General features: G+C 41.3%; 3 protein-coding genes across 7 annotated transcripts; 1 reads left to right on the top strand and 2 right to left on the bottom strand.

The window, feature by feature from the left end:
* The first annotated feature begins 430 nt into the window (after positions 1-430).
* On the top strand, positions 431-6,948 carry LOC140340595 (zinc finger protein 574-like). Of its 2 annotated transcripts, none has more exons than XM_072425902.1 (2): positions 431-546; positions 4,115-6,948. In XM_072425902.1, the coding sequence occupies exon 2, from the start codon at positions 4,133-4,135 to the stop codon at positions 6,884-6,886; it is 2,754 nt and encodes a 917-aa protein (XP_072282003.1). In that variant the 5' UTR covers positions 431-546; positions 4,115-4,132; the 3' UTR covers positions 6,887-6,948. The 2 variants fall into 2 exon arrangements, with proteins under 2 accessions (XP_072282003.1, XP_072282004.1); XM_072425903.1 differs by lacking the exon at positions 431-546 and adding an exon at positions 621-2,608.
* Positions 6,949-16,303: 9,355 nt separating this feature from the next.
* On the bottom strand, positions 16,304-35,427 carry GSK3A (glycogen synthase kinase 3 alpha). 2 transcript variants are annotated; one of them, XM_072427289.1, is made up of 12 exons: positions 35,195-35,427; positions 27,568-27,755; positions 27,375-27,458; positions 26,957-27,067; positions 26,741-26,871; positions 26,112-26,218; positions 25,911-26,008; positions 25,364-25,459; positions 24,677-24,863; positions 24,018-24,086; positions 22,644-22,699; positions 21,326-21,502 (listed from the first exon to the last, which is right to left on the bottom strand). In XM_072427289.1, exons 1-11 carry the CDS (start codon positions 35,319-35,321, stop codon positions 22,659-22,661), a joined length of 1,239 nt encoding a protein of 412 aa, XP_072283390.1. In that variant the 5' UTR covers positions 35,322-35,427; the 3' UTR covers positions 21,326-21,502; positions 22,644-22,658. The 2 variants fall into 2 exon arrangements, with proteins under 2 accessions (XP_072283391.1, XP_072283390.1); XM_072427290.1 differs by lacking the exon at positions 22,644-22,699 and having other exon boundaries at positions 16,304-21,502; positions 35,195-35,415.
* An 18,253-nt stretch (positions 35,428-53,680) lies between these two features.
* Positions 53,681-143,843, bottom strand: ERF (ETS2 repressor factor). Of its 3 annotated transcripts, XM_072425448.1 has the most exons (5): positions 143,800-143,843; positions 119,737-119,793; positions 62,370-62,604; positions 59,139-59,254; positions 53,681-58,567 (listed from the first exon to the last, which is right to left on the bottom strand). In XM_072425448.1, the coding sequence occupies exons 2-5, from the start codon at positions 119,783-119,785 to the stop codon at positions 57,417-57,419; spliced, it is 1,551 nt and encodes a 516-aa protein (XP_072281549.1). In that variant the 5' UTR covers positions 119,786-119,793; positions 143,800-143,843; the 3' UTR covers positions 53,681-57,416. The 3 variants fall into 3 exon arrangements, with proteins under 3 accessions (XP_072281549.1, XP_072281551.1, XP_072281552.1); XM_072425450.1 differs by lacking the exons at positions 119,737-119,793; positions 143,800-143,843 and adding an exon at positions 106,393-106,538; XM_072425451.1 differs by lacking the exons at positions 119,737-119,793; positions 143,800-143,843 and adding an exon at positions 67,630-68,317.
* Between the last annotated feature and the right edge of the window lie 336 nt (positions 143,844-144,179).

Here is a 144,179-nt window from a genome sequence, read left to right as displayed (position 1 = left end):
ATTGGTTCGACATGAAAAAAAATTATCTGAATGCGTAGTTCTCTATAGTTCCCTAATGTGAAGTTAAACGTAGGCATATTGGCCAATCACAACATGTGGCGCCACTGGTATGGCCACCATGACAGTTGTTAGGTCACCCTCCATTATATGGGGTTAGAATTCCAAAATATAACACAAAATAAAACTTAAGTTTGAAAAAACATCTTTATTTCAGAATTGTAATTTTTCCATTTTTTTGACGTATTAAAAATAAATAAAAAAATGAATTCACAGCTTCTTCTGACTGGACCATAAGCCCCGCCCCCCGAGGCTTCCCCTGACTTTGCTTTGATAGGTCACATGACCTGCCCAGCAGTCCAGCAGGAAGCGTCAGTCAAGGGCGTATCGCTATTGGCCAGCTTTATTCTCGCTGACGTCTCTGTCACGTGATAGCGTCCTATTCCCGGGGCGCAGTGATTGGCCGGCGCATGATAGCCAGTCAGGAGATAGGATGTTGATGGGTGAGTGCGGCTGAGGAGGAGGCGGAGGGCTGCTCAGTGAGTGCCGGTGAGTGGGCGGGGACTGGCGGGCCATGTGTACGGGGTAATAGTGGGGTATTCATAACGGAGGGTTGGTATAGGTGGTGTGTGGCCATGGTCAGGCTGTGACAATGTGAATGGCTGCCCATAGACACGTAGGGCACTCTTAGGGGATTCTTTGGCCTAATGCTCAGGGTCAGCTTCTCCAGCCTCTGTGGTTGCCATGGCTGCATGTTGGGTAAGTGCAGCTTTAACTTACCAGCTGCCTGTGCTGACTTGCCTTGAAGGGTGGACGTTCCAGGGCTGCCATTGCCTTTCATTAGCTGCTAGGTCTCTTTCATTTCATTGAGTTAGGGTGGAGACTGGGGGTATCGGGGAGCTGGAAGCCATTTAGTCCCTCGAGAAGCCGCCAGGTGTCAGTAACCGCTGGAAAAGAAGAGCCTTCATCTTTGAGTCACTCCGTCCTCAGATCCGCCATCCCCAGGGGAAGCTTCACTTGCTTGGGTTCCATGCTGCACTCTCTGGTTCTGTCTGTGGGACCGGACCTCCGTACAGAGCTGGGATCAGATTTGAGGACTCTCTGGGACTGATCAGACTTATCCTTCCCCCTTTGCAGGTTTTTTTATCTTCCCTTAAAGTGGAACTTTCATCAAATAATCACTTTACTGGTGAAAAGCCTTGGATCCATCCACTAACCGAGCCTTAGCTTCCCTCATCTTTTTATAGCTGGAGTCTTCTTTCTGGGTTCTGCAATCCAATCTTGTGCTGTGCATGCAAAAGATTAAAACAATTTCCTCAAAAAAAAAAAAAAATGTCCAGTGCTCAACCCAGAATTTTTTTTTAAGCCTGGTGGGAAGAAGCTGTAGGCATGTGGCAGCCCCTGTATTGTGACCCAACTCTTCAGTAACCACCCAAAAACAGCTGCGTAATTACTGAAAACTGTCAGGTGGTGCGCCCAGCTAAAAGGGGCTGGGGAGAACACTGATGTCTATCTTACTTCGCATGCACAGGAGCAGCAGCCCACAGCTTCCTGGGATATGTGATGGAAGTATACCAAGAAGCTGCAGGTTTACCCTTCCGGCTTTACCGCTGCATCAGTAAAGACAGAAGGGGAGACCTCCCCAAATATTTTTTTTATATAATGTTAAAAATTTGATGATAGGTCCACTTAAACTCAAAATTTTTACTTTACGTAAAAAGGTAGACAGGAGCCCTTTGTTTAATGGAAGAAACCAGCTCATCTCACTGCGCATGTGTAATCTTTTACCCCAGCTACATCACCCGATCTCTGGCCGAAGACGGATACTGAGACGACGCGGGACCCAAACAAAGCAACATATGGTTTACTACTCTCCATAAACTATAAATTTCACTGAGACAGAGTAGATGCCACTCCGTTCTCCCTACAGTAAGCCAACCTTCCCCTCTGGATTTTTACCTATGTGATCTAAGGGCAGAAAGTGGTTCAAAGGCCTCTGTGAAGATGGACAATGCAAAAAGGGTTTATATGGAGACTTCTGATTGCATTGGGCTCTCATGGGAGGGAGGGTTATAGTAGGTCAGGAGATACAGAAAGAATATGTACTTATCCTGTAAAGAGTTCTAGTGTTCATCCCAGGCATTTTTTTAGCTGGGTGTGAAGAAGCTGTAGGTGGGTGGCAGCCCCTGTATTGTGACCCAGCTCTTCAGTACCCACCCAGAAAAAAACAGGTGGTTACTGAAAAGTGCCGGTTGGAGTGCCCAGCTAGAAGGGGCTGGGGAGAACACTGAGTTCTGGCAGTATAGGTACTATGGTGTGGTGCGATGGTTCTGGCAGTGCAGGTACCATGGTGCGGTGGGTCTGGTAGTGTAGATACCATAGTAGTGTCAGTGCTCATATGGCTCTCCCTATAGCACTTCCTCTGACCAACCCTTTAGCCCCCACCTAGTGTAAGATGATCACAGGATAATCTTCCCTCTACATCACATGACACACAGCTGGTCCAGGTACACTTCTTGCACTGTTGTAGGTCATCTGCTGATCGGGTCTCAGAGTCTCGGGTCTCCCAATGGTCATATGCAGCCTTCATGCCAGAGTCTGGGTGTAAGGGGTGAGTACAGATCGGTGTGTACAGTAACAATATGTGGAGACATTCATTTGCACCATCTGCTTCTTTATAGTGAAAATAACAATTAAAAACACAGTAATATAGATGCATTGTTGCTGATTCCCAGAGATGGTATTCAATAGACCGTGGTTACATGAAGCCTGGTTATACATAAATCAGCACTGGGCTCCATATTATGGCGGATTCTTAATACTAATTGCTTTTAAGTCACACAAGAAGTGGTGTTTGATGTCCCACTTGATTTAGAGTCATGCATGCACACACGTATTCTGGCATGGATGATTTGTATGATTAGCAGAAGTCCCTAGTGACGCTTGTATCTTGCTGCGATATGGCATTGGGTTACCAAACATACCATTTGTGCATTGTTAGAAGTGGTCCACAAAGCTCTAATGCTTTTACTGCAGCAATACATTTCCTCATGTTGATGTTGCAAGTGTCACAAACAATCATTTAATGTGTTTGGATTCCCTAAGTTCAAATGTGAGATGTTACAAAACATTTTATTAGTTACAATATGTTCTTCTCTAAAATGTGTACCCAGCTTGTAGTTTGAAGCATTTTGCTGTGTTACAGTATCTTTGTTTCAGTGGAAGAAGGTTGTTGGGGATTTGTTTCGAGATTCATATCGGCAATTCAGCAGATTGTCAGAGATGATAAACGGAAGACTCCGTTGGACAGGGTCCATAATGCAGTTGGTGCATTTGCATTTGAGTTAATGTCCAGGAGCTGCTGCAAATGTTTCCAATGAAATCTCTGGATGGTGACGGTTTTCTTCACATGGCTCAGATATGCCTCAAGCTTTAGAAATTCAGTGCCAACGAATCCTTTCTTAAGTATGGGTGAATCGTGGAGGCAGTTATTGCTGGCAAACCCGTTGCATGGCTATTATGGTGTTGCATTGTTTTAATGATTTGAATCTTTAGCTTGGAGCAAATAGGCAGATCTAATGGGGAAGGGTAGTCTTAGATACCTTATCCTAATACATGTTCTAATATAAAGATTTAAAGTGTTGACGCTTTAGAATAAACCGGACAGCCAACTTACTTTTACTCAGAATAAGAAATCCACAATAGCCTCCATGTTTCTTTGGAAATTTAAAGCACAATTCTATGAAATAAATCTCAAGTTTACATTATTGGGAAATGATGATATTATGGTTTCATGTGGACTGTTTAGCAGGAGGGGTAACAATCCATATCTGTTTCTTGGTGTTATCCAAAGACTTGTTTGTGATATAAAGATGCTGAACCATTTGTAGTCCAATTATTGTATTGCTTATTTAAATATGAGGCTTAGTGTACAAAGTATATTGAAACTGATTCAAAACAGACATTCCGCAAATGAGTGCTAAAATTATAAATTCTGGGAGTATTAAAGATTAGTAAACTTACTGCATGCAGACAAAGCATAGGTTCACTTTACAATACTTTGGGACGACATTATTAACTAGTTTATTGATCGTACCTTTTTCTTTTTTTTTTACAGATTTTCTTCTAATCAGCCATGGCTGAGGGCGTCCAGGCACCAGTTGTATTCCAACACCAATACATGTGCTCAGAGTGTGGTCTTCTCTTCAATACATTGGAAGATGTCTTGGTTCACCAACAAAACCATGTCGGTGGAAGTGTGCAAGCAGCAGTTTCCCAGGATGTCTCCCTTGAGTTGGGAGAACTGCAGGGTTTGGTCCAGGAAAGTCAGTACCAATGTTTAGAGTGTGGACAAGTTCTTTTGTCACCAGATGAGCTTCTACATCACCAAGAGTTGCACATGCGGGAATTTCCACAGACTTCCTCTTCCTCATCGTTAGAAAATAGCCAAATCCACTACCAGTGCTCTGAATGTAAAGAACTTTTTACCTCCCCTGAACTTTGGCTTGCACACCGCCAAAAGCATGAAAAAACAGAGCAGCCAACTCAACAAAGTGTTGTGTTGCAAACCGGAACAGGAATCCAGGCCTTGCTTAGCCTACAGAATGTTCTCATGGATGAGAGGACTTTAAATGGATGGGGTGTAGAAGTTCCAGCGGTAGTTGCAGCCACAGAGAATGCAGCACAACCTGCACCACAAACAGACCGAACATCAGTAACTGAAAGCTTACCTATGAAGAGAGAAGTGGTACAAGTCTCAGAGATGCACCCATATGAATGCTCTGAGTGCCTTCAACTATTTTATACCCCTGAGGAGTTTCTTGATCATCAGGGTAGACACTTTATGGAGTCAGAGAAGGAAAGCTCGACTTCCCCCTTGTACAGTAGCTCAGAAAATGCTACACCCTCGCCCAGTATTATTGAAAAATTAAGAAAAGACTGGATGATGGATGAAAATGAAGAAACAACTGGAGAAAGCATAGGGTTAGTACAACGTGTTTACCGCTGCCAAGAGTGCAAAAAAGAATTCATTACAGCAAAGTACCTTCGGAAACATCGCAAGGAACACCACAGCATGGAGTTTCCATGTCCTGACTGCGACCGTTTCTTTACCTCTGCCAACCGTTTGCAGTCCCATCGCCGGGTGCATGTTGAAGGAAACTTGCAGTGCCCAAATTGCTACAGAGTGTTCAAGAAGGAAAGTTCTTTGGAGCAACATATGAGAATACACCGAGGGGAGGCTCTCTATCTTTGTGTGGACTGTGGTTTAGGCTTTGGTACAGAGATTACTTTGATTTTGCACCGGAAAAGCCATACTGCAGACCCTCTGCATCGCTGCCACTGCGGAAAAACGTTCAGTAATATGACTAAGTTTTTGTATCACCGAAGGACACATTCTGGCAAAAGCGGTGTGCCCACCCCAAAGCAGGACAAACCCCCCGTAATACAAGAGAACCCTCCACTTCCTTCCAATATTCCCCCCAGTTTAGCTGCAGTGCCTTTCACAAGTTTGACTGCTACAAAGTTTCTGCCTCAGCAAACCACTCTAAACAATGTGACACAAAATGCACAGTCCCAGGAAAATGGGTTCAACTTGCACATTTCCACAACTGAGCCAAAGAATGGCTCAGAAACTCGGCCTGAAAACTTCAAATGCACTCATTGCAGCAAAGACTACCCAACCCACCTAAAAATGGTTCAGCACAAGCAGATGGTGCACGCCATGGAAAGAAAGCACAAATGCAGCGTATGTAGCAAATACTTCAAGAAGCAGGTGCACTTGCGAAACCACATGCGCACGCACACAGGTGAGCGTCCTTTCCAGTGTACAGATTGTGGCAAGACATTTGGCTCCCTGGCCAATCTAATACGGCATCACCTTGTACACACAGGAGAACGGCCTTACAAATGTGACCTGTGTGCACGTTCATTCACCCAGAGCTCTAATCTGCAACAACATCGTACTCTGCACACTGGCTCCAATCCATTCCCTTGTAAGATCTGTGGACTAGAGTTCAACAGGGCTTCCAAACTTGCATTGCACCAGATCAGACACACGGGCATCCTTCCTTACAAATGCCCTGACTGCGGCAAAACATTCTTACGCAAGAAACTATTGCAGCTGCACCAGCTTGAGCATCAAGGAAAAGCTGTGATCTACTGCAAAGATTGTGCCGTTGTTTTTCCCGAAGAATCGAAACTGGACGAACACACTTGCAGTAGCAAAAAATCATGTCAGTATAAATGTCCCACATGTGGCAAAAAACTGAACTCCAATTCCAGTTTGAATCTCCATCTCTTACTCCATACAGGTCAGCGACCTTTTAAGTGTCACGTCTGTGGCAAATGTTTCACCAGCCAAAGAGGAGTTACGCGACACCAGCAGTGGCATTCCGGAGTCCGACCGCATAAGTGCAGCGTTTGTGGAAAGGCCTTTGTCGCATCTTTCAGTTTGCAGTTACACCAGCGTGTTCACACTGGAGAACGTCCGTTTCCATGTCTGGACTGTGGTAAGAACTTCCGACAAGCCGCCCACTTACGGGAACATAGACGCTTGCATACAGGGGAAAGACCCTTTCGCTGTGAGGATTGCGGAAAGACCTTTGTCCAGTCACTTCACCTTGCAGAACATAAACACGTCCACAGCAATGACAGGCCTCACCCCTGTCCTGATTGCAACAAAAGCTTCAAAACCCTTTCCAATTTAAGAAGCCACCGCAAAATACACCAAAACCTGACGGCTCAGCCACAACAGACAATTATGTGCACCGAACTGGGTGAACCCATAGCCATAATTGAGAGCGTAGAACCGCTGCCACTGGCTGAGACTATTGAGATTTACCAGGCGGCACTGGAAGGAAATTTGCAGGTGGAGAATGTGACTTTATAGGGATACTCACTGTTCATACTGTAAATAGTTTATTAGAACTATAAATGGCTTATATTTATAAACATCTGGCATTCCTTTTTATTCACAAACAAAGCAGGGTAACGGTCTGTGGGAACCACAACAAACCTATAAGTGTAACTACAGATAAGAATAACATAGCTATGTGAAAGTAAACCTTTGTTTTTAACGGCTTTATTTAAAACTCAAGAAGAAAGCCTAAAGATTTGCATATAGATAGTCCTTGGGTAGGATTACTTTTATTTTGTGCCTTGGTGATGGGTGTCATCACAACAGGAAGTCTGCAGAACATGTCTTGTGTTATTGATATAAGCTGCATTTGCTTATCGTTTAAGAATGTTACGTCTTCAACTATTGGGTTAATGCTTTGATTTCAGAGCTCTTCCCTGACCTAGAACAGATGTAGAATTCTGACCTGTTTATGTTTAGAAAGTTTGGTCTAGGTCAAGGGCTCTAAAGTTTTGAAGCTGGTGTGGTCAAGTAACAGCACCATAAGGTTTAAGTGGCATGCTGCAACATTAAAAATGCCAAATACGAGGTTGCTTTTCACTTCCAATCTGATAAAATAATTGGAGCTGAAGGTAAATCTGCTACTGGCAGATTGTAACAAAACAATTATTGGGTTTTGATGTGTTGGTTTAATATTGAGTGCAGTTACACAAGTGTGTATGTGCAGAAACGATTGCTTAAATCCATTTTATTGCGAATACTTTCTGTCTGAAAAAGATGATGGAAAGGGCAGAATATTATACTTGCAGTGTAATCTTACAATTTACCGATTAGCTTGGTTGGTCCATTATGAAATGAGCAGTGGTTCTGCTCATGTGTACCATGTGGACAGCTAAATACATCTCCCTGAGTAGTTTTCTAACAATTCTATACCAGGCTTGTTCATTTTTTGATCCAGGTGCCAGATTGCTTATCTTCCAAAGTCTGGGGGTCAAACCATTTGTTTTAAAATGCATCATTTTATACAGTTCTGTATATATCCCACCCCCTCTGACATATTCACAGCAAGAGCATGCACATAAATAAACAGTATCTTCTAATTCTTTAACCATCTCAATTACAATATGAAAGTGCAGAATCATCTCACAATGGACTCATTGCTATGCACTGAAAATATGCATGCCTCCAGTTTGACACTTCATGCTGTTTGTCCTTGACAAAACTAAGACCTTTCTGAAACATGAGTGGCTTAGCAGCCTATAGGTAAGCGCCCTAACAGCCACCCCTTTCTAGGTGAAAGCAGATAAAGGCATCACCTAATAGAGCAATTCTGCAAAAAGTTCCCCTGTCATGAAATAGATATGGGGGCTGCCAATGCTAGTGTCCCAATCATGATAGATGCCAAGCTATGACTTCATTATTGCCACCCATGCAATCCAAGTTGTGATATGGAGTAACCATAGAATCTGATACTTTAATCTTTATAATTTCAATGGCTATACTATAAGAGACATTTCTATAGCAATGCACCACTAGACTTTACCACCACTTGACTTTAAGTGAACCAACTGCTTGCTGAATATGATGGCCACAGTATTGTCATGGTTGGGAAGAATCAACATATACAGTTTGTGGTGGTTTTTAAATACATAGCGGTCCTTCACGTGAACTAGAAAGGCAATTCTATTGCATTTGGGCCTGAACAAGCGATAGGTTGCTTCAGCAGTGTACAGTGCAAAACCTGCAACGTATGCTACTGGATTGGTTCACATCCCATGGGGGTCTCTCCGAGCAAATTCACCTTTCCTAAAGAGAACTAGACTAATATTTAAATAGTGATATAGCTGCCTATATACCGCAGCTGGTATGCAGAGGTCTCCATTTTCCTAACATACACTGTTGCCAAAAACATGTGGACCCCTCACCATCTCTCCTATAAAAGTATGAAATTATTGGCATTGATATAAAATAGGCCTCCCTCTTCTTTGTGTCTTTCACAGCCATTCATAAAATTTTGGAGTGAGTTTGTAGGAATCTGTTTCTATTCAGCCAAAAGAACGTTTATAAAGGTTGATACTAATGTTGGACAAGAGGACCTGGCTCAGAATTGTTTTTCAGAATAATCCCAAAGGTGTTTAGTAAGGTTGAGGCCAAGGTTCTGTAAACATCCCCGGTATTCTTCCACAATAAACTGGTCAAACCATGTCTTTATGGAGCTGGTTTGTACAGGTGGGCACAAATATGCTAGAACAAAGATAGTCCTCCCAAAGTGTCCCTGCAAAGTTCCTTAGAGTACTAATGCAATAACGGCACCCTTCTAATAATTTAGAGGGGTTTTCTAATACTAATGACCACGTTGGCCACATATACTTGCGTCGGGCTGTACATGTTGTCTAAAATTAAAATACAGTTGACGTTTATGCACTTTTGTGGTGGCTGCAAGTATCTGTTTCAGTTGTAAATGAGTTTCTGGGCTGAGCCCTATTTCTGACATTGAGGTATTTGAGATTCATGGATGGGACTAAAGCTAAAGGGCAGTACATGTCAGATGATTCTCGACAATGTCTGAGGTGTCATTCATGGACCTGTGCTGGCGGATCCATGAACGACGGAAGACGCAACGCAAAGGAAGTAAAGGAGAGAGAACACAGTAGGGTGCTGTTCGCTCATTCTTTCCACTCCCCTCCCCGTAGAATAGAACGGCTCGGTACATACATCGCTTGCTCATTCATCTTTCAGCAATTTGTAGCTGGAAACGATTGTGAAAGATTGTTTCCAACTACACTAGCCTTAGTGCAGCCTGATTTGAAGATTGACAGAGGTGCAGTTACTTTATTTGTATGGATTGGATTCACTATAATAATCGCACCTTTAGTAGGGAAGTTTATTGAGCCATGGTCTACACAAAGGACCTTCTGGGAATAAAATGTAATTGCTTTTAGCAACCATTGGGCTTGATTTAGTAAAGCTCTCCAAGACTGGAGAAGATAGGCTGCCATGGGATAACCTGGGTGATCCAGCAAACCTCAATGCAGTGCAAGCTGAAAACATTTGCCATTTAAATTTGAATAGCAAATGATTTTTAAGAAATCCAATATAGGTTTACTGGATCACCCAGGTTCTCCCCTGCTAGTCTGTGTTCTCCAGTCGTGTAGGGTTTTAATAAATCAGGCCCAATGTGTTTCCATGACCCTTCCTTGCCATGATTATCCTCTGCCTTGTAAATAAGATATGTAGCCCACATTCAGTTTCATGAGCATTTTTGTATATTGTAGCCCCCGAGGCTGTAAATGAGTTGAATGACCTTTTACCTTCTTCCTCATTTCCCATCACTTCAGGTTGTTCACTCTTTTCTTGGTGATGTTATTTTTACTTGTTTACCTGGAAAGTCAATTACAAGAAAGAGTAATTATTGCTTTTGACCTTTTCTATTGTTATCAAGGGAGACACCTGCTTTCTGCCGCCTTACAATGTAAATTCCAGCTCATGTTTTCAAACACTGCAGAAGTGCTAAAACTATCAGCTTGCAGTTTGTTTTGGGCACTGCAAGCAATCAGTCTTATTAAGTGTGAGACCACCAAGTCCACCACCCCTTCACCCAACTGGATCCTTCAGGATTGTCCCAGGATAGAGCCATGCAATAAAATATTTAGTTGTACTGAGCAGCATGCATGACCCCATTCCCACCACACACATCATGGGTGATCCAGCAAACCTGGAATGGATCTAAGCCAGGATGGAAAACATTTGCCAAACAGCAAATGATTTTATGAAATCTATTCTAGATTTGCTTGGAGAGCTTTAATAAATCAGACTTAATGTCATTATCATTGCCTGATGTCACACTGAGCACATGGGGGTGTAACTAACAAGTGCCATAGACCGGTGAGTCATCCCTAAGTGTTTTGTCCTAAAGTGACATTAGATGTCTTTTAATTCAGCTAAAGGGACAACATGGAATATATAACATTTATGAAAGATGTTGCTTTATTAATATTCTTTCTGTGAGAGGTTATATAGTCCTGGGCAGTGATAATGTTACACTGTGCAACCTGGAGCATTCATTACGCAGCATATCAAGATGAATAAAGGCCAGGCTATTCAAACCTAATAATAATCTAATAGTTTTATAATCTTATAAATATACTATATTTATTGGTGCATGCAATGTCAGGAGGGTTGTTGCAGGCAACAGTTGAATATTGGCATTGAGTTAAGGTAATGCTATGGGTACTGTGGAAGCAACAGACCATCTGCATAAATATCCCTCCAATTGGATTTCAGAGGTTTTATTAGGTCGATGAAACGGCTCTTTTTTATTCTTTACATTGGTTACAGTCAAGGCTCACTGTTCTTATTTAACTAGTCAGTCAGGGATAGAGGTTTAAATATTAAAGATCAAGGCTGGTGAATGTATTGTAAAGGTCAGACCAGCGCTGGAGAAAACCTAATCACAGAAAAATGACGTCCCGGAGTTATACTTTATAGAAGGATTTGTGAAAAGATTCCAAATTGATAAGGTGAAGAGGACTAATAAGCAAACATAACCTTGTCATGTATAATTGCATCAAGTCACACAAAGCACTTAGCATTCACAAAGCAGCAAGGGTTTCTTTTAAAGTGGACCTCAGCCAAAATAAAAACAAAAAGTGAAAGTAGAGATAATTGATAAGAGACATACAAAGTCTCATTTGCCGAAAAAGCTCTGGTGGCTTATTCTTTAATACTGCATAGCATTTATTGCAGATATCACACAATGGGCCTGATTTATTCAATGGGCCTCATTTATTAGCTCTCCAAGGCTGGAGAGGATACACTTTCATCAGTGAAGCTGAGTGATTCAGCAAACCTGGAATGGATCTGGTCTAGGACTGAAAGATTTGCTAACAAATAGAAAATTACTTTTAGCAAATCCATTCCAGGTTTACTGGATCCCCCTGCTTCACTGAGTAAAGTGTATCTTCTCCAGCCTTGGAGAGCTTTAATGAATGGGGCTCAATTAGTCCAGTTGAATTTTAAAACATGTCAAGGGGTCTATTTATAAAGTTGTGATTATATTACTTTTCTTTCTGCTGATCACTACTTTTAGCTTGCTCTATTGATAAAAAAAAAAAAGTGATCATTGCTTAAACCCACATACTTTATTTGCCATCAGTGGAGTTTTTTTGTATAAATGTGCTACATGGGGGAAAGGGGGTGTTCTGAAAAGACTTTGCATTTAGATAGTTCTCTTTAATTAAATAGGGAATGTTGGTGGGTGGTGAGCATCTGCCATAACCTGAGATATGTATAGTATATTAGTTGATTATGTCATACAGTTACCTGGCTGCAGGTGACCTGCTATGGCCCAGGAAGCTGCCACTTTCATGGCTTCAGTCAAAGGACTGCCACGGATGGTGTACATCCTGCACAGGAAATCTCACTTATAAAGCAGAGCTCTACACTGATTAACACATGCACCATGTAATGCAGGGATTAAACAAAGTTCTACCAAGAGCCTGGACTTCAAGTCAAGAGACTCTCTTTTTTTTAATGAGCGCTACCTCTTGGTGACTTTTTGTAGGCTGGCCTAATGCTAAAATGACTCTAAAATTCCACTTTACAAATGCCAGGTCATTATTGTAGAAAGGAGTAGGTGATGGGAAGTCTTTCTTTCTGCAACAATCTTACCTGCCTGATCACTCCAGGTTCCTGGCCACAAAGCTGAGTTGTGCAGCATTAGCTTTGGCAATTCCTTGTGTGTGCCAATTGAATCAATGCTTACACACCAGTGCTGGAGTTACATCATCCCTGATAGGCCAATCAAGATGGACAAAGATGGTCTCTGAGGAAGATGGCAGTGCCATGCGATGAAATGCAAATATAGAGTGGTGCAAGAATATTTCCGCTTTAATGTGTGAATGACATTGTATTTGCGTCAGCAAAAATTCAAATCAGCATGTTCTTGTTCCAACACAAATTTTCACAGGCATGTGAGAATTTGCTGTTTTGTATTGGGAGGGGCATAAACCACTGATTCACAGAATAAGTCTGCTAATCTGACATTGCACATTGATTGCTGTTTTGTTTCCTTTTGATAAAAAAAAAAGTTGTAGAGCCAGCAATGGCGCTTTGGATTAAAACTGCATTGTGTAATGAGATGGTCTTGTAGAAACACGCTAATGACTTTCTAAATAGAAGGTTTTCAAGGTCACAGAGTATAAACTCTCAGCAATTAATGAACTGGATCAGCAGCATTGGTTTGTACCTGGCAGCAGACCAGCACCGGCTCATTTAATGGCATGCATGGGACCGAAACACAGAACCTTGGCACGCATGGCAGAATCAAAGCATGAATAATTTCAAAATGTACCTGTGGACTATGCAAAACAAATTTGCTGTTTTGGGGCCTGGCGTCATTTCAAAAGCAGCAAATTAGATAAAGGGGAAGATTTATAAAACTTGGCCTGACCCAGAAACCTCCTGCAGGGTGGATTCACAGCCAAGTATTTTGCAGGTCCTTAAGGTGAATCAATGTTTAGAGTTCAGAGTGGTGAGCATCAGCCAAACTTGCTGTAGGTAAAGGCACAGATTGCAAGAGGGTTGCATGTACACATTAGCTAATGTAGGGACTGTTATTTTTATAATTTTTTTAACCCAACCCCAAATTGAAACATAGTGAATTATATTAGCAGTCATTAACAGGTGAATACAAACCATGCAGAGTAGCATTGGGTAGACAGAATAGAAAAATGCTTGCACACTACACTACATTATTACAGATTCAGCTGCTGGGAGGGTCAATAATTGTGATCATGTTACACTGAAAGTGGAAATAATAGATACCATAGGAGGGTGTCAGAAATACCACAAACTGGTTATCAGAAACAAAGGCACAAGAGGTGCAGTACAAGCTACACAATGGGATTTTTTTTTTTTTTTTAATTTCTAAAGTTTTGGCTATTAGGAGCCCAAAGCTTTTCAAGTAATTTGGGGGTCACTTACACAAAAAAGTTGCTGTACAAAACATTTTTAGCCCATACAAATACACCACAATGCAAATATACAAAAGCTGCAAAGTACCTGTCATACGGCGCATCAAAATACTTTGATGTGACCATTGTGGCCCCAGTAGTAGATTTCTACTGTTTTTGCTGATAACTACAATTTGAGGAGAGTCTCCTCCATGTTCTGGTATAATTTGCTTGAACTACACCAAGTAACAGGTTTCCTTGACAGCAGGCTCTTACCTTTCCCCCACTTCTGCTAAAGCCAAAGTACAGGTTTGCTTTAAAGTTTATTATGTCTGAGCACCAGTCAAGGGGAAACATTGTAAGAAGCATGAAAACACAAATGTATCTCTGCATTACCAAAACAGGTGCATTGGTATGAATGAAATTTCTTCAGGGAATTAGCCAAAGCTAATCATAGAAGGGCACATCCTATGTTCATGGTAACCAGCATTCCCCTCCATCACCCAAACTACTTTGATGACAGCACGCAGATCTAAACCTTCCCAAGTCTCTTATTTGCATTCCATCGCAGGGTGTCATCTTCCTTCCTGAGACAATCTTCAGCCATCGTGACTGACCATGCCAGGATGATGTAACGCATTACATTCCTACACATGCAAGGAGTGCCGGGATTGCAGCCCTGGCAACCTAAGCAAATGAAGCGCAGCTCAGCTTTGTTGCCAGGAATCTGAATCAGGCAGGTAAGATGCATTATTGCCAAAAAGACATCTGTACCTTTCTGCAAGAATGGCCGGCCTGATCAATAGACCTGCTGCTGGTTGCACAAATCAGGTCCATTAAGCAAAATCTTTTGCAGTTTACTAAATAAAAAGGACTCTCTAAGGTAAAAATAAGGGCAGCTACCATTTACCTATCCCATGCTCTGAAAAAACATTTACAACTAGGGCTCCTTGAGCTTTGACCAATAGATCTCCTCCCCCCTGCATGGTTCTGGGTTAAATGCCAGTAAGGGACACCAGGGATTTTATTTAGCCCAACACTAAAAATGAATTTTTCCATCTGACCCTTAATGAATTAATGTTATCGAGGTTGCCCAATACCCAAGATTTATTTCAAGAGTTCCTCTGGGGTTAAGAAGGTTGACATGTTGCGCTAGAGCAATCTTACGTTCATGTATTGCCTCAGCAACTCACTAATTAATGTAAGAAAGTATGGTGTTATTCCTTTAAAGTCAACAAAAACGTCAATGGTAGTAACATCCACAGGAAATCCAAGAAACCAATTTAACCCTCCACACTTGTCAGAACCCAGTGCCATTGGGACACTTATAATCACATGCCATCATGGATATGTATTCACCAGTATCTTAAACCAATAGTTTATGGATACCTTGTTAGATATCCATCCCAATACCATAGATCATGTTTCTTGACCATTCAGGAACCCTTGAAAGAACTTTCAGCTCTTAAGGAACCCCTTCTATATTTACTATATCCACTAGTCACAGTATATTAGTGTAGTGGTCAATGGGAAGAATGGCTTTTACATTGCTGGCTAGTGGGAAGAATGTATCCTTTATATGTGCCAAAAAAGATCATTGGTGTCACTTCAACTAAGAGGTACACATTGCTCAAAGAACCCTTAGCAACCTCTGAAGGAACTCTGCAGAATTTTCAATTACTGCCTATAGCAGTCATTCTCAACCAACCACCTGAGAGCTTTCCAAAGGATGAAACCAGTTTGGTGAGAATTTGTGCTGATCAGCCAAAATAGAATTTGCTAGGTGGATAGTGATGTCAGAATGCTGATTGTGAGATAGGTCTTCTCATACTAAAGCTGCGTACACACGTCAGATTTTTATCGCCCGATAATCGGCATCGGCCGAAAATCTGGCGTGTGTACAGTCGGTGTCGTCCAAACGACCGTCCTGGCGGATCCACGGACGATGAACGACGACCGATCCTAATGAAAGGGAAGGGGGAGAGCACGCAGCAGGGTGCCGCTCCATCGCTCTCCCCCTCCCCTCTCCATAGAGCAGAACAGTGCTGTATGTACAGCACCGTTCATGCATCGTGCAGTCCTTGTGTAGTCCACCATGATCGTGAAAGATCCTTTCCAACGACAAAAATTGCACGTGTGTACGCAGCTTAAATGTTTTTAGTGGGGTTGAGGTCAGGTTGTTCCAGTTCCTCATCTGGTCTTTATGGAGTTTACAGAAGGTCAGTCCTACTGAAATACAGAATGACCTTCAGCAAACTTGCTACAATGTTGACACACACAATTCTCTAATATGACTGTATGCTGTAGCATTAACATTCTCTGAGCACCTCAACTCAGAATTTAAAGGGTCACCTACTTAATCACCATCCATCAGTCTCCCTGACCAATCAGGGCTTCGGTTTCGTTTGGAGAATATCCAAGTCCATACCACCAAGCATGCAGAACAAACCATGCCACACACTAAATAAAGAAACCACAAAATAAGAACTGAAACATCTTCATGCCAATAATTTATTGAAGATTGCTGTACACTTCCAGAAGCCACAGCAGCCCACAAAGAACGAGAGGCCGGGGCTTCTACCAAACGATAATCTGGCTCTTTTTGCTTCTACAACAATACAGTATTCACGTCTCAATTCTAAAACAGGAATAAAAGGGAAGGGGGAAAAAAAATAAATGGTTAAGAGGGGGGGAGGTGGGAGATCAGAAGGGTAAAAATCGAATTCGACTCAACGTTTTCATTAAGAAAAATAAAACAAAATGAACATATTTACAAAAAATCAATAGCTACATATTCTCAGATACAAGAATTTGTAGTATGAGGAAAATATATATATTTACAAAAAAGCAGGGAAACTATTCCAAATTTGACCCACAAAAATAATCTAGATTTAAAAAGAAATGGGGATCTGGTGGCAGGTAAAGTATTTTTGCTGTCAGGACAAGCAGATAAGCCGAGAGAAAAGAGATCTGTATTATCCAGTTTAATAGGCTGCAGGTTGCTGATAAAATGCTTTAAAAGTGGAAATGTTAAATGCTGGGCTTTTTAAAGGCTATCGATAGGTTTTCTCCAACCTAAGGCAGATGTATTTTGTTTCCAATCATGTTTTTATGTCTTCACAGAAGTCATCTGAGATTGACTGATGGGCACCTAAGCACTGGGTCAGAAAACAGTCCAAACAGAACTAGTTTTAAGAGACAGCTTAGCCAAGAAGCAAGACAAGCCTGCATGCAAGTGGAGAAAGTCTACAATGTACCTGTGAGGTGCCATTATATGAAGCAGCACAGGCTAAAAGCATCAGACACCACTGAATGAAATCAGTTCAAAACAGTGATCAGTTTAGTCTAACAAAGTTGGTTCCACTATGAATGCAACAAAAAAAAAAAAAAATCCCTTATGTGAACAGTGTACAGATCAGGACAGCTAGGCTATGAGGCTTATATAGTACAGCAGGGCAAAGGCCAACGAATCCCAGCAAGCAGTCATAGGTCTTATAATCCCGTAAATGATAAACTAGAATACAAAATGGTGGCCAAAGTAGTGTGTTCGACCCAGAATTTTTTTTTTTTTTTTTTTAAGCTGGGAGGGAAGAAATTGTAAGTGGGAAGCAGCCCCTGTATTGTGACCGCCGAAAAATACAGATGGTTACTAAAAAGTGCTGGGTGGTGTGCCCAGCTAAAATGGTCTGGGGAGAAGACTGCAGAGAGCACTACTAAGGAGCCTGTGTCAGACCTGAAGAATGGCAAGCTCACTATTCAGAAATATAAAACCCAAATACACCGTGTGAAAGCAGTTTATGGAGTTAGTGACAGAATAGAGACAGTGTCATAACAAAAAGTTTGGAAAAGATCACCCCCATTATCATTTACCTAGTGCAGTGTTGGAGAATAGGAGAAAGGTTGACAAGGAAAGCAAAAGCAGCTTTCACTCATGCAGACCGCATCTTGGAAGTATACCTCATGGTGTGTGCTGGTGTTTAAATTTGAACTACTCCCTGGTATAAATTATAGTCCAGAATCAGGAACAGTGTTCTCAGCCTCTTTTAGCTGGCTGCACCATCTGGCACTTTTCAGTACTCACCTGGCTGTTTTTTGGTGGTTACTGAAAAATTGTATTGCAATACAGGGGCCACCACCCGCCTACAGCTTCTTCCCCATGGCCATGGACCAAAGACTCCTTCATTTAGGAAAGCATCATGGTCTGTGGTGTCCAATGTCAAGCAGACACCCTTTACTAATTCTGTAAATTGTAATTGTACAGAGTGACCAGAAACTCCTAAAGCTAGATGAAATAAGCTATGGGCGGATGTCAAAAAGAGGCCAGGGCAACATGACAAGTCTTGTTCCCAGCTGTTGCCTTAGGAATCCAGCAACTTTAACTCTTTATACAGCCCCACTTTGTTCCAACTTTCCAATGACACCCACTTAGTATGTCCTAATTTTCCCCTTGTCCTAGTATTATGCACCAACAGTCCCGTGCCCCTGTATTGTGACTCAACTTGCTGGGTCACAAGTGCCAGGTAGTGCACCTGGCTGAAAGAACACTGAAGTGGAAAATTTTTGATAATGAAGCACCAACATGAAAATATACTGCTTTGACACAACCATATTCAGAGGCCCTGCACATACCCCAGCCTACAGTTTTCTGGATGTCTACCTACAAACAACCTAAGTCTCCAACAATTTTCCCCATGAGTATTAGGACAAATTGCAAGACTTCAGATCTTAGGACCTTACACAAAGGGCTTCAGTTCTATCCAAATTTAAAGTAACTTAAAACATTAAAACCCCTCCAATTTTTTTATAATAACTTTACTCCTATGTAAAATAATTAAACTCTCCATACCATAAACCAAACATTAGGTTTAAAATTTTTTCCAATCTAATGTAGGTATCTGGTTATGGGTGCTTTCTCCTTTTATCATAAGGCAGGGGTATGGATTCTGAAAGTTGAGACACATTAATAACATTTGCACCAAGGAGCCATTAAACCAAAACTGAGGACATATGCAGACTGCTATCGATGACTTCTAAAAATCCTACTTGCCTGGCTACAAGAATGAGGTTTCCTTACACTGACCCGTGATGCAGAGCAGAAGATTCACCCAATTTATAGTATTGAAGCCAAATACCTTGCATGGCAATGGCATCCTACATACTTCTCCCAGTACAGGTTTACTTTACAAATATATTATTGACTAAGTCAGCCAATCTTGAACAAGTGGCTTTCTCGATGCTGAAAGTACAAACTCTGCACTGTAAAGGCAAATGCAGATTTTAGCCTTACCCCCACTGCCTGAATTCAAAAACAACTGAGAGTGATGGACCGATTGAGCTACAAACGGAAAGCAAATGAATTAATTTTGAAAGCCTTCCTTGTAGCCATGTGACTCCATCTTGGAGTTTTGCCCACTCTGGGAAATGTAAAAGGGACTATTAATTCCTCTCTTCAAACAGCAAGATATAATCGCCTTTCCCTCACTTTGCTCAACTGCTTTGAGCCAAGCAAATACAGGAAAATCTGAGGCACGGGTGAGCATGCAACACTCCGCGTCTCTCATGTGACACTGGTGGTGCCTCATGATTGGCTTGGTGATGTCACATGAGGGGAAAAAGCCCATTGCACCATGTCAGCTCAGGGCAGAACCTATTCCTTAAAAAGAGGAATGAAAGGTGAGTATATGCTCCTAAAAAAGTAACTATCAGGGGAAAAAGTAACTTCCATCACCAACATATTTTTGCGTTTTTTTTTTTTTAGGTGCACAGAGTTATTGATTGGGTGAGTAAAGCAGCTAAAAGTGAAGAAAAAAAAAAATATCCAGCAATGGCAGATCTGATACGTCTGCTGAATGGGTTCCATTTCACCTTCTAGGTCTTTCCTAAGGGCTCAATTACATAGACCAGGCTCAGTAAATAAGCATGTGTTCACATTTTTATGATCTGCATCACAATTAATGCAATTAGGTCAGTGGTAAAGGTAACTGCGCTATTTCCGGATTAGCACAGAAGTGTATGGGGGTCCATCAATGTTTTCACTAGATTTGTCATGTGACTTATCTTGAGGAAATGATCAATAGATCTTTATGACGTGTCAGTGACCACAGATTCAAAGATCACTTTGCATGGGGACCAGTAGAAAATCAACTTGTTAAAAATTCACTAAGGGATGATGCCCAAGTTTTGCACCTAATTGAACCTTTCACCTAGCAGTCTTAATGGTGAAACTACTTTTTCCTCTTGATTGGCAGCTGTTCCAGACAGTAGGAGCAGGCAGTCACATAGCAAAAAACAATGTCACAGTGGACTGCAAATATGTCAAAACAACAAAAAAAAAAAAAAAGAAAAAAGGGGGAGAGTACCTTTTCCAAACTTTTGTACATAGATTTAAAGCAGTGTTTGCACTTACCATACAGGCTCAATAAAACAGCTACCAGAATATACATAAAAACTTTACACAGTTGTGATCACAAGGCCACACTGCATGTAAAAACGACAGCACACAATGTTAAGACAACCAAACTATAATATGCTGAAAGCACAATGGGCAAATTTGGGGCTTACAATAAAGGTTTGAGAGAACTGTCATAACAATCTGTGCTGTTCTATATGGTCTTCATTTGCTGTAGAACAAATGGAAGTAACTTGCCATGGGGGAACACTGCCCAAAGCCATACTTTCCTCAGACTTTCATAATTGAGATTCATTAGCTCTGAAGACCTAAGCAGTAGTAATCACATTTTCCTGAACTGCACAGGGTACACAAAAGGAAGAAACATATTGGTTGTTCTTCTAACTGATACATATATGCAGGAGAACCAGGGTCCTGGGAAAGAGGATTAAAACCGTATAATAAAAAAAACCTGTTGAGGAACAGACACCAACGGAAACCCAGAACAGTTGGCACAGGAGAAGCTGCTTTAGCATGGGGTGCTAAATAACATTCTAGCGCAAATCATCCTTCGTACCACGTGCTCCGCTTAGCCTACACAGACACTAAAAAAAAGGAGCCAGATTCTGTATTTGCAATGTCTGGCAGCTTGTGAAGGACCTTCAGACAGCCTCTGGAACATAGTGTGATGCCTACAGCTCTACATTTGAGAAGCACTGTTTATATTAACCAGGAGGGGGGCAGGGGAAACAGTGTTATAACATACACCAAGGGACAAAGGGAGCATTGTAAAAAAAAAAAAAAAAAAAAAAAAAAAAAAATTTAAGCTTTGTTCCTTTGCCCACTTCAAAACAACTACTTAACACTTGACAACATGATCAAAGTTTGCCAGGAGTAACCACATGACAAGCCAAAGGATTGACATTCGCAAGACGCCCAAAAGATCCCGTTTGAAGGTTTCCAAAGCAGCGCTTTACAGCTTTTCAGGCATCGGGCTTCTGTGCAGTTAAAAAGGGACCCCTGACTTCCGAATGATTATCTGGGCGGGGCATTGAAACCTAAAAGTAGATGATCAAACCATGGCCGATCATCAAAAAGTCAGTGATGAGCTGAAGACAAAGATAAACCAGGACATCCTCATAATGCCAGATGCCTCTTGCACATGAGTAGTGTCAAGTGTCAGCTGGGAAGAGGGAGTGAAAAGAGCGCTGATGAAACAGGGTGAAGGTGGTGGAAGAGTTCTCCTCAAACTGTTCAGCTCTGCTACGTCACTGGTTTTAAGTCTGTCTGATCCAGGTCTTGCCTCGCCTATTAAAAGAAAAGGAAAAATAACCGTTGAGCACAGGAGTATGAAAAGCTGACCATTCTTCTGCAAAAACTGAAACTTCTGGTAGTGTTCCTCCTCCACGCATACTGGCTTAACTCTATGACAGTTAGCAAATAGGAAGCTTAAGGAGGGAGCAGACTCAGCATTTAAAATACTAGAACTGTCCAAGTTATGTAGGACACTGGTTGCCAACCTTTTGGTTGCCACTAAATTTACAACTCTGGACTACACATGTGCGGGGAGCAGTATGTCACTCAAAGGGGAAGAAACTCCCCCAGAGCGAAGTCATTATACCAGAACCCGGCAAAAGTGGGTGGGTTGTGTCTCCAAGAACCATACGGGGGACATGGTCTATGGCTTTGGCCGGTGCTCCCCCCAGCGGGACTTTTTCCTCAGGGAAGTCCACAAGTCCACAGGGGGTGCACCAGCCAGAACCATCAAAATTTTCCTGGCGGACCACCTGTTGGCGACCGCTCCTCTAGAAGACAAATGTGGGATTCAGGGAGTTTAAAAGCGACATGTGACTATGCAAAAAACTTCTACACTGTACTGCCGTAGTTCAGGTTAAGTACCATTGTGCAAAATAAAGTACAATATCCCTTTATTTAGGTCTCTTTAGGAAGGCTGCATGTGCAGAAATACCCTTGATTTACAAAAAAAAGTGCTCTGTAGTGCAACAGCAGAGAACTCGGGAACAACTAACACCACTCTCTGAGATTTTATTGCAATAGAGGTAAAGTCATCTGATCAGACAAGTTCGAAGCAGACTAGATTTTTGTCAAGATTCATGAGTAGTTACGGTGCATGCAGCAATTTTAAATGGCTAGACTATGGAGAAATATGAATTTATTGCAGAGAAGTTCAGCATATGTTTTTAAACTATTAGTTTAAACAAACAATGTGTACTTTAAAACTTTACTTTCTTACCGCCTGCTTCCCGTCTACCTAACCTTTGGATTTCTCTCCTTTGGTCCATAAATCAAAACCCAATTGAAGAGCTTTCCAGATTTAGTGAACTTTCTAACTGCACAATAAGTAACTTTGTAATACATAGTTTGTCATTTAGGAGCTCTGTCCCAGCCCTTTTGCATCATTACAGCAAAGTCCATGAAATCAGATTACCTGAGTTGATCCTGGCTATGAAACGGCTGCCTTCTGTACATGCGTCGGATCCCTCCCTGTTGACAGATCATACCGCAATTAGTTTACACATACAATGTACTAGGTTCGTTATAAAGCAGATGCCTTCCCATGAAGCCATTTCACATCAATAATAAAATCTTACATGCAAAAAGTCCAGTGATAAATTATAATTTTTATTCAAGACTGAAGAGGAACTACTGGCAAGGCAGGTACCTTGTAAAGCAGCTGTCAATGTGGAAACTGCATGCTAGCAGTTAACTGAGATTTAAAGCTCATGAGAAAAAAAAAAAAAAAAAAAAAAAAGAGTTAATGATAAATGCACTTGTCCTTCACATTCTTCTGCTGGTCTAACCTACCCTACAGAGAGACAAACTTGCCTTGATCCAATTGCAGCAGTTTTGAGGTTTTAACATATAGCAGTGCAAGTATTCCCTGACCTGCCTACACAAACAAATTCCATAAACCTCTATGAGACACCAATGCAAAGGACAATTGAAACGAGGCAAGTATAATTCTATGCCGGGTGGATTAGATTAGTGGTCAATAGGTGTGCTGTGCATCTATAAAACTTACTGATCAAAAAAAATATTTCTGCTTTACTCTGTAATATGCGTGTGGTAAGGTATGCAACTTATCAGTCTGCATATTGGACAATCCAAATTGGTGCATGGTACACCAAACCCCCAAACTGCCCCTTCAGATTGTCACAGTTACCTTTTTAAACACTTTCTTCCCATTTGATAAAGAAAAAAACAGAAAAGAATCATTCTTTGACCACTTTTCGGAACTCTCACAGCTAAGGTATGTATCTACATACTAGCAAAGACACAAGGGTGGCTGAATCTGCACAAAGTCTTCTCTGTGACTGTGCAGTGTGTCTCGTGTCTGCCATGTCATTTTTAGACAGGGCAGTTAAATAAAGCACGATGGTTAAGTCACCTTTACCACTAAATACAAGCTAAGGCATGAGAGGAGGATTTAAAGATGGAAATCCGATAGTTGTACTTTAGATCAGTGAAGGGTACCATTTTCAAGTCAAGCTTTTACCAAAACTGGAAAACCCTGGCAATTTCTCAGAACAGATATTTGTCTTGAGCCCATCTGGTGTGACCAACAGTTTAAACTGATTTAGCGCATGGTTTTTATTAACTAACTTGTACTACTTTGTAAAACTAAGCCCCCAACCCACACAGTTCAGCATTTTCAGAATAAATGGCTGATGCTGAAGTGGATGCATTTACTAATTGGACTCTACAGTTGGGGGAAATATTGAACATGTCAAACACTTTCTTTTTCTAAACATTTTTGCAAAAACTTTCAACCAATCTGTTTCAACCACATAGAGGCACTTACCGTGATGTAACTGTGACTGTGCATGAGGGGGTATGAGGATGGAGTTCAGTGAGGGCTGAATTGAGAGCTCTGCAAATTAAAAGAAAACAGTGACTGTTTTTAACTATCCCTACACCTACGTTATGATATCAAAATTAAGTTGACCCTTTTAGTGGATGAAGGTTGGCTAGAGCAAGTCTCCTTTTATTGTTGGCAAGGCGTGAATCATGGGAAGCACTAGACCTCACTCATTTTTCCTTGTGCAGTGACAGCTCATTATTAGTTTGACAGACCACCGGGGCTCTCCTCAGACTGAAGAGTTATCCACCCATCTTCACTACTCTTGCATGCTGCTATAAGAACCTTTTAGTATTGGCCCAGCATATATTAATGAACTCCAAACCTTGCCACTCACTGCCTACATTTGTGACCCTGAATGGCAGAGAAAGATGCACTACTTCTTGTAAAGCATAGCACTCTTCAGTCATAATTTCTTGTTCAATATTTAGTCAAGAAATATCATAGAACAATCCCCCTTTCCAAAGATATTTTAGAAAGCATCTACGCTAACCAGCACAATGCACCAACATACTGTTGGTGGAATGAACTGAGTAAGATTATAAAGCATGAAAATCTTGAGCTGAAACCCAGGATATTATTTATCATTTGTCAATTCTTACCTACAGAACTGAAATTGAATATGGGAGGCAATTCCCTGCCACTGGGAAGGCGTGTGCTGGGGTCACGAAGCTCATCAAAGAAGGAGTGTGCACAGGCCTGTAGTGGGGAAAGGCGGGTGTCTGGGGTGTACTCCAAAAGCCTGCTGCACAACGTGATGGCTTCAGGAGAGGTACGAGGTTTAAAGACCTACATGAGGGGGGGGGTGGAAAAAAAAAATAAAGTTTTAAATGCATGAATAAACCAAACACTTTTCTCAACAAGAAAGCATTGAGCTATTGTAATGTTCACATGAACAAATTTGATTACTTGCTTGGTATAGTTTATTACCGTAAGCAGAAGTGAAAGTAAGCTTCTAAATGCGTATACATTTACTTTCCAGAAGGCACTGGCTGAGCAAACACAGCCTGCTATTGCATTAGAATCTCATAAAAGAAGGCTATTGATGTTTATTATGCAACACAGAACAACTCTTCCCTAAAATATTTGATAAACCAGGATAAAAATCTAGACAATAGGACATCAGTCCCATGTCTAGGCAGAAGACAGTATGTGGATTTTCCTTCCCCCACCATCACTAGGTTCACAAACTCTGTACTTTTTTTTATCACAGGTCTATGCAAGGTTGGCTTCTATTATGCACCTAATAAAAAACCTTAACTTTGCAAAATCAGAATAGAGTAACTTACCTTTGTCCAAGGATGTGCTTTTATTTGGGGGAATTTGAATTCTGTGTAATTTGGATTCATTTCTCTGATTTGTTCCCTTGTGGGAGTTCCTAAAACCTAGCATGAAAAAAAAAATGAAATCTTTAAACCTCATTCATATAGGCTAAGTTAGCATTGAAGCAGAATTACACTGTGCAGATATCGGTGGTTAAATGACACAAACACAACCTCTGCAAGCAGAAACATCCCAAGACCATTTTTATCAAAATCACACTTTCAACACTTTTCGGCAGATATATCTATATGAACCAATATGGGCACTTAAAGTGATAACCACTGCAAAGCTCCCAACAGCTCACAACCTCTCAGATCTATTTGTCTTAATCACACACCTTTCCACCTCCACTGAGGCATCTAATATAGATACCAGAAATAAAACCTTTGCCATGACTGCGTAAGCCAAGGAAAAAATGACCAGGCTGTACACATTTGTGTGGAGGGTTCCTCAGGCAGGAAGGACCTACAGGGTAAGCTCAGAGCATACTTTGGGTAGAATAGTGTAACTTACCTTTATGATCTCCACCAACTGGTCCACACCGCTGTCTCCAGGGAAAATGGGCTGACCCAAAAGCAGCTCTGCCAGTACACAACCTGCTGACCATATGTCTGAAAGGAAAAGAGATAAATGTTACGATATACAAAAATCAGAAGATGGGGGAAAAAAAAAATGGGTAATACTTCCTGAATGACTCCTAAAGCAAAAACATACCAATATTTGCAGTGTAGTCCGTGGCTCCAAATATAAGTTCTGGTGCTCTATAGTAGCGGGAGCAGATATAGGACACATTTGGCTCCCCTCTCACCAACTGTTTTGCACTGCAAGTGGGAAAACACATTTCTAAATTTTACCATATTTAAACACAAACCACCACCATGTAGTATATGAAATTGTGTAAACAGAAAACTTGATGTTTAAGGGATCTGTGACCACTCCAGCAAACCCCTTTCTTACTGTCAACCAGTACTTAAAACAGGCAGTTGAGATAATCATCTTAATAACAAATGCAAAAATTGACTAAGCATATGGCTGTTTTGTAGCATATTCTATGGATCCAGCAGCAATGTCAGCAAAAACAATATAGCTGAATAAATAACTGAACTGCTATGCAGATACAAACAAATCTCATGCCTTTCAGCACCATTAGGGGTCAAGTCACACAGCAGAACTTTTACAGATACCAATGCAACTCAATGGATGGAGCGACTGGGATCCACTGTGCATGTTTTTTTTTTGTGCTTTGGAACAGTTTAATCAAAAAGTGTTTTTAAAGTTTGTCCACAAGCATCATGTCAATCCTTACCAGAGAGAGGTAGCTAAGGGCCAGTACACCTGCTTACCTGCCAAAGTCACAGAGTTTCAGCACTGCTGTATCCGGATCAACCAGTAAGTTCTGTGGTTTGATATCTCTATGGCAGACACCTTGAGAGTGGATATAGGCCAGACTACGAAATAGTTGGTACATGTACACCTGCAGGGGGGCAATACCATAAAAATACAATCATCTTCTAAAGCACTACAAACATCGCCAAACCTCCTATTGTAGTCTAGCTTACCTTCACATATATGGACGGCAGCGTGGATTTGGCCTTTGCAAAGTGCCGAGCAACACGATAGACTGTTTCTGGGACGAAGTCTAGGACCAAGTTTAGATAAACTTCATCCTTCTAAAGTAGAGAAACACAAATCCTAAATTATTTCTATTTCAGAAACAAGTTTACTGAATAAAAACAGCCTATGAATAGGTAACCTATAGCAACCATCTAAGATTGGTAAACCAAAATCTGAACAGTGTTTACGGGTTACGGTAATCTAAGCATTAAGGTTCCCAAGCAAGACTGGACAGAGGATGACAAGATGGAAAAGATTTCAAATACTATATAAAAAAAAAAAAAAAAAAAAAACAGAAAGCATTTTAGAACTAGCAAAGTACAAGCATAGAGAGGAATTATGGTGGGTGGAGGCCTGCCTGACCTTCTCTCCGCTGGAGTAGAAGAAATATCTCAGCCGCACAATGTTACAGTGATCCAATCTACGCATGATCTGCAGTTCACGATTCTGTACAAAGGAGAAAAAAAAAAAAAAAAAAGTCAAAGAAAACCAAAAATTCAGATAAATCTCGTCTTAGAGAAGTTTTTAAACGCACAAATGAGAGCTTGGTTCCTACCTTAAACCTCTTGTCTTGCAGAACTTTCTTAATCGCCACCATCTCTCCACAATCCACAAGTCTTGCTTGATAAACCACGCCAAATGAACCATTGCCAATGACTTTGATGTCTGTATATGATACTTCCTGTGGGCGGTCTGGTCCCTGACCTGGAGTAGCCACCACTGTGGTTACTTTGCCATTGTCTCCTGTGAAGAGAAAGAAATTATATCAGAATCCAAATTCATTCAAGACCTTTGATGTAAAAAGTCCATAGACTTGCACAAGACACCCTAGTCTGATATAAAAGATATATGCAACAAGACAATTTATGGGGGGGGGGGGGGGGAATTTATTATACAATATTGAAAGCTTTATTAGTTCTAAAAAAAAAAAAAAAAAAATCACAAGACTTCCCAATTTGTCACCGGTAGCCTTTGAAATAGAACTAAACTCAATTGAGATGGCCAAAGATAGTCTTTGGGAAGTAAAGAGGGAATAGGAAAGTGCCCTGTGATAAAACGGGAATAGGTGCAGGTTTAGTTTCACTTTTTGCAGGTAGGCGCTTGAATTCAGCCCTCCTGATGCAATACACCTAATGGTGGCTTTTCTAACTAAAGGTTTTGTCTTTATCTCACTGCCTTTTAAGAGAAGGTAAATAAGAGGCTGCAGATGTATAGTTGATAGAATCAAAGCTTTGATGTTTTTCAGTGCAATACACTAAGAAAAAAAAAAAACTTAAAGGTTGTGTATAATTGTATCCAAACCTAAACAAAAATATCACATTTTACCAGCCCTTAGGTGTGGTAGCTGCATTTTTCTGCTTGTTTTCCCTGCCCCCCCCCTTTTTACTTGGTGAGCCTGTAACACCTTTCCTGCCCTAGGGTGAAATAGCTTGCTCAACTGTACTGTATCTACAGAAGAGAAGCTTTGTCATCTTTTATAGAAAGCATTAGGATTACAGAACACCCTAAAGAAGTATCTTAACTAATATGTCATAGAACCCCAGTTCCTCCAGGTTGCTTGGGGATCCTTGAACAATCCAATGACCACCTATCATCTTAACAGCTAAAAAAATCCTCCATGTCAATCTGTAAGGGTGCCCTTCTTACTGAGCCATGTATGGTGAGCTGTGAATATAGTAATTATAGAAGGGGTCCCCCGAAGACAAGTTATTTTAAGTAGATTGCTGGGGTTAACACTACATAGAAAAGTGCTAAAATCCATCCTGTCCTGCTCAATATGTGTTTTACATGGTTTGCTTCCAATGTACCAGCAATAGTAAATCCAACAGCAAAATAAAGCCCACAAAGGCATTTACCAACTAGTGAAAAAAAACAGGGAGAAGAATGTATTCCTATTTAAATTGTTTTGGTTGAGAATTAAAAAAAAAAAAAAAAAAAAAAAAAAAAAAAATGAAAACCTGCTAGGAGAATCATTTAGAGAACAAAGACAAGTTGTAAAAAAGGAAACTAAAAGCAGCCACAAGGTGGTAGAATGTGAAATATATCCATATGCTTTGAAGCAGTAGGTGGAAGAAGGTTGGTAAGGTTTAGCTGCGGAACCCATACAAATAAACCCAGCAGGCAAAAAAAAAAAGCCAGCAAACGAATATATAAAACAGCTGCTAAAACTAGAAAGCAGCATCACATGGACATGGTCTTCAATATATTGAAGACAACTTCACAAATATCTACATGGATTAAATCGGAACTAAAATTCTACTTTTGAGAATAGACATAATTGCAGAAAATGACAGGTGATGTCCCATCTGCAGTTGTTCCTGCTACCTAACTCATCATATTGTGGAACAGTCAAGAAAAAGCTATGCCCAGCAATCCCAACACACCCCACACGTCGGGAAAGTCATTCCTGCTGGCCAATCAAGACGGCCAATTCAGGAAGGAAGATGGCGGTGCAAAGAATGGAAAGGTGAGTATTGTGTGTTTAGTTCCACTTAAAGGCAGCAAGCAGAACCTAAGTTTCACTTCTATAAAAACTTGATCAGGCTAGGTATTATTGTAGAAAGGGGACACAAGATTTCCCTTCCCAACATTCCCTCCTGCCTGCCTGATCACTCAGAGGTACTGTCAAAAAAGTTACAGCCAGCAATACCTGCTCTGGTAGCTTCTTTATTATTCCCTCCTACCTGCCCCATACCAACCAGCAATAACGTTTACTGGAAACAATCTTTTGTGGTCATTTCAGTGGCAGTAAAACCAACAGATGCTGTACAGTGTTCTGCCACATGGAGAGAGCGAGTGAGGCATTTTTATGAGTTCATTAGTGGTCTGGAAGATCCGATCACCAAAAATAAACATTTAGGAACACCGGTATGGATGCTACATTTTTGTCATCATTTGTTCTATGTATTGCTACGAGTTGTCTACTTCTAGTAACAGCTGCACCTCCTTGTACAGGTAACAGAACAGAAGTGAAGACCACCCTTCCACATAATCACAGAAACAAAAAAAAGACTCCAAAGTTACTCCAACCTACCCACACCAAAACAATCTGGCAAAGGAAAAACTTTTCAGCACATAGGTTTCCTGAGATTTGTTGAACCCTGCAGACAAACATTGCACAATCACATCATCCTGGCTGTACAACATGCAAAAACAATGAAGGATAACCACAGGAACTATTTGATGGAGATGTTTTGTAGAAACCAGTTTTGCTTTTTTTTTTTTTTTTTTTTTTATTAAATCTGCCCACCTACTCGTCAATACAACTTCAAACAAAAGCTTTATTACTACACAACATTTGAATGGCATTACACCATTATGGAGTTTTACAGTTATACTTTCCAGTGAACAGGCAAGATAATTACAGAGTTACACAACAAACTAGCTCACAGGAGATTACTAAAGACTAAAATTAGATAGCAGTGATTCCTAATACACGCCCAGAGAATACAACTATTTCCTGGAGGGTCATTATTGGAGCATTTCCCATCACCATCATCATAAGTGTGGTTATACCAGAAATCGGCAGCGGCATCCTTCTAAAATACCAAAAAGTGCAAAGCAATGCTATATCAGGGGTTATAAGGGCACCTAAATAAATGATGGCAGTGGAAATCTTTTGCAGTCACATACGATCACTTTAGGACAGGCATGTCCAAAGTCCGCCCTGGTGTTCAGATTTCCCACCATCCCGCAGACTCAGACATCCCAGGGAATCCCTCCAATTCCAAGAACGTGTTCTGGACGGAGCCTGCACCGACACCTATCTCCATGCACAGGAAATCGCTCGTCACCCTGGTGGGCGTGTTGTGCGGGACCCGTGCAGACCATGCCGACACCCTGGTTAGTGGTCGGCCCCCACACATTTTTATCTCACCAAATCTGGCCCTCTTTGCAAAATGTTTAGACACCCCTGCTTTAGGGTCTCAACTTCAGGTAGAGCCATCTAAGTTTGATATCTGTTCTTTGCATTGGTAGAAACTTCATGGCCAAAGCCGAAACTCTGGTCACGTGACCAGGCACCAAACTGTAGAATTTTTTTTTTTTTTTTTATACTAAAGTCACCATGATCATTCTTTAGCACTCCTCACATTAGCCAGATTGGCCTATTATCCAAAGTTCTACTTGTACAAATGCTTGATCAGGCAGCTCATTGCAGAAACGGACAAGTGATGTTCCCCCTGCAATGTGTCTGACCTGCCCAATTGCTCTGGGTTTCTGGCGATAAAGCTGATGCTTGCGTGTACCTGGGATTAATAAACTCCTGTGTGACTGAACATAGCTTATGCTCTCCTGGCACAGCCAATTACTATGGCCAAAGATATTCTCTGGAACGCAAATAAGCGAGTCACAAGTCTTTAAAAGATAGCCAATCATAAGGTTGCTGCTTGATATCTTCATGGGCCAATTACATATCCAATTGAGTGTTCAATCCAGAAATTTTTGGGAAGAAGCTATAGGCGGGTGGCAGCCCCTGAATTGTAATCCAACTCCTTAGTAAACAGACGGGTGGTTACAGAAAATTGCCGGGTGGTGCGCCCAGCTAAGAGGGTCTGGGGAGAACACTAATTCAACAGAACAACAAACAATATGGTTGGTGCCAATAACGTATTTACAAGTATGCCAGAAAGCAACTATTCCAATATCAAAGCCACCAAAGCTAGAGCCATAGTATGTTGTAAATAGTTACAAGGATTGTGATGAATGGAAGTATCATTTTTTTGATAATAAGCTGAACCTTTACAGAACACTTCAATGATTAGAAAGACCCCAAAACAGTAAAGTGTTGTCATATTGCTGAACACAACTTCATGATGTAGCCATCCAATAAATCATATTCAGGCCATTAAACCTTAAATCTGCAATAATCCCAAATATTGTCTGCAGGAAACGGTAGATTACGATGCTTTATGATTGGGCTTGTGTAGTTTATGGAGGATTTTGGGCTTCATTAGGCCAGGGTGACACTAGAAATGCATGCTGTAATTTGCATTGCATAGCAATTGTTGCCATTATAAACAATGCACAAAGAAAGGCTTCCTGTGAAGGTTTGGTAACTCTCCCATTATCAGTGCTGCTATACTGGTGGGAAATGGTCACCAAAAAAATCTTCAGAATCCGACACCTATGTAGTACAATGGTTCCTGCAATAAAGTAAGCACTTCAAATGAAACGGGCCTACCCCTTATTAGTAACCCCTCCCCCACAGGCAAAATTGCTAAAGGGAAAGAACACTCAAAATTGAGCTAAATGTCTCCTCAGACCCCGGACCTTTAGGAACACCTACAACACTCTGGATTTTTTCCATCTTGAGATTCTTGGGATCGCCAGGAGACTGCATGAAGGCAATTTGATGTCACTGGTTCCAAGGGGTTATGTGGAAGCAGCTAAAGTCGGGGGGTATAACTTGATGACTTTCCAATCTGCTCCTAGCTCCACTGACCTACTAATGACTTCCTCACTCATAACCTCAACAAACGCACGGCTCTAAGACTTTTCTAGAGTTGCCCCGACTCTCTGGAATGGTTTTCCTCATCCTATTCGGCTCGCTCCTACTTTCTGCTCATTTAAAAGAGCCCTAAAACCGAACGCTTAATTTAAACCTCACCTACCCTTCTGTCTCCTAAAATCCTCACTACTTCCCCACCATTCCATATACCCCCCTCCTATTGTGAGCCCATCTTCATGGATTGTAAGCTCCTCTCTTCCTGTGTCACTGTACAGCACTGCCCAATATGTTGGCACTATAATAATCCTGTTTAATAACTTCTTAGTAATATTGCTGAGCAGGCACAGGATCATAAATTATGTCAATGTTAGTGAAAGTTCGCCTTTAGGTGCCAAATTCAGGGATTACCAGAACCCCCCCCCCCCATGTCACATAATCATGTGTTTGCTATAGGGCCGTCCATAACCCGGGTTTTAGCAGATTTGCAGCATTTTATCCCCAAACATCTAGTGCTTTTCTCAACACAGCAGGTAACCATATTTGTACTGTAGTGTATTGCCAAGGTGCACAGGGGTATTAAAATACATCACAGGCAATTGTGTGTTACTGCACATTTTACTAAAATTTCTTAACCATCTTCAGAAATTTGGTAGAGCAGACCCATCACCATCATGTACAGTCAGATCAGCACCAATTTTGTACATTGTGGGGGAAGACATCACACGATCCTGCACAGTACGAGATCAGAAGACATCAGGAAGAACCCAAATACTGCGGCATTAATGGAACAGCTAAGGAATGGTGAGAAGAGAAGCCGGGACAGTGCGGGACTTCAGTTTGAGGATGGGTCAGCACACAGAATATCTTATTGCAACACGATATGGATCGGCCCTGAGAACTGTGCATACGGCACTATAGAACACAATACTGCAGAGGGTACAGAAACCATGTGCGGAGACCTTAAAAAAATGTTTCTCTGGGTTCATATATCGGGAAGAAAGTCTCCTTCTGTCACTGGGACACCAATACATAAAACAGAGGCTCTTGTTAGCAGACAGAAAGCAACCATTTATTACAAATTAAGGGTAATATTACTCTTATAGATATAAATAGAACCCCCCACACACCCTCCCAAACTACAGAATGTTGGCTGGGTACCCCCAGTGTTCTCCCCAGCCCCTTTTAGCTGGGTGCACCACCCGGCACTTTTCAGTAACCGACCGGCTGTTTTGGGTGGTCACTGAAGAGTTGGGTCACAATACACGGGCTGCCACCCACCAACAATTCCTTCCTACGCAGCTTTAAAAAATCCCTGGGTTCAACACTGGGTACCCCCTTTCCAGTGGATTTCCCCCTCCAGGTCCACATAAAACCCCCCAGCTGTAGTGACATTTCTTGGGGACCAATTCCCAGCTACATCTCCCCCAAGGATAACCGCCCTAGTTCCAGCTACTTTCCCCAAAATACCCCCGTTGGCAATGTTTCCAGGAAATACCCTTCCAGCTCACAGATTTTCCTCCCGGATAAATCTCCAGCTCTAGCAAGGCTCCCCGAGATAAACCCTTGTTCTTTCTACTTTCCCAAGGATAAAATCTCCTGGCTCGGGCAACATTTCCCCAGCTATGTTTTAGGGGTAAACCCCCAAGAGCCAGCTACCCCCCCCCCCCCCCCAAGAATAAAAATCCTTAGTTCTCCCCACTCTGGCAAGGTTTCCCAGGGATAAATCCCCAGCTCCTGCAAAGACTCCCTGAGTGTAAATACCCCTCCCCCCCCCCCCACAAGAATAAAATACTCCCAGCTCTGGCAACATTATATGGAAATAGCCTTCCAGCCTTGGCAATGTTTCCTGGGGATTAATCCCCAGCTCCTGTGACTTTTCCTCCCAGATAAACTACAAAGTTCCTAAAATGTTCCCCAAGGATAAATCCCCAGTTCCAGCTACTTCGCCCCTAAGATAAAATCCCCCCAGCTCCTGTGATAATTCCCCAATGTTTCCCGGGGATAAACCCTCAAACTACTTTCCCGCAGGATAAAAAAAAAAAAAAAAAAAATCACAGCTCTGCTTTTTGCAAAACAAAAATCCCAGTTCCAGCAAGATTTCCTGGGGCTAAATCCCCAGCAAGGCTTCCCGGTGATATTTGCCAGCTGTGGTGACGATTCTAAAGGAAGGAGCCCCCAGTTCCGGCTACATTCCTCCCACAAATATAAAATACCCCCAACTTTGGTGACACCTTACCAGAGACGTACCCCCAACAAGGTTTTCTGTGGATAAACCCCTGACTCCAGTGATATTTCACTTTGGGATAAATCCCAGTTCTGGGGGTAATTACCCTGCTCTGGTAATGCTTCCCTGGGGTTATCCTCCCAGCTTCTCTCTTTAAATCCCCAGTTCCGGGTAATGCCAGCGATTAATCCCCAACTCTAATCCCCCCCCCCCTCGGTCTGGTAATACCCCACTTCCAGCAATATTCCCCGCAAGGATAAACCCCCAGCTCCCGGGGATAAATCCTCTTCCAGGTAGAGAGAAGCGGGGCCATTCCTGGACACCGAACCTTACAAGTCCTCTAAGCCTGGAGAACATTTACATAATGAAGGGCATTCTTCCAGGGCCATTACCCCGGCACTGGGTTATTTACCATAACGTTCGATATTGTACAAATAATAAGGTCGACCCCCCCTCCCCGACGCCATATTGGCACAGCCGACCCCCCCCTCCCCCCAAGCAGGTACTCACTGCCCAGCTTGATGGCGCTGAAACCGGAGGCGACTCCTCCCGCTGCGCCCCCGACGGGGACCTTAGCGGCTCCACCTTGGGCAGGGTCACCGAAGGCCTCGGGCCGAGCCCGGTTGGCGGCGCTCATATTGAGGAGCGAAGAGAGCCGACGCTGAATGGTGCCGCCACACACACACACTCCCGGGCCGCGCAGCTTCCTGGGAACCCGAGTCCTCTCCCCCGCTTCTCCAATCAGCGCCCGCCGCACTCCTGACTACAACAACCAGCTGACCTAGCGACGCATAAAGGAAGCGAGAAGCCACTCAAGCGCGGAGGATTGTGGGCGGTCGGATGCGCGAACTACAAGAGAGGTGTCGCAAAAACTACATCTCCCAAAGTTCCCTGGGGCAAAGAAGGCGGTGGAGCGTATTGGGAAACAGATAGCGCCATCTGCTGTCTGTCCGGAGCGCCGCTACAGCAGACAGTAAAAAAAGAATTTCCCCCCCATCCAATGTCACAGGAGGGGGAGCAACAAATATATATATATATATAGTAAAAAAACAAAACAAACAAAAAAAAAAAACAGGATTTATATAGTGCCTGCATACGCTAATAGCTGTACATGTTAATAGCTGTTAATGTGCTGTACATTAAATAGGGGTAGCAAATTAGTAAATGATAGACAGTGACAAAGGAGGAGGAATGGCCCCAAGGAGCTTACAATCTAGGATTCTAAATCATAATATACAAGAGAAAAAATAAGACTAAATATTATAAATCCGGCACAAGACAAAATTGACGATTCACCTTATACCCAATTCACATCTGTTTTTTTTTGTTTTTTTTTTTTTTTTAATATTAAAAAAATACACTGATGCCCAGTTCACATTCATGCAGCTGTGGGGTCAGGCATTTCTTTTTTTTGACTGCCCCGCATTATCAAAAAAACAGGCAGAATTTCTCCCAGGATGGTTCAGACCATATTTTTCTGAAGTGAACCTTTATGCCCGCCATGACATTTCTGAAACAGCTTGGGAAGAGGAGGCAGGACTCCAGCTGAACATTTATCATCTGTTTGGGCATTTGTCTTCACTAGGACAGGTAGGAAACAATATACCATGGAAGAATAACGCCCAATAGATTTTAGGGCGGATGGCTACACAAGTACTAAAAGAGTTATATAGTTAGGTTGAAAAAACAAAACAAAAAACAAAGACATAATTCCATCAAGTTCAACCACTAGGGAAATAAATATCCCAGACAAAAATGCTATAGACAGTTTATCCAGAGGAAGGCAAAAGAAAACCCTTATAAACCCTGGTTCAATTTATTCCAACAGGGAGAAAAATTATTTCCTGATCCCGTGAGGCAATTGGATGTTCTCTGGATCAACAGTTGTAGGAAAGACCCCAGAGCCCTAAAGCCTATCACTAGACGACAATCATTGCCCATTGACCGGTTAACCTCCCAAAGAGGTTTTACCAGGTCCAGTGTCCTTGTCTGTCCCCAGCACCACTTTTGGAAGTCAAGCCTGGTGGATCCAACACTACAGCTGACTGTCGCCTCTTCCAATCTCTGCTTCAGGAACCCACCACAGGACAACAAAAACAGGTGTCTGTATAAGTAAAGCAGAGATGTGAAGAACGCTTGAAAAAACTCTAATAATGATAGAAGACTAGGGCCACTCGTGTGCCATAGTTTAAAATTGGGATTTGGGGCTTTTAGAACAGTTTTTCACCCCTACTAATCAGCTGGTGAGTCCAGATTTAACCAGAACCCATCTCAGCCTTATACTTCAAGAACATGGAAGCCACCATAACCAACCTCCAAATCTGAAGGTCCTAGGTGCTTGGTCATTTTCAAGACAATCCACCACCCCAATGCTGACCCACAACTTCCCCTACTACTTGCCAAAGGTAGGTACCATTGCCTATTACTGCTGGGAATAGGAAGAATGAACCTTCTATGATTCAGCCTATGACCAAATTTTGATGAGATGACAAGCAGGTGACAACCAGAACATTGGGCAAGGATTGGACATGGCAGAGGATGGCATCAACATGGTGATAAGGAAACCTATAACTTAACATGAATGGGCAAAGTACCCTTTTACATTTCCAGCTTTTTTTTTTTTTATTAGCGTAGAGAAGGGACTTCATACATAACAGCAGACATTTCCAGTCACCAACAACACAACCAGTACATTTTCCACACGCATGTATCTGCAATGTGGTTGTGCAAGAGACTCAACAGGCCCGAGGATGTGGTGCACCACACATGGCTAAACAATTAGATCTTCAAGGTGCTCAGTATGGGTTTTCCGACCAGATGTCACCAACTTCACGCAAACACCTTCCTATCTTAATTTCCTCTGCAACTTCCTTTTATTGTGATATAATCAAGTTGGTATTTACATCAAAGAGTAGTGCTTCTCACATCATTTCCACTTCGAACAAACATAATAAATTTCAAAATATAAAGAAAATAATATAAATCTCCTCCTGTATCACTGTCTGTATTAGTCTGTCATTTGCAACCCATATATATAGTACAGCGCTGAGTAATATGTTGGCGCTATATAAATCCTGTTTAATAATAATATAAATCAGTGACCCATCATATCTGAAGCATTGAATTCATGTGTGATTGATGAACCACTACTTAATATTGCATGTAGCCTCTTATAGCGGTTATTTCTTCCACTTGTATAGCTAGAAATTGTATCAGCTTGTGGAAAGTGGAATCCAGCCTCCCATTTAGTTGTACCGGCTCCTCTTCTGTACCGATTTCCTTACTCAGATTTCATTGCACAGTTAGCTTGTTCAATGTGCATCAGAAGCTGCAACAAATCTGGCAGAGCCCACATGTCCGGGATGTTTGACATTTAAAGGACGTTTTGTACAAAACCCTGCCAGCCTCTCCCACCAGTCATGAATTGCATAGAGAACCTAAAAATGTATGCAATTGCAAGGAGAAAGTTTCGTTCAAACTTCTTTGGCATGCTGATGAGGGGGTTATGATATAATTTGTGGTTCAGGCAACAATAAACTGATAGGCTTTACACCTTTACTTTATTTTTTCCTAGTGCATGAAAGCACATTTGTGACACTAAAATCCAAATTAACTATAAACAGTGCAAAAGTAGTAAATGAAGCACAAAAAATAAACATGGTGCTCCACATGGTCTGCTTCCTAAAGGGACACACGTCAGATGATCCTCGCCTGATAATCGCCTCAATGCCAATATTCGATGAGAATCTGGCGTGTACACCGTTCGTCGATCAGGGATCTGTCCTGGCAGATCCACCACTGACACAATTGTAATGGTAGTGCAAGGAAGAGTGCAGCGGGGTGCCGCTGCTTCCCCCCCCATAGAGTAGAAAGGCATTATATGTACAGCACTCGTTCAAGCATCGTTCAGACTTTTGTTTTAATATACAACTATTGAGTGTGTGTACCCAGCCTTAGTCCTCTTTACCCGACGCTCATAGCAAAACTGACTACAATACTATGTAGGACCAACCTGAGCGGCTCTTCTTTGTAACTGAAAAGGGCTCTCCCAAAGAGACCCCCTGACTTTTGGAAAGCTCTCCCATCGCTGACTTTCAAACTCTGAAGGACAAGAACCTTAGGCTGGGTACACACGTGCAATATTTGTCGTCGGAAAGGATCTTTCACAATCCTTTCCAATGACAAAAGACTGAATGCATTAATGAGCGCTGTACATACAGCAGCATTCTGATCTATGGAGAGGGGAGAATGATGGACATGCCCCCCACTGCACTCTCTCCCCTTTCGCTTTCATTACAATCGTCCATCGATACGCCAGATTATGGGGCGAACGGTTGTTAGTCGTTCGTTTCCAACGTTAATTATTGCACGTGTGTACACAGCTTTAGCAGAGACTGATTGTGGATTTGGTATTTACTAAAACCAGAACTTCTCATTGTTCTCCTAATCCATTACCCCCTGGGCGTTACACTGATGTCTAGATTTCTGTACCAAAAGCGGTACACTGTTTTTCATGAATTTTTTTTTTTTTTTTTTTAAATCAGCTTAAACAAGAATACATAAATAAATGAAAAATACTGAAAATGCGATAATTCGGTATACTGTATAGTAATATATCTTTCTAAAACACCTGCCTAGTGTCCAACGTCACATACCTGTAGACAAAACCACATAAATATATTTTGTATTGGATTGGATACAGGACTTTGTATTGAATCCAATACAAAATATTAGATTTTCCCGCTACGACCCCCATCGACGGGCGCACGCACAAACATCACCAGGAATCGCGTGGGACGCGTACGCAACCGCCGGGTATTCTAATTCTTTCCAAACTTCTGTACTTCCATGCAAAAAGTGTTACATTTTTTGCATGGAAATTTATTTTAGATTGTAGGCTATAATTCACCGAATTACCGCATAACTCACCGAAATATGTCCAAAATTTTATAAATTTAATAACATTTTTTATAAAACAAAAAAAAACTTTAAAAAAAATAGTGTATAATGTAATGTAACTGTAAAGTGAAACCCCGGTGATAGTCACTGCACTCGGCGGATGAAGAAAGAAGACAGAAGACATGTCCGGAGGAGCTGCGGGGAGAAGGCGAGTAATTTTTTTTAATGATCGACGCTGGACAGAACGGATGATCGCAGCGGGGACCAGGTAAGTGATGGGATTTAAATAGTGAGAAAAGTTCGGGTTTATCGATTTTTGCAAAATCGATAAACCCGAACCAAGGTCGGGTTTACCGGTCGGGTGGTTAAATCTCAACAGAGTTCCTAAATCTCAGATTAATCAATGGCCTCAGTGATAGGATTCCCCCAGTACACTTTATATCACAAAACCTTAACTTCTTCCTTCCAATATCTATAATCCTGTCTTCAGTTGTCACCCAGCCACCAATGCCAAGATATTCTGATCCCCTTGTCTGGAGAGCAATCATGACGGTTTAGGCTACAGCAACAGAGGGAAAATTTCAGCAGCTCATTCTTCTAGAAAATGCTAGAAATGGCTACATACAGACGTGCAATAATGGTCGTTGGAAATGAACGATTGACGACCGATCATCTTCAACATCTTGCCGAAGATGCCGGCGAACGAGGAAAGTCGCTGGAAACGAACAACAGTCCTGGCAGATCTAATTGGGCCACGACTATTTGCAATCTATTGTGTGTACGGTCGTTCAGTGATCGTGGATGGTTCTGCAGTACACGACTTCCTGCATCGTTCAAATGATCGTATCTAGTGTGTGTACATTATTGATGGATTATATTTGGACAATCGTATTATTACAGCATGTATAGAATTGTGCACTATACAATTGTTCAAAATATCGTCACAATTGTTGATCGGTCATCAATCGTTCATTATTGCACGTGTGTACGTAGCCTAAGCACTAACGATAAGCAATGGCTCCTCATGGGGTAAACTACACAAGTAGCACCAATGCCCCACTAATACCTACAGCACTGTAGTCAGGCATGATTAATCAGCGCTAAGGCCATGTACACACATGCAATAATTGTCAATAGAAAATGAACAATTATTGACCGATCAACGATTATTTTGAATATAATCCACCAATAATTTACGCACACACTAGATACGATTGTTTGAACGATGCAGGAAGTGACATGTACAGGACAAAGGGTATCACAGAACAATCCACGATCACTGAACAACCGCACACACAATAGATAGCGAATGATCGTTGCCCAATCAGATCCACTGGGACGGTCTGCCGTTTCTAGCAACAATCCTCATCCATCCGCATTGTTGCTCACTTTTTTGTTAACGATTATCGGACGGTCAATTAGTCGTTCGTTTACAACAATTATTGCACGTGTGTACGTGGCCTAAGGCTCGGTACACACGCTCAATAATTGTCATTGGAAAGGATCTTTCACTGCACGATGCATGAACGAGTGCTGTACATACAGGACCATTCTGCTCTATGGAGAGGGGAAGAACGACAGAGCGGCACCCCGCTGCGTTCTCCCCTTGATCATTCCTGGTTCATCGTCTGTTGATCCATCAGATTACTGGAGAAGAATCATCTGACATGTATGCGTAGCTTTAATGTATCCACGCAGCCTACATATTATGCACTGAACAGAAGTCAGATTTCTGTCCCTGGAAATGATCTTTAGTAATTCTTTTGGAAGCCAACGAGCACTGTACACACTGCGCCGTTCTATGGAAAAGGGATGGGTTAGGTAGCACAAACATCACCCTCTCCGCCATTAGAAAGTACAGTAGCTGTTCCTGCTCATCAATTCGCTAGAGAGAACTGATGAATGCCATGGAGAAACTGCTGCACACATGCTTGAATGTTTTCCTAGGGCAACCATGACCGCTCTTCTCAGGCGACAACCATCTGGTGTGTGTACGTAGCGTAGGAAATCCTAGTTCTATTTGTGTAGCTGGGGATTTTATTAGAATGTCACACAATTGTTCAATTCCTCCTGCACGTAAATTGCTTCAATGTATGCAGTAAACTTCTCACAGTGTTCAGTAGAAGCTGCAAAAGTCAGATTGATCCCGGCTCATTCCCTGAGGAAGATATCTCGCATCATCTATAGCCCTTTGCGGAGCTGTAACTAAACAGACAAATTTATCAAACACTACTCATCCCTTAAGCCAAAAATCCCTGAGTGGGTTTACGTTATCATCTAACCACCAACTATATCAGTCTAACGCACACAGAGACATTTAACATTTGTTTGCATTAACTCAGATTTGCCAAAAGGTGGAGCTTCAACCCCATTATTTAAATAGGCTTTGCCAGACAAAACAGGGACTTGTTCTGATATTCAAGCCACAAAAAGGAAAAAGTTTTTTTTCAGTTTTAGTAATACAAGTAAAAAACAAAAGCAATGCACAGGACAAAAAATGTTTAATTATATATGTGCACCTGCGGGTGTTACAGCTCCAATTAGATCCATCCTGTGAAAGATCAGTGTTGGAATATCATCTGAAACAAGGGATTTGCCTTCTTTTACCGACACAGGAAATTCAGGAATGCGCCAATGTCACATCTTACTTCACATCGTCAAATTTCCATCTTCTGAAGAGTTCTCCATATCCCAAAATTTAATATAAAGGGCAAAAGTTTTACAAAAGCAAAACAACCAAATCATGGCAAAGTTCTTATCTAAAACACCAAGTACCAAACTTTTTACCAAAGCGTATGAGATGGGAACGGCGCCACGGTTTGGTTCCGATGGGAACGGCGCCACGGTTTGGTTCCGATGGGAACGGCGCCACGGTTTGGTTTTTTTACAAGCATTATGGGGTACAAAGCTGCAGGGGCAATGTATTGATGTGGGGGTTGGTTAGTGTTCATAGTGAGCAGGAGGGAGCAGGTATTACCCATATCTATAAGTGTTGGATGAAGCAGAATCCAATCAAAGAAAGATACAACCTACCTGCTATTGGATGATATTTTGCTGTGTTCTAACTTTAGAGTTCCCAAGAATACCAATTTGGCTGCTCCAGAAATAATGTAATTCTAAGGCTGTGTATACATGTAAGATTTTTGTAGTTGGAAACGATCGTTCACAATCCTTTGCAACGACAAAAGACTGAAAGATGAAATAACTAAATCTGAATTCTGTATATACAGCACCATTCTGCTCTATGGGGAGGAGGGGGGGGGACAAGCAGCACGCCGCTGTGCTCTCTCCACTTCCACTTGCATTACGATCGTTCGTGGATTCACCAGGACGGATCAATGAAGAACGTCGGATGAGTGCTGCACACACGTCAGATTCTAGTACAATATCAGCCCTCACAGATAATCAGATCATCTGACGCGTATGTAGCCCAATACTTAATCAAACGACCTGCTATTCTCCAATCAGAGCTTTTTATCCTCCATCGAGCAGGCAAAACATTAATGGGCTTTGTTGGTTATACAGCATGGGCTGAAGTCTATGAATTTGTGTAGCGTAGCATAGAAGGATTGGTAGCAATATTAGGAACCCTTAAATTTTTTGTCTATGGTCAGGAGTTATGGACAATGCTACTCCCTATACCTATATATAGAGAACGCCAGGTTATAGAACTCTACGAGTTTAGGATTCTATAATAGGGCAAGTGTTTTCCACTGGGCACAAGACATCCAGCAGAACCATACAAAGCATGGGACACAGAGCCCTTACCGTGCACCCTTAAAAAGAGCCCCACTACTGGCCAAACATGGCAGCCATTGCAGAATTCACTTGTAACCCAAATACAGGAGGTAAAGGTTTGGCATACATTAAAAACAGTTTTTTTTGTAGGATATAAATAAAAATAAGGGAACCCACTCTTCTACTCCAACTCTGCAAAGTGTGGCCCCTAAGTGATTGGCTCGTGGTTATGATTGTTGGCTTCATTAGCCAACTACAAGATGTAGTTGGGGGATTACGGAGGGGACAGGCCAACCTTTGACAATGTAAGTGTCCGCGTTGCTGCCCAGGATTTGCTGGCCCAATTTACAGCCCTGGCATAAGTACGATGCAGTGGATTTAGAATTGGGTTTCTCACAGGTCGATTTTGCTTCCCGACAGATGCTGGTTATAACAAGCTTCCTAAGTGACGGCAAGAGACTGAGTCACTGGTGTGATTACCGCAGCTACAAGGAAAACTCACAAAGAAAAACAGCTCGGAGGAAAGATAAAATAGTGCCCAGCCTTCGTCAATAGAAACCAGCCAATCAATGTCCACTAGGACAGAGCAATCACTTTCATTTCAGGTCAAGGGACCCAACAGTAAATACAGCAGCAGATTATATATAGCAGAATTCTCCTCAGACTTTTTTTTAAGCTGGGTGGAAAGAAATCGTAGGCAGGTGAACGGAAAGGTGGTTACTGAAAGTGCCGGGTGTTACGCCCAGCTGAAGGGGGCTGGGAAGAACACTATATAAGCCATCAACCTATGTTAACCAATCATTACCTATATTCTGCCAGAAACAATTTTACCCATGACCAGATATACCCAAATTTGACCTGGAACTATTCCCTGTGCTTCAGCTGGAGAGCAAGTGGGCAACGCAGTAAATGAAACCATAAAATGGTAAGAATTATGCTGACAAGTGGAGAAGGCAGAAGGACAAAAGGATTTACCTTTTTCTTTTTTTAGTTGGATGAGAAGAAGCTGTAGGTGGGTGGCAGCCCCTGTATGGTAACCCAAATCTTCAGTAACCCCCCCCCCCCCAAAAAGGCAGGGTATTGCACCCTGAATATGAACTCACTGCTATGCTGCTGCTTTTTCAGCCCTTTAAATCCCAAGAAACCCTTAAAATAATTTTCAGGTTTTCTGCAACCATACCTACTAAAATTTAAAGGGTGCCAAAATGGGACAGTGGATGCGGTTGATGGGGCGTGGCATTGCAGGGTGTGGTTGAAGCATGGTAGATATCATTGAGTAAAGCAGAAACAGCCCATTCAGGGTACTATAATAACACAGAATAGACTAAATATACAACCATTGCATCTTTAGGGGTAAACCATCAGATTTGTTCTATTTGTGGTTCTAATATAATAAATTGGACCAACAAGGGCGATCTAATAATCAATCTAACTATATTAGCCAACAAAATTCTTTTTTGGAATGGGATCCTAAAGAAAATGCCACTAAAGCGGACTAATATTTTATTTTTTTTAAGCTGGGTGGGAAGACATTGTATTATATTATGACTAAACTCATCAGCACCCACCCAAAAATAGCCGGGTGGTTACTAAAACATGCCGATTTGGTGCACCCAGATAAAAAGAGCTGGGGTTTAAAACACTTTATTTTAAACACATCCGAAAAAGAACATTACACCAAATCCCCTTATTCACACCAACCTAAAGTAGATAATTTTGTACCATAATGCACTCTCAGGTAAAATTCCATTTTTTTTTTGTCTTTTTTAACAAGGAAAGAAAAACATCATTGGGTCCCCCTGATAATAAAACCAGACCCTTCAATGGGCTGAGGAACTTCCTGTATAGGAAATGGTGCAGCAACCCTTCATTCCCCTCTACTACCCATGAAAGATTCTCTGGAATCTAGTTTATCCAAAACAAAAGGGGGCAAAAAGTATGCAACCCCCTCCCTTTTGGAGCAACCAGACCCAACTGCCCCAAACAGTGGCAATGACCATCCTTAGGCAAGAGGCCCTCTTTCTAACATGGCCAGGGTTGTGGGGGTCTACAGGTGTGAGGCTTACTTGGAATCTGAAAGCCCCCTAATGGAAAATGGCCCAACCACTGTCCAATCCACGCCAAAAAAAAAAAAAAAAAAAAAGGAATGCAACTGGTCTTTATTTGCCAAAAGGAGCAACCACTTTACACCTGTAAACATTTTTTTTTTTATTTTTGGCTGAACATTCCCCCATTAAATCCTGAAATAAACCCCAAATATTAAATTTAATTTATGAATGGAATATATAAGGTGTATTTTCCTATAACACCATATTACCAACTTTTATTGTTAAAATTAAAAAGAACTTAACATACAAATTCACACAAATCATTTTAAACCCCAACGCATAAATTATTATTCCCTCCAATCTATTTTATATAAAAAGGTGAAAACAAACAAAAGGATTAGCGCCGCCATATTGCTACACCCAATGCTACACGTGCCAGTGTACTCCCGGAAGTTAGCAGCCGCCATCTTACTACACCCAGAGTGTCAAGAACAGGTAGGTCGCTCAGGTAACACTAATAAAAGAGCGGTCGGGCAGAGACATACACGACCGCTATACCGAGTTGAGAAAGTGGCGCAGAAATTACACTTACGGTGCTGCCGCTTCCCTCGATATCTCTGCTGCTTATACATGGTTACTGCTCCCCTTCCGGGAGCACTAGGCAGGGTTTTTTATAGGGCAACATAACTACAAATCCCGAAAGCCTCCATGTTTGAGAGGTTGCGTTGCGTGAATTGTGCGCGATGGCGTCACGTAATGTACTTGTTACTAGGCGTAAATTGATTTCTAATTCAGTGTCTTCGCTACAGGGGCCATTTTGTTGAAGACTTTTTTTGTTAAATGCTAATAAACTTGTATGAGATGAATATAGTTGCTGCTAATACTGACTTCTGCTTGTAAAATGCTAATGACTTGGCTGTAATACTGGTTTTGTATTTATTGAGTCTTAGGGTGAGCAGGTATTTTGCATTTTTATTTTACAGGTATCTTTCAGGCAAAATATTAGCTAGAACTGTGCAAAGCCTTCTTTTTTCAGGCTTTTTTTTAAGCTTTATCGTTTCAGGCTATCTTACAATCCCAAATCCTATTGTTGCTGATACTCTGGTGTACTGGGAACCCCCTCCTGTCTGAGGTCACCTGATTCCTGAACACACCCACTATTGCCTTTTATGGCAAATTAGATTACTTATCATAAAAATATCATGATAGCAATATCATCATAGCACTCCACATTCTGCTTTTCTTAGGTTTGTTCATCAATCAGGACGACATTTTTATGGTGAAACCTGCAGATTCACACCTATTCAGGGAATAACCAACCAATACATTCCATTTTTCTATTGATAATTGAATGGTGTAAGAAGTCCCAAAACACTGGACACACATGTACGATATTTCTGTCCTTGTGATCACTTTTTTTTCAAATTGAGAACACCACTGGGTTTGTTTGATCGTTTGTATACACGTCATGCCTTTCCGATATATTAACACGTCTGATCAATCCATAGCTAATGAGAAACCCGAAAGTCAGTCACTTCAGATTAAACGGCTTCTTGTTTCTCTCCAGATTCATTTTAGATGCGAACATTCATCACCTAGGAAGTGAAAATTTGTGTGCAAGGCCTAACCCCCTCTTCATGTTGTTCTCAATGGCCGGCGAGCTGATCTTTCATTGGCGACCAAAACATTTCCTTATAGTGGAACCCCAGCCGGGCTTAAGATCATTAGGTGTCTGCGCACTTTATCTGGATGAGATCGGAGTGTGGTGAATGTTACAAATTCATTCTAATGTCACCGAACCAAGAATGTAATGGGGGGATGGGGGATCTAGATGAGGTCGTTTTAAAAATGGTAGGGAGTTTGGGAATAAAAAGTCATATTTTTGTCTTTGCAGAGTAAGGGAAGCCCTGCAAGATGGCGTACAAGCTGGTATTGCTGCTCTGTTTCATCAGGTGACTACATGGTGAATTATTATTATTAATAATAAACAGGATTTATATAGCGCTAACCTATTACGCAGCGCTGTACATTAAATAGGGATGAGGTTTAAAATCATGCAGGTGTCATACAGCTGGGGGGTCATTGACGGAGGAGGGTCATGGTGTCATCGCAGATCATATGTCAGGCAATTTATTTGCAGCAACTTTCTTGTTTTTTTGTCAAAAGCTAATGGACCATTTATCTCTGCATTGCTGTAATGGTTACATTACCCCCAACAATGCAAAACACATGTGCAGCCACATTGCAGTGTCATAGTAGACTTGCAATGCATAAGGGAAAAAAAGGGCCATTTTTTTGGCATGTTAGTGTGTCAGCATCCCATTTATTTTTAATGCGCTGCCTTAAAGCAGAATAAAACCTTCCAAATTAAAAAATGTACCCAGGCAAGTTTTTTTTTGCAGAAGGGACAGGAAATGGTCCCTTCTGCAATAAAATTAAAAAACAAATTACCTGGTCACTTTTTTTTAATACACTCACTTGTCCTTTTTTAATACACTCAATTTAGTATTTCAAAAAGAAGCTTACAAACAGGCAGGTAAGTATTTTTTATTGCAAATGGGGCAGAAGGAATGGACGTCTGTCTCTTCTGCAATACAAATCCAGCTTGTTCTTATTTTATAGGTGGAACGTTAGTTAAATAATATTAAACAGGTTTTATATAGTGCCAACATATTACGCAGCGCTGTACATTAAATAGGGGCTGATAATTTCAGACAGATACAGACAGTGACACAGGAGGAGAGGACCCTGCCCCAAAAAGCTTACAATCTAGGATTCTAAATCATAATATACACAAAGAGAAATAAACTGTAGGCCTAAATAAGATTATATATATATAGGAGTTCCACTTTAATGAGCACACATTAACATAACAGGTGATAGCGCAGTGCATAACACATCATAGGGTGCCAAGCTGGCTCTGGGTGACTGAATTTGAGCAGTGAAAGGATCTCCAGAAATAATTGCTCTTCATTAATTTCTATGCCATAGCTAGAGGTTGATTAGTAGCAGAGCACCCCAAAGCAATGTTGCCTTGGTTTCACATTTAGCACCAATAATTCCCCAGTGAGTGTTGCAATATATCACTATCTGCATACCAATTGCCTGCATTATCAATTTGTAGCAGTGATACAAATTGCCACAGCCTAACATGAAACTAAATATATATCAGCATGCACTGCCAAGAAGCAGCTTCTAGAATGCAATTTTAACATTCCCCAAAAAGATTCTTTTTTGTAGTTTGCTGATTTAGCCAGTGTAAAAACATCACAATTTTTATTTAGAAGGCTGTTTAGCCAGTTTACAAAATTATAAGACAACTAAGATTGCAATACTTTCCTCCAATCTAAAGAAGTCACTAGCAGTACTTCTTTTTTGCCACAAGATGTCCTCAGTGTTCTGTATACAATGATTTCCCTGGAAAACTGAGAAGCTGGTTTGACTATAAGGAGCAGAGAGAGTGGTGCAATAGGGGCATCAGCACCATACCCTTCATTTACAGGGTATAAAACGTTTTTTTTTGGTGGGGTGTATTCAGAGTGCTTTAGTTTATTCCAGTTGACGTTTGATTTTTATACTTTACTTTTATATTTAGGTGACATAGGGCTCAGAGGGAGGAACCATAAAGCCCAGCATGGCACGCGTTTAATGGCATATCCAGAACTGACGCATAGCACGGACACCCAGAGGTCAGGAAGAGAGTGAAGATTTCTGTTAACACGTGCAGCAAAGGTAATGTTCCTCTTCTGCTTTTTCAGGCTGCTCCCAGTTTAGTTTTTTTTTTTTACTTTTACTGCCATAATCTATCTATGATTTTGTTTTACCTGGCAAGAGATTTGCATGACTCTCCATCCATTTCTGTTTTATACACCTATCACTGCTGCAGGTAATTAACATGTACCAGTCTTGTCCTTCTCCCCAGCCCTTGATTGGACAGTGAATGAGAAGGTGAATGATGAGCACATGCTGCAGTATGAGGACTGTACAGGTTCTATAAGAAGCTGATACAAAGTCACATCAAGATACTTCCACTCCTTGCAGTTTGAGTATACATATAATACAATATGACGAATACAGAGTGGCCAGATATCTTGCTTGGGGCACCAAACGTAATTTGTTGACACTTAAATTTGCATGACAGCATTCCTTATTTCAGCCCATTTTATTATTATAAAACAGGATTTATATAGCGCCAACATATTACGCAGCACTGTACAATAAATAGAGGTTGCAAATGACAGATACAGACAGTAAAACAGGAGCAGGAGAGGACCCTGCTTCAAAGAGCTTAACATTTTTGTCCCACTTTAGGCAGCTCCAACAGACTTGTGTGAATCAGGTTCACATAGGCCGGCATGGCGCTGCTGCACTTTTCTTTCTGTTGTGATAGTAGTACAGTGTCCCCTGGGGCCCCAGAAAAAGCAGCTCATGCTGTAATAGTTGCATAAGCCAATGTCTCCTGTGTCAAGCAGTCGTGGGAATTGCGGCAGGTCTGCAGGGAGAGTGCTGTGGGAGGTCGGCATGGATCAGAACCGTAGACAGAATACAGTTCTTGGGACTTGGATAGGTCAGGAATCTTTCCTAAGGACAACCACTGTTATAATTACTATTAAACAGTATTTATATAGCGGCAACATAATATGCAGCGCTTCACTGTTTTTATATATAATAAGTGAGCTGTACTTGGGTGACTCAAATCCAGACAGGTTCAGTCAATCAGATCAAATTAACATGCACTGTGCAAAGACTCTGCAAGCTGCAGATGGACTACAAGTCCCAACATTCCACCACTGTGCCTGGAGCCCAGGAACTGAAAGCGGACTTATTACATATTTATTATCATTACCGATCATCAAAATGAGATTTATAAATCTTTTTTAATGTTTTTTTTTTTCAGTTTGGACCCCTCGGGTCAGCATAACTGATACCAATGATCTGTAAGGGTTGCATTATTCACAATGGCCAACAATGTAAAAGGAATTCTTCCCACTGACCACTACAGCTATACTGTGAGCTGTGGATATAGTAATTATAGGAAGGGTTCCTTGAGATCTGAAAGGTATTTCAGGGTTACCCCATGTTAAAAAGGTTAGGAAAGCCTGATCTAGAAAAAGAGTAACCCCAGCTATACATGGGCCATTTTCATGATCCATCAGGACATCCATTTCCTATGGAAATGTCCATAATCAACAATCATCTTTGTTTCTGAATTTGATCAACCCAGAGTGATCAATACTGAGTGTAAAATGAAGAACCTCAATCAGTCCAGTCAGAAAGTTTCCATGAACGGTACAACTGTCCAACAGGATAAACCCGCTCTGTTATTTTCTGTTAGATAGAATTGTAGAACAGTTGCACGTTCCTTTATTATCTTATCTTCTTTAATTGAGGGATCTTCTCTTTATTGGTCAAAATCGCAGAGCTACACCAGCAAATCTCAGCTTCCCCTGCATTTTTTAGGCCCATGCAGACATACGTCATCCCGTCTCGAGATGGGCGACTACAAAGGGTAACAAACCATGAGTTACTTTGATGATCAATGGAACTCTTCTGACCTGAGGTTCTTTTGATTCGACAGTTGATGATAGAGATTGATAGATTATAAGATTTGATTTAGAACATGAAGGTTTTGACAACATACCATCTGACTTTAAGCTGCTGAGCATTCTTATCCAAATTCCCAGTGTCTCTTGATAGACCTAATGATGGGATCATTTTCATCCTACACTTACCCTACAACTGGGGACTTCCTCAACCCTAGTGATCTCATAAGTGTACCCAATTTTTTAATAGTATCGAGACATTTCTGCAGTCCATATCGCTATTACCCCTGAGGAAGCCTGTTTAGGCGATATGTGTCGGGCACTACTAAGACAACTGCAATCATACTCTGGATATTCCTTTATTATACTAAGTACGCTCAAATTATCTAAATGATACAGGAACAAGATCCGTATAGTGCCAAAAAAACTGACTGTATTTTGCACTATTGATACTGTTGTTATTCATATACGTGTGCTTTAAGTATATTTCATTTATATGACAAAAAGCTCTCCATTTTCTTGATTGATAGATAGAAGCATGTACTTTAGATTTTTTTAATACATTGTGGTATGCCAAATATATATTTCCAGGAATGCCAGTATATTCATGTTCACGGGGTAAGGGATGATTTTAGGGATTATTATGCTTGAGCAACTCCATGATATCAGAACATATAGTGTGGTGGCCAGTAGAAAGAATGCCTCTTACATTGCTGGCCAATGAGAAGAATGTCACCCTACAAATAGCCAAAAAGATCATTGGTGTCAGTGTTTTCAAGGGTGCTAATTACCCAAGGTACCCATAGCAACTTCTGAAGGAACCCTGATCGAGAAACGCTGAGTTAGCCCTTACACTTCCTGGTATACCTTGTGCTTTCCGCTGACATCACAGCTGATAAATGCCCTTTCACCTTCTTAAATAAATTCCATGGATCAGCATTTTGACCTTTATAGTCAACTTCCTTTTATAAAAATGAAAATTGAGATTTTATACACCCATTTAATTCAGGAAGTGATACATCCACTTTTAGAATTTGAGAAGTGCTGGTTTTGCAATTTACCACATTGTGTTATAAAATATATATATATATATATATATATATATATATATATATATATATATATATATATATATATAGCGCCTGTCCAACGTGCATATGTGCATACAATTTACGCAAGACGATTTGCCTTTTAATTTAGGGGAATTTGTAGATATAATTACCAGAAAGTAAATGGAACAGGGACACAAAGAAGAGCGCTTCCCTTGGGGAAACATGGCTGGTGGGAATGTAGGAAATTTTAGAACCAAAGTTTTAATATACTACTCCGTTAGGGGGTAAATCCATGTCATTGGGACTAGTGACTGCAGGGACCAAATTGAAAGCTGAATTTTTCCCATGGAGCTGCAGGTAGGTCAGTAGGCCCTAAGTGGCCCATACATAATCAAAGTAAAACTAGTCCATGTAGCCACCACTGTCCCACTAAACTTTTGTGTGCTTCATTTTGGGAACAGTCCCTCCAAGTAGAACCAAGCCCTTCTTTTGTCCTCAGTTAACCCTATTTTTGTGTGGTCTATAGATCTCTTTAAAAAAAAAAAAAAAATAGACCACCGACACTGGAGCTGAAAGTAAGGAGAATCCAAAGTGTTGGGTTTTCGGGTAACAGAAATGTGGTTTGTGTGTTCTCTCATTGCAGTGCTCTATGGGGTCCTCACACAGACTTGGAACACTGGAAAAGAGAGGGGAGTGTGACCAGCACTTCTAAGGTAAGACCATGAATATGGAAATTGTTAGAACAACTGTTACTTCTATGAATTCCTGATTTTACCATGCTTGCAGTGTTTTACTGAATACAATAAGCAGATCACCAACTATTTTAACTGCAGTTGTTCTGTGCACTTGTTTCTGCTATAATGAATCATTAAAATATTAGATGTGAGAATATTTATAGCTATACATAGCTTGGTCCCACCGTTCCCCTAAATTCCTTATGGCTCAACAGATGTTTGAAATACTGAAGGACCAATAGGAATCTAGGTAATTGGTTACAATCCAGATTTATATAACTTAACTTTCAGAATCTAATGATAGTTTTGATATGCATTACACTTAAGGTTAGCACTCTGGCTTTTGCAGCACTGGGTCGCAGGTTTGAATCTCGGCTCAGGACAATTATCTGCTTGCAAGATCTCCCCGTGTTTGCATAGGTTTCCTCCGGGTACTCCAGGCTTCCTCCCACATTTCAAAAAACATGCAGTTGGGTTGATTGGCTTCCCTAAATTGACTTTAGACTGTATTAATGACAAGACTATGGTAGGGAAATTAGATTGTGAGCCCCTTTTAGGGACAGCTAGTGACATGGACTTTGTACAGTGCTGCGTAATATGTCAGCGCTATATAAATACTGGATGTTAATGATACTTGCTCAGTGTAAAATGTGTACAAGTTTAATTTTAATTATTCTCTGCCTTGCCTATGTAGGTCAACACATGTCATAGCCCAAACTTTTTCTAGCACAAAATCCCATCTCCTCTGTTCACCATTATTGCAGAAAATACCTGATATGGAGGAGCATGTGACCAAATGACAGTGCCAGGGCAAACACCAATCATAGCCCACGTGATTTTTCCTGAACAGAATGGAATAGGAGCAAAAGAAAAGTTGTTTATGTCAAATATCACATATGCAATATCACATTTTTTATTGCAATGTACGTAACCATTTCCAAACTTTTCTGCAAATGATCACTCAAACAAAACCAAAAACAAATTTAACTTCAACTTTTTTTTTATTGTTTTAAGATATACATTCTTAAATGTGAACAGACTTTTGCTAAATATATTTACAATCTGTGTGTATACAGGGGAACCATTTTTTATTTCATTTTTAATATACATACTGAGGTTAAACCCGACTATTCCACCCATCCCAGAGCAAGACTACCCACCTGCCCTTGTGCCCACCCAGGTTGCTGGTTTGTTACAAGGCGTCTCTCCTTTACTGCCAAAAAACAACCCTGCGAGCTTCCCAAACTTTCGGCTGGCAGAGTGAAGGGTACAATCTGCAAAAATTCGGGCTTGAGGAATGGACCAAAACCTGAGGATTAGTGGAGCTGGTGTAGGATGCACTTGGCAGGAAAAGAGTTAATCAAGGCTTATTAATGAAACAAACTGAAATGTAAATGCTTGAGATTTAACAAAAAAAATATTTGGAATGTGTTCTATTTTCCCCATTTGTTTCTTTTTTTTTTTTTAATTTTAGTTTTAACCCCTTTAATCACAAGCAAATGGGGTAGATAAGTACTTGCAATGAAGGGAAATATACTGTAAAGAATGATATATATAAATATATATATATCTTTATTGGAGGAAGACATTACTTGTTTTTTTGATAAATTCAGTCATGTGCATGGGTGTTGAGCTGTCTGAGATAGACGCCTGTTGGATACATCAGACTTTGAGGGCAGCCATACCATAAATTGCCAATGCCACACAAACTTGCCTGGGCCAGCGTGGGCCCATACAACCAAATGTAAACTCCAGCTGTTGGATGTGTACTCCAGGACAGCAACCCCCATTGCTAAAAGCATATTTTACTGCACTGCTGCAGCAGCCATCAGCTATCTTGGTAGCATTTTCATTGGACAAAAAAGAATATTATTTGTAATAAGGGCAATATCCAAAGAAACTAGTTAGATCTCCCTGGTTTTTTTTTGTTTTTCTAACAACCCACAAAAAACAGCTAGCTCCTCAATTGGTTTACACAGATTTACCTGCCCACTTTTTACATTAGGCCAAAAATTTTAAAAGCCTGTAAAACAAGTATTAAAAATATAAAACTGAGCCAATGAGCAGCAGCAAATAGGACATTGGTTAACCCGTTTACTGCCAGGAGCTTCACAACATCCTCACACCCGGTCATCATCTTGAACATCAAACAAAAGCCATTTGGGGGTGGAGAAGCCACATGCAACTCACGGATTTAGGTGAAGCTAGGGACCTCGCTTTAGTGGTGTCATTTCTTGAAGAAGAAAAGTTGGCCTTCTACACGAAATGGCTAATGTTAATTTCTCCAAAAAATCAACTTCCGTTTGTACCACAGGGTTTCCTTTTTTTGGGGAGGGGGAAAATAAAAAAGGTGTTTCAACTACTGCATAGGGCTGTCGTTTGGGGCAAACGTGTATTTAAGACTTATTAGTGATGCAGCCTATAGGATTATATCGATAAGGCACATTTGTGTAGGTCTGATTGTAATTTCAAGGCGTACAAACACTACAGAGGTTAGTTCACACCTCTGTGTAAAGAAAAATAATAAACCTGCAGTCTCCTGTGAAGAAAAGAGGGTGACAGTGACAAAAGAATGAAGTGGCAGCAATATACAAGTGGGGCTTGGCAGAAGGAACAAGGTGAGGGGATAGGTTAAAACTTTGCAGCGGTCCCAATAAAATCCATAAAAGCCGTTGAAAAGACCTGTATATTTTAATGCATATACACTTTTTATTTCTTTTAAAAGAGGCAGTATATAAAAACCACCAAATCATTTCTTTCAATAATCAGATTTAGAAAAAAAAAATTAAATCAGGACAGATCACCAGGTTTCAGCTTAGCAGAGAAGGATAGCAAGTATAAAAATTTATACAATTTTAGGGGAAAAAAAAGGAATTTTTTTAATTGTATTTTTTTTTGTTTTTTTTTTTAAGTTGTTCTACAAGCCCCCAGGACTGATAAGGCAGCATATAAGTTAATAGATGTGATTACCTATCACAGTGGGGAAGGGAACTGCAGGGCATAACAGAAAAGTTTTTGGTGAAATTTAAAGGACTCGGTCAAAAGTTCATTTCTGGTAGATGTTGGTGTGTGGGCAGTCAAGCACCAGCTTCCTATATACTTTTTGGGGACTGAACTGCTAAAAATCAATGTCATAGCTCTATTCATCCATTCTCTATATATATTAAATCTGTGTTGCTGTACCCCTATTAAGAATGTTGTAGATCATACAATGTTAACTAACAAATCTTAAGCATGCTGGATGCAACAACAACAGTAGCGTTGGTGACACCATGCCATCATTTTTTATTCACGAGGATGCATTGATTCTGAGCTGGACAGATCTTTTAAGAATCCGTGATCAGGCAGGTATTGTAGAAAGAGACAGGCAATGTCCCTTCTGCAATAATCCCTCTTCCCAGCCTGACCGCCCTGGGTTTCTAGCAAAAAAGCTAAGCCATACATGTGCAGCATCAGCTTTTGTTACCATGATACGCAGCAATCCTGGCTTCCTCTGCATGTGCCGGGAGTGAATGAACTCCCATGTGCCTGCGCAGGAATTACAACATCCCAGTTTGGCCAAATAAGATGGCCAAGATCGCAGGGAGGAAGAGAAAAAGGAAGATGATGCAAGGAAAAAAGGGGCACAGGTACGTAATGCAGAAACAATACAATGCCAATACAATGTACCTCTGCACAAACAATACAATGCCACATCCTTATGTGACCCATTTGGGAAGCTTAACTGCCCTTTCCATTCTGGGCATAACCATTGTTGTTACCGGACCCCCTCTTTAAAACCCACTGTGACCTGAGTTTATCACCAACTCCTTATGGGTTCACCAAAGGAAGCAGAGACAAGCAAAGAATGTAAGGGCAAATGTCCCCAAAAGAAATGAAATTATAACGAATGATCTCTTACCATTCTTAAATTTGGCTAAAGGTTCCCTTATAATGTTAACAATTAGGAGACTGCGCCAAGAGGTGCTTCGTGCTGCAACATGAGGTTGATTAAGGCTGGAAAAGTAGAGCCAGGATCTTCAGCAGGGAGACCTCATCTCCCGTCCCCAAAAAGACACAAGACGATAAGACCCAACTCACCGGCATCTACTCATTGGTATTGGATGAACTGACCCTTTAACATTTCTGATGAAACAGTGGTAATGTTGGGTGGCATGAATGCCCAGGGTGAAATTAGGGGGTGTTGCTCCCCAAAAAACCTGAGAAAGCACCAGTCTTAAGCTGGCAAGGGCAGGACCTGGGCAATAAAAGGTGGTTATGGCTAGACGGTAATGTTTACTTTGGACTGTCACTTGTCATGAAATGGAGAGGAAAAGAAAAATTGGATAGGCTTAACATTTTGGTGTCCCGACTCCATGCCATGCAGAGGGAAAGCACTATTTACATATGTACGAAAGGGGAGGAAGGTTAAAAGTGGACACCTAAGATGTTGTGAAATCATTTAAAGCAATTTTTCTCCTGTTAAAAATAAAAGCTTTTCTACAGCAATTCCGGTAATTGGTATGTATCCATCTTTTTTCAATAAATCTCCCTTCCCCGTTAAAACAAATAAAAAATAAAATATGGGATTACAAAATAAAAAGGTCCTTGTTTTCAGGGAACCTAAGGACTTGTTTTGGATCGAGGGAATAAAATTTGCTGGAAAGCAACTCCACCAAAGGGAGTTGATCTTTACAAATAGACTAGGCTATGTTTGGTGGGCCCAGTTAAGTCCTCCATTAGGAATCCCTGCTTTCTAGAGAGAGTTCCTCTGTGGCTCTTTGAAGGTCAGTGCTCACCCTTCTGCAGGGAGGGCCACCAGGCTGTGGGGGCAGTTTCAGCTCCTCCTGGTTACTTCTGACCTTTTTGTCGGATTCCTCAGCGCCTCCCTCAGCCTCTAGGCGTTGATCCTCACTCCAGCGGCGCTTGAAACGCAACTTAAGCGGGATGCAGCGGCCACTTTCATCCCCTGGGCTTGCCATTTCTTCCTCCCGGCCAGGTAAAACAGGAGCAGGGGGTTTCTGCTCTGGCACTGTGGGGGCTTTGAAGACTTCCTCGTCATCTTCCTCCTCCTCGCTGATATCTGTCACTTCCACCATGAGATCTTCCTCATCCTCTTCGGCATCAGAGATGGGTTCTACCTTAATCTGTGGGACCACTGAAGAGGAGGAAGAGGTAGAGGAACCAGGTTCAAGAGGTCGATCCCGCTGTTTCCTGCCCAGTGGAGGAGGCTGGAGTTTGAATTTGAAAGGAGGTTCTTCAGGAGGCAGATGTAGGGGTTTTTCAGGGCGCTGTGGTTGAGGCACCACAATGCTTGGATAGTGCAGGAATGCCCGTGGGCTGAGGTGGTAGTTGTACACGCTCTGCGTGTGTGCTTGAAGGTAGCGCTTCATGTCTTCTGGGTTGAATGAAAAATGACTACCACCTGGGTACATGGGGCTTAAGGTAGGTGATGGGGTGTAGTTCATATGAGTGGGAGTCATGGGTAAGGCAGGTGAGAGCTGTGGCGGCAGGAGGCCAGAAGGAGCAGCCATAGGTGATACCGGGAATGGGCTAAGAGGTTCTGGCACCCGTGGGCGAGGATAGACCCTAAATATGCCATCGTGGGGAAGTCGAGGGAGTGGCGGACCTCTAAATGCTGGGATGTCAGGCCCAGGGCCTCGGCGGTGCTGCTCCTCACTCAGGCTCTCTTCCACTTCAGAGTTAGCTGACGTGCCATCACTGCAGTCACTGACTGATCCACGTGCCAGCCGTCTTGCCACAGAAGAAAAGAGGGTGGGAGAACGTAGCTCCTCGTTTGGAGACAAAACATCTGATGGGGTGCAGGGTGGAAAGCGGAAGTGGGTGCCTCCTGAGGGTACGGGTGGTGCACTCTGGGGTACTGGCCCTCCTGAAAAAAAAAGGGGGGGGGGGGGATTTAATTAATAAGGAAAAACAACTCACCAGTGATAACCACTAGCAAGTGAAGAAAGTTACAAAATGTCCTTTTTGTCCTAAAATGTTATGTTTAAATACTGGCCCTACCCTCTCAACCAGCAATATAGTGCCCAGAAATATGCCACCTACAGCTTCCATGCTGCAGGGAAGAACCCTAGCTATGTGTAAAAGCAGAGGGCTTTCTGCAGAGGACCCCACATACTCACTGCCAGGTCAAACATGGGCATTTTGGACCCCTGCAGATAAGCCACTTCCACACCAAAAACAGGGAACCTTTCTGCATGTTGGCAGGGGACAATTTTTTCTACTGGCTACTTTTGTTTAGAAAAACAAAGTATAAAAATATGCAAGGCTTTCTTAAGCAGCATGAATTTAGACCGTTTAAAAGTTTATTTGTACTTCACATAAATATTTCTTGAGACCCAAGACATATCCCTGTAATTCTAACGTTTGTAAACCCAGCTTGGTCTACCACCCCAAAATCGTACTAAAGAGGCGTTTTTGCATCTTTAAAGGGCACTTACCTGCCATGCCCATATCTATGAAAGGGTAGTTGACCAACACCAGCTTGTTGAAGTTAAACTTGTAGGTAAATCGTTTGCCTTTGGTTTTGTGAAGTATCCTTTTGTTGTAATAATACCTAAAGTAAAGAAAAAAAATATACCTTAGAAAATTCTTTGTATCAGATATCCCTACTTTGTATCTTTCTGTAAAAACATTTTCTGATGGGGTAATAAAAGGTAAAAAAAATTTTAATATGATCCTTTTGTTTTGCAGAGGGTTACCACCCTACCCAGTGGCAAATTTGTAATTTTTACCTGTTGAATGCTTATATCATTTACATCACCCCCACCTCATTCTCCAACAACAATATGCAAACATTTCCAACGCCTAAACATTTACAATAGAGCAAAACTGGAAACTAAAGAACTGTCTTTAAAGCTTATATTTCTCAAACAAAAGGGGCTGGGGTTTTTATTTTAAAGTGTACCTGTCCTCTATTTAGAATCTACTTTTTTCCTAAGGCTAGGGCTTGGGCCTACATGGCAAACAGAATATCAGTCTGGGCACGGGAAAGGCTTTTCTATCCAAGGGAAGTTTCTGGTGCCTTCTTTTAGCAAGTACTTTTAGGTTCCGATACAAAGCATGGAGGGGAGGTTCTTTTACCAAAACTTATGAGGGAAAACGGCCTTTAACTATTGCAGAACCCCAAGTCCCTGCTGGCCCCCAGTGATTCCATGTTTGTAGCATCGCAACAGCTGAAGGTTACACCTTGCCTAACTCATACTAAGAATTTCCAGGTGCTTGGAGGAAAGAAAAAAATAAAAACACAGGAAAGCATTAATAACAGTTGTAGAACCATCCGTTGAGTTTGCCTTTCTGGGGAATAACTGCCAGTATAATTTCCAGTTACTGGAAGAAAAATAAAAACTTCTCTTGCTTATGTTTCCAGCCCTGTTATCTTTCATGGGTATATTTTGTTGGCTGTAACCCAGTAATTACCCCCTTTTGCTAAACAACTTGTCTTTTCCAAACACCCAGGTGTACTGGAGACACGAGGACCTTGTAATTAGACAGCGGGCTCTTGCCTCCCCCTGCTCCTCCCACCACAGGTATGAGAAGTAAATATAGAGACGCAGAACTTGTGTCCTGTGGCCCTGTAACCCCTTGTACTCCTGAAATATAACACATGCTGGTCTTTACAGGAAACTTGGCAGGGCTGTTGTGCTGATTCTCAGGATTTTTTTTTTTAGTGGCTTACTAGGAACAAGTGAAGGCAGAACTCCTGATCCACATGGCTGTTTAAGGTCGGTAACTCGGAGGGTGTTGAACCCAAAGGATCAGCACAAAGGGACATTTTGCTACAGGAAATCAGAATTTGTGGATTTTAATACCCACATTGGTTTCTTGAGAACCTACCTGAGCTCCTGCACCTACAAAACACAACTGTGCATTTGGTGGATACCTATAAGTCTGCTTTTGCTTCCTTAGTAAGGGGGAGGATGTGAAAAGGTTGGCCTTTACCTATATCAGATATTTTTATTAAGTTTATAGATGAGCTTTCAAAAGCAAGACAAAGCAGATTAAACAGACCCAACATTCTGAGGAAATAAGAAATAAGGAAAGTAGAGGAAAAGCGCTCTGTTCACTATAGGAAGTTAGGAGATGTTTGGATTCCAACTGTTCATTTTATACTTTTTGAAAAATGTGAAACTATTGCTAAAGTCTACAGGATGTATTTATTTCTTGCTCATATCCATTTCAGTTTTACTTGACCCCATCGTTGTAGGTAGTTTCTTTAAATGTGAAACTTCAGGGTAAAGGGATAATATTGTGTGATGCCTCCTTGTTAAGAGAAAATGTCCTCTAAATTCCTGTTTCCCTTGTGCAAAACAGCATTCGGAACATCTCATTCCATCTAACTGGAGTCATTCTCCATATGAGCTAACGTAATAACAAGCCTCAATAGCCCCAGAGCAGGCCAATGTGTCATGGGAGCATAGGATAAGTTATGCCACCTCATCTTAAAGCAATCTAGGCAGTATAAAAAAAAAAAAATTACCTTTAGGGGATATTTTCTTTTATGGTGCAGATACTATGCACAGCAGGAGTACTTTCTTCCCTCCCTTTAGTGACTACTCATCATTGAAGAACAAACAACAACAGCCTTGTGTGCCCTGACCAGTAGCAACCTTCTCCACACCATAAGATCTGGGGTCACCGAATCGAATTACGAGTATCTTTGTCTAAATTCAGGACTTGGGGAGGACTTTGTTTCTTATTATTCCCCAGCTATTCGATTGATTCCTCTAGATAATAGCGTAGAATACTTCTAAGGCTACATACACACATCAGAATATCTTGTCTAATAATCTCCTCAGATCTCTACAGTACAGTACACTGTGTGTACATCACTCGTCGTTTGTGGATCCGTCCTAGAAGATTCGCGAACAATCCTAATGAAAGTGAAGGGGAGAGCGTGCAGCGGGGTGCCGTTCTGCCGCTCGCTCCATAGAGCAGAACAGCGTTATATGTACAGCACTCGTTCAGCCTTTTGTCGTCAGAAGAATCGTGAAAGATCCTTTTTCAACAACAGTTATTGGGTGTGTGTACCCAGCCTTAGGCTCATTTCTGGTGTAATCTGGATTATATACTTAATTTTCATTCAACTATTACACATATATATTTTTTTATAATTATGTTTGTGTCCTAGCAATCTGAAGGTTTGTTGTGGTTTGTTAGGATTTGAAAAAGAACTGGGGGGGTCACTGCCCTAGGGGACACTTTGAACAAATACTTGGAGGGGGAAAACAGGAAGATCTACTCAGAGCAATGTCCTGGTGGTCAGATTATATATATATATTTTTTCAAGAGGTTGCTAGGGGTTCCTTGAGCAATGTGCAATTTTTGGCTTTCAGATCACTTTAATGGACACAAATGATTTTTATGGCCATCTCCTAGATTGTAGGGGCAGGGTCCTCCCCTCCTGTGTCACTGTCTGTATCTGCCTGTCATTTGCGACCCCTATTTTATGTACAGCACTGCGTAATATGTTGGCGCTATATGAATCCGGTTTTTTAATAATAATATTAATATCTGTATGGGTGACATTCTTCCTATTGGCCACCAATGTACTGCGAGTTGTGGCTATAGAAATAATAGCAGGAGTTCCCTAAGACCTGAACGTTATTTCAAGGGTCTCTCTCCCCCCCAAATGTTTAAAAAGTGTAGCAAGGCTTATCTACCATCCTCACCTGAGTGCCCTGCTCAACTTGTCATAATTCATCTGTGGCTTGCACTTCCGTACACCCCACAGTCGCGCCACTTCGTCGGGGTCCTTAATGACGAACTCCCCATAATCTCCTTGCCAGGCAATGACATCGTGATATTCTTCCTTTCTCAGCAGCTCCAGAATAAAATGCCAGAGCTGGATCTGTCTGGACCCCGGGCTGGATTCTGGCTTATAAGCCCAGTCAGGAAAGGCAAACCCTGCAAATAAAAGAAAAAAAATTAAAAGGATAAGTTTTACATCGAAACATTATTTGGTTTAGCAAAAAACAATCTGTCAGTGCTGGACTTTTGCAGTTTTACACAGATTTATTGAAATTTTATTTAGACCAGACACACACTTAAAAGTCCAACCATACGTGACATTTCATTATAGATAACTGCCAGTAGGTTGAACAATACATAGGCTTCTTGTACATTTTTGGGATTCCAGCAGAACGATTTTCCAGCCAGAGCTTGGAATCTGCCCCTCTGCTCTGGATAGAACAAAGCCAAGCATGGCAATTATACCACAGCCACCGAGGACACCTATATTTTGCAACTGCCCACAATTCTGTAGAGCTCAAGTAATTACAGCAAGAAAAGACAAACTTTGAGGAGGGAGTAGATCCAACTCTAGAACATTTAATGGAATAGGAAATATCTGCTTCCATTTATACCAGCCTCAAAATAGCTGGCCTTACTATAATCAGAGATCTGAATTGTCCTATTTTGGCCTCCTTTTTTCGCTCTCTTCTTTCCCTGCGACTGTCATTTTTAGGCCTGGTGTGTGGATTTATATAAATAAATGCACTATTTATAACTGAACTCCGGCAATGTGACTTGTTAACCGTTTTCCTAGCCTAAGTGTCTAATTCTGATCAGCACTTCATGTAACCCTGCCAGTAAAACTTCACCACATTTTTCTTTACTACAGTTAGGCGCTAGAAGTTAGTCGCCACCCTGCCCCAGCCTGTGATTGGACAGTGAAGGGGCAGAACCCCTCGCTTACCGCCTAAAATCATGTTCAGAATGGGGAAAAAAAACATATACAGTAATATACTAGCCCTATATACAAATACATGTAACGATTCTTAAACGCTTAGCCCCTTTAGGACAGGAAACAAGGGCAGTTGTCCATTAGCAACAAAAAACATTTTCTTTTGAGTTGTAGCGGGAAAAAAGGGGGCCAGGCCAGAGACCTGTCTAGCAAAGTTATTGTCAACACAACAGGAAGAAAAAACAAATCCTACCAATGGAGCCCAGGTAGCACCAAAACCTTGAAAGAGTCATACCCCCCGCCCCCTTCTATTCAAAGCATTAAAGAAAATTGAATGTGCTTTAATTGTTGCCAGGAATTCAGCTTTAATTACCAAAGTGTTTCCAATGCTCTAATTATTTTAATTGTCCAGCTATTAAATAATCTAGTGTAGCCATTCCCAACCAGGGTTTCTCCAGTGGTTATGGGATCCTTGCGCTTTGGCCTATTGACCCCCGATTTGATGGCGCCGGCATAGTTCTGGGTTTGGTGCCATTTGGCAATACCAGTGGGGTGACACCAGTGATCTTTCCAGCTGTCTGGAAGGATGGCATTTTGACTAACATTGTAAAAGAACATTCTTTTGTGATCGCCATCATAACGGCGGCATTGTTCTCACTAACCCTCAAGGATTTCATTTTATTAGGGAATCCCCCAGACGGAAAATCATTTTAAAGGGTTCCTTTGGGGTAAAACAGTTGAGAAAGGCTGCTTTAGCAGACTCGCTCGGCCCGGACATTCTGAGGGGTCACAACAGCCAGACCAATATCCTCATTTCATCCATATGTGTATGATTGAAGTGCCATTTTTTTTCTTTTTAAGGTTTTGTGAGGATTGCTTTGGGTTATGTGGCCAGTTTAGACACAAACAGCACTTAGTGGCATTTATATCCAAAGGCTTTTTTTCCTGTGAACTGCTGACTGGGTGGCGGAGAATAAAGCCAGGATTTCCCGTACAGGACGGGTCTCGGCCTGTCTTGTTGCCATGTGAAGTTACTTGAAACATGCGAGACTGTGCGGTGTGGAGCAGACTGCCAGCCTACAGCTTCGCTCCATCCTAAACACACACTAAATAGCTCCCAACTGAGGTCACATCATCCCACACAAAGGCCCTTTTCTTATAAGGGCAGGGAAAGCAGCCGTCTACGGCGCATTCCTTCCAGGAGTACAGAATTAAGAGAGGAGGAGGGTGAGGGGCAGCCTGTCCCGTCCACTCCTCCCGCAGGAGACAGACAGCATCCTTCCAGGCACGTCCCTTCTTTACCGCTGGTACCAGCCGCAACATACACACAGGCCCGAGTCAGGGAGCACCGCATGGGGTCTGGGCCAACAATGCAAACGTGCCAATTTATCTCACCAATATATGATTGGAGGTTCAACAGGCATTGTCTGCTATCATGTTGTAGCACTTGTATATTTATCACTTGTATATGTAGCACTTGTATAGGCTATGTACACACATCAGATAATTCCCATCCGATATGGGCCCTGTTCCGAAGACTGTCCTGGTGAATCCATGGATGACAAACGATCTTGATGAACTATCCTTTCCAACGACAATTATTGCACATGTACCCAACATTACATCAAGTGCCACTGCTTATTTCTTATGATCACAAAAAACTGTAACAGCAGTGCACTTTAAGCCTAGGTTCCACCTGGATGAATGTCACGTGCATTAGTAAATTGCGCCTGAATTCTAAATGGCACCCCAAAGCAGCACCAAGGCAAGGCGACAACACTTGTGCACTGTAATGGACAACAATGCAAGGTAACAAATTCTGCATTGTGTGAAAATAATTGATAGCAAACTGGAATGGTGCGTTGCAAACCTATTTGTTTTCAATAGGCTACCTGGCATGTGAAAAACGTGCATTGATTGAACACACCACAAAAAGGAAAATGTTAACCTGGCCATATGGCCAATGCCGCATCAAATCGCAAGATCACCTAACTCTGCCCAACCCCAAAGTTTCAGTGGATACTGAAAGTTCACTAAAGAACAAAAATTACTTCTTTTTCATCACCCTTTCTCTGTCTCAAGTTGGTATTTGCATAAATAGTGATTTAGGTATCAAGTGCTCCATGAAATAACTGAAGCCATGTAAATACGTTGCAGACTTCCTGTATTTATATCCTATAGCCGGTTTGCATACCACAATTATAGGCGTAGCTACAGTTTGAGAAAATGTCTAAACAGTTCTGTAGTAAATATAATATGCAAATAAGTCAGGCCTTGTTTGTTTGTCCGATAACACCGCATGGCACTGAAATTCGGGCGCTGCAATAGCCATGACACTGATAATTCAAACAAACTTTAGATTACACTTGTCCATTGCAAGGCTGAAGCAAAATGATGGACGCCCTGCATTAACTACCCATAATGTACCCAACAATTCTGCACCCCAGTTTTGGCTTTCGACAGTCGCAGATGTCTCTTAGCTTCCCTCTGGAAACCGAAGTCATAGATTATTACATAGTTTAAACCCCAACTTTTTATAATTTTTATTTAGTGCATAATCGGAGAAGTGATAAGTGAAGAAGATTCTGAAAAGCTTCCTTGTCCCCTTCAGCCCTCATATCTGGCACAAACACTGATCAAAGGACACAGAGCAGAAGTTGCACACAAGTTTGTACAAGTATTTAAAGGATAATGAAGTTCCTCAGAGAGGCAGCCGTCTCCAATCCCTCATCCTTCCTGTTCTCTGGTTTACTAGGTGAGATGGATCCATTGACCCACAGGAAGACGGTACAGAAATAAAAAGCGAAAAAAAAGCCACACAAGCCATCGCTTAGCAAAAAAAGGTTGGAGGAAAATAAACAAAATCCTTCCCGACTCCACAGCTTGGCCCTCCTTACTCTGCAATGTAGATCGATAATTATTCATGCACGTCTGCTGACCAACTTCTAAAGCAGAATAAACCCTCTTCTACGAGACAAGTACTCTTGTTGGAAAGTAACGCGGTTAGATTATTATTAATTTTTTGAAACAGTATTTACATAGAATCAACATATTAAGCAGCGTTGTACATTAAATAGGGGTTGCAAATGACAGACAGTGACACGTGAGGAGAGGACCCTGCGCCGAATAGCTTACAATCTAGGAGGTGGGGAAGCAGCATACAGTTGGAGGGGAGATATGGATTGGTGGAAGTAGAGAGGTTTTAGGAGACAGAAAAAGACAGGTAGGGGGGTTTGAAAAATTGGTTTTAAGGGTCCTTTTAAAGGAGCAAGCTAAATGGGACGGGGAACACCATTCCAGAGAGTCAAGGCAGCTCTAGAAGTCAGGCAGCTCTAGAAGTCTTGGAGCCCTGCGTGTGAGGAGGTTAGGAGTGAGGAAGAGCGGCTAGGGGATTTTTTTCTATCAGGTCAGAAAGGTAAGTGGGACAAGAACTGTGGAGGGATTTGAAGGCAAAGCACAAAAGTTTGGATTTAAATCTAAGGTGACGTGGAAGCCAATGAAGAGAACTACAATAAGAGACAGAATAAGAGAAGGATAAATGGTTAAGTTCTGTAATTCTATCCTGTGTAAGTGCAAAGTCAGCCTCGTCAGATAAAAAGGGCCCAAACGAGGCAGTGATGGAGCACGGCATCATCTATATGTTGCGAGTAGATTGGTAGAAAGTCAAATGGTCCTCTACACCTAGAAATTCCAGATATGCTTCTACAAAATAAACAGGCCAGCAGGAGATGTTCATAGAATGCAATGATTGCAAATTGAACAGATTCAGATAAACAATTACCTATAAAATAGCCTACGATGAACGACCTGTTAAAATACCTTTTTATAAAGTTACAAAATTCTTTTTAGTTTCCTGGCTGCAGAATTATATGGGTTATATGTAACTCAGCAGTTCCATTGGTGCAGACATGGATAGCTCTGGGGTGCTATTACACAAGCATGAAGTTTTAATCCCGTGGCGGGTCTTCTGTACTAAATATGACAATGGACATTTATCCATCCCTTTGATGTGTACAAGTTTCCACAGAGAGAAGTGAATTTGTGCAGGTCTGCACAAGTTTTGGAGCTTCACTTTGTAACTTTAACTTATACATCTATGTTCTCCTGTTAGCATAAAGAACCCATAAACTGATAAAGACAAACTGGAGAGATACATTTTAGAAACAAATACTGAAATCTAAAACGCCTTGATCACACCATGTGCTGACACCACATTCAGATATAAAACTTTTTCCAGTTAACTTTACCCATTCAAGTGACGATTTCTCTTGACAACACAGCAGGGCTTTCTTATGCACAGATCACGTGCACACAGTCACACAACATGGCACGAGGTGCGCACCGACACTCAATGCACAAAGAGCCCTTTTCTTCTCACTAATAATTCCTGCGGACGACGTCTGCTCGCAGTTCAGCTGATGCTGCACAAAAGGGAGCACTTAGCCCATTACCATTTTTTTTTTACTAGGAGCTACGTGTAATAAACTTTTTTTTTTTTATTTTACAAACGAGGGGGAGAAAATCACACAAACAGCAGAAGGAGATGAAGTGGAAAATAACATATGTGGCCGGAAATTCGAAGTCCACTTGGCCGAGCTCAGACAAGAGGAACCATGGTCCAGGACCATGCCGAGTAAACATTAACTGAACCCTTCGATGCTCCTTTTGTGTAGATGAAAACAGGAAACGAAAATCTGCAGAATCAGCTCAAAACTTCATCATCTGGGCATAAAACTGAGGTGATGGGACACGATTATCTGAATAATTTACATAGGTACAAGGATCATCAACCAGGCTTCATGACTCAGCTTAGGAGATTAATGGAAAGAAGTGGTATATTAAAGGGTCCAAATCAAAGCAACCTGTGTTTTAGTTGGAAGGAGGCACTTCAAATCCCTCACTGACTTTTTACATCCCTTGGGCCAGAAACATAGCAAACAGGAGATAAGTTTGACATTTTACTAAACTTTTTCGACTTTAACTTTTTGAAGCTGCTTTCTATCCATCCATATCAATAGAGGGACCCAATAAGCTATAAATATGGTTGCTCTTGCCCAACCCTTTCCAGGTGCCCTAATGCACAAGTTTCTCTGCAGTCAAGTTTTCTGGCTACTTCTACTAGCTGCGGCCATTATGTGGGGCCTCACCTTTGATGTATGATGCAGATGGAACCAATTGTCCTTAGTGGACAGCCTGAATTGGAGAGGATTAACCAAATCCATGCTGATGACCAAAAGGGGCAGATAAGGGCATGAGCTTGCAGGACTATAAGAACAGCAGCAAGAGGGGCTGCATATGCATCTATTAGGTAAATCCAAACCTTAAACAGATTATGTTTAGATTACTAAAGCATATTTCTGTGTCTATGGGTTTACTGGTGCCTGCGCAATGCATACACGATGGCCACAAAAACAGAAACTGTCTGAACAATAGGTGAGAGATTTTGGTGGTTAGGTTTGGACCTTCTTTATGACTTCCTGTTGGAGTTGTATCCAAGAAGGAAATTTGCAAAGTAGACTTGACCCACACAAACTCATTATTGATACAGCAAGTGTACAAGGAGCCTCCTAGCAAGACAACCGGTTGTAAAACAGATATGTGGGTGGATTATTTATTATTACAAAGTATGTAGAAAAAGGTAAAGTGCAGCTAAAGAGACTCCTTAGGGGTGCAAATCAAAGGACACCTACATAGAGAACATAACACTGGCATCTTGGAGAGATAAAGAAAGCTAGCCAGCAAATAAAACCTGTCTGTCCATCCCAAACAAATGCCGTTTTTTTTTTTGTGGACTGACCCTTTAAATGAAGACGCTTTTCCTGTGCTCGAAGCTTTACAAACACGCAGCTCTAGAAATAGACCACTAATGCACATGAGTCAATCACTTCACATGGAGGAGTAGGGAAGTGACTAATCCGCTAAATACAAATCACACATACATTTATTAAAGGTGGGATAATATATAGCGAGGGGACTGACGTCACGGCAGTTTCAGGAGCGAGTTAACGGAGCCATGTGACAACTGCTGTTGCTACCGATGAAATCTCGTCAGCTGGCTGTTAGGTGAAATCCTTGTTTTCTTTTATCGGAATATTTAGCAACGCTAGAAAGATTTTTAAAAATTACATAGTAAAAAATTAGGCTTTGCCAATTCCAAAACTCTAGGTATCTTATGTCCATCTTCAAAAATGTAAAGGACTGATCAAGATTAAGCATGGAGATTAGAAAGTCAGAGTAAATAAAAAACTTGTCAGGTTTGGAGTAAACTCGTCAAATATTTGTAGAGGGTCTAGAAATGGGAGCCTTTACATTGATACTTTAAGGCAGTGTTTCTTAACCAGGGTTCCTCCAGAGGTTTTGAAGGGTTTCTTGAGCAAAGACAAGTCTTTATGGGTGAGATTCTTCCCAATATCCAGCAATGTAAGAGAGATTCTTTCCACTGACCACCCTGCTAATACAATGTGATATGGTAGTGATAACTATAGGAGGGGTTCTCTGAAAAACTGAGTTACTTTAGGGGTTCCAAGGTTTAGAAAAACATTGCTTTAAGATATGGCCGAGCAATGTGACTTTCATGTGATGATACTGATGCTTTAGCAAGATACTGTTTAGGGATCCAATACTGGTAGCTCAGCGAGAGCCCTGTGCATAGATTTTTAGCCGGGTGCACCTCCTGGCACTTTTTAGTAATCACCTGGCTGTTTTTGGGTGGTTACCAAAGAGTTGAGTCACAATACAGGGGCTGCTACCCGTCTACAATTTCTTCTCAACAAAAAAAATTTCTGGGTTGAACACTTGCGCTTCTTGTCCCAGTGGACAAACAGCAATATAGAAGCTGCTGAAAATTGCATTATGGAGATTTTGGTACTCTAAACTGCACTGGACTCTTGTTATTGACAGCTAAATGGGGTGCAAAACTAGGGGAAATATAAAAGTAGGTAGGTCACCTTTAAGTGACCTTGTTGTTTTGCTTTGCAGGGACACAGCACGGGTTCTCTGGGCAATTTTCACAAGATCTCGATCAGTAATGTCAATAGCTCTTTGAAAACTGAAGAAAATTAGCCCCTTAAGATCTCCTAAATATTCATCTACTACTACTAATACACATCTACTGGAAAAGGCTGTCTTTGTCATAATAATTATGTAGGAATTGTGATATCAATCAGAAATAATTCACAAATATGTCACGCTCCAGTGATGATAGGTTTCCAACTGACAGCTGACACACTACGAAAAGATTTACAAGACCCCTAGTACAAATACTCATATACTGGGGGTCTAAATGTTTTCCACCCTAGTACTGGGGGGTCTAAACGTTTCCCACCCTAATCACCCACTTGTACCACAAGTCTTAGCTATAATCAAAGTTTTTGTAAAAAGAAGAGTCTGGCCTGCATAGTAAGAAAAAATAATTTCAAACCTGCAATGGTGATAGCAATTAAAAATGAGCTGAATTTTCTCCAAGAATGGCTAAATATGGGGGCTTGGACACCGAATCACTACCTGCATTCGTTGAAATGTACGTTCAGTTCGGAAGTGTTTGGTAAAATGTACAACTCCCAAGAGAGATCACAGAGCAGTGATCACCCCGGCCCCTACTGGCTGGGTGCACCACCCAGCACTTTTTTTGGTAACCACCCAGCTGTTTTTAGATGGTTACTGAAAACTTAAGATGACAATATAGGGGAGGCCAACTGGCCTACAGATTGTTCACACCCAGCATTAAAACAAATTCAGGGGAGAATACTGCAGAGGGATGGACCCATCTTTGTTTAGCTATCATGCAATGTCTGCATCCATTTCTTGCACAGAAAACATGGCTCGGAGAACCGACTAAGGAAAGGATTTCTCCTATATGCAGCAGACTAGTGAAATCATCTCAGCCTAGGCAATGTCATTGGACTGGAGCTCAAGGATGACTTTCTAATAAAAAAAAAAAGCAGATTATTTTTAAATGATACCATTGGTTGTGGCTGGCAAGGAATCTATGTACGCACCTATTTCCATGTAAATTTTTATTTCCAACTGGAATGCCTTTTAAATCTACATATGGAAAGGAAAATAAAACACTCCTATGACCTGTGTGTTTCCAACTCCGTTTGCATGTCTTCTATCAGGAGCCACAGGGTATATTCATAACATGCCCAGACAGGACGGGGCTATTGTTACTCGGAGTAGGTTAAGTCTGAAAATAAAGACAGCATGTCTGAAAACAAGTGCCGAGAATGACTTTGCGAGGCGAGAATCCTTTCTCGTTGAGCGCTGACCTCTACAACGTCCTGCTTATGTGTGCGGTGACTATTAAAATTAATTTTTCCACAGGATACTCTACAATCCCCCAAATCTATAACTTCCAGCATCTCCCGCGGCTTCCAGTGACGCTTCCTATCTGTAAATACTATAGAGGGGGAGGTGGAGTGCTCTTGTGGTTCTGCCATTTCCCCAAACCCCAAACAAATCAGGAGGCATCAATAATTTAACGTCCCTGTAATGGACGCCAGGGAGCAAGACGGCAGAGGAGCCAAGGACGTAGGGAAAGGCATTAAGAGAGGGTGAGGTCATTCACTGGCAAGGGGATGGGGGGGTAGGAGAAAGATATGTCTGTCACACCTCGGATTATAAAGATCCAAAAAGCTTCTGTGCACAAAAGCCACGCCAGCATCATACTAACAATATAGATTTTTTTTTTAAAATGTAAAATAATGGCCTGAAATTTAGATATTTGGGGCAGAGTCCTCTCCTCCTCTTGTCTGTCCGTCATTTGCAATCCCTAATGTACAGCACGGTGGAATATGTTGGCGCTATATAAATCCTGTTTATTATTAATAAAACTGCCATCATGCTCTTCCAATACAGAAGGCCGTCACTGGTATGCACCCAGATGGTAATCAAAGGGCAGAACTTGATGGTCAACCTGTCAATCCCACCAAAATCCCTACCCCTCAGTGCTAATCACATCGGTTTGTTGAGGAATAACTGTTTTCATTGCCAGGATCAACCTTTCGTTTTTACACAAAGAGCTAGAAAAACCTAAAAGGCAAAATCAACATGGTCACTAAAAGTCAATTCTAGAACTGAAGGACACCTAAGTCCAATTTATAAGTGGAGGACGGTAATTACACAGGACTAGGAAGCTCAGACTTCTGCACCATAACTCCAGTTATGCCGACGGAGTCTTGGCATCAGCCAGTAGTTTTTAGGCCATGGCTGCAGGCATATGGCACCGACGGTAACCTCGAGGCCTAGTGGCTCGGTCCACCGCCCCAACGTGGAGACTGAACACGCCTGCTGCCTCCAGCAACTAAAGGGTCTTAAAAAATAAATGTAAATGGAAGGCGGCAGCCATCAGAACAGGGAGGAAAGAGAAACGAGTGTCGGTCTCCAAGCAACGGGAAATACAGAGAAAGAGAGTGAAAGCCAAGCTAAAAATAAACTACTTCAAGAATAAGAAGCTGCAAAATACACCCAGATCTATAACTGCACCAAATAATATACGGAACACAGACCCACACATTAACCATTCATAGCCATGAAACAGAAGAGGATAGCCTCTACCCGGCTAAGACAACACACGGGACGGGATGGTGCGAGGCCCAAATCAGCTGGTTACATGATCTTCAAAAAAAAAAAAAAAAATCACACCTGCAATTTGGTCACTATAAACAAGAAAGACCCGAATAAAAACAAAGTCTTCTATCCACATCAAGGTCTCTTCTGAAACGGGGCACCCTGCACACTGACGGCACCTGTTGCACCAAAATGGAGGGGGAAAAACACTGTGCCCATCATAGCCAGCAAAGGATGGTGAATTTACAACTGATTCAGTTCCAAAAAAGAGCGTAGGAACAAAGTTAAGAGCCTGTTTTGCAGTCCTTCAAACTTATAAAACAAAAAAGTTTTGTTTTCAATTTAAATATGTGAAACAGCTTTGCTATAGTGTAATGGCACCCATGCACAGTGGACACCCAACGACAACTACATTCTACTGTTGACGTGTGTAATGTCAAAACACTGTTGGCGATCATTGGCCACAGGATTCTGCCAAGAATTCAAAAATAAAAATCGTTCTTTGTTGCCATTGTGAATTGTTCACATATGATGAACCTGATGATATTGAATGAATAAAAATCCCCAAATGCAGTGTCCTTCCTAGCCCCATTTAGCCGGGCGGACAACCCAGCACTATTCAGTAACCACCTGGCTGTTTTTGAGTGGTTACTGATAAGTTAGGTCACAACACAGGGGCTGCAACCCTAAAAATTCCTCCAACCTGGCTTAAAAAAAATTCCGGATTGAACACTGAAGTGCACACCCAGGTTTACACAGATGAAATGAGAACCAAAGCTGCCACTCTTTGCATGATTTATTTGATCGTGATGTGCCATAGACAAATGCAGTGTTCTCCCCAGCTCCTTTTCAATTTCTTTATTAATTTTAAACATATTTGAACAAACAAAACAAAATGCTTCATATCATACTAAGACCTATTAATCTACATCCAACCAATAATACAATACAATATCTTAACTTCTTCTATTATATCCTTCTATCCCAACCCACTTAGCCCCTCAAATTCTATTATTTCTTTTCTCCCCAGCTCCTTTTAACTGGGCGCACCACCCAGCACATTTCAGTAACCACCGGTGATGAAAAAAGTTAACCAAAAGGATCAAGTAGTGTCCTCAGGACTACCAACATCATTCGGAATTTCTGGCAGAAGCAACAAATAATTTTCTGTACGTGGAACATACAATAAAAAAAAAAATAAAATAAAAAAAAAAAAAGAGAAAAGGAACATAGAAAACTAGTATTTAAGATATACACTGCCTATGTCTATTTTTCCAACCATAAATAATGGTCAACAATACTGGTAATTTACAAATGGTGCCATAGATAGCAAAGGATAGAAAGCAAAGTGGCAAAGGATCTGTCTCCAGTCAGCTGCTGCATTCATTTCTCAGGGCAGATGAGAAAATAAAAGATATGTGTATTGGTTTAATTTGTAGACACCTTAGACTACAAGTCCCATATAGTTAACTTGCAAGCTCTGCTGGCTGCGGGACATGCTGATACTGTAATTCTTCAGCAAATAGATGCCAGCATGGTTGCCCATACCTGCCAGGCGCCACAGACAAAAACGCCCTCACTCTGTGGCAAAAGCACAGACGGCACCCTGTTGCATTCAGTTCTTCCACACACACATGAAAGCGTACAGTCTGTTCTGTGACCAAGCTTCCATTTTGCAATGCGTTCAACAGGGTCCCCCTTTTTACATCGTTCTCCGGCAGTAACACAGCCCAGCCTGTGTGCCTAGAAGGGTTAAGCCGCCGGCCGCTCTCTCGCTCGGTTGGCTCCCTGCCCGGGTGAAAACTCTCTTAGTGTGTGACCTTTTCATCTCTTTCCTCTTTAGGTTTCCTGTACGCGCTGGGCAGGACAGGTGCCAAGACCCCAATTACGCCTCCGACTGCAGGACCTTATCCCCGACTGCCCTGTTTGCCAAAGTTCTGCTCCAGACAGAACCCGCCTCCTGCGCCATCCATTTCCCCCTTGGTAGCCAGAATAGATAGAAAGTTTTAAGACTGAAAAACAAAAAAATGTCCTATGCTTTTTATCCCGAAAAAAACAAACAAAAAAATTGCTGCGTACACAAAAAAGACTTGAAAATAGACAATAACATTAAAGGATTTGTTCTTACACTGAGAGATTCAAAAAAGAATCTGATTGTTGAGCAACAAAGGTTTTTTTAATTCCATGAAGATTAAAAGTTTTCCAACTTCAAAGACATTGTTCCTAAATTGTCACCCAAAACCATCACAAGCGATTGTTTCGGGTGCAGTAATTGCAGGTGTATACTTCCCATAGGGCCTTGTACGACTACCAGACAGATCACTAATCCACTCAAATCAGTATTTTCACCAGAATTTTTTTTTTAAAGCTGGGTAGGAAAAAGCTGTTGGCTTGTGGCAGCCATACTATTGTGACCCGATGATTCAGTAACCACTAAAAACAGATGGGTGGTTACTGAAAAGTGCCGGGTGGTACGCCCGGCTGAAAGGACCTGGGGAGAACACTGCAAATGGTTGAATCCAAAGTAAATTTAACCATCTATCATTATTTTGGTTTTTAATTGGACCAGAACAGAACAGATGCTTCAGAAAAAATCATAAGTATACAAGTGCAGTGTTCTCCCCAGCCCCGTTTAGCTGGGGCTACATTTCAGTAACCACCTGGCTGTTTTTGGGTGATTACGGAAGAGTTGGGTCACAACACAGCCACCCGCCTACAATTTCTTCCCACCCAGCTTAAAAAAATATCTGTTGAACACTGAAGTTGCATTGTGTGTCCTACAAACACAAAGCATAAAAAACTTCAATATATAATATGTAATTATATCATGTACAATACAAGCAACTTTAAACTCAATTCTTGAAAAATAGCTCAAATTCTTCTTACCTTACACCTCATAGTACATTATTTTCTTCAGAACTACCAGGAAGAATCTCCAGAGATCAATATTGTCTTAGATGGCTTTTTTTAGTGAAATCCCTTAAGGTTGGTTTACTGTTAGCATGAAAACTACACACACTCCCTATTTATCGCTTTGTCTGAAATAACCGTACTGGTCCTCAGCACTCCATGAAAATATCTAAAACTGAAATTTTATCAGAATTTGTACTTAAACTTTTTAATGAAATGGTTACAACTTTTGTGATATTATTCATCATGGCTGGGACCTCCAATGGGAAACAATCACTTTACTTCCTGACCTCGTCAAAACAATGTGACCTGGACAGGGAGTAAAAGAAAATCTCCATGATAAAGCCACGAACAAAAAGAAAAAAAAAAAAGTTATCCAAAACTAAAAAGAAAAAAAATTAAACAAAATCTAAAGGTGATGATTTTTAAGGAAAGTGTAGTGTTATTTGCGACTACAAGTTACCATAATAGCTGTTTATCTGAAGAGTGAGACTCATGGCACGGCTAGTCTTTGGAGACCTGGAGTGAGATTTGGTGATACCACTACATTGCTGCTCATTGTTTTCCTTGCTGGAGGCTCAAACATGAGGAAGCAAAGCCCTGCCATGATGGCCGCCTCCACCCCAAGTGCAGGACAAGGCATTGTAAGTCAGTACTAGAAACATTTCAGCTGCCAGGACACCACTGGCAATACTGGTGACTTGTTCTTTGCCATCTGCTTTTCCCTGGCACAGTTTCAGAAATAAATTCATCTAAGAAATGCTAAAAGCTTCACCTCCGGCTATGTCTATAAGCTGCAGGCATGCAAACTTTACATATTCCTTATACTAATCTATTTCCAACGCAGTTTAGGGTAAAGTTCTAACTGTTGACAGAAGTTAAAAGTTAATTGTGTGTTCTGTTTAGTTTGCTAGAACCCACATGCGTATTACCATTGATTTTTGAAAAATAAAATTCTTAGATTGTCCTCCTTTGAAACAAACTGGGATTTGTAGTTGCAGAACAGCTGGAGAGCCAAAGATTGCGGACGCAGATCAACACTCATTTATTGTTCAGGTGCCCACACTATCCCAACCCAGTAAAACTTGGCTGCAACGAGCACGTGAGCCCAGATGGAGTGAGAGAGCAGCACACAGGGGAACGAGGAGGTGGATGGGGGAGAGGAGGGTGACCGGCATACAATGGAGCCATTGATAGGAGGCCTGGCTCAGACCACTCTAGTATGGCACTTAACCCCTGGGCTGCAGCTGCCATGCCAGCACTGTAATCTTTCACCCCAGAGTTATGCTCACACCTGGGACTATCATGCATCAATAGCCAGCCAACTCGCTGCAATTAAAATTCTTATGCTAGCATTCACGGGTGATTATAAGATGCCACTGGCAACTTATAAACAAAATTGTTCTGTAATCTTTTGATTGAGTGATTAAAAAAATGCTCACACACACACACTTGTCCCGCACAATCAATTTGGAACCCGTTTATTTTGTTGCGATAATGCCTCTGTTCCCGAAAGGCATGGTAGTAAACGTTAGGCCCAATCGTGCAATGCAATTCTGAACAGTACCCCAACTCACGTGTTTCAGTGCATCACTATACAAAAACAACACCCACACTTTGTGTGATTTGGAGCAATAGGAAACCAATTCAAACGGACGAACTCCCCTAAAGCAATGGATATTAGGCAAAAACAGGTCCGAACGTTTGCATCGATTCATGCGAATGATAAAAACATTAGAAAGCTTCAACAGGTCACCCACGGCACAACACTGAAAAAAAGAGTATAAAACAAAAAAGTGCAAAGACATCAAACAAAAACCAAACGACGCAATTACATGAACAATATTATCCTTAACTTTGGTTCTTTCCTAAACCAATGTGTTGCTCATGGAAACACCGATTTTGAATGGTATCCAAAGACAGATGATTAAAAACATTCAGTGTGCATCCAAAAAAACAAATACAAAAAAAAAAAAAAAAAAACTAAAGGAACAAAAGCAGCTTAAGAATGCTTGACTACACTTGAGGTGAACACAATTCAAACAAAAACCAAAAAAAAAAAAAAGCTGATAGAGATGAGTAGAATGGCTGGTGGTTCCTAAACATCCAAAGCGCTCCAAAGTTTTACACTTACCTCTGTTTCTTCAGTTGTATGGTTGTGGTCCCGGCACATTTCCACTTTCTGCATTCCGTTCAAAGTTGGCCGGTTGTCGGAGAAACCTCCATAGATACCTATGGAACGGACAACTAATGGAACCATCCCAACTGCAGAGAGGTGCACACAAGGTGGCAACGTGCTGGGACCCATTACATTTTTTGAGAACGGGTAATTTGAGGAAGCGGAGAACCTCCTAAGATATACCTCCTAAATATTTTACAGTCGTGTGTTCATTATGAAACAGTACATTTACACAAATTTAGAGATGACACTAAAACAAGAAAATGGCCAAGAGAGCAAGAGGGGCTGTCATTTCAAAACCTAGGCAGGAGGAATGTTACTCATTTTTGGCCAGCAGATGTGTGAGAAGTATGGCACTCCATGTGGGGGTGGATGCCCCATCTGGCAAAGATTGGGTTAAGTACACGGGTGGGCCACGTGTTTCTTATCTGCCATGCCTATGTGTGGCAGGCGTCCAGAAGTGAGCCCCCACATCTCCTGGTGAATCACTGCACTCCATAGCTCTCGCTCCCCCCCACCATCCTAAACAGCCCTCCCTCCCCCTTAAGTCTGACTCAGGCACACAGGCCTTGCTGTTCTTCCTAATTAAAGGGGAAAGTTACCAGTGTCTGACATCACAGTCTGAATGTATCCTAAGATCCGACTTCAATGGGGCTCTGTGTAAAAGACTTAGCTGCAGAACAGCACCCACGAGCGAGGGGTGGGCACCCGACTACACAATGAGCTAATTACTAACTTTGCAGAAATGGAAAAGAGAAGGGGGGAGGAATGGGGAGGGGGGCACATTGCCCAGACTGACCACACCTAACACCCTTCTCTGGGGCACAGAGGATTAAACAGAATAACTAGCAATTGTAATGACGCTGTTGGCAGTGCCAGGATGCCCGCGGGGATGCACCGTGCACTCAACCGCTGAAAGCCACTGCCAAGAATCACATGAGCCCTGGCACAAACAAAAGATAAAAGTCCAGACACACACTTCGCACTTCAAGTAAACAAGCCAATCTAAAGTAGCATGGAACTGGGAGTACATCTTATATAGCTACTACTCTTCCCACACAGATTTAACCCTACAGAAAGCATTAGAACGACTTGATTTTAAATACAAGGTTTATTATTGGGCACCAGCTTATGTAAAAGACTTTATGCAACTAAAAAGAGTGCAAAAATAGGAGGCATGGGGGATTTCCAATGTAAGGAGCGGTAGAACTGAATATGTTGACTTTAACTGAGCCAAAAAAAAAAAAAACTTTTTTTACTTGGAAAGTAAGGAGGTTTGGCTTCACGATTGGCTTCTTTACAGTAAGTACTGTGAAAATGTGCAACAGTCCTCCACAGGAGCTGGTTTTTAGCCAAGTGTTCTCCCCAGTTCCTTTTAGTTGGGCGCACGGACCGGCACTTTTTCAGTAACCTCCCAGCTGCTTTTTGGGTGGTTACTGAAGGAGTTGGGTAACATTACAGAGGCTGTCACCCACCTAGCCTAAAAAATGCCTGGGTTGAACATTTTAGCTCAACATATTTCTACATTTTCCAACTAAATCAGGCTCTTAAAAGTAGAAGCAAAGCTCCACTGGGTGTCACGCAGACAGAAAGGGGCAGGTGTCCCATAAGTATTCTTACCTGCCTGCTCGCCACCCATCTGTTGAAATTCACCGATGTGCGCATGCCAAATACCCGACAATCCCGGCTCATCTTGCAGGTTCCAGGACTGCATGAACCCCTCCACCTGTGCGGGAGTTACATTATCCCAGCACGTCCAATCAAGATAGCTAAAGATTGTAATGTAGAAGAGAAGGGAGAAGATGGTAGTGCCCGGGACAGAATGGGTACAGGCGAGTATAGCGGTGTTTAGTTCTGTTTTTATAAGTAATATCGGTGGACAGGGAATCATGAAGACAATTTAGCAACCAAAGCCAAATACCATCACTTCGGATAACAATAAAATGTTTACAGCAGATCAGTTGCCATAGACAGGCTCACTTTATTCAAGAAACCATCTTGTGGAAATCAGGTAAAGCCATTGGTAATTTTACCATGTAAGCCTGAATCTGGCTGTTGATCTGGTGCAACGTAGACCCACTATGTCTTCATAAGCAGCACTATCTACATCTAAAGCCATTTCAGTTCCCAATCCATCAATAACACAGCCTTCATGGGTTTGAAGTTCAAGGTTTCCTAGAATCTAGTGACGTCACCGGGCCCAAGTAAACAGACAGCGATCTCACAAATAAAAGGTTAGGACTTCCAAATGGCTGACTGCATTCTGTAAATAACAGGAACTCTTCTCTGTGAAAACAGTGGCAAGTGTTATCTCACGGGAGATGGCCGCACGTTAGGCCTAGTGGGCTGCTGAAGCTTGTACTGACAGACAATGGTTAATGTGACAGTGAACAGTGCAATTAAAATAAATGCACATGACAGGTGAATGGCATACAGAAAGTAAACAGGTGACGTCAATGGATTTCAAGTCTAATGATCTGGTGACAAGGTCCTTTTTACATTGTGCTGTTGACCCGTCCCATCCAAAGCTCAGATTATGATGCTTCCAAGGGAAACCTGTAACCTTTTACTAGTTCCCAGGCTGCTATGCTTTGAGTAACCAATCTTCAGCATGCAGCCACTTCAGTCAGAACTGATTTGGAATCTAGGACTCAAAAGTACTACAGTCAATCAACAGAAGATCAGCGATTGTACCCCTCTTTATAGATCGTACCCTATGCTTAAGCTATATCAACAGCACATGAACCCTTAACTTAAAGTGAAAAAAATTTATATACGTACCCAAGAGCAAAGAAAAAAATCCAGCACTAGATGAGGATAAGTGACCGACTTTCCTTTTCTTCATGTAACGGCATGATTGTTTGCTTATTGAGCAACATCACATAGAAGTCACAAGGGTCCTCAGTCCCGTGTAAGGTCCAATGCTTATGTGAATGTTTGCATATTTTAAGTTTTCAGATAGGTTAAGAGACCCCCACAGCACTCATTCTCATAGATGCCAACATATATGCTCCGTATTTTCCCCAGAATTCTTTCTAAGGCTTGGTGGAAGGAACTGTAGGTGAGAGGCAGCCGTTGTATTGTGACCCAACTTTCTAGTAAACACACTGGGTGGTGCACCCAGCTAAAACAGGTTGGGGAGAAGACTGCATGCTACATGTTCTGGGGCTGGATTGTGCAAGTTTCTTCCACAGATAAGCCCACCGTGAGCAATACATTCTTTGCTTTTGCTCTCTCCTTCGGTTTCTGTCCTCTGCCCAGCCACTAAGTACTGAGGTTAGTCTTAGGCTACGTACGCATGTGCAATATTTGTTGTCGGAAAGGATCTTTCACGATCCTTGCCAACAACAAACGTCTGCACGATGCATGGACGAGCTCTGTACATACAGCACCGTTCTGCTTTATGGAGAAGGGGGAACGACGGGGTGGCACTCTGCTGTGCTCTCGCCCCCTTCACTTGCACTACGATCGTTCATGGATCCGCCAGGACAGTCGCTCGGACGACGAGCACTGTAGACACACAAAATTCTCATCGGATATCAGCCCTGAGACGATTATCGGGCGAGAACCATCAGATGTGTGTATGTAAGCCTTAGTCTAGAATTGGTTGTCAACAATAGGGGTTTGTCTATTCCAGACACAAAAAGGTGATGTTCCTCCTGATGAAGCATAAAGTGTGAAACGCGTCGTGTAACACATGGGTTTTAGGAAAAATATATAGACAGCTTCTGACTATTACCATGTCAAGGCCTTGTGCACAAAAAGTTCCAAGCTATCAGGAAATATCATGGCAGACAGCAATCATTCTTCTTTACTTGAATGCAGCACAGAATGAGAAGATTTATATTCCCACCACTGGAAGCAAAAACATACAAGACATTTGACTGTATATAGGCTGTAGACCTCACATCAAAACTAAATTGGAATTTCTCTTGCTCATAAGAGTTTCATATCAGCTGTTTTGTGGACAAGAAGAACAAATTAATCAACACTTTTGTGCCACAAAGACACGTAAATCGATTGGTTACAGTGCTACTAGTTTTTAAACATCTTTATTAGACTCTTATGAAAAAACAAAGCCATAGCAAACCCAAGCCGGACCAGAAAAACCCCCTTCATACCGAAAACATTTGCAATATTGCGGCCAATAAACAGCTTTGATTAACACAGCAAAAGCGCAGCATCGGGAGGAGCAGATATTGGCTTTCCGCTTGTCAAGGTCGTTCCAAAGACCCAAAAAAAGGAGCACAAATGCATCCTCCGGAGAAATGCAGACATACGCTAACCACACTGCGCCACTGATACCTGGCACTGCCCTACAGTCACCCACCACAAGGGCAGGGGGATAGAGTTACAAATCAATAGCCAGCGTCTATCTGGAGAGAGAGAGAGGGAAAAAAAGCTAAACCAAATGATGAAAGTGCTATGACCTCACCAATATAACTAACAAGGTCAAGGTGATGGGGGAAGGAGGGGGTCGATTGTGACAAAAAAGGCGAAAGATGTGCAACCGTTATACCGTCCTTAAAGGAAACCTGTACTGCTATAACCACATGGTCCTGCTGTCCTAAACAACTGCAGATGTCTAGCTATTATTGCGATCAAATGGCTTTATTATACTCAAAAATACTTTTTCCTGTTAGGCTTCCCTATAACAAATGGCCAATTAGGATATTTCTGTCCCACAAAAAGATGCTGCTCACTTGCAATCATTTTGCAGCCACTTGCTCCAATATCAGCATTCTTACAACCATTTCCATATCTACAGTCATATCAATTCAATGTCTAGCTATTGTTGATTTAGACTAGCTTTTCTCAACCTTTTTACCCCTAAGAAACCCTTAAAAAAAGCATTCCCTGCTAAAACCAGTTTAATAGGGGTAAGTGGGGGGGGAGTGGAATGACTGCCTAACCGAGCAGGGGTGGCTAGGATATCACATTTATAGACAACTGAAAACACCATTAGTCATTGGATATAATTTATTAAAGCTCTCCAAGGTTGGAGTGAATACACTTTCATCAGTGAAGTGGGTGATCCAGCAAACCTGGAATGGATCTGGTACAGGATTCAAAACATTTGCTAGCAAATTATCTTGAAGAAATCTATTCCAGGTTTGCTGGATCTCCCAGATTTACTGATAAAAGTGTATCCTCTCTGGTCTTGGAGAGTAAAAAAAAAAAAAAAAATCTGGCCCATTATCTGACTAAAGGTGCGTACACACTTCCAATTTTTATCGTTCCAATCGAACGACGAACGATCGATTGGGCAAAAAATCGTTCGTAAAAAAGTAACCAACAACGCCGACGAACGAGGAAAGTCGCTGGAAACGAACGACCGGACCGACGGATCGGATTGGACGACGATCGTTGAACATCGTTCGTGAGTACGGTCGTTCGTTGATCGTCCATGGTCAGAGCATGCGTAATGAACGAACGTCCGTTCACTTTCCTGTCGTGCACATAGTTCCTCTATCGCTCAAACGATCGTATCTATTGTGTGTACAATATCTACGAACGATCGTGTCGTTAACTCTATGTGCAGGATCGGTGCTATACGATCGTTCGTATATATCGTGCATGAACGTTCGTCGTTCGTTTTCCAACGATAATAATTGGAAGTGTGTACGTAGCTTAAGTGTGTTGACACCAGGACTATGCGGGCATCATCAAATGGGGAGTCATTTAACCACAGTTGAGGACCCCCCATTGATAAAGGCTGATTGAGTCTGTGCCTGCATAACATATCAGTCACCTATAATAATATAAAGGGCTGCATGAGTGACAATAGAAGAGCACAGTTGGAAATTGGGGGAATCACCATCACCCCATAACAGGAGGTAAAGGAAAACAGACATTAATTACCAAGTAATCCTTAAAAAAAAAAAAAAAGCTGATTTCAAAAGACTGAAAACAACTTTTGAACGTATTGCACATCATGGTAAATACTAGAGGAGATTTTAGCGGATAGGTTTAAATCTGATGTAATATGCAAACTGTAACATACAAAAAAAAATATATATATATAATCAAGGAACACACTTTAAAATTGAAATGAAATCAAAGACTAAAAAAAGCTGTCAAGGGTGTGGAACAACAACCCAAAATGTTCTACCAGGCGAAACCAAGTGCCCAGTCTTTTCTTCTTTCCAGTCTGGAAAGTTTGGGCTGCATTTCAAAAGCGTCTGTTAGTTAAGTTTTCCAAGACTTTCAGCCTCTCGTTGGAGAGTTATGGGAACCCGCTAACATTTCCCCCAACACCACACTACCAACTCCTGGAGTTACTGCCGTACCAGCTTATATCCAGCAACAGGAGGTGATAAAGGACAAAAAGGAAGAAATACTGTATACATATATATATATATTTTTAGTTTAAAGAGCCAACCAACTAAAAAACACAATATGGTGTAGAGTTGACATGGGAGCGGTGAACTAACACTCATTTTCATTGTAGCTGGAAGTAAGAGCAATGAGGGCAACATCAACTAAAACCCCAAAACTCATTTTTCAAAGTACCCCTCCAATGGCAAAAAAAGTATATATTTTGGCTACAGCTGACCAAGAGATGCACAAAAATAAGTGCGTCTCTTTTGCAGAACTTCTATTACATCCAGTGGCATTGTCATTTGTTTTTTTCCAGAAGCTGTGGTTTATGTCTCCAAAAAAACTTTCTATTAGATTTGCACTAGTTTTATGTCATAAAAATAAATGACTATATTGGTTTCTATAAATAAGTGGGTAGTAGTCATCGACTACAACAGTGACATATTCCTAAAAAGTTTTGCTATGGAAACTCAAAACTCAGGCCACCAATGATAAACCACTGATGAGATGAGTGTTTGACCGGACAGCAGGTAGCCACCCCGTTTTAAATTTGGAACAACCTTCCCCAGGCTACCATAACTCCACATGGACTGGCAGACTCATCTTAAAATCTTCACGCTGCATCAATCTCAGCAACATTTTCGTCTGTCTCTACATTTCAGTCTGGAATGGGATAAAGAAAAGAGGGGGCCAGAAAAGAACACAAACGATCACCACTCATGTCTGGAGGGGGAGAAGGATGTGAGCTGGATGGAGGCTGAATTTGGCACACTGAGCCCTTTCAAAAAATATGGGTCACTTTTTCCCTTTCTCTCTAACAAAGCCCTTTTGGAGTTTGATAAGAACCATATACTCCGCTGATTACTCACCAGCGTGCATATAAACAGATCCCGAAAGCTTGTACTCAGTTGAACCGCAGCATTAAACTTTTACAATGAGCACACTGACAAGTTGGAACGGGCAAGTTCATGTAAAGCTGTATGTCAGAGATCATCACAAATATCTGATCCCATATCATGGTTTTCAGAAAAGTCTTTTTTTTTTTTTTTATAACCATGTTTTTACTAATTACCCTGCAGAGCCTGGGATAACACGCTACTCTGCGATTTAACCTCTTATTAGCAAACACGTCACATCAAGATCATCATTAAGAAGTAATAAAACCCATCAGCAGTATGGGAAAATCCAAAAATCAATCACTAATATATCATGGTAATATAATTCTAAAAATGTTTTACTTTTTTAAAAATTAAAATAATCATTGATATTTCTACCTTGTTCAGGCACTTATGGCAAGACAAAACTCTCCCAATTGTGTCTGGGCCAGTATGGTAGGTTGACCCAGAGACTACCATGAGCCATGGGGATACTCATTGCATGGGCATAACCCACCATCACAAAGCCAGTCCACAGCAATAGGACCACAAGAAAAAAGGACTTAAAGAATAAAGAAAGGAAGAAAGAAAGAAAAAAAAAACATGGCTGTTGATATTCCATGATACTGAAGGCTTTGGCAAATTAAATACCACTCAGATATCACCCTTGTTGATCATATAGATCAGTGTTTCTTGACCTTCTGAACATAGGGAAGCCTTGAAATTACTTTCAGGTCTTGGAAAAGCCCTATTATAATAATATTATTATATAATATTATATAATCAACAGATCACATTATATTACTGTGGTGGTCAGTGGGAAGAAGTCACCCTTACAGATAGCCAAAAAGATCATTGGGGTCCCATAAACTGACCTGAGAAGCACACAATGCTCAAGGAACTTCTAGCAACTATTGAAGGAACCCTAGCTGACAAACAGTGATGTAGGTCAAGGTAAATGAATTTCACCCAACCAAAGGATGGGGCAACATGCAGTGTTCTCACCAACCCCTTTAACAGGGCACAACCACCCAGCACTTTTCAGTACCCACCCGGCTGTTTTTGGGTGGTTACTGAAGAGTTGGGTCACAATACTGGGGCTGCCACCCGCCTACAATTTGTTTCCACCCAGCTTAAAAAAGTTCTGGGTTAAGCACTGCTCTATCCACCTTATCTGTCATTCCTGAAATTATAGCCTTAATGCCTTCAAAATGTATTTGTCCACAATGATTTTCCAACTTGTTCCAATATTGAACTTCCTGAAATAAGTTCTGGCTCCTCAGTGGCTCCCTTGGTTAGAACAATTAAGAGACGTGAAATATTGTGTACTACAAGTCCATATAGATCCTCATTTATCCTTGTTGTGCGGTAATAAAAATAGTTTGCCACTCAAGTAGCTTAACATTACATAACATGTCCAGTTGAATGAATCTTCCCTATCACCAGTTATGACTTGTCCTACATATTTTCCTCACATGACCCAAGAACGAGGCAGCGGTCTACAAAGGTGAGACAACCCAATCAGCACTTTTACCTGAATGGTATTTAGCGGAAAGCATGTGACCGATGCTTCCACATTACTTGCAGTTTCTGCAGGACAGGGGTGTTTTAGATCTTCCTTTTGATAAGGTGAAGACTGTTTTAACAGTGAACATTTTTTCCTGAGGGTATCTGTCTACTTTAAACAGATGTCAACCACCTGCACGCAAGCAGACACCAACTTCAGCTACAGCAATCCTCAAAACAAAAGGGTGCAAGATAGGGGATGGGAAAGGAGACAAATCTAACACAACCCGGAACTATTAAAACATCATAACTCTACATTTGGAACTAAAGTGACACAGGCCAATGTCACTTGGTAGCTGAGTGCACCACCCTACACTTTTCAGTAACCACACGGCTGTTTTCGGGTGGTTAGTGAAGAGTTGGGTAACAATACAGGGGTCACCACCCGCCTAAAATTTCCCATCCAGCTTAAAAAAAAAATTTTTGCTTGAGCATTGGCCCTCATTTAAAACAAAGAGGTCCATTTCATCAGGTAAACTTTCCAGCATGTTTGATATTGTTGTGAGTGATTGAAAGGTTAAAGTGGACCTCCAGCCTTCCGGAAAGCCTTGAACAGTTGTACTGGTTGCTCTCCTGGAATTATTTGCTTACTCTGATTTTATTGCACACTGTCAGCTTCTCACAATATGAAATAAATGTTGCAGCAAGTCAGATAGAGGCTGCTTCATTACATAGCTGGGGGGGCGTCCAGCCTAACTGTTCCTATCCTACCTCTTTCATTGGGCTTCAGTCCTTACAATTATAAATGGCTTGAGTCATATGTGGGCATTACCACAACTTAAAATAAGCATTACTAATGAGTACAGGTATAAAAAAAACAAAACAGTTGCACTCAACAAATATTTTTTAAATAACATCCTCAATCATCTGAAAATGAAAAAAGGTCAGGCAAAAGTTATGCAAGCAGTGCTCACTGTGCCATAAGCGGTCAATAAATCGCACAAAACTAGTGTATGAACATCTCCCATAAGTAAAATGGAGTCCAGGACAAGCGACAGGTGCACTTTAAAGAAAACAGACAAAAGAAAAACACACGCCGGTGTAATTTAAACTCTACAACTTCTCTTTCTCATTACAGACCCCAAACAAATAAACCTTTGTTGAGGACCACGTCACCTTAAAACCACTCACCCTTACCCCTACCCCCTTTCCTGGCCGGGTGCCCCAAAACCCACCCAAGGGTGTGACAATCCTTAAACAAAGCTAGGCTTGTCATCTCTAGTTGGGTTTTAGGAGGTAGGAGCTGGCTGCCTTAAGCTCCTGTGTGGGTGTAATACCTGCAAATGGGATTTTAACTCTTTCCCCAACAGCAAATTCATGCATGGCAACACAGGGGTTAGTCGCGGGCGGCAAGCTTTAGAGAGAACTGCTGTCAACAGCCCGAAATCCCAGCAGTACATCTATTTCAGGCAGGGATTCCCAGAAGATACTTGTTTGTAGTCTTGGGGGAAAACCCAAAACGCGGAAAGTGCACAGGCTTGTTGGCGCTCGGTTGGCATCGGATTAAGATGGGTTAAAGAGAGTAGGCCAATCGTGGCATGCACAACCTGATCAAGAACGGTTTAAGACACATGTAAACATAGCTTAACCCGAGTGGGTAGAAATATGAGGCATTTAGGGAGCAGCACAGCATGTGCCAGCAGGCTGGGGATGACGACGAAGGAGGGTTGCGGGCAAAGTGCCTGACTGTGGGATAGGGAAAAAAAAAAAGCAGCACCCAAACAGAATGAATGTATAGATGCCACAAAACAAAATTCTTCTGCAACTAAAAAAAGAATCTGGGTGTCACCAACTAAAATGTTTTCTCTAAATCTGAGTGTGCAGATTATTAATATAATTCAGCAATAAAAATTTGAGAGAAGGGGTTTTAAAAACAGATTCTGAGGTCAACCTAAAACTAAACAGAATTCACTGCAACTTTATATCCAACTATGAATTGGTTTTGATGTGTTAGGAGAAAAGTAATCTTTGTTTTCAATTAGATGAATGTGCTTTACCTTTCAATTTTGGTCAAATTCTTCCCTTTGGTGGAAACCGTAGCCAGGAAGTTTTTGGACAAAAAAAAATTAGTGCACCAGCGGCTAGAGCACAGTAGACTTGTCTCTTTTCCCACCCCCCTAACACAGTGGCCCCCAACCCCTGGGCCCTAGACCAGTACCGGTCCGTGGCTGGTGGGTTAGGGGCTGCGGGTGACGGGAGGCGGAGGTGCCGGCGGCCCTCCTTGCACAGGAGCTGCTGGGAGTGGCGGAGTGGTGTATGTGGGGCTTGCACCTCTCTGCCGTTCCCTGGCGGCTCTGCCGCTTGACAGCACGCCAGCTTTCTTACGCTGCGCTTCTATTCCAAGGTGGTGTGCTGGCAGGATGCGGAGCTGCTGGGGGTGGCAGAGTGATGCAGGCTGTACATGTACTTGGCCATGACAAAATTATGTGCTGTGTTTCCAGGCCCTGCTGTTGGAAAGGTTGGGTACCACTGCCCTAACACAACCCTGGCATATTAAACCATATCAAAACTCTACATTGAGAGCTTAAGTGACACAAGCCAATGAAAGAATGCCTCTAACTTAATGTTCACATCAATTTAACCCCTTTGCTAGCTACAGACTTACAGCTGTCTGTATATATTGAAATGGCCCTGCGTGTCCTCCCCAGTGCCTTTTAGCTGGGTGCACCACCCAGCACTTTTCAGCAACTACCCGGCTGTTTTTTGGGTGGTTACTAAACAGTAAAGTTTAATATACCCCTAACAAACTCTCTGGCTGTGTGTAGTAGGTGCTAATCAATCCCTAAACGATCACAACAAAAACTACACTATGGTAATGAACACCATTCACACTGGAAAGTTGCTGTGTCATTTGCACCAAATATCCCCCCGACTACATGGGCATTGCAGCACACCCAACGTAACCTACTAACACGTATTGCTAAAAATCTGCCTGCAATGTCCTCTTTTAAAATCAGTTTTGGTTCATTTGCAGCCTGTTCAGTACGATGTGCAAGAATGCAACAGGTGTGAACCCAGCCTGAGTTCATGTGATTTCTAACAGCTTAGAAGCACCTGGTATTTGTTTACATTAGAAGGCTGACAGGCTGCCAAGACTCTGCACTACATAGAGAATAAAGGTGAAAGGAGCTGCAATTTCAGAGCCTACCAAGAAAAAAAAAACACATTTTATTTTTACTTGCAAGGTTGTCACACATTGCAGCTGGAAGACACAAAATCCAACCACTTTACTGGTTATTATGGCAAAATCTAAATATTCTGTACATAAATAGATTAAACTGGTTTTACGGTATTAAGAAGCAGGAACCAAATTTTTGTGACTTTCTGAGGTAGTAGAGGGTGCAAAATCAAATGTAAAGAAAAAACAAACACATAAATTAATAAACACACATACACTAAGGGCCCATGTACACCTGACTGCAGATGTGCAATTGTGTTAATGCATGTGCAATGCATGTGTGTTCTTGTGTTGCCATGCATTCTAAATAACAACCCAATGTGGAACTAAAGCCTAATTTTAAAAAATGCCCAATCAGGCATGTGATGTCCCTGCAATAATGTTTCTTACCTGCCCGTTTGCTCTGGGTTTCTGGTAAAGCTAAGCTGCGCATGGCAATCCTGGCTTTCCTTGCGTATGCCAAGGATGAACAAACACCATCCGAGCACAGCCAATCAAGCTGCCCGAAGATCGTCTCCCGGAAGAAAAGGAAAATTATGACTTTGTGATGAAACATGGATAGGCAAGTTGGGCAGCTTTGGTTCTGCTTTAAGGCAAAGCAGCTTAAAGCAAATGTGTTACAGCATGCATAGTTATCCCCCCTCCTATTGCATGCTGCTTCCCCACCTCTTAGATTGTAAGCTCTTCGGGGCAGGGTCCTCTCTTCCTCCTGTGTCACTTTCTGCGTCTGTCATTTGCAACCCCTATTTAATGTACAGCGCTGCAAAATAGGTTGGGGCTATATAAATACTGTATAATAATAATAGCATTACATTACCGTGCATTGTGCCATGATCTGTTTGGAAAAGGGGGTGGAGGGAATAGTGCAGGTCCAATTTTGGCCAGGCAATGCAATGACAGTCCATTCATCCTGAAAGGGATATTCTAACAACGCACGGCTAGAGGCACTTGGGGAATGGGCTCATGGCGAAAATGGTTTTAACCAAACTACCACGCCTGATCAATTTTCGATTATCTACCCAATCAGAAATATTGCAGTGTATGGCTAGCTTAAGCAGTTTGCGATTCCAAACATTACTAAAGCCAGACTGGCTGCACAAAACCCAGGCAAGTAATGATTATCAAATCCAGAGCCCCATCTCAAATCATGGGTGCTGTTCATGACCCATCACAAAGCAAAGCCGCCCATTTGTTCCATGCTGGGAGGGCGTAAAAGGAACCAAAGATGCTAACAGCAGGAGACGACATAAACAAGAAAACAACTTGTCAATGTAATTAGGCTTCCAGTAAAGGGTCACTCCCCCACCAAGATGAAAAGACTTTGTTATTAGGACTTTTACACCATTGTGTCTGGGATGATAGGTTAAATCCCTGCAGGAGGGCCGCCGGAGCTGAGCATTTCTGGGGGTGCAATTTGTTATCTTCTAATAAAGCTCAGATCTTCCTTATTAAAATGAGGACCTGTTTTATCTCACTTCACTTACCTGAAACAAAAACTTGTTCTGCTTCTTGTGGAAACTGATCATTACAGGCAGCACGGTGGCTCAGAGGTTAGCACTCTGATCTTTGCAGAGCTACGTCCCAGGTTCATGTCTCGACACTTGTGGTTCTCACCACGTTTGCATGGGTTTTCTCCGGGTACTCCGGTTTCCTCCCACATTCCAAAACATTAAGTTAAGTTAAATTGGCTTCCCTCAAAATTGACTTCAGACTGTGTTAATGACATATGACTATGGTAGGACATTAGATTGTGAGCCCTTATAAAGACAGTTAGTGACATGGCAATGGACCTTGTGCAGTTTTGCGTAAAATGTTGGTGCTATATAAATACTGTGTAATATTATTATTAATAATAAACACCATCATACATCTTCATTATTGAGAACCCCAGGGATAAAACTTTAGGAGGTGCCATTGCCTAATAGCTTTCCTGCCACCCACTTACAAATTGTTGTACAGCAAGGATCAAGAATTTAAAATGTTCCATGAAGCTTTTGACTACTCCATGAGTGCCCATTCCCTAGAATAGAAAGCCCTCTCCTTTCCCTTAAGAGCACATAAACACTATCTTTGCTGGCCCAGCTCCTCCACACCTCCCCTCAACTATCTTTTATGTACATGGAGCAACAGGGAACACAGTAGTTTCACCTAAGTGAAAGTGAAATCCAAGCCAATATCACAACCTTGTGCCAGACCAATTTACCAAAATTCTTCTGTACGATTCTATGTGCATTTATCATATTTAAGGCATGCCCTTTACCCTGGTATCCCTATCTGATTGGCTTGAGAATGCTGCTCGGTGCCAGTGTCTTGGATCCGCGTAGAGGCAAGTTTATCAGTTTGATATTTCTTTTATTACCGTCTGGCAACAGTCTAGGGGTGGGAAGGAAACTTGGAATGTATTCAGGATTTTGGTACATTTTGGTGTGTACTCCATAAAAAAAAAAAAAAAAACCTGCGATAACAAATGGAATTATGACTCAAGTGACTGCAGGACAATTGGTGCATTCCATTATAATACCTTTTTAAACCAAGCAAGTATATTATAACAGTGCAAAGTGCATTTGGTTGGTACAAACCTTAGCCACCCCCTGTCAGCCAATCAAATGTCAGGTTATTGTAATTAAATTAGTGAAAAGGTAGACTCTGACTAGATCTTGTGGTTACTGCTCCATTATACAAGCCCATAAACGCATAAACCAGAGCTCTCTAGAAATTTACACAGCGGCTAATGTCACCCACACCCAGCACTGTGATTTCAGTGTTGGTGACAACAGATATGGAGTGCAGCACTGGGACCTAGTAAGTCTTATCACATCAGCTGGCAGAAGAAATAAAATTATGACTCATGTTATAAAAAAAATAAATAAAGCTGAGAAAACTCCAGTGACCGCATTCCGGTAGCATACAGTACACGGCAATTGGGCCATTTCAGACCAGGCCATTCTAACCTTTTAAAACTAGTTGGTGTTCTCCCCAGCCCCTTTTAGCTGGGCACACCACCCAGCACTTTCCAGTGACCACCCGGCCGATTTTGGGTGGTTAATAAAGAGTTGGGTCACAATACGGCTTAAAAAAAAAATTTGTTTGAATATTATGAACTAGCGTCAGCCTAGAAAAACTGCCACAAAAAAAAGGTGAAAGGCCTAGAATGGAAAACCACAGCAGTTGCTGATAACCCCGCAACCGGGGTTCCTTCAGAGGGTTACCAAATGTTCCTTGAACAGATAGCCAAAATGATCATTGGTGTGTAATAAACTGACCTGGGAAGTGAATATTTTAAAGTTGCTGAGGGAGGGCCTAAAAATAATAAACCATTCTTTGAATTTGTCTCACTTCAAAGAAATTCGTTGATGTCCCCCCAAAAATTCCAAAGCCACCATTGCTCATTGTACTGCAAACAAAAGGTTGGAAACACATACAATACAAACACCCAACACAATCCACCCATAATTAGGGAGAAGGTAAAAACAATCCTAAATGTTAAAATGCTGCACAAACCACTTGCCCACCGCTATCAAACAAAACATAAAGAGACAAATTCCCAGCCTCGAGGTGCCCTTGTGCTAATCCTCGAAACAAACCATATGCCAGCGTGCAATGTTACAGTATAGAGTACCTAGAAGCTCAGCTGCTCCTTATGGTAGCAATGTACTATAATAAGTTCTAATCCAGATCAGGCTAAATTTACCCACACACGTGCATATCCTGTCTGCCAGTCATCTAAGAATGGAGGGCAGAAGGGTGGGAAGTGTTATGTCCAAGTCTAGACCGCCGGCCAATGCTGGGAATTACACTCTCACGTGTGATGGAAATGGGTGGCTTCGAAAATACTAGTTGTTTGGCTGTCCTGCTGCTATTCTGACTTTTTTGGTTTATGGATTATCACTGTATTATTATTATTATTATACAGTACTTATATAGCGCCAACATATTACACAGCGCTGTACAAAGTCCATAGTCATGTCACTAGCTGTCCCTCAAAAGAGCTCACAATCTAATGACCCTACCATAGTCATGTCATTAATACATTCAAAGTTTAATTTTTGGGACAAGCAAATTAACCTCACTGCATGTGGGAGGAAACTGGAGTACCCCAAGGAAACTCACACAAACACAGGGAGAACCTGCAAACTCCATGTAGATAGTGTCCTAGCTGAGGTTCGAACCTGGGCCACTGTGCTGCCCATTATCTGGCAAATGCTGGGGGTGGTAAAGAAACCAATTTTTGCAAAGTTGCTCCAGGATCAATTTATTAAATAGGATTTATATAGCACCAACAAATTACGCAGCACTGTACATTAAATAGGGATAACCATAAAAGTACTGAATCTTCCATATCAGCAATGGGCATTTTTTTTATACGAGAGGGTCAACAATGACCCATTCCTATACCTGGGCATGACCAGGTGCATTGAGCAGAAACTCAAGTCGATACTTCAGATTCCTCAAATGCAATTTGCTGCCTGCACAGGAAGAACATATGTGGAAGGAAACATGAAGTGCTCTCCAGCTATGACTAGCAGGAGACAACACACACGCAGTTTGCAGTATTTTACTTTAAATGGACAGGGAGGGCATGCTGTCATAATTCACCGCGTCAGACTGCATTAGAGGCTCCAAGGGCTACATCAATTAATTGATTTACAAAGATGAAAAAGCTTTGGGTATGTACATACTCAATACCAACATTCTTTTGTTTGTTTTTTAAAGAGTTTCAGAAAAAAAAAAATGTGGTAGAGATTGGCTTCTGCTATAAAGCCTCTCTGCACACCTAACATGATGATCGGCTTGGTGTAACAGGTGCTAATACAGCGCTATCCCCCCCGAGACCAAGCATATCATTAGAGCCAAAAGCATCTCTCTTGCTACAGTTGTGTTTGCACACTTAGACCCGGTGTGTATTTATGTCAACACGTGTACAGCTGCACAACACACACGTGTGCTGACCTTTCGGCTGGATGTTCAGACCTGCGGCACCTGGGTCCAAACTCCAAATTTTATCTTGTAGTCTTAATGCTTGGCCAACTCCTCCCACACAGAGAGGGAAAAAAAGAATGGTCCGAAAACGCAAGGCTACTTTAGACCATAAGAGTCGGGTTTTTTGTTTAAAAGAGAAACTGGGATTAGATATGGTAAAGCAGAGATGGACTGAAGAAGAAGAATGGGGATGTAGGCAAGGAAGCAGCTTTGACTCCCCCACCATTCATTCAACTGACATTAGGAACAGAAGAGGCCTCCCCATTTGCATTGTCTATACTGATATAGTCCCATAAGACACCAAATCCCCACAAATCCGTCCTCTCTGAAGTGACAAGAAGGTATAAAGCTTTAGCCAACTACACTTATTCTCCGGATTACTAAGGAAGGTCATAGCTAGACCTCCTTAACATCCATAGTGCCCTAGGCTTCTGGCCACAGTTGCCTTGAGGATGATCTGATGTTAAGTAAGGAGGGACGGACCAAGTTTAGTTCCAAAATTGCTTTGTTTGCAAAAACTCTATTTTTGTTTTGTATGAAATGAGAAGGCTTTAAACCTTTGTCACGTGCCATCTAGGCCTCCACAAGGGAGAGACACCAAGACCAAACATGAGGGAAGATCAAAACTTCTGATTTGTCACCAGAAGGAAGCAAGGAAGTTTTCCCATGGCTACTTAAATTAGATAATTATATCTTGTTTCTTTAGCTGAATGGGCACAAATACACAGGAACACAATGCAAAATCTTTTGGAAAGCCTCCCAAGAACAACAGAGACAGTTCTAGCCGCAAGGACGATTAAACCTCATATTAATTCCAATTGTTTTGTTATAGCTTGTCCAACAAGATCTTGGTCTGCAAACATTTGAGAGCAGCAACCATATAAATCAAAAGATTATTACAAATCATCTTTATAAAATAATACAAGGTACAGGGCACATTTTGGACAACTGAAACATTTTTATGACTTATGATGAAGAGGGGTCTCCGGACCATGATGCAGACCTAGGCTGTATACACACGTTAGACTTTTGTGAAAGATCCTTTCCAACGACAAAAGACTGAATGATGCATGAATAAACGCTGTTCTGCTCTATGGAGAGGGGAGAATGAGCAAGCAGCACGCCACTGCTCTCCCCACTTGAATTATGATTGTACCTGGACAGATCCATGTTGTATGAACATATCTTATTCTTGTCCAATTCTAGCCCTGAAGTGATAATCGGATGAGAATCATCTGATGCGTGTATGTAGCCGTACAGTAAATGTGGCAGTGGATAAAAGATCACTCACCAAGCTATACCAATCTATCTGCCACTAAGCTTACTAGTAGAAATTGGTGTAAAAAAAGGTCAAGGACTGCTCGAAAATAGTAGTTCTACTTTAGCAAAGTTTGCACCAGAGTGGCCAGCTGCTCCCTTACCAGTAAAATTAGCCAACACAAATTTAGCATGCGTTTAAGTATGCATCATTGTTGCCTGCAACTCCTACGTTCACTTCATTAGATCTGAGAAAACAGTACTATTTACTCACTTTGCCTTATGTGCCTCTGAAAGCTTTGACAGCACTGTTCCGAAAGCGTTGTTCCCCAGGATAGACAAATCTCGCTCATCTTGTTCTGTGCCGACATCAGCACGTGGAACTTTAGGCGTACCGTTCAGCCGATATCAACTGGCCCGTGGTACTCGGTTAATTGGCGGTGGATGTAAAAAACTAAAGCTTCCTATGGCCCTGGGATTTTTTTGCAAAGACCCATTTGAGAAATTCAGGCATTTAATACACATTTTCATAATATTTAGGTACCTCTAGCTATTATGTGGACAGTGTAACGACCACATGACATAGCATCATTAATGACTGATGTGGATAAATAAATGTGGATACTTCCACATGGATGACTTGAATTCAGATGAAGTCTTTTCACAAAGTCCTCAATGCGATCACCGTTCAGGGACTCTGCCCTAGCAAATACCCACTGCTATGCAAGCCAAAAGTGGGCAAGGAGTTAACCAGCCTAGACATGCATATATAACTCCACCAAACACAGACAGGCCTGTTATATTCCATGTAGGGCTAAGGACACTTCAGTCCTGCTGTCTGAATTTGATTTAATTACCATTGTATAAATAGGATTTCATCAGTCCTAATTAGCTGCATGTTCTACAGGGCAACACGAGAATTTCATCTCCAAATGCGGAACAGCAAAGACCGAGATGACACTGCGCCATCAATTTACACATTTCTCTAGGAACTGTGTATTTTTGGTTGTGGCATTATACAGGAATTAGGGAAAGGATCAAGCACAGAGTCAAGCTGAAACACTGCAAAGGCTCGCTCCACAAAGACCGTTTCAGTTCTTAGCAGACCATCGCCAAAATATCGACCTCTTAATGGTGACATTTTGGCTTCTTACAGGCCAGCAGGAAGAGCCTAATAAATCTGAGCTGTGCTTTTGTCCGCAGTTACCCCCTACCTTACTTAGTACAAATGAAACTCTTGAAAAAGTATTTTTATGATGTAGAGATATAAATAGACAGGATCTACGCAAACTTGAAGTGTAGCTTTATCGGTTTACAAATAAAAGTTGCAGACTATGCTGGATCTTGCGGCTTCACACTAATTGGAAAGCTACAAGTTTAGCTGTCCTCATGAGTACACAAAAAAAAAAAAAAAATATGTGCCAAAAGACAAAGTTATAACAAACACAGCCACCTCGCCAATGACAAGCTAGCGCAGTGCACAGCATCCTTCTTTCCTAAACCGGTTCCAAGGCTCGTCGCTCCCACACAGGACCACCCCCTCCACATCACAGCCTGAGCTGTGGAGGCATACAACACCGATCCCACGCCGCTCTCCTCCACACGAGCGTGACTGCTATAGGATGCCTTGTCACACACTCCAAAGCAATCCTACAAGTGTCACCTGGACACACTTAACCCGTGGATCATCCAAAAACTTCACAAAGGGAACCTCTATGGTTCTACCCACAAAGCACCAAGGAACACACCGTACAGGGGGCTTGGATAAGGAATGACAGCTTTGAGGGCTACGCATTGATGATCAATAAAAAAAGCTTCAGATATTGATCACAATTGATATGAACACCCGATGAGGAAAGAGAACACGTGCAGAAAAAAAAAGTGCACACGCTGGAAAGTGATCAACAAAAGATATAAAAGGTGTAAAACTACCAGGTTCTAGAGGACAGAATTTTCATTAAAGGGGCAAATTTGATGGATCAATTTGTTATTTTGTGCATTGTTTTAGGTTTCCATGTATTAAGTGTTATTAATGGTGCCATTAACACAGACTTAAGGCTACGTATACACATCAGACGATTCTCGTCCAAATATCGATTCAGGGCTCGTATTGGGCGAGAATCTAACGTGTGTATAGTGCTCAACTGACGTCATTCATGGATCCATCCTGGCAGATCCATGAACGACTGCAATACAAGTGAAGGATAGAGAGTGCAACAGGGTGTAGCCTGCTCACTCTCTCCTTCTCCATAAAGCAGAATAGCACTGTATGTACAGATTTCTTTTATTCATCTTTCAGCCTTTTGTCGTTGGAAAGGATCTTTCATGATCCTTTGCAAAGACAAAAGTCTAATGTGTGTACCCAGCCTTAGGCATCTAATGTGAAAGAATGTGTATTGCAGCTCCCAAGCTCTGTCATGTGACCTAAAATCTAGGCAAAGATCACATGGTCTCTGGTTGCAGATGTTTGACCCAAAACCCAATTTTCAGACCCATGAATTGTGTTAGTTGGTCATACCATGCAGTGGTCAACCCAGAAATGTTTTTAAGCCGGGTGGGAAGAAATTGTAGGTGGGTTGCAGCCCCTGAATCGTGACCAAATTCAGTAAGCAACCAAAAACAGCAGGGTGGTTACTGAGAAGTGCCGGGTGGTGGACCCAGCTAAAAGAGGCTGGGGAAAACACTGCATGGATTAGCATTCAGACGATGATCAATCTCAATAGAAATGTGAAATGCACAGCTTCAAGCTGTTACAGACATGCAATGTAAAACGCATGTTTAACTGAGCGTTACAGCAGCACACCGTCCTTTGAGCAAAATACCAATTGCCATATAGAATTTGCAAAAAACAAATGCCTGGTGCAGGAGCTCAATGATCATTTAAATAGGAGGATTAAGAACTTTGTTATCAAATGTCAAACCTGCAGGAATAGAGGCGCCAATAACCAGTAGTGCAACAAGGGAACTCGCGGGACCTTTTCTACAGCTATTTCTCCAAAGTTACGTCTCAGGGAGAACACTGTTTATCTTTGCCCGGAGTCCGGGCTTGTTTCACAGCCTCTGAGCTAATATCATGTTGGCACGCAAGTCACGCCACTGATAAGGTGGAAGAAAGTCTTTTATCTGCAATCATCAACTTTCACTTTATTACTAAGGAGATTTTAAACTTATTTAGCACAGATGCAAAAAAAAAAAAAAGTGCTGACTACTGAAATGTAATCAAGGTAGGTTTTTGTCTTTTTTACAGCCTGAGATTCCTTGTGCCACTCATATTTCATGGCAAAAATCTGAAAAGGGAATTCTAAATACAAAGTAACAGCTCTTACCCCCTCTGAATAACAAGCTTTTATTAGTATGTATTAAAGTGGAGCTATTGTGACATTTTTAACAAAATATAAAAGGGTGTCTATTCCTTTTCTATGATAGAATTAAATGTGTTCCCATTCCATTCCACCACCACAGTAAAGACTGAAGGTGGAAACCAGCAGCCTCCTGGAATAATTGTGTCGCACAGGAGGCTGTGGGCTGCACCTTCTGCGTATGCCTAAAATTAGGCTCGATCTCATACGCATACGCAGCACAAGTCTGGGTGACTCTGGAAGAAAGAAGAGCACAGTGCCGGATGGATCAGCGCTAGAAAGAAGAGGGAAGCTGAGACAGCGCTGAACTAGACGGGCTCAGTTTTGTGGATAAATCAAGGGCGAAAGTTCTACTTTATAAAAAAACTTTTTGCCACCTACCCTTTACCATGTTAATTTTTAAACTGGTCCAGCTTATGGGACTTTCCCTGGCGTATGACAACATCAACACAACCTTTATGATACGAAAACCAAACACCGTACCGGCCTCACCAGACACTAGAAGGACTTATTCACATAAGATCAAAAATTTGCTTCATATTTTTTTAAATTTTCCCAAAGCCAATAACAGTTCTTTAACAAGAAAAAGAACGCTCCAGTACACACAAAATCAGAATACCTTTATCAAACTTTGCCACAAATCCCACAAATATTTTAGTCAGTGTCAATAGTAGCACATCACAAGCAATCTCCAGGCACCCAACAAAACCGCAATCATTTTATAAGACATTCAAAGAGCTTTGGAAAAAACTCCTTCAAAATATTATTGCCATCTGCATTTCACACGCTTTTTTTTTCAATGTCTACATGAACTTAACCTAAAAGTTCCTTTTCACAAAAAGCAGTTTCTCTACAATATATTCCAATATTCTGTGATCACCATTAAATCCTCATTTCCACATGTGTATGGCTGCATTCTTTAGCAACAATAGACATTATGGGTTGCAGATTTGTTTTCTTTATTTCGGTGTGTACAGGCACATTTGGGAATGATGCACACAATTGTCCCCTGGATCCTGCAGGTAACAGGGCTGTTATCACAAGCACACCTTTTTGTGTTTATATAGGGAGTGGAGAGGGGGAGGCTGTAGTGGTTATAAAAAGGAACATAAAAAGAGAATTTACAATTGTAAAAGCCCTCTTCACCTTCTGTATAATCTGCATATCTAAAGCAAGCATACAGGCCCCCTGTTCTCCCATGCCCTTTGTCTAAGGCAGCCTGACAGGCACCGCTGACCCCCTCCCCATATTGTGTCCAGTCTTCCACAATAACACAGGAAAACTTCACTCCTGCTCACAGGAGACAGACTTGTGCACGGAAAATGTATCCTAGTTATTATTCAGGATCAACATATATGGATGACGTCCAGTGCCATGGCAAAATAAGGAAACTTAGATGATACTCAGACACTAGGACAGTTTATAGAGGCATCTAAGTAAAGATGTATAGAGCAGCGCCCAAGCAACGAGCTCCCTTACAGAGATGGGGTTCTGGGTCCAGTATTTGGAGATTTTTTCCCACAACCCTAAAACACAATGGTAGGATAGATAGCTGGACATAATGTTTTAAAGCTCTCCAAGACGGGGGAAGATAGAGATCATGGAAGGAGACCCAGAAACATTGGAATGTAATTCTTAAAATAATTTGCTATTAGTTTGCAAGTGTCCGCTTAAGGTTTTCTGGATGACCCAGGTCCTCCCATGATAGTCTATATTCAATCAGGCTGTGTGTTTGCAGGTTGTGGTAAGGTCATAAACGGAAAGACATGGGGTTAATGTAAAGAAACGTATATAAAATACACATGTGCAGGAAGACCGGGATGTTTTTTTTTTTTTATTACTAGGGCTTTTGGTAGAAAAGTTGGCGCTAAACAATCCCTACTAATAGGTAGGAAGCTGGACAAAGCCAACCAAGACAGGCATGAGCATAACTTGCCACAATAGGTCAGTATAGGGTGTAACAGGCATGCACAAAAGCTGCAAAACATCTCATGGCATTGTTCTCCCCAGGTCCTTTTAGCTAGGCGCACCACCCGCCACTTTTCGGTACCCACCCGGCTGTTTACTGAATAGTTGGGTCACAAAACAAGGGCTGTCACCCGCCTACAATTTCTTCCCCCCAGCTGAAAAAAATTCCTAGGGAGAATACTGCATGGTCAACCAGTTTCAGTATTCAGGGAAAAAAAGAGTAACAGTAAAGACTCCGGCATGCAATCAGGGGGTCTGGATAGGGCGCAGTTCAATCTTTCAGCATCACCACATATAATTAGAAGAAGTGGAATTGTACTTCGAAGATGAACAGTTAGATTACTGACCGCCAACCAAAGTTTTAATGGAAGCCAGTTTACCTTTAAGATTTGATAATCATTGCATTTTCCCCAGACAATCGTTATGGTTTCCCATAAAGACATTTCCACACATGTATGCTCAGTACATAACCATGCACATTCAGCATAGAGGAGGTGCGAGTTACAGCCTGGCAGCTATCAGGAAAAGCCGTGATCGTGGAGATTAGAAAGCTGCTCAATGGCTATTGTTTTCTGCCAAAAGGTCAGAGATGGGAGTTGTCAGCGCACTCCAAAATGTGCAAAATAGAAGCTTTACGCTAAGCAAAGCGTCCCTACAGACAGCCAGATCACACATAACCAATCACCTTCAAGTCGTCTGCACAAATTAGTTTTTTTACATCATATACAGGAACAGAATCGCTTTCCGGAAAACTTTTAGCACATTGCCTAGGTTGAAGATATTTTTCTGCAGGCAGGAAATAGCATATCCTCAGTCTCCTCTTCCCTTGTGATGACACAACTTTGTAGCAAATCACAAGGTAGAAAGATTAGAGAGCGGTTCAACAGGGAGGTTTGATCTGGAGTCAGACATTTGTAAACAGAGCCAAGCACAGGCACCAGGATTTACATCCATGGGTTATCTTTGAGCCAGCATCTGAGATCAGGAAGGAGATACCGACCCTAAATAAAACATGTCATCATCTGAATTTCTCTCTAGAAAGATGGAGCCATATCAGGGTGGGGGCTAATACCTGAAAGAGTTACATGTTCACATTACTTAGCATGCCACTGACAACAAGACCTCCATTGGTACCCAACCTTTCGGTCCCTCTCGTGTCCCCATAGCTGTATATTTTATTTCCCAGCAAACAGTGGAGCTCCAATATATTTCTGGTCCTGCAACAAGAGCGGCGGCCCTAATGGAACTTCTCTTTTTGGCCAATCACTTGTATTGTTTAAACAGTCAGTGATTGGTCAGGGAGAGGAGTACAAGCGACCAGATGTTTTACCGAATAAAAGCCGCCATACTGTCCCAGCACTAGAAGTACTGAGCCGATTACCAGGGGTAAACTACGGCTCTATGCAAACATTTCTTGAACACCAACTTTTCAGACACTGATAGCCCAAGAGTATCTAAATCAGGGTGGTTCTGGGGGTTCATTGAGCAAATTGTACCTCCTAGGTCAGTTTAGGTGATACCATGGTCTTTTTTGGTCTTCTTCCCATTGGCCAGCAATGTAGGAGACATTCCCAACCAATCTAATATAATATGATCTGTGGATATAGGAATTTCCTGAAAACCCGAAAGTTATGTCAAGGGTTCCTCCATGTTAAAAAGGTCAAGAAGTGTTGATCAACAAGGCACACGGTGCAACTTCTCTTAAGGTGGGCAGTTGACAATTGCCCGGTTAACTGCTTTTCCACCAATGGAAACCTGGGATTGGTAAACAGAAGGCATGGAAAGGTTGAAATCTAGTAAACAGTTGCCTTTTTGGTCATCTGTCGTCCTTCAGGACACTTATAAACGGTTGCAAAGCTTTACCATTTAGGGTTGCTAAATGAGAGCCGCTGCATGAAGACCTTTAAAAAAAAAAACTGTGCTACCTTCAATTTCCATATTACCCGAGCTACAAGGAGGTGTGATTGATGGAGATGTACCGCTATAAAAAGAAAAAATTAAAAAAAAAATAAAAAACAAATGCCCGTCTGACCATAACCCAACACCTCGGGAAGGAAAACATGACTTCAAATCAGACAATACGAATCTAATCCAACACAAGTTGTCACGGAGTTCCAGGAATCATTCCAGTGCTGCTATCTCTTTAAATGCACCAACCCCCCCCCCTTCCCGCTGCTCTTCCCCATCCCAAACCACACCACCCTCTCTGTAATCCCTTGAGCCAAAAGCTAAAAGGCTGGAATTCAATCTCTGTTTCAAAAACCAACATTACATCACTCCGATTCCAGGACGGCTTTAAAGACACAGACTGCAGGCACGGCGCGCACACACTCGCATTTATACATTTAAACAGTGGAAACTTTACAAGGAATTTCCATCTGTCTGGGCCTGCAAGTTAACGCAAGGTCTTAACTCTCACATCGCCGGCCCGACAACAATTTTTTTTTTGGGCTCTTAGAACACAGAGAGATCTGGGCCGAATAAATACAATGTGCGTAAATAAGAGATGGTCACCAACCAATGATGGCGTGAGCAAAAAAATCATTGTTTACAAACAGAGCCTTAAATCTGGCTATAGACTGGGCGATCTACGGCACACAATTCCATTGGTGATCAATATTTGGGTAGAACGTTGATCGAAAACAAATCAGAGTAATATCACAATTTGATATAAAAAGTAAAAACAAACCGTCATTCATTTCAATTTTCAAACAAGTTAAAGCCACATTGAACTTTAGTAGCCAATCGCAAGATCAGATATAAATTGATCAATTTAATCTAATAAATTACATTACAAGGATTGTGATTGGTCAATTGTAATATCATCATAAGATTGCATGTAAATTAAATACTTCGGTTTTACAGCACCGAAAGCAACCACAATCCAGAAATCCGTTCACTTTCCATGCAAATAATCCCAGCGACAAAAACGAGCGAAGTGCGTTTGGAAATTTAAGGGGGGTGGATAAATCATAGGAGCGGCTGAACAGCACATTTCTGGGCTGGACAGTCAACTCATTTACAGTCTGATTAAACAATCGCTTTCAATTCTGATTGGATGTATTTTAGGCACATTTGCCGGTTTCCATTCTACTTTCAGTGAGATGTATGATAGATTGCAAACACGTTTCGGGATATTTTTAATTCGATCGGGCATCCTAATCTAAACCCATCGGCAACCAAAGCGTTAACACCGCTGTCTTTTTTCGAAGCAGGCTGATTGGTTTTAGAAAAGTCTGGGAGTTTTGGAATTGTATTGGTAATTTGGCCTTGGCTCTGCTTGAAACAAGATGTGCCATGGTTTGGGGAGCCTCAATTAAGGACAAGTCTTAACAGAAGCAGAAGAGAGTTTAGGAAGAGAGGATGGGAGGGTGAAGAAGAGGAGGGGGGAGGCTTCAAATTCCAAAAGACAGACAATCAGGCTACCCTGGGAAAGGGGGGGGGGGTTTAAGGTGGCGCCAAATGAAAAGCAAAAAGAAGAGAGGAGAGGGGGGGATACAAAACAACATTACAAAGAAAAGGAGGGAGATTGGACATGACAGCTTGTGTCCCGGGGAGGTGGACACCTGGATGGTTGGCTCAGGTGGAGAACCGAACCGGGACGATGGCTGCGAAAACCAAAATAAAAGAATTGCATGGTGGCTTTTTTCCCTACAGCGTGACAACCAGTAAACAATAAACTTTACGCCGGTATTCTGTGACAGATGGGCCACAATAAAAACGCTGCAAGGAAACGCCGCAACATAGAGATCAAAGCAGCACTAAAAAGAACAGAAGTGCCCGCTGTCCCCAGTTGCGGGTAGAATTGGCATCACTGGGTAAAGTTTGGCCCAGTAGTACGGCTTTCCCTATGTGGCCGGGCTACCTTAAGAGTTGTTGATTGTGGGAAACAAAAAAAGTTCCATTTGGAAGGTGGAGGATACAATGTATCCGCCTGGGTGGGAAGGGGGGTCTGGAAACCTCTGCTACCCCGGTGTCAAGGACCCCCAGCAACTGACACCCCAATGGGGGGCAACCAGGCAGGGTCACCGCTATCAGGGGCACCCCAATCATGGAATAGGGGGACCTATATAATCCTACAATGACAACATACAACCGATCTGTCATACATGACTACAACAACACGCAGATGTGCAGGACAATTCGGTGACCCCCAAACCACACAGGACAATCTGTTTTAGATTAACCAACGTTGTTATTGCCTAGAATCCGATTGGACAATGACAGCTCAGGTAGGTCTCTGATTGGAGCTTGAAGGTTGGCGATTGATTTAGAAAAATGAGTGATTGGTCGCTGATTAGCGATACGCTATGATTGGATGGAAAATAAAATTGGTAATGAAAATGATTGAACAGAAAAATAGAGATATGGTATGAGGGGCGCAGGGTTGCAATTTTAATTTGAAAGTTAATTTGGATTGTGTGGACACCAAACAGCCAATCAGAGTCTAAATCAAGCCAGAGCGATCTGAATCGGCTGAGAGATTGTACAATGGCATTGGTGGCTGTATGGCTAGAGATCGTGCCAATCTACAATCCATGCAATGCGATCCTTCCTAACAGATCAGATCGGTAGAAGTGCAGGAAAAGTTGTGCGGCGATCAGCTCTCTGACAATCCCCGCACACCGTGACGGCTGCCTGAAATCCGGAGCTGTTGCCCGTAGCAACTGAGGAGGAAGCACGCGGCGATGCGGTGGGGTTGCCACGGGCGACGTGTTCACTTTTGCTCCAGTTTCCACGGAGCAGCCCCGGAACAAAGTTGGGCCGCCAGCAACAAGTGCGGCTGGGAAGTGCGGAGCGAGCCATGTGGCCGGCTGCAGCTCGGCAGAGTTGTGGGACTCGCTGCTTACCTGGCTCGGCCGGGGTCTTCATGGCTGTGTCCGGCTGGCTGTGCTCTCCGCTCGGTGCCTGGCTCCGGTATGAGTGTCTCCTCCTCCTCCCGCTCGGGCCCCGGGCTATCCTCCTCCCTCCTCCCCCCGCCCGCTCACATTACACCCGCGGGACGCCCACGCCGCGGGGAGCCGCCCCCTCATGACGTCACCCAGCACACCGCGTCGCCATGGAGACTCCCCTCACCTCTCGACGCGCTTTTACGTCACGGGACAGGAAAACTAGAGAGAGCGGCGCGTGGTGCTGAGGCTGGGGAGAGTGAAAGTATGGGGGGGTACAGGGGGTAAAGAGGGGGCAGGTAAACAGGGTAGTGATAGTATGCAGGTTGGAGGGCAGCACAGTCTTCCTCGTCCTATTGGGCTTGCTCCTATTTTCTGCTCAAGAGCAAGAGCACTCAAAACCCATCTTTTTAATCTCACCTTCCCATCTCTTAAAACCCTCACTCTCCTATTGTGTGTTACTTCATCCACCTCCTAGATTGTAAGCTCTTCTGGGCAAGGTCCTCTCCTCCTCCAGTATATAATTACTTTTTAATAATAACCCTGGACCAGATCCATTCTGTGTTTGCTGGATTACCCAGATTCTCCCATGACAGTCTCTCCTCTCCAGTCTCGGAGAGCCCAGTGTTTACAGGGAATAGTGGCAATATAAGTTGTAAAAGCCCAACACAGTATACAGGGGGCCAGTGCTTAGAAAAGACATAAGGAGGGCAGCACAGTGTATAGCAGGTTGAAGTGGTGGGGCAGAATATTGTATAACATCACAATGTTGTGAGAGTGTCTATATGTGGAGGAGCTGTATAATCTTTATCAGAGGCATCATAATGTGTTTAAAGGCTAGATACCACTTTGATGGGTAATACTACTATGTAATACAAAGGGCAGAATAATGTCATTAGTTGCAGGGTAGTATAATGTACAAGATAGTCCGTAGATGTAGCCTGTCAGTATTGAGAACAAGAGTAAGGGATAATAATATTAAACAGGATTTATATAGCGCCAATATATTGCACAGCACTGTACATTAAATAGGGGTTACAAATCACAGACTGTGACACAGGAGGAGAGAACCCTGCCCCGAAGAGCTTACAATCCAAGATAGAATTTTCCTATGAGTAAGGGCAGAATGGCAGTTCATAGGGTAATAGGAGAAGGGGGAAAGCTATGCAATGGGAAGTCTCAACATAATGCACATGTGTGACTAAATACACCTTAGCAGACATGTCTGGTATGACTGAGCCCCAAACGTTTTACATTTCTCATTCCAAATCTGTTGTCAGCAATGCCTGTTTGGTAAATAAAGCAAGGAGAGCGAAGTCTGCAGTATCAATCCTTCCTTACGGCACATCTTATGTTCATTTCAGCTCAGCACATACTCCATACTTGGCTAAGCAACGTTGCTTTGTACCCAGGCAATAGGAATTATGTGTATGTGTCATTTTAACATTTCAGATATTTTTTTCATTACAGTATATACTTAATGGAGAGAGCTATATAGCTGGCTCCTTGTGGATGACTCCCAAGACAAGTTACCTAAAACAGCTGGAAAATGTTACATAAATAGAGGTTAATGAGAGTGGCCACCAATGGGAAGAACTCTGCATCCCCTCCCCCATGTGTTCTGATAACCACATGTATCCAAATTACACTGCAAAGACAAAAAAGTAACCCATAAGCATTTTATCTGCTGTGATGAATCGATATAAGTGACAGGTGTATGATTACAACAGCCACTCTCAGGTTTCATGGAACCCTAGGGTCTGTTTAGAAATTGTTAGGGGTTCTTTAATAAATAGCAGACTGACCATCTGATAGTCCCTGCATATTTCTGGGGCTAACATCTCCTGGCAGGGTCACTGGTATGCCACCAATGATCTTTTTGGATGTCTGCAAGGATGACCTTTTTTTAATGACTGCCAATGTAATGGAGTCTGTTTTATTTCAAGCCAATATTATTCCTTTTTATTTTATTTTCTGAAAATTACTTATTTTGTGGTTACAGCTAAGATTTATTTTTAACTCCTAAACACGATCCAGCATGAGTGATAAACACTGTAAGGCAGTGTTTCTTAACCTGGGTTCCTTCAAAGGTTGCCAGGAGTTCCATGAGCAATGAGTCAGTTTCGTTGACTCCAATGATCATTTTGTCTATCTGTAAGGCTGACATTCTTACCACTGGCCAGCAATGTAAGAGGAACACTTCCCACTGAACACCACACTAATATACTGTGAGCTGAGCTGTGGATATAGTAATTTTAGGAGGGGTTCCCTGAGAGCTGAAATCTATTTCAAGGATTCCCCCCCATATGTGTTTTATATGGAATGCCAAAAAGCCCCTCTATGCTTAATCTTTCTGTACAAACCTAATTAAACTGGGCTGGCTTAAAAACAAGATTTATATATCAGAGAGGAACTTAGCCACCTTTCTCTTTTTGTTATTTTTGTGTTTCAAGGATTCCCCCACATTAAAAAAGTTGAGAAGGTCATCGTGATCTTTAATACTTGGGTTTTTTTAGATGTTTTTGCAACTCCAGGCCTTTTATCTGCTTAATTATTAATGACATAACAAAGGAATTGCCCACACCAGCCCATGAAATAGTCTTTGAATCAATTGTCCAATTACTTTTGAGCCCCTGAAATGAAGTGATTGTGTAAAAAAAGGCTTTAGTTCCTTATATTTTTATGCATTCTTTTTGTTCAACCCACTGAATTAAAGCTGAAAGTCTACAGTTCAACTGCATCTGAGTTGTTTCATTTAAAATTAATTGTGGTAATGTACAGAACCAAAATTAGAAAAAATGTTGTCTCTGTCCAAATATTTATGGACCTAACTGTAAACTACCTGAAACTTGCACCTATCTACAATTGCTATTTCTGTTATTATTATTATTATTATAATGTTTTGGTTATTAATAAACAGTATTTATATAGTGCCAACATATTACATATTGTACGGGTTGCAAATGACAGACACAGACAGGGACAAAGGATGAGGAGAGGACCCTGCCCCAAAAAAGCTTACAATCTATATCTACTTTCCATACAGGGATTCAAACTTCAACATGAACTCATCAAAGGTTTTAACACAATCTAATTTAAATAATGCAATCTGCCTTTTTTTCATCAGTGAATTGCAAATTAGTGAAACCCACAAAAGTCAGTCATGTAGACTGATCACTCAAGATACAGTTTGTGATTGGTTACTATAATTTACACATTTTGTTGTGTTGCTGTTTACACTGTGTATCTGAATAGATTTGCATATCTTGTGTCCTACTGCTCCAAAGTTTTACTAAGATTCTATCATGTACACCAATCTTTTATTTGTTTTTTTGACCATTTACCCTTTAGACCAATCTCTGATCATGTCTACCTCATAACTCAATACTGGTGGCTTACAGATAAAATCTGGGGAAAATCTGGTCTCATTATCCATGGCACAGGAATTTCTCTTTCTAAAAAATGATGTGGCTCCAGCAGCAGATCTTCTAGTTTTTTAGTTCTTTTTGGCTTGCACTCCATAATTTAGCCCTGTTTAGCAGTTCATTCTGGGCAGGATCCTCTCCTGCTTCTCCTGTCTCTATCTGTCTGTCATTTACAACCTCTATTTAATGTACAGCGCTGTGTAATATGTTGGCACTTTATAAATACTGCTCAAAAATAATGTGTACAAGGCTGGGACTTGGCTCTATAGTTAGTTTGCAAACAAAGTTTGCAATCAGACAGCTTTTTTAGGGACAGGCGATGATTGATTTGCCGGGTCCGATATCCATTATATGTCATCCCAGCCTGGCAAGACAAGATGCCAAGGATCTGGAACCTGGAAGTTGAATAGAAGACAGTGGCACCTGGAACAAGCACCCACCTGAAATAAATAAACTGTCTGGTCTTTTTTTTTTTATTGGTAGGATTTAGTTCTACTTAGAAATACATAATAAACCATGTGAAAAATTAGGTAAGCCCCTAAAAATTACACAAACATTAAACGGTCATTAAAACAGTGCCTACAAATAAACCTGAAAAACGTAAAGAAAATTAGCTTTTAAGTCATTTATAGGGATTACTTATATGATACTTAAGGAAAAATACCAATTGCAATCATTTATTTGGCTAAAATATCATATCAATATGTTTAATGGTGTGATGTGGATAAAGTAAGTACACTTTTGGTTTTGTAAACTGGTATTGCCTCCTTTAGCAGACATTACATATTGTATAACTTGACATCAGTCCTCCTGCATGCAAATTTCTAATGCAAGATGTTTGTGGGTTTCCTTGAATAAACCAGCCATTATAAATCTTCCTACAACATTTCAATAGAATTCTAATCAGAACTTTGACTAAGCCAGTTCTTAACCCCCAATTTCTCTCCTTTACAGTCACTCCTAGGTTTATTGGAAGGTCTAATTCAGGTCCAACTTCAACTTTCAGACTAATGATCCTCTATTTTCATCAAGCACAATTAGATATGATGAAGACGTATAGTTTACGTGATGAATACAAACTAGCTAGGCTCTGAAGCATAAACATAACATTTACACCACCATGCCTTACAGTTGGTATGAGGTTTCTCTAAAATCCTGTCATGAGTTTATGTTAAACAAATCGACTGTTAACATGGCCAACTACTTTATCTTTGATTCCTCAGTCCATGTACATTTTCATGTACATGTACAGTTTTACTTTTCCTGGCACTCCTCCCTTCCAGGTTAACTTGGTGCGATCTCTTGGATTGCAAATGCATGTGCTTTGAAACCAACTATTGGAAGAGTTACCAGCAAGTTCTCCAATAAATTTTGTCTTTCTTGTAGACTTCTTTAAGCATGACATGCTGACCTCTCAGGCTGAGGTTGTTCGATCCTCAAGTTCCGAACTAATTAGCAGTTGTTTCAAGTTTACCCCACTTGTATATTATTTTCCTTACAGTGAAAAGAATAGTGTTTGGTGACCTTTTTTTAATGACCTGACAGACTCGTAGATATCCACAAATTTCTTTCTGAGGGCTTTAGAGAGCCTATTGATCTTTGTATGATGGTAAATCACACGTCAATATCAATGAGAACACTAGATCCTAAATATCAGACGTTTAAAAGCAGGTTCTACTTAATCTGGAAAACACAAAATGTTTTTTTCATTTAGATTATGCGCGTCATTTTTATACCATCGTTATCTGTCTGCACTGTTTGAATTATTTTTGCTGTTGAAAAAGTAATACATTTCCATAGGGTATTCTTACTTTCTTATATGATGGGAATACAGGAAATACATAAAATGTCACATTCTCTGGTTATCTTCCAGTTACTCTGATTGCACTGGAGCCAACTTAGATAGAAAAGCTAACATGCATCATTGTCCAGTTACAGATTTTCACTGAGATTCACAGATCTGTGAATAAACTGGACATTCTAATAAATACTCCATGTTCTTTTACTAAACCTATGTTTTGGCCATAGATACACTTTACTATTTACTCCCTCAAACCATACCATGACCGTAAGCTAAGTAAGTAAGGAAACAGAATACCTAGCTCGTGCCACCAACATTGCTAGACGTAGTTTTCATTCTGATAATCCTGCCTTGAAGTCTGTTTAAAAAACAATCCTTCTGGGACTGTCAATCTTCTGGGTCTACAACAGTGCTCGTTGGTTCTTCCTACAGAACGTTACATCATTACAAGACTCATCAGGAGGACCCTGTTAGAGTTATGGTTGACCCAAAAAATTGATCCAGAAGCGTTGGTTTGCTTTAACTGGCAATGATTAAGGATCAGAATCAAGTTCAGACAGACACATACAGAGAGGTAAGTATTCTGTATCCTTTCTACAGGTATGTGGTTTTCTCAAACGTTTTACATATATGGCAGGGTCCTTTAAAGAATACCATCAGACATTTTTTTAGGCGTACAGTAGAGGACCTCTTTCAGAATCCTATAGCTTTTTCTATTGGATATCTCCATCGATTATATTTTGTCTGCACCATCGACACAACTTTAGCTCCCTCATTTAGATAACTTATCATTGTTAAAGTATCAGACCACCCTGCTTCAGTATGGGTAAGCCTTACTTGTCCTATTTAACATGGGGGAACCCTGGAAATAACTACCGGGTCTTCACAGAACCCCTGCTATAATTATTCCATCTACAGCTCACAGTATATTGTTGTGGGGGGTCATTGGGATGAATTTCTCTTACATTGCTTGCCGATGGGCAGAATGTCACCCCTACAGATTGCCAAAAATATCATTGGTGTCACTTAAACTGACCTGAGAGGCACAAATTACCCAAGGAATCCCTAGCAACATATAGGGAGAAACTTCTATAAAACTCTGGTTGAGAAACACTAAGTTAGAGGCTTATGAAAAATTAAAAAAGCTCTATCTTGAAAAGATGCTGTATGCACGTTTTATATAAAAATTTGTGCTGCTAGCATTCTAAGGTAGGCTAAAACTGAGAGGCAAAAACTGCTCATTGCTCACGAAACCCTAATGAACCTCTAGAGCAGGGTTGTCAAATTGTGGCCGCGGGCCAAATCTGGCCCTCAAGATCCTTTTTTTTGCCCCCCCCCAAAGAATTACGAAAATGAACTACATCGGCCCTGCCTGCCCGCGTTACCACCTCACATCATCATTTTCAATACATGCAATACCTAGACATTATTCCGGTACACCCATCAAGTGACACAAAGCCTAGGCAATGATCACATGGTGCCTGACTACCAGGGGCATTGTGTTTGTTTTAATCCATTAGAGACTGCATAGTGTGATATTTAGTGTCAGACAAACGTGTTGATGTGAGAGGATGGACAACACACAGTCTGAATGGATAGATAGAAATTAGTCTTTTCAACACTAAAGTGTGTGTAGAGGGGTTTGTTTTGTTAGGTATGGACGAAGTAGTAAACTTCCTAAATTTTTTCAATAAATTTCAAGTTTTGGCCCCCGACTTGGTCTAAGTTTTTAATTTCTGCCCCAATTTGAGATTGACACCCCTGCTCTAGAGGAACCTTAGGTTTGCACTATACCGACCATATAGGTGCTCAAGATAGATCCTACCTATAGATAACAGGCAGTGAAGGGTTCTTGGCACTGAAACTAATTTAGGGGGTAGAGGAACTGCACCAAATGATTATGAAAAGTACCCTAACTATGAGAAGTACAAGAGCGGTGATGTGATATGGAAACAGACACAATTACAGTATGACATGTGGCGACATTTGATAGAGTGGTTTCCAGCATGTTATATTGTGCGCTTTTCTAATGGGTGTCTTTTGCACAATGCAACACCATCTTGCCTGTGATGTCCTTTGGTGTATCACTCATTAAAGTGAAATATTATCGCCTTAATCCCAGAATGTCTGTCATGGTTCCCTCTCTATACCCGAAGCAAACACCTTCCTTCTCCCATAGCTGGCTTTTATATAGGGCAAAAAGCATTTCCCCACACAACCGTTAAGATACAAGCATTTTTTGGCTGATTTATTTTTTCTTTAAATATTTTAAATATATAAAGCTGAAAGATCAATTAAATTCACAGAAATAGACATTTAGTTAGATAGCTTTATATGATAGCTGTATATGATTGTGAACTTTACCAGGTACCAGGTTGCTCTCCTAAGTCTATGTAATTGACACTTGTGCTGAGGGTTGTGGCTGTTACTCAGTTCTGCCAACACAAAGCACTGGAGTGTAAGAACAGGAAGCAGTATTTTCACTTATTCACTATCCAATCAAAGGTTGCTGACAGATCCAGAAAGTAAATTGGATAATTGATGCTGGCTGTCATTTAACCCAAATGACTGACAATATCTAGTGGTTAAAAATAAATACTCAGCTCAGAAAAAGTTTATTGCAGTAAAAACTATTTTTTAAACCCTGCTCTTTAATGGGCTATTATTTTTTTTATTATTATTAAAGTTTTGCTTTAAAGCTCAACTCCAGGATGGCATTCTTATTCAGTCCAGAGGCTTGCATAATCTTTACAACCAACACAGTCAAGCTGGTGATCTGCCTTTTCTTTCCCTACCCCCAACCTGCAAGTGGACAGTGAAGGAGCAGCAATAGACTCATCAGATAATCTCTCTTCCCCATTACAATATTCATTGGCAGCTGATAAAACTAAAGGGCACCAGAATGACTGAGAGTGCTGTCACCCCCTCTCCACATCTGTACATGAGGATGACATCGGTCATATTCAGGTAGTGACACTGGTTGCATTTATTACACTTTTTTTTAATACTAGCATAATTTCATTCATTATTACTATTATACAAGATTAATATAGCACCAACATATTACGCAGCACTGTACAATAAATAGGGGTTGCAAATGACAGACAGATACAGACAGTGACACAAGAGGAGGAGAAGACCCTGCCCCGAAGAGCTTACAATTCATGGATGTTTAATATCTCCCTGGAGTTTAGCTTTAAAAAAACCTATGAGCACCTTGTCCACATCAGCTCTATTTATCAAAAGAAATAGAAAATTGAAATAGTTCTGCAGTGGTGAAAATTACAATTAGTTTGCAGCACCAGGGTTATAGAATAAATTCCACCAAATTCACATATTTGCATGTTCTCACCATATGTGTGTGGGTTTTCTCCCACAACTCACTGAAACACTGAAACCCAAACACTTGCCACCCAAACTACTTTTGATTTGATTATCGTTAGGTTATTGTGAGTAATAACACAATAACAGTAAATAGAAATTGGAAATGCTTATACAGTATATAATGTTAAAGGTTGGTGATTGGCTTGAGAGCTGCCATTTTGGTTTAGCGGGGGGGGGGAAGGGTTATTTCGGTATCAGGCCCCAATAAAAAGAGATTGACTCTTGGAATGCTGGAACTTTTTAGACATGAAGGTGGGGGTCCTAAGTGTACTTAGTATGGGGCCAATAATTTCTGGTGGTGGTCCTAAAGGCGTATTAAAAAAACACAACAGGCTCCCCTATCATTTTAATGTTTCTGCAACATACTAAAAAACTTTTCTCGTTGTTCCCACAGCTCTACTCTATAGAAGCCATGCACTGCACCGATGACGGCCAACATGCCTGAAACAGCTGTATGCAGTTTGGAATAAGTGTCCCTATAATTTTAGGCTTTATCTCTGCTGGGAACCACAGATTATAGTACAATTGGCTTAGGAACATAGAGGAATTATTTGTATTGCTCTTAGGGTGGTGGTGGTGGTGGTGATCGTAAACCTGAATTGAAGACTCCACTTTGTTTCACATTGGTTCCTTGGAGAGATTTTCCTTAGACCACATTGCTAAACCATGTCTAGTTATACTGTCTTTTTTAATCTGCAACATATAGGGCTCTATTTATAAAGCAGACAATCCCTGAAACATTCCCTGGTGGAGAATCGTCTAGGTCTATGTTTTTTAATAGCAGTAAACGAATGTTTAAGGGAATGTTAGATTCACTGCTTTTTAAATATAGCTCATAGAGTCTTTTTACACCTACCCATTCCATTGCAGTGCATTGCCACACACACACACGTTAATATGTGGTATTGCCACTTGGTTCTTCCCTCCAGCAAGAACAGTGAGCAGCACAGTAGTAATATTCCCGAATCTCATTCCAAATCCCCTAAAATTAGCAGTCAAGAGTGCCTTGGATCTCACATATAGAGATAGACAGCTATAAGGCTGTAGGCACAGGAGTGCCTTGGCATACTCGTATCTTAGACAATGCATTGTAGGATGAATTTGAAACAAATTGTACTTTCTTGCTCAGCCTGCAACATATAGGTCCTTTTCATGGAGTATGCCAAAACACACAGTATGTTCATTGTGGTGTACTGAAATATGTTTCCTTCTGCACCTGATGTACTGTCCATTCGTGTGGTCCAGTAATGTGCAGTAAAACCTTTGTTTTGTTGCATGTTTCCACAAAGCATAGTCATTACCTGTGAATATAATAATATTTTTAATTAAACAGGATTTTATTAACACAAACATAATAAGTATAGCTGTACATTAAATAAGGTTTGCATATGACAGACAGTGACACAGGAGGAGGAGAGAACCCTGCCCCGAAGAGCTTACAATCTAGGAGGTGGGGGGAGTATCACAAAATATCAGCTGCTAGTCCTCACTTAGGGTCCTTTAAATAATACATTTCATATTCAGTGATGCTATTGTTTCATTGTCCTAAAATAGCTGTACAGGTAGTATAGTTTGGTTCCACAATCCTTTGTCCTAGAATATTCCTAAAATACCATGTTAAGTGAATTACTAGAGAGAGGCAGCACTCAGAGCAATGCCAGGACTGTGTGTTATACTGCGTGAGGGGTCAGAGGTCCTGCACCAGGAAATGACCAGGCTCCAGTAACATTATCCAACAATAATATCACATTCCTCCACATTCCCTTCATGTGCAGACAACTAGGGGGGTAGGAAGAACTCCAACATGAGCACAAGGCAAACTTTGTGTCCATCATCACACTTTATTAACCCTTCAATCCCGGCCCATAGGTTACAAATACTTGTCAGTCAGGAAGGCTTGTATATGTCTCCCCCCACTGTGAAGTTACACACTTCCTGACATGTTTAATAGACAGACACGGACTCTAAAAAATCAGGACAAATATACAATACTTTATGACATTCCACATTTTTCTAAAAACGTACAGTCGGTTAAGTTTAATAGTATGTGGAAGGACCCAGAAGGACACTTAGGAAATCAATGAACAAGTAAAAAATGTTAAAAGAGGGAAATAGAAGGAGTAGAGTTCTTCTTATACCAGTCAAGAATATTTAAATGGAGTCAGCTCTGGCTGCAGAGTAATTACTGCAAAATCATCTGCATCTGACACTTCCTGGAGTGTCGGACGCCGGGACCCCTGCTGCTTGCTATGGCTCCTCTATCTGCCCCCACAAGATGCAATAGAAATGTAGTTAATTAAAGAGTATATCAACTAAAAACCCATCTTTGTGTATAATAGGTGAATAGGCGAAATTGCTAAATCCAGCTATGGCATTAAAACTTCATTTTGCACCCTCACTTAGATCATATGATTAGCAAATGTATAGATAACTTTTTCCTAAGGGGAATCAAGCTGGTGGCGTATAAATTTGTCCCTTTTAGGGAAAACTAAATAATTTTATTAATGTGGAATTATATTTAGAGCTATGATAACCTTCACTGAGCTGGGAGAGTTTTCTTCAAGATTTTGGAGCGTGTATGTGGAAATGTGTGCCCATTTAGGCCAATAAGCATTTGTGAGGTTAAGTACTGATGTTTATTGAGAAGATCCGGCTTCCAGTTCATCCCTCCATGCCCACAATCTGTGCAAAATGATATGCCTGCCCCTGTAGTTATTGTTCATAATAAGGGACAGAAGGTTTAGTGGCAGGTGGAGCATTATCAATCATTTATCTACCATACTTAGGCCGTCATAGACATTAAAAAGTAGTTGTACAGGCCAGCCACTGAATCTATAGGTAGGATGACAAAACCTATGGAACAGTCAATCCATTAACATTCACTCCCAAATTACAAGAAATTTATGGGTTGCACAGTGAAAGTACTCTTGCCTTCCGGCACTAGAAACCCAGACTTAGATCTCAACTGGGTCTGTTGGATTTGCTGGTATCACACTCATAATGGTGGCATCCATTAGATGTCCATTAGATGTCCACACATGAAAGCTGTTATTTAATACCATGTATAAAATATAATAATTACACATATAATCTTACAGAAAATTTTTGAAATGCAATGAATGATCCGGAGTTAGGGTCTCTTAATGTCAGTCATCAGTTGGCCTACAGTTTAAGAACTAAAAATGACCATTAAGTCCGCCATTACATGTTACTGGAATCTGGTCAACACCAATCAAATTTGAGTCTCTAGTACTTTCTCCAATAACATCTACCACAGATTTCTGATCATTTCATAGGCTGTTTTTTATATCCAGTTTATTACTCTCAATGCAATATGTGGTTGCCGGTGTTAGTTAATTATCCATACAATTCTTTACTGTCCATTAATAATTTCTAAGTTACTCCATGGCTATACATTGTTCCTCAGTGTGATATTACCACAGACACCTGACAAGAGTGGTCAGTCTGATTTATTATTGATGAATCCTTAAGTTATTCCCCAGCATGTGTGACAGCCAAATGGAGATAATACTATATGGAACATATCATTAAAGGAAGGGAGGACCATCAACTATGGAAGCTTGCTATTCAGTGGAAAAAGGCAGTCATAGCGTAGAGCTGAATACACAAGTATTAAAAGGGTCCTAAAGGGCGAGTCCACTCAAATACTCTCCCACTCAAGCAATTCAATTATTGCAGTCTTTCTCCACCTTTTTAATATGGGGGACATTTGTAGTAACTCTCAGGTCTGAGGAAACCCCTGATATGCTTAATATATCCGCAGCTCACAGTACATGATGGTGGTCAGTGGAAGAATACCCCTTACATTGCTGACCACTGGGAAGAATGTCACCCTTACAGAAAGCCAAAAAGATGACTGGTGTCAGTTAAACTGACCCGAGAGGTCCAAACCCCCCATTATTCAAGGAACTCCTTGCAACCTCTGGAGGAACCCTGGGGCTTCATGGAACCTTGGTTGAGAAAAACGGACTAAATGAATCAGTCAAGTGTAACCTACATCAGATCCAGAATGTATCCAATTATTGTCTGATAACTAATTAATATCTAAAGTATAAAGGAAGGGGAAATTGGATTTGCTGGCTATACTAACCACAAACATTCAGAATCTGGTCCCTAAAGACAGCACCTCCACTTTTTCATTGAACAGCCCCCATGAGTCATACATTTTCTAATAAGTTTTATTTTACAGTGATCACTACAATTTGACAGTGGTTTTACTACTACCGCTACTTGATCCGCTTGAATGACACTTAACAGATCACCGGATAAGCATCTCCACTACTGGTGAAGATATAGGCCACAATGGAATGACATTTGTTGCAATTACGTTAAATTAAAATGCACAGACTGCATATGCCACTTTAAAATATGGTGATAAGTTCCTCCTTGCAAATGAATAATTATAATACTTTCTTCTGCTCTCAAGTTTATGGTAATTATTGTAAAAGAACCGATCATTACTTAAAAAATTATATTGCTATTTTATAAATTTGGAAAAAAGGGTAAAAGAGAAGTGTTATCTGTTAGGCCCATCAAAGTCTTGCACAATCTCTTTAGGAAGCCAAAGTCTTCAAAAACTTAATTTGAGGGCCCGTATGTTCAGTACATTGATCACCATTGATAAATAAATATTAATAACAGCCATGTGACATAATATAGTATTGGGCCACTTACCTGGGCGGCTGGCAGGGTGACACCTCCTCTTTTCTCTGTGGCAGAACATGCTTCATTCTATGCCAGAAGACACAATTCACAAGCATTAACATCACACTGAATTATATAGTATATTCACATGTACAGGTTATTCACGTTTTCTTATTTTTTCAAGTTTACTATATTTTCCGACTTTATTTTTACTTGCTTAGTTTTGCACAGCGTCCCTATAGCCTCATCATAAAGTTCACATTTTCTTAGTTTGGCATACATATTCTCTATAAGCAAGAATTAATTGGTTGCAGAAATCTCAGAATCAATTCATCTGAACAATCAGAGATCATGTGATCACATGCCTATGCCTTTAGACATGAGCCTGGAACATCAAGTCTTCTAGTATTTCTGTTCTATATTCTAGGGATTGCCATGGACAATAATGACCAGTTGCACATGCACAGTTTAAATGTATCACATATAGTTTAACATTATTACATTTTTTTTGTATTACCAGTAAAATACCAGAGCAAATAGTGCGCCTAGGCATTTTGGTGTCTTATTGCTGTATATCAGCAGGAAGAGGTCATCTGAGGCCTTGCTGCCTCGAACTGCTAGTGATGCCACCAGTGTTCTGCTCAGTGTTCTCCTTGCTGGAGGGAAAGCTGTACCTTAGAAACTGCAGTGCAAGGATCTCTATGTGGATCTGTGCTTTCTCCTGATGCATTATAATTCTTCTATCAGACATGGGATTCCCAATCACTAAGAGGCAGCTCTAACATAAGCAAGAAAAATTCCACCTCTTCCAAGTTGGGTGCCTTTACACAGGGACACCATGCAGAACAGCACATGGAGGGCCATATTTACTAAAGCTCTCTAGACTAGAGAGGATAGACTGTCATGGAAGAACCTTGGTGATCCAAACCTAGACCAGCAAATGTTTTCAATGGACCAGATCTTTGCTGGATCACCCAGGTTCTTTGAAATGGAATTTTCTTTTAATTGATTCTTTGCCATGGGATATTGCAGTGAAAGTCAGATTCACTTCTTTATAAATAGACTCAACAGAGTTTTATTTCTCTTTACCCCGCTGATATTGCTAGGTACAATTCTTTCCACACTGTAGTTTAAACATTTTCAGTTGTCCTCATTACATTCCTCTACTCATTCCTTTTCCCAAAATTTCCCGTTGCAGAACAGCTGTATAGACTTTTATGAAAAAGTGTCTCTAAATGTGTTTGTTCACCTCCTATATTTATCATAGAATCCACCCTGTATATTTTTGCACATGTAATTGCTTGTGTTGTTTGTTCCAGCAAAGCTGTGTATTCTGAAAATTCTTTTTCCAAAATTCTGCCAAGTTGTGACTGGGAATGTGAAAAATGTTTCTTGTCATAGAGGATATGCAATTTTAGTTGTGAGATCAAGTGATGGAGTGCAGGACAGTGCAACTTGATCTAAATCAGCTGCATCAAGAGAAATCAACAGCATTTTTTTATGTTGTTGATTACATGTTAAGGATTCACAAAATAATCTCAATTTGTATTAAAACAAAGCAATTGTATGAGTATTTTTTTTTTGTGGCCTTCTTTTCTTTTCTTTGGTCATATTACCTCCTTGTACCCGCTCTTATCATCTCTGGTCTGGACTACTGTAACCTCCACCTCTCTGGTATTCCACTAAGCCGACTCTTTCCTCTTCAATTTATTAGGAATGCTGCAGCCAGACTCATCCATCCTTCCCACCGCTCCTCTTCTGCTCCATCTTTTTGTAGTTCTCTACATTGGCTTCCATTTCACCTTAGAATCAAATTCAATCTCCTGTGCTTTGCTTTCAAATCCCTCCACAGTTCTTGTCCCACTTACCTTTCTGACCTAATAGAAAAATACTCCCCCAGCCGCTCTCTCCACTCCTCCAATGACCTACTAATGACTTCGTCACTCATAACCTCATCATACACACGGCTCCAAAACTTTTCTAGAGCTGCCCCGACTCTCTGGAATGGTCTTCCTCATCCTATTTGGATTGCTTCCACTTTTTGCTTATTTAAAAGAGCACTCAAAACCCATTTTTTCAAACTTACATACCCATCTCTTTCTGTCTCTTAAAACCCTCACTACTTTGTACCATTGTATATCCCCCCTCCTATTGTGTGATACTTCCCCGTCCTCCTAGATTGTAAGCTCTTCGGGGCAGGGTCCTCTCGTCCTCCTGTGTCACTGTCAGTATCTGTATGTCATTTGCAACCCCTATTTAATGAACAGCCCTGGGTAATTTGTTGGCGCTATATAAACCCTGTTTATTATTATTCTTATTTTTATTATTATTATTATTATTAATAATAATAATAATAATAATAATATTCATATTAATCTTAAGGCTACAGGATGTGGTCTGCATTGTCCTTTCACAAGTCACTGTGATAGATGTAGTTGGCCAGTGCTTAGTTTAGTCAATAAAGCTTCCCTTTCACACTTATCTTTTGCATTCTGTTAGCAGCCACTTTTTGTTTCCAAGTACTCCAGTGATAGCTCTTTTCGTCCCTATGCCTATGGCAGGATTATGTAACAGCTGGTAGACTGCAAAAGACTGGGATATGTAACATACATCATAGCATATAGAGTTCAGAGGTATCATACAACATAGGGTATAGAGTGCAGGGGTCAGAACTATGTAATACAACATGACATATAGAGTGCAGGGGTCAGGACTATGTAACATACAACATAGTGTATAGAGTGGAGGGGTCAGAACTATAATTCACAACATAGCATATAAAGTGCAGGGGTCAGGACTACGTAACATACAATATAGTGTGTAGAGTTCAGAAATCTGTAGTATGTAACTTATAATATCGCCTATAGCAGTGTTTCTCAATCAGGATTCTGTAGAACCCAAGGGTTTTTTCAGAGACTGCTAGGAGTTCCTTGAGCAAGGAGCAATTTGTGCCTTTCAGGTCAGTTAACCTGACACTAGTTTTTGTTTGGCTATCTGTAAGGGGGACATTTTTCTCATTGGCCAACAATATACATGCCCCACTGACCACCAAACTAAAATACAATGAACTGGGTGTATCATAAATATTGGCAGGGGTTCCCTGAGACCCTTTTTAAGAAGGTCGAGAAAGGCTGATCTATAGAGTGCAGGGGTCAGGACTCTGTAACATACACCATAGTGTATAGCATTCAGCAGACAGGAGTATGTAACATACAACATAGAATATAGGGTGCAGGGGTCAGGACTATGTAACATACATCACAGTGTATAACACTGAGCAAACAGGAGTATGTACCATACAGCATAGAATGCAGGGGTCAGGACTATGTAACATACACCATAAAGTATAGCATTGAGCAGACAGGAGTATGTAACATACAACATGGAGTATGGGGTGCAGGGGTCAGGACTATGTAACACACATTATAGTGTATAGCATTCATCGGTCAGGAGTATGTACGGTAACATACAAAGGAGTACAGAGTGCAGGGGTCAGGACTTTGTAACTCACATCACAGAGTATAGCACCGAGCAGACAGGAGTCTGTAACATACATCATAAAGTATGGAGTGCAGGAGTCAGAACTATGTAACATACATTACAATACCTAGGACAAATTCCATTGTTACAGACTATATGAGGTTTTAGTGATTGAGTGTCTGTATATGATAAAACATATGGAGTAGAATTTCTGGTTTCCGCAGTATTTCCTGAATAGTTTCTGCCGTTCACTGGCTTATTTTACTTGTTGTCTGGAACTGCACTAAATAAAGCCGCATGTTATAAACGTATGATGTGTGTTTAGATGCACAGCCCATACCCTCAGCATTACCCTACAGGAGTGGAATATGTACATTTCAGGAATGACCCACCGGTAGAATGTTGTCATTTATATTATCTCAGGGTTACATTATTCCGGGAAGCCGGCCAGGGCATAGAATCCCATACAGAGGAATGTGTCTCCAATTATCTCCCTACTAATTCTTGAGGAGGCATAGGGAGGCCATGCTCTCACAATGATTGCTGTTACTGGAACGCTGTGTGTGGCAGCAGCTGGAGGAATCTGCAGAGAAACAGATGTGTGATATCCCAGTACAGCCTCACCCCGGTGTCCAGGACACACAACAAGCTGCAGTCTGGTCACATGACATGGCAGGGCTTCAGCCATTTTGTTTCTGAGACATGTAAACAAGGGATGTCATTTGATGTACTAGGACTTATCAGGAATACCAGGTAGGATGGTTCTCAGTGCAACAAAACAATGAGCAGGATGAGCTTTTACTTTTTTTGCCATTAAGCCTTATACATGTAACTAAATCCTGTAATCCTGTTTGAGGAGTCAGAACAATAAAAAACACGCAGTCAGCTATTGAAGACAATAAAAATGAATTAACTGCAGGCAGAATGTAATTTAAAAAGGTCGTGGGGAGATTAGGGCCTAAATTGATGGGTGGTGCAGGACACATTTGGAAGATCCTGTGAATCCGCGTCCATAATTTATTGTGCCCGACCTCCTCGGTGCTTTTATTCATCAGCCAGTTTTCTCACTTTATGATCAGACCCCTCCCTGGCTGCCATATACCTTACAGGGCCTGCACAGCCTTAAAGCCTAAAAGCTCCACTTTCAAAATTTGGGGTCAGGCAGGACAGATCATGTCCTTTCTGCAATAAGTATTCTTTCCTGCCTGATTACTGTGCTTTTCTGTCAAAAAAAAACTGCTGAGCTTGCAGCCCAGAACTCCTGTATGCCTGCACGGAAGATACATTGGGCCTGATTTATAAAAGCTCTCCAAGGCTGGGGAAGATACACTTTCATCAGTGAAGCTGGGTGATCCAGGAAACCTGGAATGGATCTGGTCCAGTATTGAAAACATTTTCTAATAAATAGCAAATTACTTTTAAGAAGTCCATTCCAGATTTAATGGATTACCCAGCTTCATTGATGAAAGTGTATCCTCTCCAGTCTTGGAGAGCTTTCATAAATCAGGCTCATTATCCCTGCCCGGTCAATCAAAATGGCCATCCAAAACCAAAGGCTAGGAAGAGAAAAAGGAAGAAGATGGAAGTGCCTGTGATGGAACAGGGATAGGTGAGTACAATTAAAAAATTGTGACCAGGCAGGGTATTATATTGCAGGGACATTGCCTGTCCTTTGTGCAATAAGGGACATGCCTGGTTGCACTTTTTTACATGTTGGGTTTAGTTTCTCTGTAAGGCTTTGTTCAGAAAAAAAAGAAAAATTAACTTCCAAAAACACATCTAAAGTTACATATAAAAATTAGGTATGTTATCCAGCATATGTACAGAGGCCCACCTATGTTGTTTGGTGGGGATGGCTGCTGCAATATCCTATGGGGGAGGATGCAGCAAGGTACTTCCCGCTGGTCCCTCCCTCCATAGAACTATACACACAGGACCTGATTGAATAAAGCTCTCCAAGGCTGGAGTGGATACACTTTCATCAGTGAAGCTGGGTGATCCAGCAAACCTGGAATGGATGTGGTCCAGGATTTAAAACATTTGCTAGCAAATAACTTAGAGAAACCCATTTCAGGTTTGCTGGATCACCCAGGTTCACTGATAAAAGTGTATCCTCTCCAGCCTTGGAGAGCTTTAAAAAATCAGGCCCACCGTGCTGGATCTTTCTACTGCTGCAAGGAACGATTGGGAGAGATTGTTTCCAGGGACAGAAATTGGATGAGTGTACAGGGTTTGGGTCGTTTCATTAGCCTATTTGGTGTTTGGCTGTCATTTACTTAGCTATTGCCCAGCAGCAGTCATTCTTACCCCAGGAATCCTCCCTAATTGCTTTCTACATCAGCCAGAGAATGGTTTCTGAACAACAAATGAACTACAAATTGATGTTTGTGGCTGTTTCCATTTACTTAAATCACAATGCAACCGCTCACATATTGACCAAAAGAAGCCACAACCAATGTTTTAGTTTAAACAATCAGCTGATCAGATGCCAGATGCAAATGCCTATCCAACATTTTCCATTCCCAAGCTAAATTTAAACAACAATGGCATCTACTCAGCATTTCTTTGTCTCTTGAAACCCTGAGTTAGGGAGCTCCATAGGTGTCCTTCTGAACAAGGCCTAATGAAAAGACTAAATCCACTTTATCCCTTTCAGACACTCCCTCTTGTTCTACCACTTCTGCGGCCAACCTGAAGCCCAGGGACTCCAAACAGTCTAGGAAACCCAAAACACTCATCGACTATGGAAGTCGATCCCCAACCCAGACCGCCTGTCAGTGAGCATTGCCAGTTATTCTGCTTTTCTTACAACTAGTTTCCTACTTATTCTTTAGGGTTTCTCAACATGTTCATAACTCAATCCACCACCAGACTTCTCTGTTAATTTCCAGTCATTAGGTAACAAGTTCAATTCTACTAAAGAAGCAAGAGAGAAGTTTTCACACTCATCAGTGACCATTCAGGAAAGTGAACACTACCACCACTGTCTTTCTAATAATACCCCTAAGGATGCCTAAGGGCGAAACGCGTCGGGGTTTAAGACCTGTGCATTGTTTAATATCTGTGATCACCAGCTCAAAGACAAACACAATTATTGATCAATGTTTAGGAGATCTCTAATTAGCACCTAGTCCTTGGAATCTCATGACGTAATGAGGATTCAGGACTACACCACTCTGTAAAGTTGCTTTTAATGATTTGCTTATTATTTACTGTATGTTGTAATACAGAAATATATTACTATTGTATGCCACTCTCATCTGTTCTTTGTTTATTGTACTACATTTAAGGGGTGGCAGTGAACCTGGGCATCGCGCACCTACCCTCATTATTACTATATGTACCTCTAAGGAACCCTAAAATAATATTCGTATCAGGGAAACGTTCTATAATCTATCAATGAGAAAAATGCTTTTTGTACTGGTTGCTGATTAGAAGATTGTCCACCATACATTAGTGGTTGGAATGAAACCTCTACAGACAGCTAAGAACATATTGGTTTCATGCATTTCATGGTATTGGCTATGCAAACACCACAAAATGGGAGGTCAATCGGCCATATTTCAAGAAGCCCTAGCAACCTCTGGAGAAACCCTGGTTAAGAATGGCTGCTCTATTCAATGTTTAAATAGGCATTACAAGCCAATGTTTGATGACCATGCTAGACTCAAGTTCACCTTGAGAAAGGGATTCACACACCTTATTCACATGTGAATAAGGTCCCTCCTGCTACACATAAGGACTGCTTGTGAAGGGTCACATATTCCAAAAGTCAGATGGAGGAACCCTGATTAAGAATGGCTTACCTAGGGCATCCACATTGGGCTTGATTCAATAAAGCTCTCTAAGACTAGAGAAGATAGACTATCATAGGTGAACCAGAGTGATCCACAAACCTGGAATGATTTCTATATTCCATATTCCTGGATCTCCAAGGTTCCCCCATGATAGTCTATCTTATCCAGTCTTAGTAAGCTTTATTAAATCAGAGCCTAAGTTTAAAGCCCTGAGGAAGCAGTAGAACCCATGAACCGTGTTGGTAAATTTTATATAACATCTTACCAATAAATGTATTACTCTTCAGCTATTGAAAGTCTTGGGACTATTCATTACGTGTTCCCTATCCATTATTATAGTCATCACACTTGTTTAATGACTCCAGAGGCGTTTTACAATTGAGCAGCCATGGAGGCCCCTCCTTTACAACAACTGGGGTACCTGACCCTTCTACCCCGATGTCACTTTTACATTTGGCATTGGGCTATACAATTCTTTTCTAATATGTGCAAAGGGATTATAGGTTTTGGACACATTTTAGGTACAAACTGTGCAGTTGTTTTATGTATTTGGGAATGCACATTGAGTAATATGGATGCATATCTGTTGTAGACCCCCAAGTTGGCCTCAGACAGAGCAGTTTCTTGGTGAGAGCAGAGGCTGGCTCCTGTTCAGTGTTTGTGCAGACATTACATCACACAGCAGTATGTATCCTGCAGCTGTATCACATTGCATTGGAATAGGCAACCATACACAGAGAACGAGGCTGCCCCCTCCGCGCACAGAACGTACCTGGCCTGCGCTTTGTTTATTCTAACGGAAATCATTGGTCTATATGCACAGGGGGAAGCCGCTTTATGGGGTTTAATAAACAGGTCTCTGGAACCGGTGACAACACTGGGCTATTAGGCAGGAAGTACCTCATGCACCGCAAGGTGGAACAAGTGCCTCGTAGAAGGAAAGTTGGAACGCCTGCATTCTTAGTCAGTGACTCAGAAAGTAATAAAGTCTGATGCAGCATTACAGCCAGGCAATTGGTATTTTTTTTTCTTTTTTTAGAAAAAGGCATAGTATAAAGTAGAGTGATATGATTATGGACTTTGTAAAGCACTGCGCGATGTGTTGGCGCTATACAAATTCTGGTTGATAATAATATTTATTCCCACCTTCTTTAGGCTCATAGGAACTGACAAGGATGCAGCATTTCTGGCAGGGTCTATAGGTCATTTCTGTACTAGCTGAATATGCTCGTAGCTTAAAAAAGGAAAACTAATGCAGTCTCTAGGCCTGATTTGTTAAAGCTCTCAAAGGCTGGAAAGGATACACTTTCAGCAGTGAAGCTGGTTGATCCAGCAAACCTGGAATTGATTTCATTTGCTTTTTGAATCTTGGATCAGATCCATTCCAGGTTTGCTGGATCACTGATGAAATTGTATACTCCCCAGCCTTGGAGAGCTTTAATAAATCAGGGCTGGTAAGCTGTAATATATCCTATCACAAAGATTCCTATTCAGGAGCTTATAATATTTATAGGGTTTTATAGGGTCTATATATAACTTATAGGGCAACCGCTGTTGCTCATTTGCACTACTTATTATCATGATCCCTTCTAATTCCCAACTGTTGTGATAATTTTATCGGTGATCAGATTAGAAGTTGAAATCAGCCCATTTGCACTAAGACTTACAGCGACTCTCCCATACCATGGCAGTGTATTGGCACCGTTCCCTGCTTTCCTATCCTTCCTTTTGATGCCTGAGTATAAGCTCTAAAGCAAGGGTGTCAAACTCAAATACATAGTGGGCACAAATTAAATAATTAGACAAAGTCGCATGCCAAACTTGAAACTGGAGTAGCATCGCTACTACAATTCCCTGCATCAAGAAAACAGTCCCATGCAGGGCGTAATGTTATGAGTGCCTGGAACTCCCTCTTCACTGAAATAGCATCGCTACTACAATAGGCAGGCATAGGCATAGAGCCCACTGGTCTATAGACACGAGTGATGCCGGGAATAGTAGTAGCGGAGCTATTTTATTGCAGCGGCGGGCCAACTGCAATTCATATTTCAGATTCTTTTGGGGCCAAAAAAAAGGACGTTATGGGCCAGATTTGGCCCGAGGGCCAGAGTTTGACACCCCTGCTCTAAAGTAAATTGCCGGAGCCTGCAGATATCTTTAAAGTCCTTTTCTCACACCCATGTGACAGCCAATCACAAAGCACCTAGCAATGTCACATGCTCACCCATACCCAGAAGGACCTTTCCATTTACTCCCAGTATCTAAGCAAAGCAGTGCAGTGGTAAAAGAAGGGCAAATGTATTCTAGAGAGGGGCTAGTCACATTACCCTCTCTCTATCCCCTGTATAAGCCAATGAAAAGTCCACGTTTATAATTAGATGTAACACTAATTTTTCCGAATGATGGGGACAATTACATATTGTGTTTCTTAGCACCTGACTGTGTTTTGCGTGTGAAGCGCCTTTAATTTTCCTGTAGCTATAGAGCGATTAGAGAAATAGGAAGGGCGTGTTGGGCTACAAGGTGTCTTTGTATATATTGGGTGGCGGTATAGCGAACATGTATGGACACAGAGCATGTGTCTGTAACATGAATAGGCGGTGTGTGTACTGAATATGCATCACAGCAGATGGAGCTGGACCACAGCCAGGCTCTGGCAGGCATTACAAAGCACATAAAGTGGATCTCTGCCCATAGAACAGTTAAAATTATTAAAAATGGTAAAATTCCAATCAGGACAACTTGTAATATTGAATAGGTTAGTAGGGCAACGGCATTCCTGCATTCCGTTGCACTCTCTCCCCTTTACTTGCATTGATCCATGAACGATGTCAGACGGTCGCTGTACACACGTCCGATACTAGCCGAGGCAATTATCAGACGAGAATCATCTGATGTGTGTACGTAGCCTTAGCCTGATGTGATGGCAGCATTTAAAGTAAACTTGTCATGAAATAAATACGGATGTTGCTATTGGTAAACTCAATCTGAAAATGCTCGGTGAGCCTCTCAATCTCTGACCCAGTGTAGTGCTGAATTTACTTCTTTTGTTTAGTTTTTTCTTGTGTCCATTTGGGTAAATTTCCCTGGACTTCCTGTTATGAAGGCACAACAGGAAATGAGAGAAAACCCCTCCATCTTCTCGTTGACTATACCAGGCTTTTTCAACATTTTTAGCATTGGGGACCACTTTCAGGTCATAGGGAACCTCTGCTATAATTACTATATCCACAGCACACATTACATTAGTGTATAATATTGCCTCTTACAATGCGGCTATTGGGAAGAATGTCACTCTTACAGATCATTGCCATTTGGCTGCAATTCCACCACAATCTTCTACTGGACAGAGACGGCAACACATTGCACAGACCTTCTTGTTCTCTCCCCTTCTGGGAGACTTCCTGAATGGTAATCTGACATATAGACCTACCTTTTATAAATGAATAGAGGATCCCGGAATATTGAACCTATGTTACTAACTGACAGGTATCTGAGTCCTCTTTCTCTATTCCTATGGTGGTTACATACAAGGAAAAAATCAGCTAAATCTGATCTTACCTAATTTTAAATCAACAAGTTATATCTGATTACCTCTCAACCCTCATACCGTAAAGTCATTATCATACACCCCTGAAGAAGCCTAAACTGGCGAAACGCATTGGGTAACTAAGACTACAGCGGTTACTGAGAAACATTAGTTGATTGCATGTAAAGTCATTATCATACACCCCTGATAAAACCTAAACTGGCGAAACGCGTTGGGTAACTAAGACTACAGCGGTTACTGAGAAACAGTTGATTGCATGTAAAGTTTATAAATCCACCCCATGATGATACAATGGGTTGGTACAACTATGTTTTTTTATTTAATTATTTATGTATAAAATTTGATATGAATATATAATTATATTTGTTTCAACACAAATGGTCGGTAAACCCTGTCTGTCTTTTTTTTTAATATATTCAAAAAGATCATTGGTGTCACTTAAACTGACCCGAGAGTCACAAATTGCTCATTGCTCAAGGAACCCCTAGCAACCTCTGGATGAACCCTGGTTGAAAAACACTGATCTATAAAATCTGATTCTACAATCTCATTTAAATTCACAATCACCCATACAGTGCAAGGGCCACTTATGATAACATTTTAGAAAATCTAAAGGAGATTGTATAGTATATAGCCGTCTCTAAAGTCACTGAAACAAGTATCCCAATTGGAAGCCCTCTAATCCCATTCCTATGATTCCTTTACTTTCATTCCTGGTGACAATGCTCATCAGGACAATTAGAAAGGATTTGTTTTTTTCCAGCAGGACTTAGATAACAATACCAAACATGAAAGGGGTGATATCCCTTCACTAACAGTGATTCTCCACTTCCATTCACTGGAGGACAACACTTTTCATTCTGCAGCCAAGTCATGCAGGGTTGTCACCCCATGGGCTGGTTGGTTTTAAATAGACATCAGTAAACAAATCAAAGCTTCATTTTAGCATTTTATTCGGCATGACCTTGCAATCTCAACTTTACCATTGGTTACCATTGTAAGCACCTTTCGGATATATTAAATATTAGGGCCCAGTCCTGTCACTGTTGCTGGACAGCTTGGTGGAGAAAATGATAAAAAAAAAGAAAAAAGATATAATTAGGTAAAGAGCCTCTTTTTTTGATCTCAGTAAGTGGGGTATGCACGTCCTGTCACTCAAATTCCCAATCGGTGGCCTTAATTTCCCATATGTTTCCCAGCTCCACCTCTCCAACTACACTTATTGTTCCCCCCGCGGAGCGACGCCCCCCCTGCCTGTTGTCCCCCACTCATCCCTTGGCCTTGCTCCCCTCTCTGTCCCCCTTTAATTGCTCCTTCCCTCTACGCTTGCTTCATTCTCTATGTTTATTTGATAATAATATCCCCCAGGGACGCCCTGGTCCCTTTGTGAGCAGATCTGCACCCTGTCACACGCTTGTCACACCATCACGCGGCTGTTTTAGGCTATGATCTCCCGTGAAATCCCAGACACAATTGCTGGTGTCACAGTGTGAAGGAGAAGAGTCAGGGGTCAGCTCGGTCACACTGGGAGAATATGCCCCAGATCAGGGGGGCGCCAAGTGAGAAAAAGGAACCAATGAGATACTGGCTGCCCACTTTGCCTACCAAATGCGTACCGGAGACAGCGGATGGATAGTCTACGACAACAAGTAAAAAGGGGTTCATTTATACCGAATGGAGGAAAGCAAAAGAGGATTTGTACTTTCTAACAAATGAAATACAATCTATCATTTTATAACTTGGAATGTGTGCAATCTGATTGGTTCTTATAGGTGCCAGTGTCACTTTCTGCAAATAACGCTATGGGCGCTTTGGTCTTTTCGGATTATTTAATCTGGATTATCATCATTTACAGATGTTTCATGACTTGTGTATTAGTTTCATATCTGAGGAGACTAGAGTAAAGCTATGTACAAAGTCTGTCGTTGGAAATTATTGTTAGAGATCATTTCCAGCGACAGGAGAATGAAGGAGCACTGTACAGACAGCCCTGTTCAGTTCTATGGGGAGGGAGGATGAGCGGGAGGTGACTTGCTGTTCCCCATTGGAAACAACAGCACTTACTAACTTTTGTATATTCATTTATTGCATTTAATAATCACCAAACAGCTGACAGCCAATCAAGCGCCAGCCCCATGGCTGATCATAAAAGTGAATGAGAACCTTCAGAGGTGAACATGACAGCCAGTTGTAAGGCATTGTAAACCCCCATGGTATATTGTTTTTTCAGGTGCTGCCTGCAGCGTCCGCCAGTCGTTTGTTTCTTTACAACAGTGATCATACATCTGTATATGTCAGCCACTATTAGCAAATGCTGAAGCATTTGTAGGCATTTAATTGCATGCCATTGAAAAGCAGTAGCTGCACTGCTTTATGCTTATTAGCCAGGCTAAAACCCCATACAGATGTAAGATTTCCACTGTTGGAAACAATCCTTCTTGATCGTTTCCAGTGACAGATGAATGAGTGCTGTACACACAGCACAGATCTACCCTATAGAGAGAATGGGGGAAAGATGAGCAAGTAGCACCCTGCTGTGCTCTCCTCCATAGGAATATACAGTGGTCATTCCCAATTGTTCATTCATCAATCCACCCGGGTGGTTTGATAAACAGTATCAGGGGGCATATGCTATATATTCACATGCTATATATTCACCCAAGAAGAGCACAAGCGTTCATTTCAGCTGACAGTCACCTAGCATTTGGAGGTTCCCTAGGTTTCCACAATTTTTTATGATTTAGCCTACGTCCACACAAGCAATAGTTATCATTAGATTAACGACCGATCAACGATTATGCACAATTATTTTTAACGATCGTATAGTGGACGATTCTGTACAAGCTGAAACGATACGTTCAAATATAATCAACCAATAATGTACACACACTAAATACGATCGTTTGAACGAAGCAAGAAGTGGCGTGTACAGGAGAAAGTGTATCACAGAACAAGCCATGATCACTGAATGACAGTACACACAATTAATAGCGAACGATCATCGCCTAATCAGATCCGCCGGGACAGTCGTTCGTTTCCAGCGACATTCCACATTTAACGGTGTCAATGGACAGTCATTGTGCACTTTTTTTGTTAACGATTATTGGACAATTGGTTGTTAGTTGTTCGTTTCCAACGATAATTATTTGACGGGTGTACGTAGCCTACTTCCAAGACTTTCTGGCAGGCAACTAATGATGCTGGCATAGTGATGACCAATTAATGAAAAGCTTCAGGTGGCAATGGAGCACAGGCAAACCTTGGTAACCACCTGGAACAGTTAAGACTTGCAGGTGATAGGAATCTCCTAGACTTAAGGTATGTGAACACACATCCCAGGGTAAGTGATCTGTTTCAATTTTTTTTTTAATAACTCCAACCATGGTTGACCTGGAGACATTACAAGTTCTTCCTCTGGTGGTTCTGATCCGTTCATCTGTGAGCGCAGTCCAGGTTGCAGTATTATGAGTAGGGGGATGACACACATTGGCCATCATTCAGCTGAAAAGTGACAGTAAGAAGTGGCCAAGAATGATGTAGAGGGCACTGTTATAATAATATATATTTTTTTTTATTAAACAGAGGAGTATAAAATACCAGAATTGTGCAGTTTAGACAACTTGCACACTTTTATTTCAGCTGCAAAAATATTATTATTATACATTATTTATATAGCGCCAACATATTACGCAGTGCCGTACATTAAATATAAAAGATATATTCACTACTTCCAGTTTCAGAATGTCAGTGAGTGATTCAGCACCAGTGAATGTTTGCTGAAAGTCACATTCACTGCTTTCTAAGTATGCTTTGAGTGTCTTATCACTGTGTATGTGCTCACAGGCCATTACCCTTTTTCCCACTTACATGCACAGTCAGCCCAGAGAACCACGAGATCACTACAAATAGGGAAATGTAAGTAGAGAACTGGGAAAGGGAGGGGGAAGGAAGGATTATAGATTTTACGCATGCCTGGCTATTTGCACGTCGGCTCTTTATACGCTGAGAAAGATCTATGGTGTATGGATACTTTAAGGCCAGTGGTTTTAGAATAAAGGGTCATCAGAGGGAAGTAATTAAAATTATTAGTGAATCTGATCACTCTTATACTCCTGGGAGATATGAACATGTAGCTCACGTGGAGCAACAGACAATCAGCTTAAAAATTCCAGCCTGCTAAAAGTTTTTTCAGTGGATGTGCTCCCAGTGTGTCTGCTGAATGTGGGACCACTATGGGGTCAGAAGCCCAATTCGGTTATTCTCTTCCTTGGGAATTTTTGTATCTTTGTTACATAGTGTGCCAACAACCTTCTGCCACCTGGTTCTATAACATAAATGGATGCCTAAATCTAACCACTAACCCTTACCTACACCCTGAACATACAATATTAGAAAAATGCTCCATCTGGCAAATGATCACTATTTCCCTGATCCAAGTATGATTAGAGAATTTTGATCATTTTACAGATTTGCACCACTGATCTACCTAATAGTTTGGTGCTATGTAATGCCCGATGTGGCACATTGCTATGTGGCTGCCATAAACATTTCTGAATGTTCCCTTTCACATAGCACATTTCCACTTGGGATAATTGGGACATTGGGTTAAGGACCACTTTAATATGGAATAAAACAATCGTAGACAATCAAATCTATGTTTAGACTGGCAGCGAGGCTGTGGCGTAGTTACTTCCTTGGGTACATGGCAGTCCATTAGGAATGAATGAGGGGTGGTAGTGAAAGGTTCAGTATCGCCCAATGCTCTCCTTTGTATAATGTGCAAAAGCTTGATCATTAAGAACCAGTGCAGTGGCATGGGCACCCGACCAGTAGCTTCACAGAACCGCCTAGTCCCATATTGTTTGATACTTCCCTTACCTCCTAGATTGTAAGCCCTATGGTGCAGGGTCCTCTCCTCCTCCTGTGTCACTGTCTGTATCTGTCTGTCATTTGCAACCCCTATTTATTGTACAGCGCTGGGACACTTTGTGTGTCAAGTCTTTGACTTGAATCCCAACATCAACTTCCTCCATTCCCATTTCTGCAAATGTATGCAAACATTGAGGAAGCATTCCTATTGGATACTTCTTGACGGGTAAAAACCAACAACCAATTGGAACTTATCAACCCACTGTTTAAAGTATATGTAAACCTAACAATGAACTCCTTTTTTAAAAATATACCATTAAATTTGTTAAATCTATTAAATAATCCTTTTTCTGGTTAGATCCCTGTCAACTATCAACCAATAAAAATGCTGCCAACAGATTCATTGCCAGTATTTCCTTTACTAGTGATACTGGAACTTGAACCAAATTTGGCAATCATGAAACATTCACCAAGCCTGAAATGTTGACCCACAATAAATTGACCCTGAGTAGATTCACCCATCACTAGTTGTGGATTGATAGGTAGGTGAACTGGTATAGGTATTTTTATCTCACTACCTTGATAAAACAGAGTATTTTCAATGGTATATTCAAACAGATCCAATAAAAGGTAACTATTTAGGTTTCATAAACTTTAAGGTAAAAAGTCCATCTGGTCTCTAAACACCATACCATAGGAAGGGGTTACTTTGACTCCTGAGAATAAGGATGACTCGTTTCACATCAGTGCCGCTTACAGCCTTAACGGCTCTTCAACATTGACAGAGTATGAATGTCACGGACTGTATAAAAGCCAACCAATTTGTAGACCATATGTGTCTTATGCCAACAGCAGTCTGGACACGAAATGATAAATTTCACGCTGACTCCATATAGTAGCTACATTCACACCACGCGTTTTACTCCGCAATACAGCTGTTCTCTGTTATGGGCCTTTTTTTTTTTATAAGTGTCTTTTTTTTTGTGCAGCTGTCTCCTCCTCATTCTGGCCTCTGTTACTGTAAATCAGCATTCAGCATGGATAAGTGGGAACACAGATTTGGATTGGTAATTACCCACCATCCCCTCCTGTGCTGTGGTATCTGGTATGGTTACAAGTCATGTGAAGAATGCAATTTATTAATACGCAGGCATATAAATACTTTCCAGTTACTATATCCATCCTCTCTTTATATTTATATGACTACTGCTTGTTTTGAGTGTTAAGCTTCTAACGCCAATTTTAGGCGTATTTTACAAGATGGAACAAATATGTAAATTGTTGCTAAGTTTCAGATGTCTGTGCGTATACCAACCTCTTCCCACACATACCACCACCAACTGCTAGATGGAAGATATACATCAACAGGGAATCTGGTACAATGGGGTCAAGTAACATCTAAGAGAATATACTTTATTAATAATACAGAATACATATATCATTAAAAACACACATATATGCAATTTATAGAACCCGGATGCTTTTCCGATGTCCTCCGGTGCTGTTTGAGGCTAACCTTTTATCTGAGGAAGCCCTACATATTTTAAAGGTTTTCTATGTAAGTAAGCTTTTTTTCTGATAACAAATACATTGAAATTTGTTTTTGATTTATTGTTCTGGAATTCATAATAAGATTTATCGCTACAATGTAGGTCCTGAAGAAGCAGACATACAGTCTCCGCAAAACGCGTTGATGTTTATTGAGACCAAGTTTAAACTTTTCATGCCTTTGTTTTGCTAAGAGCGCTTTGGTTTTATAAATTGAATATATTTCTATATGTATATACGTATACATATAATATATGTATTGTTGTTTTTTAATAAAGTATATTCTCTTTTTTATGTAAATGAAGTTGTATATCCATCCAGAGTATGTGTCTAAAAAGTCCCAACAAAAGTTTTTTGCTCCTTTTTGGTCTGGATGTAAATCTGTTTGAAGATGTGGCACTTTTTGTATTTAGACTAGAAGATCTGTAATGTCTTTCATCTTTTATCAACACAGTTTTAAGCACAATGGCATGCAGTTAGGTTAATTGGCTTCCCCCCAAATTGACCTAAGACTGTGATAATGACATATGACCATGGTGGGACATTAGATTGTGAGCTCCTTTGAGAGATAGCTAGTGACATGACTATGGACTTTGTATAGCTCCAAGTAATATGTTTACACTATATAAATACTGCATAATTATTAGAAAACAAGTTTTTTTTTAAAAAAAAGGATCGATAATACAATCTTTGCAACCTTGGAGAGCTATAATGCCCACAGAATGCTCTTCATACATCACAATTCCAAAGAAAAGGTACCTTCCCAGAACAGAAGCAAGGGAGCTTTATTCACATGGTGCATGAAACCCCTTATCAAAGTGAACTTGAGTCTTGCATGGTCCAGAAATGTTGGCCTGTAAAACCCATTTCATCATCATCAAGTATAGTTCCCCTTCTCTGTAGAGCACATCCAGAAAGGTTCATAATGTTCTGAAAGCCAATCCCAACCAGGGTTCCTCCAGAGGTTGCTTGTAGAACCAGCTGCATGACTAGATCAGTCATTCTCTACCGAGGTTATAGACCCCCACAGTTCCTGCAAGAATTGTTAGGGGTTCCTCAAATTGTGCCTGATTGACCTCCCATTTAATGATACCTGCATAGTTCTAGGGCCAACACTTGTTGGAGGCAGCTGCATGATGTTTGCCAAGCTATGTACACACGTCAGATGATTATCGACTGAGATGAATGGCTGTTCTCCTCTCAATTTGACATGTGTACAATGGTTCCCTGACAGTGGATTGATGAACAACCGATAGGGTGCCGCTAGCTCATCCTCCCTTCTCCATAGAAGAGAATGGAACTGTTTGCATTGCACTCACTTGTTTATCTGTCACTGGAAATGATCACGAAAGAATGTTTCCAATGACAATTATTTGACACCTGAAGCCTGTATGGGGCTTTAGGGTTTGGAGAAATTGCGCAGCATACACCACAGACCCCTGTGGCAATCCAAATGATTGTATATTGGAGCATTTAATAATAGACCATAGCAAAGTTAAATGTATGTATATTATTTTTTTAGGTGATTTTTATTTTAAAAACTCTTTTGGTGTGGCTACAATATTAAGGTGACTTTTACAGTTATAAAAAACCTTTGTTTGCGGTTCTTCAAAAGGATTAAATCCTTCTTGTATCCTGAACTAAACTGAATGTATATCCATACCGAATGACACAAAAGGGTAAAAGCCTGATGTAAAATTTAAAAACCTTCCCACTAAAGGGACATTAGAGGTGCTTTTGCTTTGTCTTTGACATGTGCTTCCATTTTTCTGGAGAAATGACCATATTACCGACCCTAATTGTTTACTGCTGCTATTGCCTAGGTCAAGTTGATGTTTCTGGAGCATTTAGCAGAGATTTAGGGCACATGTGGGCCATAGAGGGAAAACGTAATTGTTTGCAGTCAGTGTTAAGTTTAGGATTATACATTTTTAACGCTGATCTCCAGGCAGATATAAAAGACAAGGATTGATGCAGCTTGGTAATCAATAATATACACTTAAATGTATATTTTAAGTAAGTAGTTTAAGTACCTGAATCTAATCTTATCCCCCCTCCTATTGTGTGATACTTCCCCCACCTCCTAAATTGTAAGCTCTTTGGGGCAGGGTCCTCTCCTCCTGTGTCACTGTCTGTATTTGTCTGTCATTTAAAACCCCTATTTAATGTAGAGCGCTGCATAATATGTTGGAGCTATATAAATCCTGTTTATTTTTATTATTATTATTATTATTAATAATAATAGTAATAATATTAATAATAATAATAATAATAATAAACTGCAAGGAAAGAGCAGAGAGCAAAAACAGCTCCATGCTTAACAACCTCTTATATTTTGACAACACTTTGTCCCTTCTTTCCTCCTGCATTGAGTTGTCACCATCACGCAGGCTTTTGACGGAGACTACACAAGGATGTTTCATCCCACATTACTCAGGAATGGTCCACTGCTGTTACCATAAGGAAACCTGCTCTGAGAAATGCAATGCAACCATCGTTGTAGGTTTGCAGGACACCAAAAGCACTAAGATGGATGATAGAATAAAAGATGTTTATGATACACGATGCTTTAGCCCAGTAGTCGCCATCCAGTGGTCCGTGGATTTTGGTGGTCCACCAAAAAATGTGGACATTATTTGCAATTATACTGTTTTATTATTATTAATAAAACAAAAACAATATTTAAATAAATTCTTATTTTCTGAATGACAATGTCCGTCTTAATATTGCACTAAATTCACGAACTGTACTAGAAAGGGAAAAACAAGGGAAGCGCAGCGTGACGTCAGTGTAGTCTTAAGTTGTATGAGGAAACCGTTGTCGAGCCATACGCTTCAGTATTGTTTCCATTATTACAACAATCACCTCACTCCTCAAATACTGATTCTCATCCGATTGATTTATTTTATTTATTTCTCAGACACACTTTTAGGCTAGGTACACACCTGCAATAATGATCGTTTGAAAATGAACGATCAACGAATATTAACGATTTTTGTGAATGATCATATAGTGTCAATTCATGCTGTAACGATACGATCGTTCAAAGATAATGTACACATGCTGGATGCGATCGTTTGAACGATAAATACATATACACACAGTGAAGCACCGTGCAATGAACATTCGTTCATGGCGCATGCTCAGAACCATTCATGATCACTGTCCGACTGTACGGCGAACGATCATCGCCAAATCAGATCCGCCGGGACGGTCATTCGTTTCCACTGACTTTCCTCGTTGGTCGTTGTCATTGGTCAGTTGTTGTGCACCTTTTTGTTAATGATTATTGGACCAACTCTCGTTATTCGTTCGTATCCAACAATAATTATTGTAACTTTGTAAGCAGCTTTAGGTAAGTATGACCTTAACTGTGTATTTTCTTTACCTGTTAAATTTATTGGTATCAAATAGTTTGACTTTGATAACTATCGTTTCTTGTTTGGTCTTAGAATTGAATGAAATAAACCTATAATGAGTGAGAAAAAGCAAACAAATATTTTGTATTTGTTTAGTAATACCAAAGATAATGAAACTAATAATATTAGTAACAATAGTAATACTTCACTTACCCGTGAGCTGATCAATAAATCAGAGCCTCCAAAATCCTCATCCGGCACCATTAGGAAGATCATTATTTACAAATGTATTTATTTTTTAAAAATTCTTATTAATGGTCCGCACAATTTAATATTATGAATTTAGTGTTCCCTGAGGTCCGAAAGGATGGCGACCACTGCTTTAGCCAATTGAATGTTATCCCATTAAGGTTCACATCTACATTAGCTGCTGTCAATCATTTAGAACTATGGGCATGCTGTATATTCAGATATTTTATATCCGCTCCTTCATTACAGGTATTTTACAGATGATGATTTAGAATGGAGCTGAATGCCAGTTGGAGGATGTATCCGTCACATTCCAGCAGTCAGGGCACGCAGCAAGGTGAGCCTCCTCATAGCAGAAGTCTCTGCTGCGGCTTACAGAACACAGGGTGGGGATTTTGTGGATCCTGTGTGGTATTTCTGCGATGGAAGCTGGGACAAGTCCCCTGACAATCTTCCTTCTTCTAACTTGGCTGCAATCCTGACCAGGCCTACCTCTATGTTTGATGTCTAAATCGCACGCCTGTGGTGTACAGACAGAGGTTTATACATGAAACCCGTCCGCACTTCAACCGTGCCAAAACGGTTCTTATTTAGTTTTGAACAGAGTTGGGATCGTCTGGCAAGATTCAACCTGTCTGTTTGTCTTGGTGACCACTGTCATCGGGGACAGAATGTGATGAGGAATTAAACTTTGCAGTTTTCAATGAAGCTGAAAGTGAGGGGGAAATCTTCCAATGGAAACAGCTGTTACAGTAACAACTGGATTTTCCCTTCACTTTGGAAAAAATTAAACATAACTTATTCTATTCAAAAGTATAAATAACTAATTTGGCCTTAGATATATACTATAAGCCAGCGTTCCGTTAAAGGAATTTCCTTTAGTGCCAAAACTGATTTTCTGGTTACATCTAAGGCTCTATGCAATGTGTTTGCTGCCTTTTGCATTGGTATGTGGTGCAATTGGGCTGACCTTCCACTAAAAATTGTGCATGCTGGGCTTTTAAAAGCACATCACACAGAAGCATGGCAGTGCATTGACAAGGTGCTTTTGAGGGTGCCATAAATAACTAATGACAACCATGTAGGTAAAACTGTACATTTTTCCAGGTTTTCTACTTGGCTTTTTTGATGGAAAAAAGCTTGTTTCTAGAACTCAACCACATAGGTTGACATTCACAAATGTAAGTGCAAAACGTGCTGAAGTGGCTTTTTTAATTGGTTTGAAGATTTTGGGCCTGATTTATTAAAGCTCTCCAAGACTGGAGAAGATACACTTTTATCAGTAAACTTGGGTGATTCAGCAAACCTGGAATGGATCTGGTCCAGGATTGAAAACATTTTCTAACAAATAACTTTTAAGAAATCCATTCTAGGTTTTCTGGATCACCCGGGTTCACTAATGAAAGTGTATCTTCCCCAGCCTTGGATAACTTTAAAAAATCAGATCCTTTAGGTCAGACAGAGACAACTTCTGCTGTATTGTCTTTAGAACAACCTATGGTGCTCTGGTAATCTTTATTGTGTATCGAAACTCTATTTTGAAGTAGCATCAAACTTTTTTTTACACCTGAGAAACCCTTAAAATAAATTTCAGGCAGGGGAGCCCCTGCCGTGGCTACATTTTTTGGGGGTCAGCGAAAAAATACACCCTGGTGGCCAGAAAACCAGTACTTATTGGACTGGTGATTGAGGGCCGGATGGGTAGGGTACATTAGCAAGGGTTGTTCTGGTGGGTATTCATTTGGAAAGATCAGATTAGGAGAGATGTTTTTGACCTACACACTCACCCTTAACTTAAGTTTTTTTTTATAGATTATTTTAGCAGTTTAGTGGGTCTGGGGGGTCTTTGGAGGATCAGTGTTAAGTTATTACAAAATGTAAGCCCAGTATATGGTGTTTCCACCTGTTTGGGTATTATTGGTCATCCCAAAAGCTAGGTCCCCTTGGAAAAAATCATATCATTATGGAAATGCCTTTGAGCCAGTGGGAAGCAGATGACAACACAGGCAATTGTCTTTAGGGACACCCAAATACCCCCTTCTGGTTGGATCTTTGTCAGGACACACATGTAGTTTGCATGTCCCTTGTCATGTTTGTGTAAATGTTCCCAAAATATCCAATTTCCACCCACATCCCAAAAAACATATTGGTAGGCTTTTCCACACATTGACATTTGATTATGATAAAAGCATATAAAATTAGTAAGGAAATCAGATTTTTGCAGGACTAGTATACAAGGGCAGGTGTGCTGCCAATTTTGCACTCCAAGAACCAATCTAATGGATATTCTTATCACTGTTAATACATCATATATTAGATTCTGCCCTTTTGATTTTCCTTAGATAGAAAGCATTTTAATCACATGTAATTGACTGATCCTGTAACACCAATATAAATACCTCCAAACTATTCACAACCAATCGAAACCCAAAACCCAAAACAAATAGACCGATCAGCTGCTGAAATCCTTCCAGTGTTAAGCTACGTACACATGTCCAATGGTTCTCACCCGATAATCAGCTCAGGGCCAATATCGGATGAGAATCTGGCGTGTGTACAGCGCCCGTCGTCCATTGTCTGAACGACCGTCCTGGCCGATCCACGGACGATGAACGATCCTAATGCAAGGGAAGAGAGCGGGGTGTATCTCCGTCATTCTCCCCCTCCACTCTCCATAGAGCGGAACAGCGCACAGTTGTTTCGGGATAGTTGGCAATCAACTATCAGCTTAGACCGACACAACAGACAATTATGCATTGACAAGGAAAAAAATAGGGCAGACCCACTCCCCCCTGGACCCTTAAGAATAGTAATATTTCTTGACTCTTGTTCTTGTCCCCCCCAGAACTCTAATTCCATAGTAATAAATAATAATGATCCAGCAGAGAGAGTGGGAGCCCTAGCAGGTGTGCAGACCCAGAACCCAAGAGTCCCAAAGAGATATAAGAAACCGTCAGATGATTTAACTCTCCGACTTCCACCAAATAATAAAACATATCAGTTTCGGGGGAGCTGACCTTTTAATTAGAAGGGGGAAAAATATCAATCCATGGACAAGCCTTTAATCCTGGGAATGTCCCTTGAGGTTAGTAGTCACTTGGTAGCTTTGCCATGTGATATACTTTTTGTTTTTTGTATATACTTCCATGGACAAATATTCTGAAGAACATAAACCAGGCACAGATGATAACAAAATTATATAAAAGCTATGGAAAAACAGACAAAAACAGTAATAACTTACAGGAGGAGAAAGGGTGAGAGGGAAAGAGCTGAGAGTCTTCACTCCGAAAGGGAACATGACCCAAAGGAGAAGAATCCGCGCAGGAATTAGAAACGGAAAGAGAAGGAGTCGAGGGTGGGGAATGGGAGGGGGGATCCGTTTTTACACTTAGGGTGCCTTTTTATTTTTTGGAAAGGTATTTTTAGAAGGTTCCCTCGCTCTCCCACTACAGCCTCGTCCCAGGGCGCGGCTGGTGTTTAAAGTCGCCAGGGCAGAGTGCCAGGAGGAATTCTATTTGGGAGTGTGAAGAAAAAGGACGCCAAGAAAGAGGGGGACACGGGGACAGGAATCCCAGCCACGTGGGAGGGCCAGAGGAAAAGTTTGTTCCTAAATCAGGATTT

Source organism: Pyxicephalus adspersus, chromosome 11, assembly GCF_032062135.1.
Source record: "Pyxicephalus adspersus chromosome 11, UCB_Pads_2.0, whole genome shotgun sequence".
Lineage (NCBI taxonomy): Eukaryota > Metazoa > Chordata > Amphibia > Anura > Pyxicephalidae > Pyxicephalus > Pyxicephalus adspersus.
The sequence above is the reverse complement of the archived record's forward strand: the minus strand, read 5'-3'. Positions and strand labels throughout refer to the sequence as shown.

What these genes read in the sequence shown, in the direction of transcription:
- LOC140340595 (XM_072425902.1), top strand. Translation starts at nt 4,133, where the DNA reads ATGGCTGAGGGCGTCCAGGCACCAGTTGTATTCCAACACCAATACATG.
- GSK3A (XM_072427290.1), bottom strand. Translation starts at nt 35,321, where the DNA reads ATGAGCGCCGCCAACCGGGCTCGGCCCGAGGCCTTCGGTGACCCTGCC. An exon ending in CAGCGCCATCAAGCTGGGCA is followed by an intron (nt 27,756 to 35,194) that starts GTGAGTACCTGC and finishes TTCTCTTCACAG; the next exon opens with GAGACAATGGCAAAGTAACC. An exon ending in ATTCAATTTCAGTTCTGTAG is followed by an intron (nt 24,087 to 24,676) that starts GTAAGAATTGAC and finishes TTTAATTTGCAG; the next exon opens with AGCTCTCAATTCAGCCCTCA.
- ERF (XM_072425448.1), bottom strand. Translation starts at nt 119,785, where the DNA reads ATGTTCTGCCACAGAGAAAAGAGGAGGTGTCACCCTGCCAGCCGCCCA. An exon ending in TCACCCTGCCAGCCGCCCAG is followed by an intron (nt 62,605 to 119,736) that starts GTAAGTGGCCCA and finishes TTTTATTTGCAG; the next exon opens with GGTTTGCCTTTCCTGACTGG. An exon ending in AAGTTGAGCAGGGCACTCAG is followed by an intron (nt 59,255 to 62,369) that starts GTGAGGATGGTA and finishes TCTTTACTTTAG; the next exon opens with GTATTATTACAACAAAAGGA.